At 40.8% G+C, this 143274-nt stretch overlaps 8 protein-coding genes across 12 annotated transcripts in view; 4 read left to right on the top strand and 4 right to left on the bottom strand.

Moving 5' to 3' along the window:
* Positions 1 to 39504: 39504 nt before the first annotated feature.
* On the top strand, positions 39505 to 43507 carry LOC141799531 (uncharacterized). Its single transcript, XM_074681793.1, has 4 exons — positions 39505 to 39730; positions 41584 to 41924; positions 42011 to 42091; positions 42177 to 43507. Exons 2-4 carry the CDS (start codon positions 41609 to 41611, stop codon positions 42455 to 42457), a joined length of 678 nt encoding a protein of 225 aa, XP_074537894.1. The 5' UTR covers positions 39505 to 39730; positions 41584 to 41608; the 3' UTR covers positions 42458 to 43507.
* A 2076-nt stretch (positions 43508 to 45583) lies between these two features.
* On the top strand, positions 45584 to 50846 carry znf740b (zinc finger protein 740b). 3 transcript variants are annotated; one of them, XM_074682401.1, is made up of 7 exons: positions 45596 to 45677; positions 46839 to 46980; positions 47146 to 47385; positions 47919 to 48053; positions 48162 to 48291; positions 48491 to 48609; positions 48749 to 50846. In XM_074682401.1, the coding sequence occupies exons 2-7, from the start codon at positions 46945 to 46947 to the stop codon at positions 48896 to 48898; spliced, it is 810 nt and encodes a 269-aa protein (XP_074538502.1). In that variant the 5' UTR covers positions 45596 to 45677; positions 46839 to 46944; the 3' UTR covers positions 48899 to 50846. The 3 variants fall into 3 exon arrangements, with proteins under 3 accessions (XP_074538504.1, XP_074538502.1, XP_074538505.1); XM_074682403.1 differs by lacking the exon at positions 46839 to 46980 and having other exon boundaries at positions 45584 to 45677; XM_074682404.1 differs by lacking the exons at positions 45596 to 45677; positions 46839 to 46980 and adding an exon at positions 45730 to 45889.
* A 9979-nt stretch (positions 50847 to 60825) lies between these two features.
* On the bottom strand, positions 60826 to 65650 carry copz1 (COPI coat complex subunit zeta 1). Of its 2 annotated transcripts, XM_074681391.1 has the most exons (9): positions 65540 to 65650; positions 65009 to 65077; positions 63649 to 63730; positions 63465 to 63556; positions 62622 to 62677; positions 62446 to 62523; positions 62278 to 62329; positions 62152 to 62190; positions 60827 to 61470 (listed from the first exon to the last, which is right to left on the bottom strand). In XM_074681391.1, exons 1-9 carry the CDS (start codon positions 65555 to 65557, stop codon positions 61423 to 61425), a joined length of 534 nt encoding a protein of 177 aa, XP_074537492.1. In that variant the 5' UTR covers positions 65558 to 65650; the 3' UTR covers positions 60827 to 61422. The 2 variants fall into 2 exon arrangements, with proteins under 2 accessions (XP_074537491.1, XP_074537492.1); XM_074681390.1 differs by lacking the exon at positions 65540 to 65650 and having other exon boundaries at positions 60826 to 61470; positions 65009 to 65101.
* A 4312-nt stretch (positions 65651 to 69962) lies between these two features.
* Positions 69963 to 74019, top strand: nfe2 (nuclear factor, erythroid 2). The gene is made up of 4 exons (XM_074680920.1): positions 69963 to 70073; positions 71670 to 71748; positions 71828 to 71965; positions 72564 to 74019. The coding sequence occupies exons 2-4, from the start codon at positions 71701 to 71703 to the stop codon at positions 73824 to 73826; spliced, it is 1449 nt and encodes a 482-aa protein (XP_074537021.1). The 5' UTR covers positions 69963 to 70073; positions 71670 to 71700; the 3' UTR covers positions 73827 to 74019.
* hnrnpa1b (heterogeneous nuclear ribonucleoprotein A1b) lies at positions 73990 to 77722 on the bottom strand. The gene is made up of 12 exons (XM_074680922.1): positions 77571 to 77722; positions 76928 to 77044; positions 76663 to 76809; positions 76364 to 76574; positions 76183 to 76275; positions 76038 to 76091; positions 75909 to 75962; positions 75695 to 75832; positions 75489 to 75620; positions 75347 to 75407; positions 74187 to 75178; positions 73990 to 74099 (listed from the first exon to the last, which is right to left on the bottom strand). Exons 1-10 carry the CDS (start codon positions 77580 to 77582, stop codon positions 75358 to 75360), a joined length of 1008 nt encoding a protein of 335 aa, XP_074537023.1. The 5' UTR covers positions 77583 to 77722; the 3' UTR covers positions 73990 to 74099; positions 74187 to 75178; positions 75347 to 75357.
* Positions 77723 to 77852: 130 nt separating this feature from the next.
* cbx5 (chromobox homolog 5 (HP1 alpha homolog, Drosophila)) lies at positions 77853 to 82861 on the top strand. Of its 2 annotated transcripts, none has more exons than XM_074680924.1 (5): positions 77853 to 77965; positions 78877 to 79065; positions 79401 to 79626; positions 79959 to 80059; positions 82536 to 82861. In XM_074680924.1, the coding sequence occupies exons 2-5, from the start codon at positions 78935 to 78937 to the stop codon at positions 82675 to 82677; spliced, it is 600 nt and encodes a 199-aa protein (XP_074537025.1). In that variant the 5' UTR covers positions 77853 to 77965; positions 78877 to 78934; the 3' UTR covers positions 82678 to 82861. The 2 variants fall into 2 exon arrangements, with proteins under 2 accessions (XP_074537025.1, XP_074537024.1); XM_074680923.1 differs by lacking the exon at positions 77853 to 77965 and adding an exon at positions 77984 to 78376.
* Positions 82862 to 122294: 39433 nt separating this feature from the next.
* hoxc1a (homeobox C1a) lies at positions 122295 to 127227 on the bottom strand. Its single transcript, XM_074682164.1, has 2 exons — positions 126678 to 127227; positions 122295 to 122698 (listed from the first exon to the last, which is right to left on the bottom strand). The coding sequence occupies exons 1-2, from the start codon at positions 127225 to 127227 to the stop codon at positions 122295 to 122297; spliced, it is 954 nt and encodes a 317-aa protein (XP_074538265.1).
* A 10540-nt stretch (positions 127228 to 137767) lies between these two features.
* hoxc4a (homeobox C4a) overlaps positions 137768 to 143274 on the bottom strand; it is a 12647-nt gene continuing 7140 nt past the window's right edge. The window contains 4 exon segments of the mRNA XM_074680654.1: positions 137768 to 138824; positions 140077 to 140249; positions 140586 to 140646; positions 140649 to 140736. Of these exon segments, the coding sequence (XP_074536755.1) occupies positions 138358 to 138824; positions 140077 to 140249; positions 140586 to 140646; positions 140649 to 140736 (789 nt within the window). The 3' untranslated portion in view covers positions 137768 to 138357.

Below are 143274 nucleotides of genomic sequence, written 5' to 3'. Positions count from 1 at the left end.
TGATTGCTTAGTCCACAATTTGCACAAACCCACACGCAAAGCCAAACAATGAAATTTTAGCAGCTTTAGACCTTCTCTCAATGAACAAAGCATATAACAGTAATAAGCTACCATAGTTACAAGTATGAGTAAACAATTTATTTTCCTGGTTGTTTTAACAGAACTTTGTGTCATTGATCTAAGGAGCCGTTTAAATGACAATGGTTTTAGGATGAAGTTTTGTTGCATTTTGGCCTCTTGTTCACACAGAAACAGCGTTTTAGCCGACCTAAAACAGAAACTTTTTCATAACCAGAAATCTGGGCCTTCAGTAATAAAATCATTAACAGTTTTGTTCAACCAGTTTGTACTTCAGACAAAAGACATCAAGAGTTAAGACAGAAAGCCATTGTAAAATCTTACTGTGGCAATGAAGGTTGATTCAATGTGAAAACCAACACTAAGACAATGTTCTATCTTTACCCACCATCCGTTCTGGTATTTTTTTGCATTCAAACTTCAGTTTCCAAGCCTAATTTTCAAAGCCTCGTCTCGAAGAATGATGAAAATCAAGCAAACCAGAAACTGAGGAAATTAATTAATCCCCCTTGTGTTTATTCTGTAAAAAGAATGTAGCATATTCAAAGAGACACCTGCTTTTTTATCATTTCCCAAGGCACCTTGTGTTTTTACCAAGTTGTGTTTAAATTCATACCTCTGAAACTAAGTCAAAACTTTTCCAATTCAAACAAAGCCTTTAATGTGTTGAGTTCTCATTGTGGCCTTGTATTGCAAAGATTATGATCTTGTATTACATCTGCGCTTGGCTTCAAAGAAATCATCACGCTACTGATTTAAAACTTAACCATTGAGGGGGGGTGTGCCTTTAATGAGATAGGAGAGGAGAGTAGGAAAGGGGGCAGGTAGGAGTAACATGAAGGAAACAGGCCACAGGCTGCACTCCAACCCGGGTCACCTGCTCGAGGGTGAACCTCACGGCACCTGGACTACACTATCTGCTCTCCAGTTCCAAGCTTATAAGCTATGAATGACAATCTAAGCTTATAAATGACATCAATGTAAGGGTATGCGCATGGACTTTAAATAAACACTTTTTATTTGCCCTATCTGAAATAACAAAACCTTGGACGGATGTGTCAGATTTGCTTCCCAAATAAGGAAAAAGCAACTGATCTTGACAATGGTTTGTTGTTTAATTTGTTTCAAGGTGACCAGAAACTCCAGCCAACACAACAGAATGTAAATGCTTCAATAGCAATGGATTTCAATCTTATCTAAATTGCAGAGAATATATTTAAACTATCTGAGGTCCTCTGAAGGTTTCGCTTGACAAAAGGAATCAAGACAGTAATCATACTCTACTGGCGCAGATTATCAGAAAGAAAAGAGGATTTGGATTGACTGATAGATTTGTCTTGTACTCTCACCTGTAAAAGAGCCCATCTTTTATCCCTGAGCCTCAGACTATTCCCCGAGGTGTGGAGGGCGGCAATTGAATTAGCCCCACCCTCTCTGGCCTACAGAGAGTGATATGGGACTGGATTCCATTACACAAACTCTATCTAGCCCAGACTGCGGCCTATCTAAACCTCATATCCCTGACAACGCTCCATACATCAGCCACAGGCTAATACACTCTAATCGGCGAGGGCCTCACCCACATGCAGCACATGACCTGCCTCTCCTTCTCACTCACAATACGAACCATTGGTGTGCCGTTTTAACTGAACTGTGCTGCTATCACTGGTACTTCTCATGCTTTGCACTTGTTGTCGCCCATTTATTCAGTTTGCACACATCTCATCTCAGCTACTTTATTTCACTCAGTTTTTTTGCCCTTTTCTCTTTGTTGCTGCTCCTTTATCAGCCACTTATCATCTCTACTGTTGTTGTGTGCAAAGGTAAATTACAGAAGACAAGTGATTAGTGGATACATTTCTTCAAAAGGGTTGTTTCATCAGCTCTTTGCCATCTATTGTTGTCACGTACAGAATAATCATACAACCTTATAAAAATGAAAGCCCTATTTTTGGTTTCCCATGAGCACTATAACATGCTGCATACCAAAGAGCCTTTAAACCTAATGACTAGACCTGCAACAAATCATAGCAGCATCAAAATGTGCAGTTCAAACACCCGATTCATGTTTCTTCTTCTTCAACTTGATGCACGGATGTTTGGTTTGAAAATATTTGTGAGCAAACACAACTCTCTATTCCAAATAGGCCTGTCACGATAATCAATAAATCGATTAACCGAACGATAAATAAAAATGTCCTCGGTAAGTTTGCCAGCCTCGATAAACTGACACGTGCATGCATGTTTGTTTTCCTCCTCTCTTTCCACCAAAGAGGCTGAATGAGAAAATGGCTCACTACGTCTATCTTTCCTAACATCGGGGTGCAAAGGTTCTATAGTGGAGTGAGCATCTGTCAAAAATGCGATCTTTGGGGTGAAGACGGGGCTGCTCGCGCGGGGAGAGCTGAAGCGAGCGTCCTGAGGGGTAAGGAGGAAACACACTCTAATATGAGTGATGGCACGAAAGATACGGTTCTTAAGCCGCCTGCCACAGTCCCAGTGTGGGAATATTTTGTTTTTTATCAGAATGAACAAAGTGTGAGCTCATGAACACCAACGAGCTGATATGTCGCATTTGTTTGAAAATAGTGGCGACGAAGAAGAAGAAGAAGGAGGTGCAGCGGAGCCTTGTTCTTTGACAATCAGCACTTACTGAGGCTTTTGGTCGGCAAAGTAAATAGAAATAAAAGCGCCAAATGGTGGGCACTCAAAGACAGCTACATTGCCAAAGAAATGCAGCCCTTCAATACGGTTGAAAGCCAGAAATGTTAAAAATGTTTGACAGACAGTACGGATTGACTGGGAAAAAGTACATGTTACAAGCAATTCAGGAACTGTATAAACTCCCTTTTATTTAGGCTATAGTTTTAATTGTTGATGGTTTTTTTGGGAGTTTCGTTGTTTCTTTAGAGACAGGGTCTATGTTTTATTGTTTTTGATTAGTTTTAATTATTTTCATTGAAATGTATTTTTTTCTGAAAGAGAGGCCATTTCATTTTCATTGTAATTTTTTCTCTTTCTTGTTAGTTAAATTTATTATATTTTTTGTTTAATTTATTTTATTTAAAAGATCCTGACCTTTTAATTACAGTTAAATACTCTTAAGAAATTAAAGTTTCTTGCTTTTGATATGGTGTACTCACTTTATTATCCCATTTATCATAATTACATCAGTGAAAAAATGGAAAAAAAATCAAAATAATATTGACAATAATATTGTTTATCGGCAAGAATATTTTGGAAAATTATCATCTAGCAAAATTTGTTATCGTGACAGGCCTAGTTCCAAACCTGTAAAAATCATCAGCAACTTTTTGATACTCTATATTTAATTTTTGAGGAGACTCTGCTTTATGAGAATCATATCAAACCTGCCCCAATTTAGATACTCATTGCTTCCAAAGCCATCAGCATCCCAAGTGATCCTTAATTCTCAGAAACAAGTATTATTTACAAAATAAAAGAAAGAAACAAAAAAATGTAGAGCGTAGCAGCAGTAAGAGACAAAAAAAAACAGTTGTAAATCTGGCAATACCAACTCAATAATGCTGGCTCCAAAGCAATAGCTTCAGTTTGCTCCCTAAGCAATCATAAACTTCTGGTCATTCTGGGCCTAAAGAGTCTGTAAAAGAAGGTCTACTGTGTGTATTTATTTACCTTCAGTCACTTTTTTATATCTGGTGCCAAATCACAACCAAAGACATATGACATTTCAGCACAGGTAGCAGTGTTAAAGGACAACTCAAAACATCAAGCAAGCAGAAATCTGGAGCAGGACCAGAGTCAGTGATGAACAGTAAAACACCAATCTGACAAGAATAGGACAAAAAAATTAAACACAGAAAGATGGAGAAAGAGATTTTTAATAATCTAACAGTTTTTATGTGACACTTCAGTTCCAACGATGTGGCAAAAAACTAGTTTGATGAGTTGCAAGTCACTTAAACCTAGAATCTAATTGGACAAAAAAACCTAAATCACTGTTGTACTAGTAAAGATTTAGAGTCTGTTTTTAAGAGGCACACTGAGGAGAATATTTAAAGTAAAGACTTCCCTTGAGTTCAGCAATGAGCATTTTCTATGCAGGTGTGTAGTAATTTCCAGCACCATTCCTTCTCGTCATGCTGCCAACTACTTTTACATCAGTTGAGCTTCGATAAGGTATTCTGGACAGGCTTCTTTTAACAACTTTTAATCTTTAAATATGATATTTTGTATTTTTTTTCCCTTGTGTGAAACCACTTCTCAGCATAATAAATAAATATCTGTTTGTGTATTCCCACATTTTTTAAATCCCTATGACTCTTTTGGCTTCATTTTTTCCTCTTAATCTCATCCTCCTCCTTTTCTCTTTATAAATAAAAAAAGGAGGGGAGAATTCAAGAGGGAAGGAAAAATGTAGGTCTGTAGTTGTACACTTACTCGCTCCCAATTCTTAAAACATATGTCTCCATCTTTTCTTCGGCTCTTTTCCAACCTTACTGTACATGCCGGGTTTAATCCCCTCAACTCATTCCTCTTCTCTTTCACGGAGAACATCAAAGAGCTGTGTCAGAACCAAAGCACAGCTCAACAATGCAGCGGTTGACCTTGGATTCTCACTAATAACCCAGGAGAAAGAGTAAACAAGAGAGAGAGGAAGACAAGAGTAGAAAAAGAAAGAGAGTAAAAGATAGATAGAGATATTACACGTGAGTGGAAATGTAAGCAGGCCAAAGACAAGAATCTGTAAGGCTAACATTGACTTTTATATAACAATAAAAACTGAATTGACCGATAATCTATCTATCCTTAGTAAAATTAAACTGTGTGTCATTAAGACTGAATAAAAATGTCACTGTCTTATAAAACTAAACGGAGCTGAAAATAAGAGTCAAATCTCATAGTCAAAACAAATCCCTGCAAATAGTTTGAGAGAGGGTTTGGTGAGCTGACGGTGTCTGAGGCGTTCACCTGACACATCAACAGCTCTCTGATGAAAAAGCTGAGCATGCTTGCATCTGAGTTTCATCATTAAAAAGTGAAACACACAACCATAACCAAATTAAGATTCAATCCTACGCAAATGAACTCCAACAGCTTGGACTGTCGGCCCAGTTGAAGCAAGTTTGATTCTTGCTGTAACTTTAAAATCCTGAAACGATTCGAAGCTAAGCACACAGCTTCTTTTTACCACACCTTACAAAGTGAACAAGCTGCACACAAAACAAACACATTTCAAACAAAAGTCCTGAAACACCGTTTGTTCACTGTGGTGAAAAATGAACACATAATGCGGAGAGAGACAAACAACACTGAACAGCAATGAAAGGAAGTTACATTTCGGTGCAACTAGCTTCTTTTCTCAAACCCTAAATTGGCAATTAATTCACTCTTTTCATGGAAGAATTGAAGGTTTACAGAATAATGAGACTGTTTAAGGATGAGCTTTTGCGCAATGGACAAATGTTGTTGGTTGACTTAAAAGAACATAATGCTGCACATTTAGAGATTGAAAAGCTTTCTGTTTCTTTCCTCTGACCAATTAAAAAGAGAATTTAGTGGAATGTCTGAGTTCAAACTTTTAAACCATAAAATTTTAAGCCATGTGTTTGCTTTATGGCTGCAATATTGTCTAACACTGACACAAAGTCAATAAAAAATATATTTAAAAGGATACCAAAACAAGAAATTTAGGGAAAGACAAATGGGAATTGTGAAACATTAAATTAAATGTGAAACAGGTTTGTTCAACACCAAGTTGTTGAGCACATACTAGATTTCACTTTTCAGACTAGTTAGAGCAGAGGTTTTCAAGAGGTGGTCCGCGGTTCACATAGGTACCAGTGGAGGTACTGCAGGGGTTTATGACAATTTTCCATATTTTCAAATAATTATTCCCAAATATTTTAATTTTACTCATGTTATTGTCTTTGAACATACATCAATGGATACACAGAGGCCAAAAATGTTAGTATCCACCTCTAAAGAATACCACAGGCTGAAGGAAGAGCCAGTGAAGATGTGGGTGTGAGAACAACAGTGATGCCAGTTATGATTGGGACACTGGGGGGCTAAAAAACCCAAGCTAGGTGGATGGCTTCAGCAGATACCGGGAACATCATCTGAGATCTCCATCCAGAAGTGCTCACCCTTGGTAAAAGCTAAGATCTTGCACAGAACCCTCAGGCTCTCAGGCCTCTGGTAGAGGACATGTGCTTGATGAAGACATAGGGTGTGTCTCAATGCGTTAACTACGTGCTTCTTCCATCCTATCTCCTCCACGACACCGGAAGTAGTTTCCCAGTCGCCATGAAGACTGAAGACTTGAAGACTGTCCCAAAGCGATAATTGCGCTAAGAGGAGAGAGGAGCGATGATCCAGGAGACACGAGAGCCGGCTTTGCGGAAGACTTTTACACTGACAGACACGCCCCTATATGGGATATCACTCTCTGATTGGACGCTGCAGCGGCTCAGACTTCACATGAAACTTCAAAAACACACAAAGGAGTTTAATGAGAGAAAAGACGAGCTAACAACAGGCAAAGAGGAAACTGATCATAAATCTGGTAATAAAGTGTTCGCTGTGAGTTTAAAGCACAAAACACTGAACACAACCATCATCAAATCAACATAACAGAGGATTAATACAGAAAACTGACTGATAAATAATATCTTCCAGAGACACAATAAGGTGGGTTATATTAATAAGCTTCAGAGTGCACGATTAGATGGTCTCTAGATAAAGGCTAAATAATTCATAAATTATCTCACAATTACGCATTTTACCGGAAAAGTGATCCATGAGCTTCTAAACAGCACACAGAATAAACAGAGAGCAGGTTTTCTTCATGGTAACGTGTGTTTTTACTGATTAAAGAAACAGACAAAGTTCTGTTACTGTTTCTGTTTGATCAGAGTTATTACAGCGCACGTGTGCAGACACACAAACAGCTGTTAGAGCTGACTGACAGATGATCCAGATCCAGAGCTGATGCCGTCATCACTGAAACACGTCGCTTCATGTGACGCTCCGAAGGGGAGGACGTCCAATTGCTCTAAAAACGAATCTCCTCTCTTCATTTCCTCGCGTCTCTCCCATGCATCTCTGGTGGGAGGGACTAAGACGCAAGTGAACGAAGCATGTGGAGGAAGAAAGAATGGAACTTTGGAGCTTTGAGACGCACCCAGAATACCGCCCAGGGTGGGCGAGGGGAAGATTTTTATGAGGGGGTCCCTGCTCTGTCTCCTGACAGACAGTGTACAGTGGAAGCAATTGTGGACATGATGATGAGCCATCCAAGTTTTAGTTAAAAATGCATCAGAAAACTCATGGTCAGAATAAAAATAAAACCAGATCTAGCACCACATCAGTGTGCAGACTTCTTCCTTGTCCTGCTCTCGAGCAGGCTTTGTTTTCCCATCTCCTCCAACACTTCCTTCCTCTATTCCCCTCTCCCAGATGCCAGTGACTCCTCATCAGGGACCACATTAAAACTCAATCAATTACACACAAGCACACACACAGACACACACACACACACATACATACCTCTAGACAACTGTCTCTCTATGTCATCCCTGTGCTTAAATGCCAGCACCCTCTCCCTCTCTGTCTCTCCCTCTCCTTCCATGTCTCGATGTGATCCTGTGGCCTTGCTGGCCCCGGCATTCAATTTAGCTGTCATCCAGATGCATCCCTCTCTCCACACACACACACACACACACACACACACACACACACACACACACACACACACACACACACACAGATGGATTTCCTGTCAGGACAGTTTGAGACCAATCAGACTGTGGTATTGGAGCATGCCCAGATGAGGGCTAAAGGCCATCAAGGGACCCTTGCACAATGAAGTACTCCCTTTAATCCTACACACACACACACACACACACACACACACACACACACACACACACACACACACACACACACACACACACACACACACACACACACACACACACACACACACACACAGAAATATGCATGCCAAAAGTGATGAATTTCACAGAACACATAAAAGCACCCAAACACATGCACAGTCAACTCCAATAAAAGGCCACTTACATTCACCAGCAGTGGTATCAAATTTACATGCACTGAGCACCATGTGTATGTATGAGAAATGCAAACCACTTCACCATTGTTTCTGTGTGTTTGTGTTTGTGTGAGTGTGTGTGTGTGCTAAGTTGGCTTAAGGCGCCATCAGGATGTCACACAATATGGCTAAGCCCTGCTCCCACAGGAACTGAATGGTGTCTACTCAGTTTCCAAGAGCTCAGCAGAGCCAGGCAGAGAGCAGGGAGAGAAGAGGAGGAGGAAGAGGAGACAGAGATGCAGGGAATGACAGGGACCAAAAGTGAGAAAAATAGATAAAGGAAGTTGGACAGACACAAAAAAAGAGGGGGTTATTGATGCAGACAGAGAGAAAGAGTCAGCTGAAACCGAGAACAGTAAAACCAGGTGGAGACATAAAGAGAGGAGGGGTGAGAGGAGAGGCTGTAAAGCAGAAAGTGTTGACACTACAGAGGAAGAGGAGGAGGAGGGAGAAGAGGAAAAGAACAGGCAACACTGCACTGAGTGGAGGAGGATCTCATCCATGAGCAAAAATTCAGCCAAGGTTCCTCCAGCTTTGTCACAGAATGATTCATCTCTCAATATGCTGCCACACAGCGCAGCAGTAAATCAGTTAGAAATCATATTGGGCTTATTACACATGCGATGCAAAAATCACCAGTCTGAATAGCTTTCTATAGCAGGCACATGGTCTGTCTTTTGTATTTTTTATTCAACCCTGGTGTGCAGTTGACATTTTGAAATAATGGTGACGACACACAAAACCGAGCTCCTTCCTTTAGATACTCAACATCCAACTCCAACAGGTACAACTGTTTTAAAGACATCTGTAAATCCAATTGTAATCACAAAACTAAACTAAAAAAAATTAGCTTCCTTTATCGGTTTAATTAAAATATATATATAGAGAGAGATGCTGTTAAAAGTTTTTAATGCACTCCCATGTCCATGATCAAGTCTCTGCAGAGAACATTCAGAGAACGCTGGTTCAAACTTTCAGCACAGATTATTATAAGGAACTCTTATTGATTTATTGAAGATGATTATTTCACTCCTCACAATATTATCATATAAATGAGAACTGTATGCAAAAAAGTGACTATTTCATAACTTAAGATTTCCATTAACATGGGATCACAAACAACCTGATCATCTCTTGGTACAAATTAGGCCTGGGCGATATATCAATTATATTGATTATATCGATTAATTTGAATTTTTCCTTGTGGACGATTTGTAAAATGAAAAATTCGAATTTTTTCTCCACCTTTTATACCGCACCTTTTATACCGCAGCTAGCACTCACTCCGCCTGTATGCAGAGTGATTTAACAGTTCACTAACGAAACAACAGAAACCTAAATGTCATAAAAATGTTCTTGTGCGTCTTTGACAACCCAGCACCTTGACGGACACGTGTTCCTTAAGGTCCGTATCAACAGCCCTAAGAGGTTGATATAAACTAGACCTCTCGTCAGTAAACGTTCAAATCCCTTTCCTCCAATCTTCTGTTTTCTATCGGTCACTTTTCAGGAGTTTGATTAGATCTTTGACTGAAACATTTACAAAGCCGGGACCCTTTTATGTTCACCTGCAGATTATTGATGATGTGATTGATGCGCGTAAAACCTGCTGCTCTTCGAAGTTAATACTCTGATCATTTTGAGATTTAGACTGTAAAGAAATATACATTAGTTTATCTCAGAACATCCTTCCTCTACCGTAGAAAATCCCCTCTTATGGTGATTTGGATGGATCATGATTTGTGAAAGTAGATTGCGGGGAGGGAGACGGGACGACGATGGGCGACAATCTGACGAGCAGAGCAACATAACGAACCAGCATCGAAGTGCGCTCTGTCAAGCAGGGGCGGACCAGACTTTTTAGACTGGGGTGCCCTGACCAGGGCACTGACTTATGCAGGGAGGCATGAATTTTGTGAGCCCACACTTGAATAAATAGTATTTATTTTTACTTATTTGTTTGTATTAAAATTACAGGATAAACAGGCTACAGCTTTAACAAAAATAAAACTAGACGGAAACAAATTGTTTTTTAAATCATTTAAAAGTAGAATATAACTGAATAGTGCTGTAGTGCACTGAAACAGTACAGTACACGCTTTTCCTAGCAGTATTTTTAAATTCAAAATGTATAAAATGGTGCAGATTTTATTTTTTTTTGTGAATGTAAATAAGTTTGCCTCCTTTAAAACTACAAAGTGAAGTTACTGAAACAGAAGAAAAGCTGAAAATTCAATTCCAGGAGTCAAATAGAGGTTACTTTTAAGTTTTTGACAAAATTAAAACAAAACTGGCTTGAAGTTTTCTCTCTCATTTGTACTTATTGTTTTCGTTAAAAGGAAAAAAATCGTCAAAAAATCGTAAATCGAATTTTTTGTGAAAAAATTGGAGATTTAATTTTTAGGCCAGATCGCCCAGCCCTATTACAAATAATCATAAAACACAGGTCTACTTGTGCAAACGATCGACACACTTCAGCTCCACTCCCTCCTCAGTCTGTGACAGGTTCAAGCTGGAGTCTGCAGCTTCTTTAAGAGCTCAAACATATTCTAAAAGCCAGATTTCCATGTTTCTGGACCTGAACGGAAATATTTAATAATATTGTGGCTTCTAATAGTCAAATATCAAAGATGAATTAATCAAGGTATAAGTGAAGGATTTGTAACTCAAATGTGTAAAACTCTGCTGTATTTTGTTTTCAGCCACCACATTTATCAACACCTAACGCCGTTATTGGTCCTGGTACGCACGTTCCATAAATCACAGGTGAATGTTGCTGTAAGCTGATTTTTACACCCAGATCTGCACCAATTCCCACACAAGATTGATACATGAGAGCCAATGTGTTCAGCCCTTCTTCATCCCCTCCATTTCCAAATGACCAAGTTTCAAATGCAGTTTTAACCAGTTGCAGCATTTCAACTGTGTAGTCTACCTGCAACCCTGACACAGTTTTTCCTACCAAAGCCTCTCTGCTCACATCACTTGCCAGCATGAGCTGTCAGTGAAGACATTGTTAATTGAGGTTGCTTGCTGCTATTTACTCGTTTGTGCTGCTTTGTGGTTCGTCAGCTCCAAACACTGTGCATTGGAAAATGGTTCCAGTGATGTAACAGAGAGTAATGAGGCATTTTAACAGCCTACCTGGAAATCATCAGTTGGTTTAGAGCCAGGATAAGAAATGGGTCCTACTTCAGCTACTGTATTTGATACTGAACTACAATAAAGAAAAAAAAAAACACCGCTTTACTGGAGCAGTTCATCAGCCTGGGAAGCATGGAGGCTTGATAGGTGAGGTCCAAACAGATGTGCAGAAGTGAAAGCCAGATTAAAAACTGTTGTGTTAACGAGCTGTTGTGACTTATGAAAGACAGATGTTCATCCATAACAGGTATGCCTTTTTCATTTCTTATAAACATCTGAAAAACAAAACCTCTCTGCCTTGTTTTAACACAGACAGTTGGAGGCAGAAAAAAAAACAGATTGTCATTATCACACATATCCCACAGTTAGTCCCATAAAACAGTTTTCTCACTCAGGTTTCACTCCCACTCAGACGCCAAGAGGAGTTTTGCAGCTTTTTAATGACATTTCTCAACAGCTTAAATGTTACCAAAGGTGATACTAATTAAATTAGAAACATAAAATTTGATTGTTTTTGATTTTGCAATTTTCACTCAGTTTCACTGCTTTCATGTTTCTCTTTTCAAGTCACTCTGATGCCAGTACGGCCCGCCCCGAGTTTTCTCTCATTCCACTTTCAGAATTCTTTTTCCTTTTTTTTTTTTCCTCAAACTGCCTCACACGCCTGTCTCACCTCTCCCCTTTTAAGCTCCGCTGCTCTAATTAAGAGGGCTGTCTAGACGACATTTAGTGTCAAATGAGTCTCCTGTCCTTCTATTTCCATTAGCTCTCAAGTGTTTGTTTCTGAGTTTTAATGATTTTGCTACTGGATGTTTACTTGAATGCAAGTACAAACTCCTCTGTGCTTGCAGTGGTGGTGTAGATTTATATTTGCTTCCATGTGCTCCTTCTTCACTGAATTCAGGCCAGAGGTGCTGATTGCTAGTTGACCGCAGGTCTATTTTAAGGCCCAGATTAATTTGTGGTGATTGATTGTGATAATTAATTTGCAGTAGGTAGATGATTGTGGTAATTAATTTGCTGCAGCTCGATGATTAAGGGTTGCTGGTGTCCCGTTGTGACCAGAACTGTTTGGCCGATTAGCTCCTTCGCTGCCACACTCATTTATTGTTAGTGTACCTCCCCTGTTCAAAGCTGGAGCTGGGGCCTGGACTCACTGAGAGCAGGGTGCAGGATAACTGCAGTTTGATTTGATAGATAACTCTATATCTGTAAATGAGGAACTAAGTATGCATCTCTTATCATTATCTCAACTAATCTCACGAGCGTGCGCGCAATACTTAAAAAGCAGAACCCACCGATGGAAAGAGCACATTGGTGGTGAAATGTGTTTGATCTGTTTTCCATTAGGTCCTCTGTATATCCCCTTTTATTGTTTTATTACAGCTCAGACTATTGGAAATTTGCAGAGCAGGATTGTAGAAATATTGCCATTTCCATCCTTCATTTGCCTGGTATTCCCCACAGTCTGCACAGGATTGGTGAGGTGGAGAGCTACTCCATCCAACCAAATGAGACTCACTGCTCAAATGAGAACGAATGGCTTCCCTAACAGCGACATTATTAAACACACAGCACTGGTGTTTCAAACGCATTAGTGGGACTGATATGAAGTTGTTCGGCTGACTGGCGGAAACAATGAACTCTGGCTAACGTTATTAATCGGAATCATAAATCTATTTCTCATCTGGTCTATCAAATAATGAGGTAGGGGAACCCAAGCAAGGTTTTCCATTAAACCGTGGAATGCCTCACAAAAGCACCGAGGTTCACACAGACACACAGCTCTGAACATATGCTCACAGTCTTTCACACCAAGTACAAAACGACTGAATGAAATGAAAAGCAGAATGGGAAACAGTAAGAGCAGAATAGTTTTTCTGACATCTTTATGTAAAAAAAAAATCATTTATGCACAGTCTAAGATGGACTTGGCTTTTCACATTTCTTTATTCAGGAATGAAACGCAGTTTCAAGCGAAGTAAAATAACAGAAAGCAACTTCTTGGTTTCCATTCAGATGCAGTGTGAAGCAAACCTAAAATAAAGTTATAAAATGTCAGCTGGAATAATAATTTTGATCAGTTTATACTAGAGGTAGACCGATATATCGGCCTGCCGATATATCGGGCCGATATTTGGACATTTGTCTCTATCGGCCATCGGCCGTATTTTCTTTTAAAAAGCCAATTTTTGATCCGTTGTATAAAATGACGCAATTTTTGATCAGGCACAAAAAAGATGAGCACCTCAAACTTGTGGAACCACTTGGATACATTACATACTTTTGTTCAAATTATATTAATAAGTTTAAATTTCTTTTTTGACATTTTAAGAAGAGTGTGAATGTTTACTACTGCTTGTTACATTGTGTGTTTACTCAGACAAAATATTTCATTGTTTTGAAAGCTGAATAAATCTTCAGAGGACTGGACACGACTTGTTGTAATAGATTTCTTTCAGTTGCTTAGAAATTGCTGCGTTTCAGAAAAATGTGATAAATATATATTTATTCAACAATCGGCCTGAATATCAAATTGGAAAAATCGGCTATGTATATCGGCATCGGCTGCCCAAATTTGGAAAGCATCGGCATCGGCATCAGCCCCCAAAAAACCCATATCGGTCGACCTCTAGTTTATACAGGCCCAGAGGAAAGCATCCACAACAAGAAATTCATCAACAACAAAATGACAAAACTTAAAATCAGTTTAACATTTAACAAAGAAAGAATAAATCCACAAGGGTTGACTGCTGCTGGCTTCAGCTTTGTCCTGTATTCTGCCTTATCAGCATTATTCAGTGTTTGCCGACTGCTAAACGAAATTGTAGAATTGTGATTAGTGAATCCTGTTTATGCCCTGTCAACGCTCATCTACCACCTCCAACCTCACCAAGCAGAGCAAATGTCACCTCACTCTTCATTTTACTCCCAGACTCTCAAGTCTGAACATACCACTGCGTAATACCCACTGCGTGTGGGTTAAAATCTGTAATACAATACATCATGCAGTCTGTGGTTGTGATGAAGATAATCACAAACGGTTTGACCCGGGTTTTAGCCTGTTCTCTATCACTCTCTTCCTTGGCTTTCTGCTGCCCTTTTGACCTTTTCCTTTTTCTGTTAGACAGTTTAAGCCTTAGTTTCCACCACTAATACAAAACAAATCCAAAAATACTAATCATCAGACAAAACAGATCTCTCTACTCCTTGCTTAACTTGTCATGGGGACTTCTAGGAGTCGTAAAATGATGTGGTTCAGAGGAGCAGCATTAAGAAATAGCATATTTTGGTGCTGATAACCTCACTTTTAATCATGGATTATGACCAGGCACATAAAAGTGAGATATTTTCAATATCACCTAAAAAGTCCCAACAGGGCCTTAAGTGTATTACATTATGAAGAAAATGCAACTGCATGTGTGTCCTGTTTGTTCTAAGTATTAAAAACTTTTGGCTTAAAAGATTCTTGCCATCTTTTATCTGGATCCAGTTATTGTTAACAGTAAATATGGTCAGATGAGGCACATGTTCCTTTGCGCGTTTAGATACAGAGAATGATTTTATTGCTTTCAGAGAGGAGACACACATTCCAAAAGGAGCAGCTGCAGCTTTAACTTACTCTGCTGAATTTCTTTGGATCTAAACACAAGATTGAAAAACCCTGCCAAATATTTGAGTTGGCAATTTAAAGTTTGAGGCACTCTAAAATGTACTATCATCCATTAAATCCACTCTTATTTTGTGATTTGTTCCTTCCACTGAGTCATTTTGAGGATAATAAGTAATTTCCATGTCTAGAGACGAATACGCAAAGCTGAAACAGCCTGTTTGTCTTTCTGACCAAATGTTGGCACCGTTGGTTTAAAGTCTTGTATGCCATACACACAGAAATCACTGCAAAAAACAGCAGGCACTTTTGAATTATGAACCCTCCTCTTAGAGCTAAAAATGTTTTTGTCCATCCATGTGTTTCCATTACATTTGATTACTTTATAAAGCAAGGAATTCCTGTCTACCTGTAGGTCGACCCAGGGACAACTGTCCAGACGTGCTACGATTCAGAGCAAAGAGCTAGAACACCATGGAGGGAGTAAGCTACAGAGCTTTCATGGTTTGGAGGCATTTCGCTCTCACATGCAGAAATCAAGAAGAAATATGTCAAATGAGACACTGAGTTTGACCAAACAAGCCAAAAATGAAGCCGTTAATGCTGTATCACAGAGACTGGTCTGTCACTCTGTCCCTCATACGAGTCTGACTCTATGACATTTGACATTCATCCAGGAAGTACATTCATCAATCAAGTAAAAACACTTCCCCCCTACAAAAAAACACTGTGATGACAAACTGGTGTACAGATTGTCAACTCTCTCTCCCTCGTCTGTCATTGCATCTCCGCGCCACAATGACTGCAGCTGTTTGTGTGTAACACTGTACGAGTTTGTGCCTGCCTTTCAAATGTGCTAAAGACACAAAAACAGTGACCGCTAACAGTTTCAGGTTTGATAAATCACTGGGAGCACTAGCTGATTGTATTTGTATCTCCCTTTCCAAGACATGATTGGCCAATCTCATGTCTGACAAAACATGAATGAATGAATTCTATAAAAATTCTATCAAACATTTCTCATTTTTCAATCGAGGAAAACTTATTTCGGGATAACTTTATAATTTTATCCCTCAGGCCTACTTGGAAGCAGCCGAGCCTTGTGTCGTTTATTCTTCCCCTGCTTAGCATAGCTTAGCAGTAAGATAACAGTTTCCCGGGAAAACCGTGACGCAGGATTTCCGCAGTAAGTTTTGCCTAAGTAGGTCTGTAGCATTCAACATGTTATATATATCTCAATGTACCAAAAACAACAGCGAAAACTCAGCACTAGCTTTATGCTAACATACATATGAAATTCCATTGATGTGCTAGAGGTTAGCATATATTCATAAAACTTTGGTTTTAAAGCAGAATTTCAACTTTCATTTCAGAAACATGTCACAGTTAGTCAGTGTAAACAATACTGACAACTCCAAATGTCAAAATACTAACAGGGAAATGTTTCCCAGACAGGAAGACAGAAGAAAAGTTACTGCATGGCTCATGGCTGATGTGACAACTACAACTCAAAGCAGACACTTGATGGTACGGTGGCCCTGAGAGCTCACAGCGCTGCAACTTAAGAAAACTCGTGGAAACAGATGAAACTCAAGCAAATTAAGAAGACATCTTCATTAATTTGACAACATGTGTGCAGTATTTATAAAACATGCTGCAAAGACCACAACACATTAGAAAAATGCGCTGCAAATACACCGCAACACAATGGAAGTGTTTCCAGAGCACACTTAAAAGAGTTGCACGTGTCCAGACACACTTGTTGTTGCTGCAGATTTTCAGATAATAATCAGATTGATAAGCGGAATCAGTAAAGGCCTAACTATCAGTTTTTTTAAAGTCCGTCAGAGCGTAAAAAAACATTTGTGAAAAAACTGTGCTAGAGAATTCTGATCCCAATTCCGAGAAAAATAAATCGTAATTCACATTGTAGCCAGCAACGATGAAGTTCCATTCACTTTGGAACCAAAAGGATACCTGTATGAACCGGAGTACACAGAAGAAGAGCTGCTACAGATGGAGACTGAAAGGAATACAGAGGAAACATCCGCGGACACTGGACATCAAGATGCTGAGTGTTACTGCTGCCGCGACTGTTGTTGTTGTTGTTGCTGTTACAGGACACTCCAGAATTCAGAAGAGCAGGGAAATCTGTGTGATGAGTTATACAGACGGCTTGAGAGCCAGCAGTGTCCTCAGACAAATCCTGAAGAGTGTCTGTAACCAAGTTCCACTCGTGACAGCAGTAACACTCAGCATCCGTGGGCATTGAGTCACAGCTCAAACATTTACACCACTGAGTATTTCTGACTCTATGTCCATGGATGTTTCCTCTGTATTCCTTTCAGTCGCTATGTAGCAGCTCCTCTTCTGTGTGCTCCGGTTCATACAGGTATCCTTTTGGTTCCAAAGTGAATGAAACTTCATTGTCCCTGTCATAGTCACTCATTTTGAATTTCCTACACTGCCTCACAATCCTTAAAGTACAAACAAAAGAATTACGATACTTGATCAAACTTACACGAGGCTACAACCGGTGCCCGAAGCATAGCTTGTTTACATTCCCTACAGCTGAAAGGAGGAGGGGGGACGGAGCGCACTAGCGCTGCGCATAAGGATACATGACCAGTTAGTTAGGTCTGGATAAATGTTTATATTTCCGAAGACTTAATGCACTTAAAAAATATCTTATGTAGCGTACTCTTAAACTGTGGTATTACTTTTTAATTTTAGTTCTTGTAGGCAGAGCAAATAGCCTTTGAATTTGGTACCGTCTGTCCCTGTTAGCGCCTATTTCCTCGTTACCATCGATTACAGTCTGTGTCTGTAAGAGAGGAGACAACTTTCTACTGTATCTAATGTCCTTAGTGGTCACATAGAGCTCATACAACCCCACTTAAAAAAAACTGAACTATCCCTTTGAAGTAGTAAAATACATACTTTTTCCCTATATGTTCTTATTAAAACACTAAAAAACAGTTAGTTATTTTAGTTCACACAGTATTCACAGGACAGTTAAACATGTTTTTCTGTTAGGTTTTTAATCTTACAGGGTGCTCCACCGCCAAAGCCGGTATGATATAGCACTTCAAATATAACACCCTTCACCCCCTTTGAGAATTCAGCATATGTCGCCTTAATATTTGCAGCTTTTATGAAGCTCCTCTGCAGAATTATTTTCCCAAAGTTGGGCCTATTAAACTTACTCTGGATTCTGGATTAGCATTTCATTTGAGTGAACTTTATGTGCAAATGCCATTTGCCTTGGTTTCATAGCAGAGGTTTCACTGACTCAAGTGAAAAATGTCAGATTCCCTGAACTTATGTCTGTGAAATACCATCTGTTCTCTGTCTACATGAAAGATTTCAAAATCAATTCAAGGCTGAGTGAAAAAAAAATCAAATTAAAAGACACTGCCCGTGGAGCACACATGCATCGTTTAATGTATTTATGCATCCATACACGCCTGGAATGGCTTGATGAGGCTGTTATGATTAACAGAGGTGAAAATCACCCGTGATCTAACTGGCCTATTTGACTTCCCTAACTCCATCAGCACATACACATATCACATGCAGAGTACTCAGCCCCTGGTGCTTAATGGAGCCCTCATATGGGTTATTGATCGGGTGGACCACAGCTAGATTAATTTATTCTTCCAATCAAGCTTTAATTAATAGCAGGACACTGGTGAGACCCCATTAAAAGTCCTGGTCATTACTCACAGCAGAAGCATAGAGGAAACCAATAATCAAACCACAGCTTATGCTCCCCTGTTCCATATTCAGGGTTTCAGTCTGTTAAACCAAAGACATCAGATTTTTATGTGTGTAACATGAACAAAAAACAAGTGATGTTAGTCTGAGTAGACTTGGAGAAGAAATGAATAAACACGACAGAAATAAATGGCTGGAGTTACAATGAAGCATATGCAAACATGCACAAACTGATGGTAAGCATTTGTGTGTGTGTGTGTGTGTGTGTGTGTGTGTGTGTGTGTGTGTGTGTGTGTGTGTGTAGAGGGGCTGCAGATAGTTGGAGATAACAGACAGCTAAGAGGCCTAAATGTGAAAGCACTGGAACATTTGCCAGACTGCATTCAGCAGACCATAAATCTCTCATGTTGCTGCCCATGGTTGGAATGATTATGCTAAAAGTGGATATTGGACCTCTCCCTGAAGTTAGTGCCATTAGCAGGCAGGAAGTAAATACTTGGACAGAAAGAGAGAGGGAGAGACGGAGAGATGGAGAGAGAAGCTTTCCCTCACTGAGTTGAGACTTTCGTCCTCTGTGTGTGTGTGTGTGGTGTGGAGGAAACAGAGGATGAGAGCAGGGAGAACTTAAACAATTAGCGTCCATAATGAGATCAGGGTTATCAGACGGCTCGCTGGTCACGGATGATGAAAAGAACACTAATTCAGTTTGTCTATTCCTCTGTTCCGCTGGCCCCTCGCTTCTCTGCTGAGAGATGAGGAGCGGGAGAAAGAGGAAGGGTGGGGAAACGTCCAGATTAAGAATAACTCTTATCCGACATGTGCTAAATTATCTCTGCTGTGTAATTACATTGCTTACATCGGTTACAATAACTGCTCACAGAAGAGGGCAGAAGTCATCATAGAAATCGAATTCCTGCCTATCTGCAGCTCTTGGTCACTTCAAAGGCATGTGGCTCTGAAATGCACTCATTATTGTCAGCCTATCACACGCAGATTTATGACGAGAGAAGCCAAAATTATATCAACACAGTTTTCTTGTTTCCTGTTTATTCTCAAGTTCTCCTTCCCGCTATAAATACCTCAAAGTCTGTCCTGGATGCACCCCGGTAGGAGCTAAATGAGTGTAAACAGCCCTGACTGGGCCGGAGACGAATGGATGGTAGCGCTGAGGGAGGGGCCCAGAGATGGATGGAGACACGGACAGAGGAGAAGACGGAGAAAGAGTCTGCCTCATGCTCCTCTCTTTTGAGTTTCTTGTGAAGAATGGCCACAGCCAAGCCTTCCTGTCCACAAAAAGACTACACACATGAATAAACATAGAAAATTTACCAATCAGCAGCTCACGTTCAAACCTACAGACAGCAGACGTCGGGATTATTCGTTGTTGGGTCTCAAATGTAGCGTTTTAAAGCTTTAGACAGGCAGTCGATCAATCCAGTGTATTTCCTTTTTTGTTGAGTTTTGCTGCCACGCCCCAAACACCTAATCCCTTTCTCTTCAATTGAGTCTAATCATTAAGACTGATTAGAAGACATCCCAGTGTGAAAGGACCACAACACAACCCATCTATCACTAATGCACATATGCACACATACATACATGGGTGTGCACACACACACACACACAGGTACGCACAAGCCTTAACACACACACAGGCTTCATCCATCACCCCCTGTGGCTGGTCTATCTGAGGCCTCTGTGATTAGTTGTTCTGCCGGGCTGAATTATGATGTTAATAAGTCACCATTAGTTCTCGTGTCCACACCCACTCCACGTGTGTGAGCGAGAGCATACATCGTCACCACACTCACCCACCTCAATCATTCAGCTTTAGCCTCAGATGTATTCAAAGTGCATTCTGAATAAAATAAAAAGAATTGTGGAATCCATCTCTCTGGACTTCTTAAATTGTTTTTTTTTTTTGCACTTGAAAAATCTAAAGTAAATCAAATTAAACAGATTGTGGCTATCACTACAAAAGTGAAATGGAAGCTACATATCACATCATAAACCTTTATGCTCACAAAATCATTTCTAATATGATTTTGTTTCCACCTAGACTTTCACAAAGGGAGACATTTCCAGTCGTACAAGCAGGAAAAAATGTGATTACTTGAAGATTGACTAACAGTTTTTGTTGTCTTGTAAACTTTTCTTTATTCTCCTTTAGCTACTGCAACATAAAATCATTTTTTTCAGCCCAACCTATCTATATTTATCTCAATATTTACAGTAAGTTTACACATTATAATAACATATTTATTGGATTAGGTACAACAGGAGCCTTAAATAATCTCAGTTTTCCATCACATGGACATAGCATACCACTGTCTGTTCATCTGAAGTCAGCTTGTCCAACTCAGTAGTACAAACAGTATGTCCAACAATTCAACAAATCAAGTGGCTTGCCTCAGAACTACTTATTTCCCATATGGCTTTGACACCAAGAAATTCCAAAAACAGATTTCAGAGTAGATTTTCTGTCAAATATTTTTCAAAAGTGTGTCTGTGGTGTGTGTCACAACTTCTGCAGCTTTCAAGAGACAAACTCAGCAGGTAAAAACAAGCACGTTGGTCCAGCAAAGGAAAGGCACTGAAAAAAAAAAAACACCCAGAAAAGTCTGACTTACTGTTTGAAGTCATGTAGCACTGCTCAGGAAAGTAGCTCATCTCTGCTGCAGCTTCACCTGTGTGATAATGAATTGTTATTTGAGTGAAATCAAAGTGGAAAAAATACAGACTGCAGCAAATTTAAGACTTCCCTACCCTGATGTATGATGCTCACTCTCCCCCTCATACTGTCATTGGTATTCAAACTAGCATGACATAGACGTTTTACGCTAGCTTACTTATCCATGTTGCTAGCAGACTCAAACAGATCAATGTATTTGCAAAGTGAAACAATGTTCTATGTTCTCTTCGTTCTCTTTTGTTAGAACAAAACTTCATATTTCAGGTGAGCTTAAAGAACAATATGTCTTCTGCACCTCTACTGCGGGAGATGGCGCTGAAGAGCTACTCCACTGTATGTTGCCCATAAAATGTAACATAATCTCAAAGTATATTCAAAATAGTTTATTCCTAAACTTGAACTTCTTGGGTCAGTTCCTTTAAAATCATTTTAAGTTTAATTTTTACAGTGTAGTGGAATGATAAAATAATAATCATAGTCTTGTTTTGTATAAATTTAGTTTTTTTCATGACTAACATTGGTTACAACAAGTGACATTTATCAGTTTCACCAACTGACCACATCTTTCACCAAATCTTTTTTTAAAACATTAGTTAAATGTCACAGTAGTTTAAGGGACAAACTTGACGCACTTTATGGTTTCAAGTTAAATGTATGAAACACTGTACCTGACTTTCATTATTTCAAACACATTATTAACAGTGTAGAATATCCCAATATATCACAATATTGTAAAATAATGAAACTCTTGTATCATTACCCAAATATTATGACGCATAAGGCTCTTGCCAATACTCAACCCTATTTCTCAGACCTCTATCTCATCAACATTATGGTTTCCTTAAAAACCTACGGAAGCGTATTGCATTCACTTGAAGAAAAAAAAACATCTCAGGTTTTTCAGAGTAATTTATTTTTCGGTTTGTTTTTTGTGGTAATTAATTTTGTTTTTCTGATTAATATTTTTTATTGGTTTGTTTTTTGTTATTATTATTATGTTGGTTTGTTTTTTGTTATAATTATTTATGTCTTCATAAGTATTTTTTTTTTGTTTTCAGATTATTTTTCCTCCTGTTTTATGGAGTAATTTTTTCCTGAAGTATTGAGCTACTTCGAATCCCGCGAGAACCTCCAACCTGCTGTTTTTCGTGGTAATTTTTTCCACCTGTTTTTGGGAGTATTTTTTTTTCCTGAAGTACCGAGCTACATCAAAATCCCGTGAGAACCTCCAACCTGCAGACGACTCCCGTGGATGTGTGGTGGCTCCTGTGTCCCGCACGGATCAGAGATCCTGTTCGGCACATATATGCCTTATCCTTAACTTTCTACGCTTCCGTAAAAACCTGATTAAATATATTTAAAAAAAATATTCTACCCCCTTGAGGATTATCATACAACTACAAGCAGCTGAAGTTGTATTTTGTCCCTTTTCAAAATGGCTGCCTTCGTGAAATGATCTTCAACAATCATTTTAGAAACAGGTATTATCAGCATTGTAAAACAAATGTATATTTACTTAAATTTTTCAGAAAAAATAAGTTGCCAAACCACCCAATTTATCAAATGCAATACAAAAACATATCATAGCAATAGTTTTTTGTGGCTTTTGTTAAATAGTTAATTAAATATGTCAGTTAAAAAAAAAAAAAAAAAAAGGATTTTCAGGTTATTTGTTATGGGTCAGGCTATACAAGGTAAATAACTCAAATACAAAAAGACATATTGATGATGTCTGTTGTAACACAAACCATGGTCTGTGGGGGAAAGAGATGCCTTGCTGGTGCTTCCCTTTCTTTGATATTTACTGGTTACACCTCAAAGGTTGGGTGTGCGGAAACTTTTATTGCTTGTTAATAAACTTAAATTTAAACTGGGCTCCTTTTCCTTGGCTCGGTACCTGCGGCAGCACACACCAACAGACTCTGACCGTGACTAGAGAAACACATCTTTATCCACTAGCCTGGCAAACACCGCCGCGTTTCAACGTCAGAGAGACTCGAGAGCCGTGCAACTGACTCGACATGTTAGCACGAGCTAATCCGGGGCCATTTGACACGTACCTGCTCAGTAGAAAGCTAACTCCCGTCGCTCTTCGTCCCGTTCTGCTCTCCAAATTCCCGACAGCGAGTAAAAGTCGAGCCAAGTTTCACCCTCGTTTAGGAAAAAAAAAGCTTTATCTGTTCGACGTTTCGTTTCACTTTGGTTACTTTTCTTTCACCGCGCTACGTCCACTTTCCGGCCGCTCAGGATAGCTTCCCCCACGAGCTAATGACACGCAAAGTCACTGACGCACTGGCTCTGACGCTCTGTGATTGGCTGATGTAACCGCGCTTACTATCCGCCTGAAACGTTTCGATACAACCAAAACATCAACACACAGGCTGAGACACATGTATAGATACCCACAATGAGACGATTGTGCAGGATTATCACCATTAAAGTTGACATTTTATTTTTTAGGAAAATCATTCAAGCTCTACCTTTAAAGCTCCCAATGCTCTTATCATTGATCAAGATACCTATAAACTCCCGCTAACTCTTATCTGAATGAACAACCCATACTCTGTAATAATCATTCCAAATCTCAACATTTATTCTTGAAATTAAAAAAAAAAAGAATTTTGTGATTTCTCTTAACAACTCTTTCAGTGCTTTTGTTTGTTGGGGTTGGTTCTTAATCGCGAGTAACCCTTCATCACCTCTGGGATGGGCTTTGATGAATACCTTTACACAGTGTACTCTCCGAATCAATAGTGTGCAAGCCAGACATTGTTCTTGTCAATACTAGCTGTACCTTAACTCGGTCAAAGTCAATATCAGAGAGATATTAAGAAACAGATAGATACCGCCTCATGGGCTGTGAAATATATAGGTATGACCCTGATTTTAGGATTAAATAATTGATCAGGAAGGGTCGATACTGACGTGTATCTGTGCTGTTTGAAAAGCTCCACTTTTGCAGAAAATCTATGTAGCTAAGGGAGAGGATTGATTAGCAAAAAAAATATGAAAGGTTGCTCTGATATCAACTAAATGTTTGTTTGTGACATGGTCAGAATAATGTTATTCCTTGTATTAAATCAATAAACAGTCTTCCAACTGTCCATCCTGTTTGAATTACTTTCTTGGCAGACATAATATTTCACACTGTTTTAAAAAATAATTAGAATTTATAAAAGCAATAAAAAAATAAAATTTTAAAAAAGCTTATCTGTTATGAATTGATTTTGGTGTTTTCTGAGGATTTTATTTGTTAAAATATGATATAAAATAAAATAGAATAAAAGCAGTCCACAGTCTTTTAAATATGTCAGTTGTGTCTTCATTCAGGTCCTCAGAGCAATTTCGGCCATTTTTAAGTTTCAGCTTTGAATAAGGGATACAGGGAAAGTTTGGAGCAGATTGCCTGGATAATAATAGATACAGCTACAGACACCATTGAATTAATTGCAACATATTGCTGTGTAAGAGAAGAATTACATAATCTCTTTTGCTTTCCCATACCCAAGGGTCATTACCTACCAAAACAATGCATGAAAATATTACTGACAATATGTCCTGTTGGTGTTTGAAGGACAGATTTTCCAGGCAGGGTTTTAGAGAGGCATCTGTTCTCGAGCTGCACCATAATGAGTTGCTTATGAAAACTCAAACCTAAAAAAATTGGCTCTCTGTATGTAGCAGCAGACAATGAGCTGTCCACCATCTGGGAGCCATCATAATTCTCCAATACTCGTGCACACTTGCACCGAAATAATCTGAAGAGGTTCTTTAAATACAACATACTGTATGTATGTGAGAGAGGCATGCGTTTTGGACAGATCTACTCTTTTTAGTGCTCATATTTGGCACCAAAAGAAGAAACAGGATTCAGTGTTCCTCTTATCAGGCTGCATGCAACATTAAAATTTTTGCACAATTTTTCTCATCTAACATCCGGCAAGGCTGCTCTTTATATTCTCCCCTCTGGCTGCATGCTTCTTCTCATGAGGGATGTTTCTACTCAGCAGAGCGTGGATATGTTTGAGTTTGAGCAAGGTGTTGAAATTTCAGTAAGCTGGGATCACATTATTATGCTTTGATACAGTCTTGGGAGCTTCTGCTGAAGAAAGTCATGTATGCAAAGATAACGAGCGCACACAAAAACCTGAATATCTCTGTGTGTGGATTGTGAAGCTGCAGTTCCTGTCCTGCACAGACTTGGCCCTGGTTAACATCTGCACTGTATCTTGAGAAAAAGATTGAAAGTACACATACACACAGAGAGTATATGTGTGTGCGGCCCACTCGTCAAGGTTGACCATTTTCCTCTCTTCTGTAACTTTATTAAAGATATATAAAATGGAAGGCCATTAAGGCAAATGCATTCAGCAGCCTTTTATTGAGAGATGCTTTTAGAACAATCTAATTCTTCACAAATAGTATAGCATTCCAGCTCTCCACACATCCACACACACACACACACACGCAGGTGTAGTTTCACATGCACACCCTCACACTTCTCTAATCTTCCCAATATAACTGGCTCTGTGAGCTCTGTGAAGGCTGTAGGAGGAGGAGGAGATGGGTGGCACCTTTCTCCCTCCATGACAAAGCAGCACCTCAAACATGGCCGTCTGTTCAACCTTTGCTGTTATTTGGGAAGACGGAGAAGAGGGAAGAAGGGACCAACAGAGATTGCCAAGGCAGACAGATTTGAACTTAACACTCATATTTTCTTCCTCTCACAGCCTCCATGTTCTCTTCTCCTTGTTGTGCTCCTCTATCCTTCTTCTCCCTGCTTCCTCTCTGTGAGTTATTAAAGATGAGAGGAAGTCATTCTCACCGTGCAGTTATTAGTATTGATCTGAGCGCCGTTCAACAGCCGTTTCCTGCTGCTTTCCTCTGGTTTGCCCTCCCTCCCTTTCTTACTTTATGTCTGCTAATAGCCCCCCCACCCCCTCCTCTCCTGACCCATCCATCTTTAGCTCTCCAGCTGCTCCGCTCTGAAGTTTTTACCATAGCACTTTGTCCTCTGTGTCTGACTGATTTACTGGTTATTGTGGCCTTAATAATGCCACACACAAGCCCACCAGCTGACCACAGAAACTATTAATTCACATTCAAGCTCAGGACGGAGTATTTTATCAACCAATAACAACCACACACACACACACACACAAACACACCCACTTTACTCCTGCTGTTTGCACAGAGCTCACACACGTTTATTATTGAAACGACCACTATTCACTGACCTCTGACTTCCTCACTTGGAGGCGTGTGATACTCCGCCTGGCTTGCTCATAACAATATTTTTTGCAGACGTACACAAAACACAATGACAGTGCATTGACAGAAAAAAAGACAGTACACCGTGTAATTGGCTCCTGATCCATTTAAAGTCACATGTGCACTAATATGTACATTGCAACTCAAATGAAGGTATGCTGGTGCAAAGCTCATGATAAATGTCTCTATTATTAATGTGGCGTTCAAACTCCAGAAATTAAATCACATGTAATATTTACAGTTCACAATCACACATGTTAACACGCACACACAGATTTGGAAAAGATTAACAGCCAGATTAGATAATCATGTTCATCTGCATTTATCGGCTAAGCTCCTCTCTGATGCTGGTAAACAGCTGACACCAGTTTCTTGCTGGTTAACAGTGGAAATGAGTCACTAAATGCTATCAATTTCTATCCTGATTCACCAGTGTTCAATTGATACTCTAACCCTAACCTTTGCTGCAGCTGTAATCCTGCCACCAGTCCAATAGATCGTTAGCTTTAGCACGTTTAGTACTATTGGCATGTCCTTCCTGTGTGACCATGTCTATTAGTCTTGGCTAATGGAGCAGCCGTCTGTAATGAAGACACACTACACGGTACCTGATGGCTCGAGGAGGGGCATAGACAAGGTCAGAAATAAAAACCAAAACACCAGGATGACTAGAAAAAGACAGAGGAGCATCATCAAAAACAGTTTAATAATAACTCAGCTCACAGCCACAGTAGCAAACAAGGCTATTTGTAAAAGAAAATGGGGGAAAAAAGGCTTATTCTGCAGGGAAATCAATTTGCCAGGTATGTTTTTCTACAGTTTTAACTTGGCCTGTCCTCTATTGTGGAGAGGCCGAGGACACACTGAGGGTATCTCCCAGGTTGTGTGCTACTCAGTGACCACAGTTTTGAAAACAACTTATAAATAGAGGCCGGTTTCCGAGGGACAGAAGCAAGGACAGTCATTTCAAAAGAGCTCACCAAAGCAGTCACACAGCTGGCCAGCAGGCAGAGGCTGAGACTGAAATGCACCAAGCAGAAGAAAAACAGAGGAAGAAAAGTAAAAATGTAATTCAACGGCCTTCAAAATCATAATCAAACTTAAGGATGAAGGAACTGTTTGGTTAAAATCAAGATATTTTTTACAAAAGGAAGAATCATGCTTGCAGTCTTGAGCATCCATAAGGTCATCCTTTCTAAGTTGCTGTCTCCTTCATAAAGCAGCATCTCTTCTGGTGAAACTTCAGGTGAATCGTGTAGATGTCGATGGACTTCATCTGACCAGACAGAGAGCTGACAGCTGCAAAAAAAGAACAGTTTAAAGTTTGCCAGCATGGACATGACTGGCTCCCAGAGGTCACTGCAGATTATAAAGCATTTCCCTGGAAAGTGAGAATACTCTCAGCTGATTGAGTTGGAAAAGGAAGAAAGAGAGATAATTGAACTTAATGTGTAGAGTAAGCAAGAAGAGAGCCTTACTGATTGAACTTTTGCTGAGCTTCATTAGTGTGTGCGATAATATAAAATGACCAGGGATTGAAGTGAAATTTAAGTGAGAAGATGAGGGTGCTTGGAAGCTCAAAGTGTCCCACAGTTCTCAGTGCCAATTTCCTCCCTTGACTGTGTTAGAGGTGTTCAGATCCAAACCTTACTTTTTAAAAAATGTGTAAGTTTTACCTCCATACTTACTCAAAGCATCAAAAGTAAAAGTACTGACTCAACAAATAGTTAGCACTTAGGCTCTGTGACTTGAGGATTCTGGTCCTAATTAAGTCAGAAGTCAACTAAAAAAAAAACACTGTCAAGAAAAAAGTCAAAAGATATTTTGAATTAAAATGGTAAAAATAAATGAAAGGAAAGAAGAGGTAATCACAGTGAAACATTTACATAACAATTCATTTCCAGAATTTATTTACTTTGAGAAAACTCTTAGTCTGTGTGTGTGCATATTGCAGTCCTCTGTTCTGTAGTCTCTTTTCTAATTCACAGAAAGCAATACTGTATAATGTACTGGTTCTTTCAGAAGCAGCTTAAGTAAGCTATAGCCCCGTTTCCACCAAGCGGTTCAGTTCAGTTCATCTCGGCACGGCACACATTATGTGGCATTTCCACTGACTTATCCCTGGACAGATCCCCAAATAACTGAGAGGAGCCGTCCCACTTTTTAGGACCCTTTCATATGGGTGCCAGACTAAACCTATCCGCTCTCGGAAAGTGAAACTACACCACTGCAGACCATTGATATGTCAAAAGAAACATCACTTACCGGGCGACGGCTGCTGTGTTTCTCCTGGCGGCAGCAGTGGCTTTGTATCAAACTTTGTATCAAAGAGCTACATGCCAATCACAAAGAGGATGAAATGCTAGATGTTTTCCATCACTGCTCTTTGTTTTACTGCGCTACGTTTTTTTCTTCGTTGGATTTATTAGCGGGATACACTGTGTTGCACTGCTATGGCGTCATGCTGATGCGGCTGAAGTTACATACACACACAAGTACAAAAATGCACTCTGCTCACACAGTCCATCAGTCTGAATCATCTCGTCATCCAGGTTCGTCAGCTTTCTTCAGTAAATGTGAACTGAAGCAAAGAACCAGAAAATTTCTGTTGTAATCTTTTGCAGTGTGATAAAGGAGTAGTTATGTTCTGTGGCAGCTACACTCCAGACTGATGACAAACCTGAATAACAGCCTCTTGTGATCATGGCAGTCTACTAGAGCAAAATGCTGAGTTACATATCTGCCTCTCATTTGTACTTGTTCACTTTTTCTCTCCCTGCCTCTGTCTCGCCCCCTCTCTGTGAACATGAATGATATTCAGTCGCACGTTAATCCGCCCTGGATATTAATTACAGTCTCCATTAGCATTTAATAAATACTTCCCAGGTGGGCTTGCTGCTGAGTGAACTGAGAGCCTTATCAAATATTAGGCCTTTAATTGGCCTTTCACTCCAATGAATGGCTTTTTAATTAGCGTGCAGTTATCATCCCTGCACCGACCACAGGGCCCGGCTGATCAGCACGCGCAGATGTGCCAGTTCTGCTGACTGAGGGCATCTTAATGACCTGAGGTAGGCCACTCGTTGCATAATCCTCCATTCCCTCGGCAAAGGAGGAAACAGTGCAATCTGTGGGTAGCAGGCCACAGCCAGACACTAAGTGATTGTCTGGTTATAGCAACAGGATCTGAGGGACGCAGTTTTCACTGAAGTAATATGTGTGGATGTAGGTGGAGTGAAAAACACAGAGTGGCTTAAGGAGGTCCAGACCAATACATTGAGGTTGTTGTTTTTTTTACATGGACTTTCTGACAATAGAGTAAATATGGTAAGTACATTTTATCAATTATGCAGTTGTTTCATAGCTCATTTATGCAATGTCTGTACAAGTTCTGGGCCATATCTAAGAAAAGAAGAGCCACTTACCTCCCCCATTGAGTGTAAAAAAGGCAACTGACTAACAGAGTAGAACTTAAATGAGGAGGAAATTTTAGAGTTTGGCAACTGTGGCTCAGTGGTACAAAAAAAAGGACAGCAGTTCAATCCCAGGAACCACTGTCTGTGTATCTCATAACTGTCCCTGGTGGCTATGCCATTGGTGTGTGAATAGAATTAGTTGATAATAATGGGCACTTTACATAATTTGTTAGGCAGTTATCAGCGTATAAATGGTGTGCCTTAAAATATGAGGACAGTACAGAAGTGTTAAAAACTGCTGTTCATGAAGTGTCTGCATTTGGCTGCCTGTAGGATGATTTTTTTCAGCCTGGGAAAATAAATAAATAAATGAAATAAAATAAACAGGTGTCTGAATAAATAATTTCTTCATCAGTACACACTGTACAATGAATGATTATTTTGTAATTGAAGTGTTTTTAAGTTAACACGTAAGTTTTGCCCATTGGAGGGCAGACTCTCGAATTGAGGTATGCGAGGGCACTCCAGGGGGTACAAGAGTCAAAAATGTAAATAAAAAAAAACACAACCCAGTAGAATTCCTTTAACACCATTTATTCCATGTATGAACTGTGTATTTTATTACCATTAACACCCCCTCACACACACACACACACACACACAAACAAACACACACACACACACACACACACACACACACACACACACACACACACACACACACACACACACACACACACACACACACAAACAAACACACACACACACACACACACACACACACACACACACACACACACACACACACACACACACACACACACACGCTTAAAACCAAGCATCTCCCTTATACCAGGATAACAACAGAAACAACAGCTTTGTGGTTGAAATGTGGCAGCAATGCTACAGAAAACATAGAGGGACACGTGCTAAAGATGGCAAAACCATTAGTGTTTGGAAAAATGTGCTAAATGAGATTGAGGTCTCCAAGTTGCAACCCACCCAGGGCATTGTGATTTTTCTGCGGGGAGGAATCAGCCAACAGTAGTACCAAGCCAGCACATCTTCAGTAGCTGTTAATAAAAAGTATTTCATAAATCAAATTGTATTTTAATGCTGTTTTACATCTTTTTTTCTTCTTCTTTGCGCTTGTTAGGGAGTACTAGGTGGCAGAACAAAAAAAAGAAAACTATTTACACGGGTACATCTCTGAAAAAAAGTTTGAGAATCACTCAAGGCACATCTCTTTACCTCATTCTGACCAGAACAAAGTCAGTTTGTGTCTGTTTTCGAATATGGTACCTGCCGACAATACCCTTTGTGCCACAGCATCAGAAACAGAAAAGGAATGTCACTGAGACTTTTATACGTATTTTACAGTCCCTGGGTGTGAATGAGTCAAAGTGACTTGTAATGTACCTGCAAAGTAAGCTATAATTGCTCTGATAAGTAAGAGGACAGGCAAGAGCCCTTTATGAACCAGGAGTGGTCAGCAAACTTTGAGTCAAGACTCCTGTGCTAAAGTTTGTGAAATCAGGGCACACCACATTTGTTTCACCCCCATTTTCTGTATCCATGAAATGCTTCCTCATTTATGGATGTTTGCAAGAGTTTCAGATTATCAGCAAAAGAAAATAGAGTTACAGTGTGGTTTAAATGACTTAAATACTTTTAGCCATCCTGGGTAACAGTTGCTAAAAAGCACTCAACTTTGCAGAAACTTTTTTGTTTGCTCAAATTACAGTTATTGAAGAGATGTGTTTGAGGCAATAGAGAATGAAAATCTCAAACGTTTTTATATAAGTACAAGAAATGATGGTACTCTGTCTTTTAACTTCACTCCACCTTGTATTACAAGGCTCACAAGCTTTTTCTTCTTCAGTAAATCAGCAAGGAGACTTGCTCCTGCTCGAGATGTGAATCATCCCATATCCGGGTTTCCACCAGTTGTAACAAACACGTACAGATACTTGTCAGAAAAGAAATACACACACATTCACACAAATAGGGGGAGGAACACAGCAGGGGACGGTGATGGCTGTCACTAACACTTAAAATTGCAAAGACATTAACACCACCTCGAAGCTTTTGAAGCCCTCACCAGCATTTTCGCACACACATATTCTCACCCTTACGTCATTCACTCAGAGTCAACATTCTCCCTGGTCTTTTTATGTTCTTTGATTAGCTATAGCAGGGCTCGCTATTTCTTAGAAATTTTCAGAAACAAACACCCAGAATGAATTTAGCTATTATTTGTTACCTGGTCAGGATCCACTGTTTTCTAGCAGTAATGGGTTCATTGGGGTGTTGAATCTGCAACAGAAATGACTGTCTGTAATGGTTGTAGATGTAGGATGACTTGAAGAACGTTATCATATAAAATCTACATTTTATGAAGGCAAAGAACACGACTGTCTCCTGTACTGACTAGACTTAAAAGGGTCATGTGATTATGCAAAGTGGGGACAGCTGAAGCAAATGCAAGCAAATTGTTTGGAAATGATCCCTTCTGTTATCTTTGTTTTCCTTCATTTTTGCACAATATAATTCTTTAATTCTGACATAAACTCCACAAGTTATTTCAGTTATGCCCTGAAATTTACAATAATAATCTAAGAAAAGAACGTACTTAAAAAGTAAAATAACATTTTTGTCCTTTGTGTTGGACTTAAAAGCATTACCTGAGAAGACAAATTGCAGGTAAGTTCAGCTACAAGTGAGCTAGTAAGTAAGTAAGCCAAAATTTTGATACAACACATGAGAATAAGAAGATGAAATAATGTACAACGCTAGAGTATCTTCTCATATTTCAAATGCTGTTGAGCTTTGAAATAGGGGCACTGGCAGGTGACAGCGCATCTTCAAAATTGGATGAATGTGTGCAAGAGTAATTACAGACAGATCAGTAGCAAATGAGTCTGCACTTTGAGTGCTTCTGCTAACATCTCAGGCTGAAAAAAGACAAGACTCCCTGTTTAATCAGTATTTGTTTTTTCTTTCAGTTTTCTTACTCTGCTCCATGACAATGAACAGATAACCTGCTTTGCATTCTGGGTGTCATGTGACCCTGTGGGACATAAGAATGAATTATAGACTTGGGGATGCTCTTTTGTCACAGTTTTAAAGTATGAAAACAGCTCACCAAGCATTTTATGTGGTTATCAGTCAAGTAGTCCAAGCTCCATTGTTGCATAGGTTGTTAAAAGTAAATGAGAATCAAACTTGTTAGGAAACCTCAGTGGTGACTGGAATGTGTAACCTATAACCTGGTGTCACATGAAAAATGATTATATCAACAGCCCAGTACAAAATATCCCACTGAATGGAGACATTTCACAGTGAAGAGATACTCTGCCCTGTTTTTCCCCCTGTGTGTTAACTGTCTCTGCTCCTGTTATGTTGTTGATTTTCCTGTAAATCCATCAGGACCTCAAAATGCATTAGCAAGTGTTAGATGATGTCCTGTCACTGTCACAGAGGAACAGCAGTCATCTCCTGGATCAATATGTAAGGTGTGATGTCCTTAAAAAAACATTACACCTTCACTGCGGCTCGTACACAGAGGTCATTCAGTTTAGGATAGTCGAGAAAAATCCACACAAAGCCGGCAGAGTGTCGGTCCATTTGGCTGCTGGCTGTCTTTGTAAAGCGAAACCTCTTTTGCCAGGGGGATCTTGTGTCGAGTCAAGTTCAAAGAACAGAGATGTTGTTGGGTTGTGGGAGGGCTGAGCTTAATGGATGAAATTGTACAGAAGGTATGTATAAATGAGGAGCTGAGGAAGGGACAGCATTTACATGATAAGAGCTCCCTCTAGAGGCTGGCCTGTGTTTCAGGAGGGATATGCAGGGCAATTCCCCATCTCCCATTCACATAACCTGGCCTTGATGATGAAGATTTACACAGGAATTTAATTTTTCTCTTAGGTCCAGTGACCTGAGCTGCAGTCTCCTCTTTGGTACACACACCAGAAAAACAGTGTCTTTTTCCCTTTCACTTCAGATTTTCTCCAGCATCTTTCTCACTGTCTTTAAAGCACCTCGAGAACACATCTTCTCTGTCAGTCAGACTCACTGTGTTTTCCATATTCATTAGACTTAAAGGGAAGGAAAATGTCTTTGTGTTTCCCATTCTTCAGCATCCTCTTTTAAGTGCAAGGCACAGCATACACACACACACACACACATAGAAGCACACACACTTGAATTATTTACACTTCTATCAGCCTTAATGGACCCGTCAATTACACTACAGGCTCAGCCTATAAGTCCTCTGCAAACCGTACTCTTCCCATAATGAACAACAGCTTCATACATTATTAACCTGTGAGAATGCATACAACACACCAAATGATAATTGAGGGTCATACTGCTATAATAAAGATACATCAGCATACTATGCATATTTTAAACCTTTTCTTAATGAAAACAGATGACTTTTTCTCAAACTCCGTCTTTTTGTTGTCAATTCAGAGCCTTACCAAAGTTGTGTATATATATATATATATATATATATATATATATATATATATATATATATATATATATATATATATATATATATATATATATATATATATATATATTTGCATGTTTCTTATTCCTCCTTCATAAAAAGACAACAGCAAACTGATTCTTTCCAAAGTCAGTATGTGTCCTCTCATCTATGCACTGCCACCCTGCTTTGCCCCTTGTTTCACTGTCTTCCTGGTGTCATCTTGCAGTTTCACCCTCCCTCTTTCCTGCCCCGCTTTTCCCCTGCTCTCTTCTTCCTCACTTTGGTCTTTCATATATAATGCATGTTAAACAAACAGACATGTCAGAGTCACTCAAATGCATGGCTGTCCCCTCACTGCTGCTTGACCTGCCAGCAGTGAGGGGTTGTGTCTCTGAGGCCCCCTGTGCCCAACCCATGCAGGGCTGAACTAAAGCAAATCCAGACTGTACATTCTTCAGGAAGAAAGTGGATGCTGTGTTTGAACAAGAGTCTGCTTTACAATGTCTTTGGTATGCAAGCACTGGCTGTCTATAAAGATGAACAATGTGTCTCCACCTCTTCCTAGTTAAAAAAAAAAAAAAGTGAATCCAAAAGTGTTGACATTGGTTTTGGAGCCAAGGTCTGTGCAGTAGGTTTTCAGCATCCCATCCCCCTCACTAACCAATCACAGGTTTGAACTAGCAATGAAACAGCAAAGATCAGAGAAACAGCAGAGATACAGAGAACACTGCTACAGCTTTAGAGACTTTTTGGTTCACATTAAGTCATTTTGGAGCAACAAAGCCCTTTAACACCCATGCTACTGTTTAAAGTAATTGTCAAGAGGTGCGGTTGCAATTATCATACGTAATGGATCATACCTCGTGTCTGTCTACTTGTGCTTGTGCATAAAGTGCACACTGAAGCCCACCTCTCTAAAGCATGCCAAGGCAGAGAAGTGAAAAACACGGCACATTTACGGTCACATTGGCCAAACAAACTGGACTTCAGGGTTGAAGCGTGCTCAAGCGCGGTACGGATTGCCAGTGTGACCTGCTCCCTGACTCTGTCTCTTCTTTACTCTGATAGGTCAGTGATAAGGAAGTGAGATTGACTGTACAGGTACGGTGTTGTCTCTGCTGGGCAAAAATGCCTGACACGCCTCCTGCAGCGCCTTGGGTCAGCTGCAGGGTCATCGGCCGGGGACCACGGCTCATTGGAGTTTTGCTCTCTTTAACCCCAGAACACCTGGTGGCGGAGCAGTGGCAGGGATGGCTCCCTACCACCCCCTGCAGCTGACCCATCTCATTGCCTTGACCCCCAGTTCTTATTCCTTCTTCTCAGCCACAGCCAACAGCTTCCTTTCTCAGCTTCCTCAGTAAGGGCCTTGGTTTCCCTTTGGAGCTTGGCTCCAGTTGTTCCCACATCTCGTAGCAGCCTTGTTGTTGATGTACTGACATAGCTACAACAGACTACTTCCACAGGGTAGATGGTAATGGACCAACCTGCCTCTCTGCACTCAACAGCCAGGTCTGCATACTTGGCTACCTTCCGCACATAGGCGGCTTGAATTCCCTCTTCCCAGGGAATGGTGAGCTGTATGAGCATGGCCAACCCTAAAGCAGCAGACCAAAGCACAATGTCTGGCTGTAGTGATGTGGTGGTGATCTCACTGGGGGACTGCAGCTGTTTGCCAATGTCGGCCCTCATGCTCCAGTCCCTTGCCTGTGAAAGGACGCTCCTCATCGGCTGGCACCTCCACTGCCTTCCCCTGGCCTCACAAACCTGACAGGGAGCTGCTCGGCTATTGGCTGGTTGTTGGCCTCTTGTCTGCAGTTCTCCAGGACTTTGGCCAGCTTTGCCAGGACTTGGTCATGCCGCCATCTGTAGCACCCCTGCATCAGTGCAACCTTGCAGCCCGACAGTAAGTGCTGTAGGCTGGCATTGGGTGCACTGCAGAGGGGACAACTCTCCTCCTTGCCAAACCACTGGTGGAGGTTTTTGGGGCATGGCAAGGTGTCATAGGTTGCTCCGAGCAGAAAGCTGAGTCTGGCTTGTGGCATCTTTCACAGGTCGGTCCAGTTGAGGGATCTCCTGATGGTACCTTCCCAAGTGGTTCATCTTCCTTGGCCAGTCCATCTTCTGTCAGACAGTAACATTTATAAGCACAGTGTTCCAGAAGTCAAACTTCTATCACACAGTATTGTGATAGAAGTCAGCTGTTGCTATTTTTTGTTTTTAGCTTTGATTTTAAATACCTGTTATCTTGTCGATCTTTTCCATTAAATCTACAGAGCAATCTAGAGGAGCATTTTTACAGACTCTACTCCTGAAAGAGGAACAAAACAAAGTTCTGAAATCTGGTTTGTTGATTGTGAAGTGGATGATTATTTAAAAGTGATTATCTCTTTTGTCTAATTAACATATCCTATTAAAGAGACGTTAACTATTTGCACGTTTGTGTTTTATGATAAAAATTATGATCATACTTGTGAGTTTTGTGTATGAAGCAATGTTGGATCCAGACGAAATCCATTTTGTCTGTCTGCAAGCAAGAACCATTTCCCCTGTCTGTTACTTTACATGTAAATCTAATTTATATGCAAAGAAATGCAGCAGATGAGCTGCTGCACTTGTTCACACTACCACTGTATACTTGCATAAAGATACACATACTTGCACACTCATCTACAAAATCCCAATTTTCCAGGTGCAGAGGTCTGTAGAATGAAGCCAGAGCCACTCATAAGGAGACTGCATTATTCTCCATCAGCTCTGTGGAGCATCCCAGCTATTATACCATCCTGCACAAGCACGCACGTACAGATGGAGTTTACCACTTGACAGAGAGTGCGATGGGGCCTGAAAGCACAAGAGTATGAGTGGGAACGTGCTCATTCAGCAGCAAAGTAAGTTCATTTTCATATTGAATACAGAATATGCTCCACTTGTGTTGCCGTGATTTAATGCAAAATGACCAAGTGCACATTTCACTGGCACATTATACAGCATTTGGAGTTGAAAGCTTCCAGAGTGTCAACATGTGTATATTCAAGCAGATCAGTAGATCACTGCAGTTTAGCTTTGTGCAAGTCTTCACAATGTAACTCCACAAGATCTACTGAGAGCATAATGCAAATTTATAGCATAATAAAGTCGTTAGGAGTACATAAAGGTGGATGGATTGTGGGTTTTTTCCACTCTCACACCTGGGTGGTAAATAATCAGAATAAATTATGCTCCTCCATACTCTTTCTACCCACTAAAGTCAGAGAAAACTGCATTTGTTCAGACAGCTAGTACACACAGTGACTCAGAGTGTATACTGTGTGTGGATGAAACGGGCTCCAGAGGCTTTTCCTCTCACACAAAGCAAATATCTGTCCAAGAATAAGGTATTGATTTGTCATTTCCCAGAGTGGAGCAAAGTAAACAAGCTAAGCAGACGTGTGACCGCTGCTCCCTGATAATTGTGGCCCAGTAACACACAGAGGTCTGTTCTATGAAATGATACACTGACCTAACATGCACTGTATATCCTTCACCATCTTCGTAGCAATGTATTAGCACACACACAAACACATCAAAACACACTAAAACACACAACACTCATATCTTTTGTCTGGTATTCATGAAGTGAATCTTTTCAGCTCTGAAAAAACAATCAAATATTTATTCCCATGTTTACTGCATTCCACCCCAGCAGTTTGAACATCCCCCTGCGTCAAAATCACAGTTTGAGATTCTTGTTCTAAGGAGGCAGCTTTGGCTGAGCAGCTATTTGATTAACCTTTCAGTGAATTGAATTTATAACAAAAATTACAACAGTGGCTGTTTAAATTCTCATCAAGTAACATGTGATGATTTCAGTAAAACCTAATATATAGATAGATAGATAGATAGATAGATAGATAGATAGATAGATAGATAGATAGATAGATAGATAGATAGATAGATAGATAGATAGATAGATAGATAGATAGATAGATAGATAGATAGATAGATTCTATGTTGACATGATTTTACATTTATAACCATGCTTAACAAATTTATCAGACCACCATGTAATAAAAAATGAGAAAACCATTCAGGATCATGAAGTGCTTTAATTGAAATTCTTTATTTCTCTGTGAGTTTCCTTCACTTCGCTTTTTGAGGGTCTAGAGGGTCTAGAAGATGAGAATTTGAAACTGAATTTTCATTTATACACTCACATTTAAGCCAGCACACTGAAATTCTCTGAGAAGTCAGAAAACATATCAAGAATAACAAACAGCTTCTGAAGCATACACTTCTGTTTGGGAATTATAATAATAGTAGTAAAACTGGCAATAAAACAATAATAATCTGCTTTACCTGTTTTTCTCCTTTATTGTCAAACATTAGTTTTGAATAATCACAGTCAACAACAATAATTATATTTCAGCATAAAATGTATAATTTTGATTAAAGAGACAATACATACTATTATATAATTTATTTTAGTGTAGCATAGTATAAGACAGTATAGTATAGTGCAGTATAAACAAATTGTAACAGTAATATTTTGGCAATCAGCAATTTACTGTTAATCTAGGGCAACTGTGGCAACACCTTACACTATGGTGTTCTAATAAACTTGCAAAACATTTTTTGTTGAAACAAAATAAATAAATACTAACACCTATTCGTTTAAACTGATTTGACATATTACTTTTTTTAATGTATTTTCGACTTTGCACCTTAAACCATTTCAATAATGTCGATGCCTCTGCTGTGCAGCCTTTTGATGTCATCCGTAGTATGACAATTTTTATCCCTCAATTAAAAAAGACCTGATTATTGGTTTCACATGGTGTTATTACGCATGTATTCCAGCACTGATTGCAATGTCGTTGATATCCACCAGATGTCTTCATTTCAGCTCGACCGTGTCAGACTACTGCAGTTAGATCCTCCATCCACTGGGTGGAGACACATACAACCAAATGCTGGTGGGAGCAACCATTCCCTGGCATCGGGCTGCTTTGTACAGTAGACTGAAAACCACAAAGAAGAGGAAGCCGCGCGGGGTAACAGCGATCTGAACTATGTAAACAGATGAAGCGTTTTTCCATTTTTGAGGTTTTTCTTTAGTCCTGTCGGAACAGCCGATGGTGAGAGTCTCGCTGCTAGAGGCGTTTAGTGTGCAATGGTGAGAGTCAAAGTCTCATGCTGACCGACTGCAGATGCTGGAGGCTGAGTGCAGGTAAGAAGCAAGAAACCAAAAAGTCAAAGTAAAGTTCCTGTTCATACTATTGATGTACTACATTATTATTAAGGGATTTAATTGTGACGTTCCTCCTCAATGAGAGATCATCTGTGTTAAGCTATGCAATGTGGTAACCATTGCTTTTTCCAATAAACTGATGTTACTTATCGGACTAAACTTTAAGTTTTGCCATAACTGCAAAACTGAAGCACATACATCCTTTGATGACATAAAAAACACTCTGGGTTTTCTTAATGACCATTTATATGACACCAAAAAAAGAGTTACTTGAAAGTTTTACTATATTTTTTACTATAGGCTATACCAGGGGCGTTTCTTGGGACTGAGAACATTGGGGGCTGAGCCCAGATCCTATAGGGAATTTCAGGGGATCCTACCCGGGACAAATGGTCCATCTCTATGCTTTCTCTAGCCCTGTTGTGTCTTGTCTACAGCCACAGAATGTGTCAAAATTAATTGTATTATACTAATAGTTCAGGATGATGCACGTATAGATAACACAGTAATTTAACCCAAAAATAGTTTTTGGTAAATACTTTGACTGAAGCCCAGTCATATTCCCCCTCATTTAAAAAAAAAGTGTTAGAGGTTGCATGATTTGCGATTTTAGTTTGTTTTGTTTTGTTTTGTTTTGTTTTGTTTTACACACAAGGCCATTAAAAATGTTGAGTGATGATGCCCACAGACTATATCTGGAGCCATATTTCCCCCAAAAAAGCACAACACATGAGTATATTTATTTAAAATTTAAATAAGATTTATTTAAAATTTGTTATACTTACTACAGTAAGTGAATAAGTATACTATAGTATTAAACTTCTCTCACTGTAAAGATAGAACCACAACACTTTTTTTCCTATGTTCCTTATGCCTCAGGGTACCTAAAAGTGTGCTGTATATACTCCCACCTTATTTAGAAAAAAAAATGAAATCAGAAAAATTCAATTTTTGTTTCTCTTTTTTCTAATGAATTACAGCTTTTAAATTTTGTGACACTTCGACATAATTGAGTAACATGAGCCTATAGCCACGGTTGTCCTGAATCAATAGAGGTGCTGCACTTCACTTCACAGAGAAAAATGAAACCACAGTGAGTAAAAATATGACAAGCAAAAAACGCTCAGAAAGCGCTTGGGACTTCAAGAGTTTTATGCAGGCTTCAGCCCCAGCATGTTTTAAATGACCAGTGTGACCGCAACCGCGCCGTGCTTGAGCATGATTCACTTCTCTGCCAAGGCACACTTCAGATAGGTGGGCTTTGGCACAGTTTACTTCATGCACGAGCACAAGCACGCAGACAGTACGTGTGATTCACGACTTATGATCACCCTAAGCGCACCTCTCGACAATCATTTTAAACAAAGCGGGGTGTTAGGGGAATGTGTCAGGCCAAAACAACTTGAAGTCTGAAAGTCCCTAAAAGTTGTAGCAGTGCTCTCTGTGTCTCATTTTGCCGACTCTGATGAGACCACGCGTCATGTAAACAGACGCTTCACGTGGGCGTGTACGCGTCGGCGCTCTCTCTTCAGAACAGGAGAGAGTGCAGGTGGAGGAGACTGACTGAGCCAGTGAATTATCCGGGGCTGAGGAAAAACATCCAGGGCTGAAGCCACGGATGCCCAGGCCAGGCGACGCCTTGGGGCTATACATTTTATTATATTACACATACCATATATCATAATAGCTTATTTCATCCAGAAATAGAAAACCATTACGAAGATGGAGCTTTCTTAAGAGATACAACATGGTTTAAAAGTGAGAATCAGAGACACATTTATTACTAATATTATTTCCTGGCTTTAAACGAATACCTCTTCCTTATCCCTCAGGAGCTGACTTCGGCCACATTCAGTCATGTCTGAGAAGCCAGCAGCAGAAACCCAGCTGCTCAGAAGCCATAAGGCCAAGCTCATAGATATTCTGAGTGGAGATGCCAACTTTGTGCTGCAGCATGCAGACTCGCGCTGTCTGCTGTCTTGTCACGGATACCAGCAGGTGAAAGCCTGTCGTGTTCCCAGTGAGAAGGTGACAGAACTGCTGGACCACATCATTCAGAGAGGACCTGAAGCTGTGCAGGGCCTGCTGGAACTCCTGAAGGAGGAGGCTTTGCAGGAAACCTTCCCAATGCTAAGCTTTTGTAAGGATCTGCATGTAAACTCAGTGTCTGAAGGTAGAAAAGAGTCTGTTTTATATTTTCATTATCTCAGTTTTCTTTAATGAAAGGTAAAATAAAAAGGCTCTTTCTTTGTTTTCAAGGAAAAAAGGAAACACCAAGAAAGAGAAAATCAGTCCCTGATGTAGAGGTGGCTGTTGCGTCCAAACAGATCAATAGATATGGTAGGTTATATGACACTCATAAAATTTTTCTTGAGATTTAATAGACATCTTCACTGACTGGATGTTCATTTGTCTGCTTGCAAAGGCTCTGACTTAGTGACAGAGAAGCAGCTGATGACCTTAGCTCGTACTATTGGCAAATCTTGGAGGGAGATTGGCAGACTCGCGCTGGACATCTCGTCTGTGAAGCTGGAGCAGATTGAAGAGGACCATTCACAGCATGTGGAGCGAGTGTTTGCCATGCTGCGACACTGGCGCACTCGTCAGAGGGAGAAAGCCACTGCTGCTCACCTGCACTCCCTGCTTAGTCAGGATGACTGGGCTCTGCCACCTGAAGACATCGACTTCCTGGTGAAGACTGACTGATACCTTCATATATTTGGAGTTCTTATCCGAACTGATTATTTTTTTATACAAGTTACAGTTCTTTTATACCACACAAAAACATCTCACAAAGCATTTTGTCTTCATGGATTTACCTCGCAGTACCGTTCGGTACTTTTCAGTAATAGGCCTTTTGATAATGAAAAAAATGTAGTCTACTATTTATAACAATATCAATCAGTAATCATGTAACTTGAGTGACAAAGGTTTTAAAGACATTTTTTTACAGACATGTTTTTATCAGTTGTCTGAATATTTGTTCAGAAAAAAAAAACTTTGACTCAACAAAGAAAAAATTTGGAACAAAACATGAATAGCACTGGTTTTCTTTTTATGTATCAATACTAAGATCAACTCAAGAAGGTTGAACTTTCCTCCTTATCAATACAGTTTTTTGGAACAAGACCAACACATTTGGACATATTCACTGTGTGCGAAGGAGATGAAAAGGGAGATTATGGACTTAAAAAATGGGAATTATTAATTTTAATTTATCCATTGATCAACTAAAAATATGTAAAGAGGTGTTTAAAAGATTTCAAGAAAATAATGACTGTTTACTTGAACTTTTCAACAACTGTCTGTGCAGTTGCTTGACCCTTTTATTTGCCTCAAAACCCTAAAGCTCTGAACTGATCATTATTTCTATAAATCCCTGGGTTCAAAAAGCTGATCATATTTAAGTGACAGTATATATGGCTTCCAATTTGCTGTTTTCATTTATAGGAAAGGAGTTTAGGCACTTAAAAAAACATTAAGTTGCATAATCATACAGTGGAAATGTTGTATTAGAGCTAATAAAAAGGCATCAAACTCTTATTTAGCCTCAATAGATTCTGGTCACAGAAATCCAAAATTAAAGTACTCATTCTCTGAGGTGGATCTTCCAAAGGTGCACAGGTGCACCTGCCTCCTCTGGGATCTGACACGTCCATTCTTTATGTATTCATTGATACAATAAAATAACATGACAATACAAAGGAATCTGTCATTACTTGTTAAATGTTGGTAAATAAATATTTTTTCTCATGATGGCACTTGATTTCAAACTGTTTCAGTGTTTTAATGATTTAAGGTTATTAAATGTGTTTGTTGACATATGAGGGCAGTAAATGTGCTTGTGTGATTTAAGGACTTAAATAATTTCAGAGATAGGATATGTTCTCAATGTGCTGAAGTTCAGAATGATTTCTTTTTCAGGAAAAACTTCCTGCTTTAAAAGAAAATCTAACTGAGTAAATATTAAACTTTCTTTCCCACTGGCTCCATAAAAATAAGCAGCAGGTTAACACCATGATCCTGTATGTTATACAAAATGCAACAAATCACCAACTCTTACCCACAAAGTGTGAGCAGATACATCGCTTCACAAATCAAACCATCACTCAAACCACTTTCTAAACCAGCAAGGATTCAATCATCACCATTGATGTCACTCACCCTAAATGAAAGAAGGGAATGTCGAAAAAAAATATGAGCACGTCAAACAGAACAGTTGGTTAGAATAGAATAGAATAGAAAATACTTTATTTATCCCCGAGGGGAAACTCAGGAGTCACAGCAGCATTTCAAAAAACAAAAGTAAGAAAGTGTATAGAGAGTGCAAAAAGGTCCATAAGGAAATGGATGACGACATCCCGTCCACCACTCTCCAGCCCAGTTAGTTAGTGTCCAGTCAAGTGTAACTCTTTTTGCATGAACAGCAGTTGGGTATAATAGGAAATGTGGCATTTGAGCACATGATGAATACATTAAACACTGTCTCCAGTATGACTAGGAATTGATTGTGAGCACGTACTGGCCTACATGTAGAAGAAGGCGCTTGCCTTCATTTCTGTTGTTTTTAGGTGCCCCTCTAATTTATTTCTTGTACCTGTGATCCCCACCTAAATATAATCTAGCTCCATCCCTACTCATTCTGGCATAAAATGTGGGTAATATGTTAGCATGTTTCGTGATTAAACTATGCGTTTGTACAAGTTTATGTATCAAATGTATAATATAAGCAAAAATTACTGGTGTTCTGAAGCATGGCAATGAATAGAATAGAATAGAACTTTGTCATTGTAACAAGTACAGGGAAATTGAAGTCACAGCAGCAATGAAGAAAACAAAAGTAAGAAAGTGTACAGACAGTGCAAAAAGGTCCATAAGAAAATAGATGATGACAGCTTGTCCATCATCCCCCAGTTCAGCCAGCCTCCACCTCCACAGGGTCCGGGACTGAGCCTCCTCAGTCATGCTCCATCTCTGTCTCCTGCAACCCGTCCGCCCACAGCAGGCCATGCTCCCCCAACTTGGCACCGATGTCAGCTCCGTTAGCCATGTCTGTGAATAGCATGATGGTACTCTGCCCTCTGGTATTCCCTCTGTGGCTAGCTCGTCCACCTTATTGGAGATAGACCTTACATTCCCATAATGATGGATGGAAGGACAGGTCCATGTCGCCACTTCTTAGCTCACACCTGAGAACCAGCACGTCGTCCTCACCTCCATCTCCTCACCAAGTGGGAAGACATCAGGCCTTACACCAGTTAGCATTGACATGCTACAGGCTGCAAACAGCTGAGTTCACATGTAAACGATGCAGCCATGGTAACATGTAGGATCTCTAGACAAACACAGGAGAAAAAGTAGTAAAAATATCACTGAAGTCACAAAAAGTTTGGTGTCCATGACCAACAAAGAGCCATACGAAGCGATGATCCTAATTCAAAGACTACAACAAAGAGATGAACAAAAAACAAAGAAGAGAGAGCTGCTATATATATCTATCTATCTATATATATATATATATATATATATATATATATATATATATATATATATATATATATATATATATATATATATATATATATATATATATATATATATTGTTTTATTATATAATGCACTGTTTGCTTTTGATAACTAAAGTGTGGTCACTAAACGCAAAGAAAAACAGTCAGAAAGCCTCAACTCATGTGCTTTGTAAGTACTTGTACAAATCATTTTTCTTCCAAAAATTGCAGTAACTATTCCCTTACAATTATGGCTGCGAGTATGGGTCATTTCACTTCAACCACATGACGAGGCTTCCGACCAATCATCGTGCCCGGTGGTTATCACTTCCGGTGGCGTTTCCTGTCAGTGTTTGTAAACTGAGAAAATTGGAAGTGCGACAAGAAATAATAACCTACAAAACTCTTTAATTTGAAAGGTAAGCATGTGGTTTTTCAGTAGTACTCGCTTGCGACTCCTCCAACGTTTCTTAATCTGCAACACACCTCTTTCTAACCGCCGTAACCGGTGAGGGAGGCGTTATTTCGTGGTCGGCACCGAGTCCTCGCGCCCTGCCTGGCTGTTGTTGTGTTGTCTGGGGCGGGGGGTGGAGGTTAGTCATAGAAGAGTTGTCCTAAACCACAACTACTGGTGAGCTAACGGGTTAGCCCGTCCTGCGGAGATCCTGACCGTAATGCGACTTCGCACGCTCTGCTTTAAAGTAACCCTGACCCTACTGTAAAATAAATTGATAGCGGGCTTTGTTTTAGCTTCGCTACACTTGAATCCGATTTTAAAACGGAGAATAAAACGTTTTATTGATAAACAGTTGACCAATTTACGAACCGTGTCGGATTACATCATATTACAAACGAGGGATCGTGTGTGCTACAGAAAAAATACACGGCCCGTGACCCGTAAAAATTGTTATTGTATCAATTAATTGTATTGTATTGTATTATTATGTGTCCCTTGAATGATAAAAAAAAACAGTATCTTCTTTGAATTTTGTCATTCATACGAGTATGTTAGCTGTCATTGTTTATTTTTATGAGCCCCTTTGAAGTGAATGCTGAAAAAGTTTAATAGCATATAACTTTTATCCTCCACAGATAGCTTATGTCAATATCTTAGTTTTCTGTTACTCACCAAAGCATGACCTGAAGATGCTGGTCTTTATGACAGTTCTCATGTTTACAGTCACTTAAAGCAAAAACAGAGGATGCTTTAGGTTTGTTGTTGTACCTACTGTGAAATTTCTGTACATTTTCATTTAATCCATGACACGTTTCACTTTTGAAAATGAGGGTTATAGCTATTTTTTTTTATTCTTGGGACTGTTTTCATCTGAACATTGGATGACATTATTTGTCTTTACTGTGAACTGTGTTTTTTGTGGACCATGGAAACGCAGCATGTACCAAACCATTGGGGCTTTCTGGCCTGATTAACTGCTCAGACAAAAGCTGGAAACAAATTTCTGGTCATATATCAGGATTTGGTGATTTGTGAAATCCAACGAAACTGGATGTTTTTCCAGCCCCTGATTCCAGCATGTATAAAAAATATTGGCCATGTGTTGTCATACCTCTACTTTCAGGCTTTGGCCCCTGATGATTTGGTTGGGTGCGGTCTATTCTGTTACCCTTCATCCTGAGTGAAGCCCTCACTGTTTCCCCAAACACACACGCACTAAAACCACGGCGATGACAAACCACTCCAACAGGGACCATATGAAATGGGTCAGTGGAAGCCTCATGTTCATCATTAGTTTGTATTCCCAGTCCTGATGCCACACTATTTTCTGGTTGCCCCTGTTTCTCTCTTTCCTATCCCTGGTTCCTTGTCTCTTTGAGGAGTCCTCTGGTCCCTCTCTTTCTGCTCTGACATGTTTTTTGTGTTGTCAGGCTGGGTTGCTGGGCTGCGAGGCAGTGCTTTCCAGCATGGCCCTGATGCAAGCCAACAACATCCCAGGACAGAAGAGAATGATGTCATCGTTGAGTCAAGGGCACAGGGCCAGTCCTGAGAGCCTCCAAACACACTCACAGCACAGCCATAGCCACAACCATCATGGACACCAGGGTCACCATGGACAAGCCCACCACAGCCACCTGGGCCATCCTTCAGCTGGGAGCTGTCCACCCCTGGTAAGACTGAGAAACACAGGTCAGGAGTGGGGGCCCAAAAACATGACGAGCTGTGACTTGATTTTGGATTTGATTTTAAAAATATGCACAGTAGTACTATTTTTTATCTAACTTTTGAAAGAAATTAAATTGATGATTGATAAATTTCCATTAATATACATTGTTATATAGATATTGCCAGGGTGTAGTATTTATTGAAATCTAACTTGGCAAGATAAAATCACAGACCCCTTCAGTCTGCTCACAGCTGAAATAGATTCAGATTCTGACAATTTACTAAACAACTCATTATTAAATTACTCTTGCATTAATATATTTATTTAACACTGAGGAAAAAAATATAAATCTATCAAATTACTGATTGGTTGGTCAGCAAGTGTAAAACATGATAAAACAGATCATTGTTTTCTCCTCATAACAATGAGAAAGTTCACCCTTATTTATACAGTTTGATTTCCAACTAGCAATTTTTAAATGTGTTAAAAGAAATAATAGTTTCCTGATTTTGATCCACCACTCTTCTTCTTCTAAAGCTGATCCGAAAAGACGGGGATTATCACACATCAAGAATGATAGATGAAAAAGACATGCAGGCCAACCAGAATCTGCAACCCAGGAAGAAGCACAAAAAATCTGGCTCATCCAACAAAGTCAAAGAGAAAGAGGAGGTAAGGCCTTCTTCCAGCCAGCTCTTTTACTTTATAGGTAGAACATTTCTAAGAGGATTTCTTGATGTTCACTATGAATTAAACTCATTCTTTTATTGTTGTTAAAAGCATTTAATTCCACCACTGGACATGGATGATGACAGTACCTTAAAGGTTCAGAAGAATTTCATCTGTGACCACTGCTATGGAGCTTTCAGGAGTAGCTATCACCTTAAACGACATATACTGACACATACAGGTGGGCACACTCATCTAATGTCTTCATGTCTGTGTGACTTGTTGCACTCGTGCATAAGCGTAACTCTGCTGCTCAATGTGAGAGGACTTCCCAAAAAAGGGACAAGCATCCTGAAATGGAATTTGTTGCAGCTTTTAAGATTAACTGAGTGAAACATGCAGATGAATGATAAAACATGGTCTCCTGCTAATTTCCACAGGAGAAAAACCTTTTGCCTGTGATGCGTGTGATATGCGGTTTATTCAGCGTTACCATCTTGACAGACACAAAAGGGTGCACAGTGGAGAGAAGCCGTACCAGTGTGACCGCTGCCATCAGGTGAGTTTATTACAGATTAGATTGTAAACTTTACACATACACCACTGCACGTTCTTAAAACCCCGCACCACTGAGAAATCTCCATCAGTCATACTATCTTAAGTTAAGACACAAATCCCTTCTTAAACTCTCTCTCTAGAACTTCTCACGGACAGACAGGCTGCTGAGACACCGGCGGCTGTGTACAGTTGGGATAACTAAAGAGGAGAACCAGTACTCACAGGACGCATCGGCCCATTCAGCCTCCTGGAGCCCCCTACAGCCCTCAAACAACCGTTTGACTGTCTGACCCTCCGCTACACAGGGACCGTACAGACAGGAGCATTGAAACTCCTCCTTGAAAACATCTTAGTGTAAAAACAATTTAGGTTTAATCTTGACAGCTCACTCACCAAGCTTGATGGTGATTTTTGTATTTTTCTACTGTTACATTCATCTGGCTGACACACAGGGAGGACCACTCTGCGATAACAGAAACAGATCTTGGTATCATGGCAATAACTGAGGGAAAACACACACTTCTTCTTCTACCTGGAGGGTTGCTGGCATTTTTGCTGCCAAATGGTTCGACAGAATTTTTGGACTACATTGACTGTCAGTGTTTTGGCAGCACCTCACTGGCACCCTGGTATAGACCTGCTTTTCCTCATGGACAGTAAAGGACGCACACAAACTCATGTTGTCCCATTTCCTGCTGAGTTTCTTCTCTATGCTGCCAGCCGTGCCAGCCACTCCTTGTGAGCTAAAATCTCAGTAGAGGTATTAGAGGAAGTAACTGGAAACCTATACAATATTGTAGGTGTTATGAGAGTTAGAGAACATCTCATAAACTTAATGTGTTATAGAAAAAAAAGATCTTAAACTGGGCTCAAAACTGAGTAAAATGCGAACTTCTTTTTTTCATGTACAAAATTGCCTCTTTTTGAGTACACTAGTCTTAAATGTACAGGAATGATAAACAGGCTTCCTTTTAGAAAAAGGACACTAAAGGCTCAAGGAGACCAGATTGTTTGAACTGACTATGGCCAATGGCTTGCTCACTCATTGGCTGTTCTTGCTTGTTTTAAAGGTTTTAGTTTGACACTGTCAAAACAGCTGAAGGATGACCAGTTTGATTGCAGGAGTTCAGATTTTTTGATGGTTTTTGAACAAGTTAGCTCACTCTTTTATCGCATTACCTTCATTTAGAAACAGTCTGATCATAAATGAGCGTGTTAACTGTCTATCTCTTATAAGAAACCTGTTAGTCTTGTTTTTCTGGCCTACTGTTCACAAGTCCTTCAGACTTAGATTGACTTCCGTCCTTACACGTTAATCTGGAATCTGGGGTTTTTCCTGAAAGATTCCTGAGACTATTTCAGCTGAGTGCAGTCAAAGTCATTTGGCTGTTCGCACCCATTTCAATCAGACCTTGGACTGCTCTTAATTTCCATTTGACTACTGTGGGAATATTTCTTATGCCAACTCGTTAAACCAAGTGCTCATGCTAATATAACACAAAAAAGATGGCTTGTCTTTAAGTTTCCATGTCTCACTTCTGTCTTGACCTGAGTGAATGTTATCAAATACAGTGCCATGTCACTTGGACATCTTCAGTGAAGTTGTCTTTCCTGTACACAGTGGACAGTGGACTACATCAGGTCCAGATTATGTTTGTTATGATGAAAGCCTTCATTTGCCTAATGCTCCTCTTAATCAGGCTCTGAACTCTGGACTGGAGATGTCAGCTTAATAATGGGGTTGTATTGTAGACTGGTACTTCTAATGCTCTCACAGGTTTAAGAGTGAATAACAGGGGTTTGGGGCCCATCACTGACTTGTCTGCTTTTTATGAAGTTAATATATATTTAAATTGTATTAAGGGTAGAAAAAAGTATGTAAAGGACCTACACTCCAACAAAAAATCAAAGTATTTACAAAGCTATTATCCTTAGTCTGATTTCTTTTCACCTGTTTTAAGACAATTTCCCATTAGAAGGAAAGTGAAAGGGGCTACTTATGCCCTTTTAGAGTAGTAGCCATGATTATTCTGCATTTAAATGTTTTTGTTTTGCATGTTTTTGGTAAACATCTTGTTTTGGTACTGAGCATTTTTTTTTACTTTTGAAGCGTAAGCCCCAACATTTTTCATTTGTCATTTCAAGGATAAGGTGAAATCAATTTCCAGTCGGTCAATCAGTCTGTAACATGGAGCTTGTAATGGCAGTTCAGAGCCCCAAGTCTCAATAAAACTGTTACACTTTTTAAATAAATGTCTGTGGTTTATATTTTCTGCAACATTAGTTCTAAAGAGATTTTTTAACGATCCAGATTTCCCGTCCTTTCATTTGTTTCCAAAACCCCAAGGAATTTGCAACAGGGTCCAATTATTTATTTTGATCTATGAAAGAGGTCTACCTCTAAGCCTCATTCAGCTTAAAAGAGGTTTAATTACTTGAGTTCAAATGGAGCATTACTTTTAACTCTTCCAGACTACAAAGGCACATTTTAGAAACTTGTAATACACCACTTGTGTCAGCAGATGGCATCCATGCTTAAACGAGCAACCAAGTTTGCTCTGTTATGAGAATAAAGATGCAAAAAAGAAAAGAAAAAAACGTATAAATGTTCCCCCCTGGACTGGTAGTTGGTATTGGTTTTGGATTGTCACTGAATACTCAGACAAAAGCAGATAGTCCTCACCTGCTATGTTGAATTATAATCTGTTGTTGATCCTATTAAAACAAAAAGTTCTCCAAGCTTCTGACTAAATACCAGAGATTGACCAATATGTTTTTTTCAGAGCCAATACTGACACCAATTATTGGTCTTGTAGGAGGCCAATAACCAATAATTAGGACCGATATTCATTTGCACTAAAAGTGAAAATGTTGGTGTCAAAATTTTGAATGATACAAACTCTGACACTTAACTTTGTTTAAATGCCTTTAAGCGTATGTTTATTGAATAGCCCCCAGGCTCTTCAGAGTATCTTAAAGAGAGACTTAAAAAAACAAATGGCTCCCTAAAGTTTTCCAAAGTAACTAAAGTTTTCCAGATAAATGGCTCTGTGTGTCATTAACCAGATGGCACTGTTAGTGGCACAATTTTAGAGACAGAGTAGTGACTGCAGACGGAGAGACGCAGCTAAATCAGAGCCAAAACATAACAGTTTTACATTAATGTCTTGTTGGCTGGAGAGTAAAAACAGGCAGGTGACGAAATGCCAGAAAATGCTAAATATCCTGGCTGATAATTGGTCTAATCCTACTAAATACTCTGCATCTTCAGAGGAACTGATTTCAAGAAATCCTACTTTTAAATCAGAAGCTCTGTTTTCTGGTGAATCTGTACTTAAGCAAATCTACTCCAATTTCAAAGTCACTAAACAAAATAAACCAGGCAAGTCCTTGTATTAAAGCGAGAGCTATGAATTCTGTCTAAGGAGCTATGATTTCTAACCTTTTTTAATTGCAGACAAAATGTGAGAAGAGAATAAGAAATATGTTGATACTCAAAGTATTGTCCCAATCAATCAGTGAACAAAAAAGTGAAACACAGTTTATTCTCTAGCTTATATTGGTACAAAGCCTTCTCTTCACCACAAGAGGGAGGTCTATCCCAACCAACCCTCTATGTATAAACTCTCTCGAGAAAGCAAGAACCAGATGGTTTGTGTGCTTGCAGAGCCAGCTACTCAGTAGTATTCTGCGGCTGCTTCCATGAACCAATCACTGATGTCAGCCTGAAGTTGGATGGAAATATATGACCCAGTTTTGCTTTTGCATTCCACTGCTTGAAACTTGAGAGGGAGAGTAAAAATTTCCAGTGAGGGTTCGTCAAACAAGCATATATCCTGAGACAGTGGATCCAGTTTTTTAAAGAGAGACTTAGGCCCCTGTGAGGTATGTGATTTGTTTTAAAGGAAGCTGTTAACAGGTTTTATTGTTAATCCGTGCAATCAAACAGGCATTAGAGCCTGAGTGGAAATAGCTAAAACTATATTCCTCAGTGTGGAGGAAAGACTTTCTTCAAGTACTTGGCCCTGCCATACCACCTGCATAAGCGTCAGTCATAGGTTAGGAAGTGCAGATCGTACCCTTTAGCACCTTCCTCTTTGCTATTGACCAGTTCCTTAATTAAAGCATTAGGAATAGGCTGGATGAGATCAGCCTGGAGGCTGCTGGGAGTGTGCACGCTCCCCCATGGGAGACATACCCTCCCTCTGCAGTCTGATTTACAGCACCCACAGGCCCCTGACACTTAACAATGGACCTCCTTAAGTGAGGTGGATGGGGAGGAGACCAGAGAGGGGGATTACACTCCATCTTCATACTCAAAGTGCTGAAATCATCTCAGTTTGAAATAGTCTCTGCGAGGAAGACTAAAGTCCTTAAGGTAACGTGTAGGAGTGCTGCTTGTGCTGTCTGGCTCAGTCTTTTAGGGAGGAGAGGGATCACCAACTCTCTGCATGCTCACCTCTCCTGTCAGAGGGAGACAAAATAGGTCTTCCACACAAAAATCTCCAAAACAAGCTGTAAATCTATTGCAATTGTGCACACAGTGGCTGTGCAAACATCTGGGTGATTCAGAGGTTTCACAAAAACAAGCAGTGGCAGCAGAAACGCTCTCTCCTACAAATGTTTGGATGCCCCTTGATCAAATATATCACAGGCTTACTGAGAATGATTGAAACCCTCCCAACAATAGCACCTGCTATCTCCCTCTCCCCGAGGTGTGGGAGAGCCTTTTCATCTCAGGCTTTGATTAATAAAGGAATCTCTGGTCGGTTGAAGGCAGCGATCTGCCCCCCCGAGCATCCATCATGCCTGTGACAGCCCACCTCTCTGTGTTAATTAGCGGTGATATTTAAGCTGTCTAAGGTGCGCCTTGGCAGTCAGTGTGGTGGTGGTGCTGCTGCTCATCATTAAAAATTCAATTCCACCATCCAGGTTACTCCCATTTTCATGGACAGCTCAGCGAACACGTCCTCAAACAGTCACACAGGGGGCACAGAGTGAGAGCCACTGCGTGTGGAAAACAAGAAATGATAAACGGCTGTTTTTCTCTGAGTGGCAACCAGAAAACGAGGAAACCAGCAGAGAGGAAATCTGAATGAACTGTGCTCTCACTGCCTTTTGTGTAGCATTTTCTGTTAGTCCAACTCTTCTAGCACGAGTGTTAAACATTAATTTAATTTACTGCACTTGCACAATAATTTTTTGATATTAAATGAAAGAATTTTGCAGTAAATCTAAAGTTCTCATCAAACAATGAGCATTAAAGGTGTGAATGCATTACTTATTAATGATTACCAAATATTGTAATATTCTCAAACACTGGGGGCTATGATTCAGATATTAAAAATGTATGCAGCTGAATCCCAGACTACTTCATATCCAAAAGGCATCCTGCGCCAGTGTGGGAACTTAAGAGATACTGAAGCAAAGAAGGGGAAAAAGAAGATACTGGGGTTAAGTAGAGGGTCTTAAGAATGGAAGTCATTTACAGAAATGGGTTAAAATGTCCTCCATGGTGTACTGGAAGAGTGTGTCTGTGTGTTTATTGTGCCCACAGGGTGTTAAAGTCTCATAGTAACCAAAATCATATGAAGGTAAAGTAGAGGTGAAGAAGTTGCCTATGGGATGTCTCACCAAACAGCCCTGATGGGGAATGATCTGACACATCATGTTTCAAACTCTCCTACTTTCACACGTCTGTCACTACTTCTCTCATTAGTGTAACTCAACAAGATTAATTAGAGTCTGTGTTTCAGTCCCAGTTCACAAAATGTAACGAAGGAAGGCAAAAGAAACCAACTGTGTAGCTGGTAACAAGGGAGAAGTCAAGTTTGGCCTACTTGTGCATATTTTTACACATCAAATCATGAATATTCATGCCCCAAAATTAATCTCCTGTCAAGTTTAAAGTGATAACTACACTTTTTAAAACTACGATTTTTTTCCTTAAGCGTTTCCATCGATGAAAAACACAGGAAGGCCTCAATAAGACAAACTGGTTAAGGAGAATGTTCAAGCAGCAGAAGTGGTCTGAAAGATCAAAGAGTGAATGGTGTCATTTTTAGGGATTTTATTTTGTCGAGTAAGAGGTCAGGTGTGAGTAATGGCTGAGTTCCATTTCATTATTATGTCACAGTGTTGAGACTGTTTAAGACAATATAACAGACACTCATCTCTTTAAACTAAAAGAATAGAAATAGTTCTGTGCATCAAGTTAGTCATACATGGCACAAAGAGATGGAGTACGAGGGCTCGATGCTCTATTATGTGCACTCTGCTGAGGCTCTTTCATATCCAAACACATTCACAAAGATCAAGTTCAGTTGTGTAGGACCTTGTTTGTGTGATTTATTTGGTCACACTCACTATCCCACAATCTCCTTGATAGGATGGACACCCAGATGCCCTGCTGACTCTGTAAAAATCGCTTCCCAGCCTAGGTGCGTTTAGCCTCGACACATACATTAACATGCCTTGGCCTTACACCACCCTATTAATCTGCTGCTTGTTGGGACACGTTGCCTCTGCAGGGAACAACCACGCAGCCTTACAAGAGTTCATATTTGGCTTGTAGAGGTGCTGACAGTACTGAGGCGAGACATATTTATCTGGGAAGCCATGGCCTTTATGTGCTGTAGACCAGAAACATGATTAACAAGTAGGGGATCTTTTACATGAGTTCAACAGAGTTAACAACGGCTGATTAATTTGGCAGTTTGTAATAATCGACATCCCCTGATGCCTGTGCTCATGAGATTAGAAAACAACGAGTAATGTCTGAAGATACTGCAGGTAGCCTGTTCAGCTTCCTCTTATGTTCATTTCATCATACACTGAGCTCTACTTGCTGCACTAAGACTACCATGCATACTTGATTGTAATGTTCATGGAAAACATAATTGCCATTATCAAAGTGTTTTTATCAAATACAAAACAATTAAAAAAACAAACTACACCAAGAGGATATCAGTGTTATACATCATCCACCTCCTGATGTGCTATCTACAGCTTCAGCTGGTAGACCACTGATGCTAGGGATGTTTTACCCCAGCTGTTGATATAACTTTCTGGTTTAAAGGAGTTAAGTATAGAAGATAAAGTTATCGTGCAAACAGCTCATAAGTAAAGTATGATACAAAGGAAGACCTTATTGAAAAGGTTAAATGTATATTTGTGTGAAACTCCTCCAACACGCCGCCGAACCATCCATCATCCCCCAGAGTTCAAAGGGATCATGTCGCTTCAAGATGTAAAACCTGTTTTCTTTCTCTTTCATGGCACACTGTCAGAGGGCATGCTAGTAACCCCGAGTTATCAAGTTCATGAGAAGGTCTCTTAGGAAATTATGCAATCCCCCTTGACAAGACAAGTCCAGGGCTTTCCTCTGCCTCTGTACATTCTGACAATTTTCCACTTGAGCAGACAACCTCAGGTGTGAAGTGAAAGAGTAAAGAGAGGGATTTGATATCCAAAGGGAAACGGTGCATGAATTGACTCGAGGTTGATAGACAGGGCAGAGTTTTTACCCTTAGTTAATATCCATGGGTCAAGGCTGCTACAGGGCCGCATTCCACTCTTCTTGATCTTGTCAAGATCGTCTGTTAGGCTGATGTAGAGATAGGCTGCAGATAGATGATGGCGTTGCACGAACACTGCAGCATACGGTGGATGTGAACGTGACTTAGAGAGTTTGCTGCTGTAGATCAGCCATGGGGTTCATGAAGACAGCCCTTCTCATGTAAAACCTTTTGTCTGCAAAGTCAAGCAAAAATGTGAAAATCATGGCAATAGGGGACAGGACAAAAGTGCATTCCTGAGCAGAGAAGAGCCTTTAATTGAAGGTAGGATGCTTAAGTTTTTGGATGCATTCAAATGTGCACTCCCTCTTTTTGCATCATTCTTAGGTTTGTCTCTCTGGCATTAACAGAATATTTTATTAACTATTCAGAGCAAATTCAGATAGAGTCCCTGCATTTATTTCTGTCACACAAGTCTGTTTTTCCTCTGTGCTCACAAGAAGGTCTCTTTTCCTTTCATGACGTCAGGACTATTATACTCCAGCGCCACCCCCCTTCAGGGATAAGATTTTACGATTGCAACCTGACACCGTTTCTGTGTCCTATAAGCGACAGAGCTGTAACTCACTTCAAAGGCAGGAGGCATCAAATCACAGTGCACCCATAAATTAACCTGCCAAGTTTTGGCCAATGAGGAGGCAGCATTAAATCTCGGCTGTCACGCTGGCGGCCAATGGAAAGACGATGGCTGTAAATCTGTCAGGGCGCGTCTGTTAACGGTGTTGTGGTGTGGTTGGGGAATCCATGGGGAGGGAGGGGAGAAAGTGAGAAAGAGTGGATGACAGAGGGGAGAGGGGAAAAACAGAGGGTTCAGAGCTATGCAGCTGAAAATGCTTTTCTTTACAATCTTTAGCCCTGACACAAAAAAACATACACACAAAGCTTTGTCGAACAGCTGAAGGCATGCACAGGAATGTTTGTGGGCAAAACAAGACTAAACAAGGGCAGCAGAAAGGGGGAAACTATATTTTCCCCTGATGGATGCAGTTGGGGGGGTTGAATAACACCAGCAGAAACACTCATAAAGCTTTACGGCCAGCATGGCTTCCTCTGATGTTGACTGTCTACAGTGAAAATGAATGATGGCCCTTCTTTAGTGCTCTTGTGCATCATTGTGAGACCAAAACTTAGTGTTGACTGTTTGATAACAGCAGTAACCCAGTAACCTCTGACTGCCATAACACAGCCTCATCAGTAGCAGCGACAGGCGCCTGGCTGAAGGGAACCCTCTGGATTACAAAGTCCAAACCAGTCCATCCAGCTACCAGATGTGCCCCAGTTGTGCAGCTTTAGCAGATGATGGAGTTGCCCCCACGGTGCAGCAAACATGACCAACTACACCTGATTTTGCGTTGACCACGTAGAAACACAATGTGGTTCTGCTTTGTTTAACCTGAACCGGCTTTAACCAGAAAGTACGATCACATCCAGAGTGCTTCCACTACCACTCTGCTAAAGCATGCTTTCACTGAAGAGTAATGCACTGCACTGGCACAAGAGAACTGCACACAAACAGCAGAGGGAAAACACATCAGGTGGAATATTTCCCCGATTAACAATGCCCTTGGTGGTGCACTTTCATTATCCTATCAAAGTTGAACATTTTCATGTAATAAATCTTAAAGGCGTCGTAAAATAGGCAGCCCTGCAAAGGCAACGCTATTCCAACCCCAAAGAAAAAGCTTTCTCTCAACAAAGCCCACATTTTTTTTTGCCAACCTGTAACGACAACCAATAAAGCAGCCACATTTGTGGTGACATTTTTATCTTACATCAACAAAAAAAATTAAACATTAGCATCAGAATTTACAGTCATCTTATGTCATTACTATGAATTCTCTTTTTTTTTCTGCAGAAACATAAACAGCTAGTTGAGTTATTGCAAAGGCAGGCAGGGGTGTGATGGTGGAGGTGTTGTTTTTGGCTGGCTTTTCCTGGAGTGGCCATGATTCTCTATTCTATGGGAATCCATAAACAGACCCAGAGAGGGCAACTGGGGCCATAAACCACGTCAGGCTGCTGAGATGCTGCTGAGGCGAACAGAGCAGACCTGGGCCTATACGTTCTCCTCTGTGTGCACACACTGAGAAGCCTGTAATGACCTCAATCCAAAATGCTACAATAATTCTAACATTATGATTCTAAAGTAGTTATTTTTCTAATCTTAGTTAATGCACACTGACAATAAACAACAAAAGAGCAGCACTGTGTTTGAATTAGGTTGTTATTTTCAAGCGTAATGTTAATATCATTAGGTTAAGTCTTGGCATTATGTGAAAGCAGTGGAGGTAAATAGTCTTGTTAATTTTAATACACTGGGTCATTAAACATCATGTGGGTCTTGGCCTTTGTCCTGCCCTGACAATATAACGGCACTTTCTTTAATGTGTTTACTGTATTGGGTCCAACATGCTGTCATTGTTTTCCTCAGCGTTGTTTCTCTTTAGCAGGGCAAGCCATTGGATGGGTGCTCAGGCCCATTGACTATGACATAAAGACTCTATAAGCTTACAGATGATGATAATTTATTGACTCTAATTCACACAGTCCACAGACATACACACACACACACAACAGAGAGAGTGCGGCTCTTTCACTGTAAGCATCGATCAATTACAAAGCTCTACCCCACACGTCTCTGACAATTTTACTGCATGTTATGTACAGCATGTCGAGCCATGGTGTTTCAAACTGTTATACCCATGCCTGTATAATTAATATGAATTACCTCGCTGGTTTTTTATGATGGTGCAACTGTAATTAGTGGATAAAAGCAAGTCACTAAGCCTCCAATAGTGCTTTAGGGCTATCTGAATGAACAGTGCAGGTCTGGACAAGCACCTTGGTTAGAATCTGTTTTAACCCTCTCTCTTCCCCACCGTGCCCTTGTTGGGATCTCATCTAATCACATTTACAGCTGTCTACTTCTGCTAACCATGTCCTCTTTAACCTTCACGTTGAGCCCCCCTCCTCCTTCACAGAAACCACACACTGAGACAGAAGCTGTCCTCATTATGCCAGCAAACTGGTGCGATAACAGTAAACTGGTGCAATAATGGAGTCCATTTATAATGATTACCTTTTGCTTTCTTGGTGCTCTTTCTCCAGTAAAACACGTTACAAGTAGCATCAGTCCATTCATGCTATCGCTGCAGCCATAAACAGCCACAGACTCAGGAGCTGAATGGAACTGGAGCAAAGCCAAGAAAAAAGGTCCACAGGTCGGAGGCAATAACAGTTTCACTACACTCCTCTCTGTAACGAGAAAATAATAATACAGACATGCAAAACAGATCGCTCCTTTGTTTATTTTTGGGCTATTTTCAACCTTAATTCAAGCTGAGTTAAAGTTAGGAATCAAGGCATAGTTAATTTTCTTACATCATCCGTGCAAAAAGTAGTCACAAAGCACCTCATCATGTTCATCCTCTCAAATTTTTCTGTTTAAGATGACGTCAGTTTGTTTTACCTGCTGTTTATCTTTAAATGACATTAGCAGCTTCCATGAGGATATATAATTTGACTGAGATTGAAATAACAAGAGTTAAGGCGTTATTTAACAGTTCGAACAACAGGAAAGCCCTCATCAGGCAAATAAATAGTGAAACCCTTATTTAACTTGTTATCTGACGTTATCACTTGTGTGTGATCTCTTACACAGTCTGCTCCAGGCCACAGACAACTCCACATCTAAAGCATTCAGTTCTCTCTCTTCACTTTGATGTCTCAGCCAAATGGGCTTCATTGACATAAATAAGAAACAAAAACTGATACAGCTGTCAAACTAGTTATTTCTGCCAATTTGTGGACAGGCTACAAATAGTAGCTTAATTACTTTGAGTCAGACCAACAGGCGCGCTGCAGCATGCCAGGTGCAATACAAGGAGGTGTTTCAAATGTGAGGGTAAGGTGGAGACGTGATCTGTAACATCTGAGACCTGGTTCCCAATGTGGCTCAGATTAGGCATGGTTGGATCTGTTTGCAGCATATCCAACACAAATCTCTTCCAGTATAAAAATACCTTCAGATGATCAGCATGAGATCATGTGGGGATACTTGAGAGGAGCAGATCAGATCATTTCTTCTCTTGTAATACACACCTAGTACCAAAATGATCGAGTGCCTATTCTCACAACCATTCCCCCTCTGGAGTGTACACTTCATTTGCACTAAAACGAGTAAGGTTAGGGTGTTCCGGTGGGGGGGTGCACGCAATTTATGCATCACACTGTGGCTCTCTACGGCGCAGAAATGAATCAAGAATGACTCCATAAAACTTATCTGCATGTCACAGAAACACAGAACAATGTAAGCCCCTGATCATAGCCGCATGAGTGAGTCTCCGCCCCTCTATTCTCTCTTGCTTTGCATGCTTGTACCTCAGCCCCGCACTGTGTTGAGCACACCAGGAGATGGAGCCCTTGCTCTAGTGTTTCTGGCTTTTCCTAAGGCTTTGATCAACAAAGAGCTTACGGCATTGCAGCTCTGAAACACAGAGAGACAAGTTTTTAAATTGTAGAAATAAAATGTATGGAAAATATTTTAACACTTTGTAAAGTTGAGTTCACAGACATAGCAACATCTTTTAAAATAACGTAGAATACAGAATTTTGACAGACTGCAAGAACAATTTATTAAGAGATATCACCACTTTTCACATGCCAGTGTCAACAAACCTTTATTAAAAGTATCAGATGATAGAAGACCCAATGACACACTATATCTCTGTCATCAGGGACTTGAATACAGTACAAGTTGTACACTTTTTTGATCATAATATCTGTGTTAAATGATTGATAAGGACAGTGGCTCAATACTTTGTACAGTAATCTGTAGGAAAGGTAGGGTGGATTAAATTTTTTGGAAACATGGAATGTTGCCACAGGCTAAAATGAGGTTAATCTTTATGTTTTGGACAAACACGCTGGTTTTACTAACTCCGTGTTCAGGTCTGAGACTAAACAGGCTAAGCAAGCCCTGGTAATGGAATGTACAGCAAATCTTATTCTCATGTTGATTATGTCACATCCTGCAAGCCTGTGCAAAAAATAAAAGAAAACATGACAATGAAAAAATGTCAAGTAATAGTAGTTCTGGGAGTGTGACTGGATCACCCAGTGGAACTCCTCACAGCTCTGATTGAAGGAGTAGAAACAAGAGGAAAAAGAGGATGTGGATCAGTGCCATGAAGACTGTCTGAGCAGTAGCTCACTGGTAGACTGATGTATAGGCAACTCTATCGTAGAAGGGACCATTTGATCTGTTCTTTGGCCGACTGAAGAACCTGGAATGAAAAAAAAAAGTTTGACCAAACAGATCACCCTAAAAGCAATCATGAACTGTTCCAGCCATTAAAATAATGGACACAGTGCTGGACAACCCTAAAGGACAGAACTCCCACATACAAAATATGGAAAAAAGTGGTAACTCTTTCTGCTTGAAGAGAAAATAGTTAAAAAAAAAAAAAACCTGCATGCAATGATCAAAAGCATGACAAAGATGCGTGGATAGGTAGTGTAAAGGAAGAGAAATATGCAAGATCGATTAATCATCTTAATTCATTGACTGAAAGCTGAATCATAACCACAAAGTATGGGGATTGTGGGCAGCCATTAATCTCAGCCAGAAGAGGGATGGCGTTAGCAAGTCTCAGGACTCTTAAATGATAACATTAATCAAGAGGAGCTAACACACACAGGCAGACTCATGTCGGAGCCAAAATACAGGAACCACCGTTGGCTACCTACCACCATACTCCTGAATAATTAGTTATTACGTACAGTATCAAAGAAAAAGAAGCAGACTGACAAAATAGAAGCTCTGACAAAATGAGGCCAGAGGCGAAAGATGCTCATGAAATGTCCTTGTATACACAAATTATAAAGTAGTGAGTTTGAACAAGGAATGAAGAGCTGAATCTTCAGAACCTTATGGCAGGGGAAAGAGCAAGGAAGGCTTTACTCACCTGTGTGACTGTCTGCTCCGTCAAAGGCACATCATCACCCTGCAGAAACAATGAGGTTGTATTTCATCACATACCACAAACAAACAATATGTTGAATATTTCTGACAAGAAAAAAAAGGTGCTTACTCTAAGAGCCACACGGTGCACTACTTGTTGTGGGTCACTCTCCAGGATCACCCTGCAGGGGACAGCAGAGAGTCAGATCAACATTTGTTACAAAGTAAACATGCTGCTTACCCCACAGTTATTAAAAGATGAGGTGTTAGAGGGTCAAAAGCTACAAAAACTACTTACCCTCCATCTACAATCTCATCCACAGCCAGAAAAAGACCCTCCATGTTCTCCAGCAAAGCCCTCCTTTCAACATTTTTTCTAAAGTGTCACAACAAAAACATGTCAAACTTTTTGGACACCAGATTAAAAAGTTTTATGGAAGTTCTGTGGAATGAATAACAGATGCAATAACGTACCTCAACATCTGACTGAGTGAATCAAACAGGCAATTTAGAACAGCCATGAGCATAAGCTGTTGAAAATGACAGAATGTATCAGAATCTGTTCATGTTTAATGAGCCTGCATTGTTTATTATCATCTGGAAAAATGACAGTCAAGAAGTAACATGTGTGTTATTGCTTTCATGGTGGGGTTTTTTTTCATCAGTACGGCACAAAATTTGTCTGAATTCTAATTTGCCGAAGAGCATCCTACAGCCCTTATCTTTCAGTGATGAGGTTTCTTTAATTGGGAAATTGGAATAAAAGTGAAGTAGAATATAAAACCTGGATATAGACAGATGGTTTACACTGACAGAAAAAATACTTAACTTTTCATAGCAACTTGCTCTTCATGCTACAATACTAATATATCAGGTAATTCCTACAATTTCCAAGCACACAAACACTTAACATAACACTACAGAATATCGATCATTTCAAGAGGAGAAAATTTAGTTGTTGAGAATTTTCTGGGAAAATTTACATCTGCTTTATTGTTCCTTTATTTATCTTTGAGATTTATTTACTATTTCTGTGTCTAATATAAATGTCATCTTAAGTAGTTAAAATCAAATTAGTCCAAACTACACAACCACTAGTTACATGGGGCAATAACATTTGAAGGTGTTTATGTTACTATAAGCAGGTCACAATGCAAATCAGTTCTAAGAAGTCTCTCTGGTGTCATCAGGATTTTTAAATTTTGATCTCGTTAGTCAAGCAATTAGTGCAGATTACAAAAAACACAAATGACAACCCTTGTGTGGGATTAAACTCTGTGACTTCTGATCGCATCACAATACTTGAATTAGGCTTACCTCATTTTCATGAGAACTTCCAATCACGTAAAAGAAGAGGTCTATATTGCTCTTGTAGACAACAGTGAGGCCTTCCAGTAATGCTATCTCACCTAAAGCACAAAACAATTCATTCAGATTGTTAGACATGCATTAAACAGGTAAAGAAGCTTTGAATGTACCAGTGATTGTGCACATATCTTACTGTCTGTTCTGTGTGTTTTGTTAAAGATGTTCTTCTCGAATGCCTTCTGCTCCTTCACTGTTGGGTATGTATCATCGTAATACTATGGACAAATCAAAGTAAACACATTAGAATGTGTCAGCTTCTCAAAACCCCACTTACAGTAAGGTTGAAGTACCACCTACTTTTTAATAAATCCAGTAAAGAAAAAATTGCATCAGTCAATCATGTTCACCAGTAGAGCCCGACCGATTAATCGGTTGGGCCCGATTAATCGGTTGGGCCCGATTAATCGGTTGGAGCCGATTATGCCTGTCACTGATTAATCAACATCGGCCAATATGTAGCCAATCATCAAAAATTTGGCTCCTCGGAGATTCTGTCACTCCTGTTCCTGTGTGTCTGTGTGTTGGGCTGTACACTGCCTCAGTGCCCGCCTCCTCCGTCCACCATTATGTAATGCAAGACTATAGAACGGCGTTTTAATGTCGTGTTAGTTGTTTTTTTTGAGAGATAAACAGAGATAAATGGTACTGTTATTTCACGCGTCCACCATTTTCTAATGTAAGACTATAATACGGCGTTTTAACGTTGTTTAAATTGCTCATTGTGTGTTTACAGTTTGACTTTATTTTCTACTTACTGTGTTTAAAGTTTGACTTCTTTATTTATTGTCGTGTTTACAGCTTGTTTTTATTTATCATTTGTTAACACTACAGTTCTTAAGGTGAAAGTTTTATAATTAAAGTTCCTTGTTTTAATTTAATAGTGTTCTGTCTCTGTCTTGAATCATATGGGTATTATAATGATTTGTTTTCACGTACAGCATATATCCTGTGTATATCAATGAATTTATTATATATATATCAGCCGATATATTGGATATCGGCTTTTATTGCCCCCAGTATTGGTATCTGCATCAGCCCCAAAAATTCCACATCGGTCGGGCTCTATACTACAGCTTATCTTTTATTAATTAATGCCAATCTCTTAATGGCAGAACACAAAAAAATCCTTTTACAAGTGAATCCTGCATTAACTGGGATAATTTTGTAAGTACATTTGACTGTACAATTCCAAATGGTAAAAAGTAAGCAAAAAGCCTTACATGTGAGTATGTGGAATCCCCATGACAATGTGAGTCATATGTGTAGTATATGTTTAAATGGTTTTCAGAACAAACAAACAATACAAGGTATTTACTGCAGCATATACAGAAGATAATGGAGTTAAATCCAAGTTAGTTTCACTTTTTATGAGCATGGTTTAAATGTCACCAGGCTCACCTAAATTAAGGAAACAGTTGGAATAAAATGTATTATATAGGACAAATTCTGATCAACTGGTAGAACGAAATTCTGTACATCTGACTGGACTGTACCTTAGCGTAGAGTCTGTCTCCATCGTTGTCCAGAATCAGTACTGCTTTAACAGTGTACAGGGATGGTTCCTGAAGAAGTGGAAAAATACACATTTAACCATTCAACGTATAAACCAAATGAATGATGTTTACCTTTTAATTAAAAGTAACATATGTCTGACAGTGTGTCGTATCGTTACAAACTCTAAAACGGAGGCCAGGAAGTAAATAGTGGATGAATGAAACTAACACACATCCGATGCATTCACTAATGCGAACCTTTTTATAACTATCATTTTAACGACGGAGTCGGCAGGAAGACATGACACTTCCACATCATCAACAAACACATACACCTTCTAACTACTTCTGTGCTAGCTGGTTAGCAACTTCAGCTAACTCGTCAACGCTAGCTCTATGTCAAGTCGAATCGACAGTTAGAGTATGAAATCCTAAAACGTATTCGGAAACAATTTCCACTTGAGGATCATGATGATTTCATTTCTAAATGAAACGCAGATTTTATTCATTAAATTAATGCTCTAGCGTTACCAGTATGGGAGAATCCATCTTCTTGCTTGTTAGCACACCAGCTAGTGGGCTATCAGTAGGCTACGTCATACGCATAGTGAATGAGGCCCTTTACCATTGGCTGACGCAGTGCTTACGTTATACGTACAGAGCAAAGGGCAGTTCAAAGCAGGGCACAAAGCCAGGGAGGAAATTGAGATAAATTTACCAATTAAACATGTAAGTGACATGGTTGATTATTAAACACACGCAGACATCAGTAGAAAAAGTGCCCGTTAGCAGGGATGGTGGAACCTTTATAATGTTTCTCAGGTTAATTAAACACTGTATGTTGTCAAAAACCCTTTTAATGTGGGATTTTACTCTTTGAGATTTTATCCTTTTGCCAACAGTGTTTTTCATGAACAAGTCAAACTGATCAGTTCTGTAATTAACAGATGTTACATCTAAAATTTGACCCTTTCATCGATTTTTTGTTTTAAAAACAAATCCAGTCATTGAGGATCATCATAATTCACATGCCATTGCCTTCTGTATAAAAATAAGATCAGCAGGATAGAGCATTGAGTATTCTGTGATACTGGCTGTTGTTGTTCTTCTTTGGTTAGTTGCTGTGGGGGGTATTTTTTAAGCCTGCATATGTACAAGTAAAATCTCTCATGTAAAAGCCATTTTTGTACTCATCAACATCTTTTTTCAGGATCCTCCTACATTAAACCAAGCCCAATTATCTTAGTTCCCACTTCTGGGAAGCACTTGGAAACACAGGCTGATGGGGATTTCCCTATCTAACTCCATCTTACTCCATAAATGACCTCACTGTTTAGCCTTACTGTAAAATGTTTTTGGGCGTGAGTTTCAAATAATACTGGAATATGAACAGTTTTGACAGAGAATGGTGTACAGCCAAGCTATGCATCAACTTTTCATATGGCACAAGACTAAGACTATTTTAACATGAATTTATAACAGTACTGCAGATGGCCGTGAAATGTTGCAATGCAACACTATGTTTACACAATTCTACCACTAAGATTTCAAAATTACCCAGACCAGAGGAAACAGTATACTCTCTTGAACTGGCTCATACGTAAAGGTCAAAGATTTTCAGATTCCATTGTAATGCTGTCTAATTTTAGATGTCAGTACGTTCACATTACTTTGCATATAGCCAAAAGCATCAGTCATGATGATGTTGACTGGTAGTTGTAATGATCAATTAAGGTCAAATGTTATATTGATATAGAAGATAAATTAGCAGCCAATGGTTTGAAATATTTTTACATTAATTAGTAGACCTGACCTGATCTTAATTATTTCTGTTAAAGTTGAGCACAACTACATATTTTAAGCCTTTTGGATCAGGTTTCTCACAAAGTCTCAGAAGTAAAAATTCATGTCATTGTCATAGAAAAAGAGAAAAAGGTAATGTGGTGAAGTGGTCTGCTCCCCTCCTCTTGGTATACACCAGCAGCCACAGCAGTTAGCAGTTCCCTTCCGAAGAACCAAGTGTTTCTTTTATCAGCATTAAGCAGAGCTTCCGCAAACCAACATCCTCCTTTCCTTACCTTCCCTCTCTGCCTCTGTGGTACCAACCAGCCTCACGCTCATTCTAAACACATTTACGTGTGTACACAATACATATGCACACTAACACATACATAGCCCATTAAAGACATCCTTTGGCTTTTTTTATCCAAAACAATTCTGTACTTAAAGATAAGTTATGCATTACATATGAATGAACTTCTAAAGGAGGACATATACAATCTAAAAGTGATAAAAGAGTTGGATATTGTTGCAAAACATCTTAATCTAATAATCTAGAGATAGGCGCAGACCTTATTGACACATTCGGAAGAATGATGCTGCATGTTGAGGTTCCTCATTCACTCTTTTTCAGGTAGTGATAACATGAGACCATCATGACATACGTTTTTTAAGAGCATTCGCTTAAAAGTTGGTTTCAAAGTAATTTTCTGTCATTAGTTTCATAGAGGAAGACTAAATTTAATGAAGAAAACTTCATATTCCTAAAAACTTAGGAAGATTAGAAATGCCCAGGTTTTATAGTTCTTAAGTTTCATACTCACACAAGAGAAAGAAGCAACGCTTTATTTCCTCAATCTTAGATCAAGATTTAAAAAATAGAAAGTAGATAAATGTGAGAAAAAAATAATTCTCCAATTCACACTCTATTTTTTTCCTTTCCCAGAAGCTGACTCCAGGAATATTCCCCTTTTTTTACCACAACCCGCCCATTTTGTTTAGTAGTGAGGTGGTTTTTCCACTCATGTCTGATACAGCCTTTGAGATGTTAAAGCAGAACCAAAGATGCCGTATTCCTCTTTTTTACTAAATAAAAGAAATGCCATGGCAACAACAGGACTCATAAAGGGGTTGAGGATAAAAAACAAAAAGACAAAATGTTTTACCATGTCATCCACATTAGTCTTAACACACCGTAACAAACAGTAGAGAAGTCATTAAGAGAATTTCAGCTGTAGTGAGTCACTGTGGGCCGTCCCCAGCCAACATGTCCTCTCTATTTTTGAGATATAGTTTGTAGCACTGAAGTATACAATGAGAAATAGCTGACGGACCTCAGAGGTTCAGGGAAGCAGGAAAGCAGAGATGTCAAAGACTAATTGAAGCAAACAAACACAAACAGGGAACGTGGGCGTTGACCTGGGAACTGTGTCCAGATTCAAAACCACTGTGGTCGCCGTAATAACAGGGTGCTCTTTGGCACGCTGTGGCAGTGGTTGAGTCAGGGGCTGGGTGCTAGGAACTCTGGGTTGGGAAGTCCCTTCTTTGATTCCGGGTAGACATTCACCTTTCTTGACTCTGTCAGCCACCTACTTTTTCCATCTTAGAACAATGACAGAGAAAACATTGAGATTTATGTCTCAGTGGGATGTGATACAGTAATGGACCAGACAAGCCCTTCCATGTTCTCATGGTCTTATGAATATACAGTGCCTCACTGAAAGCCCATTGTTGCTCATTACCAGCCTTAAAATGTTAATCGATTTCTCAAGACAAAAGCAAAACATAGGTCATAAATCAAAACAGATGTTTACAGTACATCCACCACTGTTACAGATATATTCTAAAATTAAAAGTCTATCAGATCAACTCCCTGATGCGTGTATGCAAGCGCCCACCAACCTTGATAAGCTTATTCTTTTTTTCTCATGTGCACAGTTTAACTCAAATATAGGAGGAAGGTGAAAACATTAAACTACTTTAGGTTGAATTGAATGAGCATTGTCTGTACAGTGTCTGTTAACAAAAATACTTGCTGTCATTTGAGTTTAAAAGCGTGAAGATTGAGTTATTGAGACTCTTGATTATTTTATTTGCCAATCCAATCTGCATATCAAAAAAGATGTTGCAGTGAACAAAATTACGACTTGTGTTGAAGATAAAAGCTTGATAGGTTTTTGGTCTGTGAGCAAATGCTGTATTAATTCTAATGTGTGTAGTTCTGAAGAATGTATACAGTACCATCCAATCAGTAACTGTGATGCAGATAGGCATCATCGCTGACACACTGTCATGCTTTTCCATCATAGCACATATATATAGACCATGTATGTCCCTATTGAACTATAAATAAGCCTCATATCTGCAATCAGTAATTATAAACTTTTGCACCATCGGGCAGCTCTATATAACACAAAGTCTTTGTGAGTGTGCTCCCTGACATGCTTCAGATTGGTGCAATGAGGGGATTTTTTGCAAGGGATTTTAATGGTCACTTGCTATGTAAGACACGCTCCCCTCTATTCTACCCCGGCTCCTCTCTCTCCCTTGGCGGTTGCTCTGCCAGATAGAGGAACAATGTAGTCTTTCTTACCTGTCGGAGGGTGTACATTCCATTTCTACTAAACTAAGTCTCAATCCTGCCTCCTACCCACCCCTGCTTAAGCAAGGCCCTCACTGCAATGCCGGCTCTGACTCCAGGTGCTCCACATCACACTCCTCATATCTTTGGTTTGGGACTATATAGGGAACAAAGACACTACCATCTGATTACTCGTACTCAGTCTGAGTTGTTTAGAGTGTTCGCTTTATGGGCATTGTCATTTCCAAACTGGAATCAAAATTGCTTACAGGGATTTTTTTTTTCTCCAAATCTTTCAAAACATTTTACCTTCTTCAGCGAGGACTTACAGAATGGTTCTCTGCCAGACTGTTGGTTTGTGGTTTGTCGTGTGGGCAAAAGGGAAATTCGGAGGTTGAGGTGCAAGTGTGCTATTAAGGATACAGTGAGTGCAAAAATTTGTGGTGTGGGTGCTTTACAGGAAGATTGCGTTTGTCTGTACTGAGCCATCCCATTTATGCCGGTGGCTGTAAGTGAGGCTGAACACAGAGAGAGACAGACAGTTGAATGAGAGATAGAGCAACAGGCCTTGTGTGTTTAACCTCTTGTGATCTGCTTAACACATGTTTTACTAAATTTTTCATCTTCTGACCTCCAAGATTGTGCTCGTAGTCCAAAGTGATTTTTCCGGACTCATCATCTGTGGAAGTGGAGAATGTTGCACAGGTACGTCCATTCAGATCTTACCTAATTTTGTTGCAGATCGATGTAGAAAATGTGCAGTCCTTAAACTATGAGTGCTGTGGATTTAATACTGCAGATGATCTCTAATTGTCCTGTCACACTCAAAGTATTTTAGTTACAATGTTGGTGTAACTTCCCTCAACTAGATATCAACAGTATACTGGTTTAATTAATAAAAATAATAAAAAAAAGATACTGGTCAGAACTAAATTAACACAACTTAGACAGTTACATGACCTCATGGAGTAAATTGTGTTTTTTTATTTTACTGACTGGAAAAGCTGGTTTATTGGCTGATTTATTATTTCATATTGAATTTTGATTTCCTGAATTAACAACTTGAGCAGAACGAATGACGAAAAGCAGAAACACTGAAATATTAATTGAAAATATCTTAATGCACCCTTTATTCTAATTCTTTTTTACATTTGGGGGATCATTAAGAAAAAGTCAAAGCATGAGAAACATTTCCCCCTTTTTAACTAGTATTTAGAAATTAAAAAGAGAAACACATTTGTTTAGCAGTTCTGCTTAATTCTATTACAATCACTTAAAAAAAAACAAAAAACACAGTTTGAGATTCATAATGGTCATGGCTTTAATTTACCAGATTTTGCATTAATGTTCAAATCTAGAATTTTAATTAATGTAGGCCACTGTTCTAAATTGAAAGCATTACGCACTGAATAAAGCCAATGACCAGCTCAGAGTGTCACAGCCTGCTGTTTGATGCGCTGCTGCAGCTGAGTTGGCAAAAAAAAATTTTGATTTGATTTTCACACTAAAGATATCAATACCTGCTCCTCAGGGTGAATGAAACCTCCAAGCAGTTTCCATATAACTATCACCTGAGTGGTAATACTCTGCACCTGAAAGACATAACATTCTGTGTTTATAGGTGAAAATATCTGCCTCTGTAAATGGATTAAGAGATTTGCACAGGCATTAGTAATATTTGTCCACACCTTAAAAAGAGAGAATTTGATCATGTCTTTTTATTGAAATTAAAAATAAAAAAAGCTTTATTTTTCTCCCAAGGCACAACAGAATGCACGTAAAGCAACAAAGTAACAGTGTAAATACTTAAGGAATTGAAGGCACGAGATTCCGGTCCGGTTGAATAAACACAACATCACAACATAAAATTGATTGTATTTTACCTTTACTTGTGCTTTGTAGTGCATTTCTACTGCACACCACAGTGCTAGTTATCTAAAATGCATGTACCTGGTGTAGAGTAGTATATTTAACATTTAAGACTACTCAAAGTTTTCCAGAGTGGCCCTCAGCCTCCAGTCTGTCTTGCTGCTGCAGCTTGCTGTTTCCCTGCAGATTGTCTTATCAGGGGTCGGCATAGCTGCAGCCTGGGACTTCTGATGGGAGGAGTCAACGCAACTAAACTGAATCCCTCATGTGCTCCATAACACCCAGTTACTTCTCTAACACTAAATTTTCTCTTGATGTAACATGTGGTGCGGGCATGGAATAAATAATCTTTGTGTAAATTATTTCTAAATTTCTGTATTTGGTGTTGAGTGGAGAGATAGGTGATAACAGGCTGCTCTGTGTCCTCACCAGGTTGGTCTTTAGTGTAGAAAGTCTGTCCTGAATGTGCTCAACTGCCAACTATGTTCTCCCGCTGAGGAGAACCTTTGAGGTGAGTCTCAGATCACGCAACACTTCACCATATGATATGCTGATTAACTGTTGTTTTACAGTATCATATTCTCTTCCAGGGATTAGCAACTCCAGGCAGGCTGTGTGGAGGAGTGTCCATGTCAACTAATTTACCCGGACCCAGGTCTCATGGAGCTCCTCAGGACACTGAGATGGATGTAGCTTGGCAGGAGCTAATGGCCATAACAGAGCTACAGGTAATGACTGAGCTCAGACATTTACCGTTTTTATTAGTTTTTTTCTTGAATGTAATCCAAAAGTATGTTGTGTTTCCCTTTTGAGCACCACAATTTGTTCATACTGTAACATTTTTGAGCTCTTTTGGAGCTCTCTTTTTCAGTTTCACTTAGCTAATATTGATGAGTGATAGATTTATGAAACTGTATTTTGTTAATAAAAAAAGGAAGACACAAATTTGCTGAATGATTGTAATGAAAACTTCCTTAACATGTCACATTTCACATATCAATATTTCTACAATGATGAAAAGTTAATACACACTCAGCCGATAAAATGGCAGCAATGACCTGTTTAAATGATGGCAGGTTGAAAAGATTGTGAGAGGGAGCAAGTCCTGTATGTTACTGGCGGCCCCCTGCACTGCACAATGGCCATCTGTTTCAAGTGAAACTTGATCGAATCTATGAGAGCTCTTCATAGGGTATGGGTGGCATGCTGAAGTGGAGGCAAACTGTGTACTATTCTGAGCGGGCTGCAACCAGAAGACACTTGTGACTTCAATCTTGTCTGAATTGCCAGTTAATCACATCTATTTCTTTTGTTTTGTGACTGTAGTTTGATGTTCCTGGTGAAACCTCCTATGAATCAACACAGTATCAAAGCATGGAGCCCATGGTCCCTATGGGAGGGTATGGGATGACACAGCCTCCACCTGCTTCTTGTGAGCTCAGCGCTGCCAACACATATGATGGATGTTTCTCTCAAGAGGTGTCCGTCTCCCACCATCAGTTAGGCAGCAACGCAGAGACGATCTACGCCAACTCTGAACCTCAGCTCAATCAGCGCATCCCCTCCATTCCTTCACATACACAACCGTCAATGACAGCACCGAGAGAACACCTGAACATGTCAGGAGACAGCCAGGGGCACAGGAGGTCAAACGTGTGTCTCTCTCAGGGCCGGCACATGCTGTGGACAGCACACGGTCAGAGTTCCCACACTCGCTCAGCTGATGATCTTGAATCAGACTCAGGTCTTTCATTGGGTTCCAGCCCACCCCTAGCCTCCCCAGATAACCCTGTTAGTGCACCAGGATACCAGAGTGTAGACATCAACATGACATATAGTGATGGTGAACCTGACAGCATGATTGAGCACACCAGAGGACTTCACATGCATTACTCCATGAACTACCCAAACCAGCCTCACTCTTATTTACACTCAGGTGCTCATGCCTATTTTCCTAATCAAACCACCTACTCTCAAGTACAGTCCAGTGCTCTGAGCCCTTGGTCGATGAAGCAGCAGGGTCAAAGCACGGCTCTGGGAGACCTGTACACTGACTGTGGAGTCACCAGCAGAGGGAGCTCACAACATATGTACAACAAACAACCCGGAAGCAGCTCAGCTCCTGCACCGCTGAGCAGAGATGAGAGGCGTGCTATGGCCTTGAAAATCCCGTTCCCCATGGATAAGATAATAAATCTCCCTGTGGATGACTTCAATGAGCTCCTGACACAGTACACTTTAACAGATTCTCAACTTGCACTGGTCAGGGACATCAGACGGAGAGGGAAGAACAAAGTGGCAGCTCAGAACTGCAGAAAAAGGAAGCTTGAGAGTATAATTCACCTTGAGAGGGAACTGAATCAGCTGCAAGCTCAGAGAGAGCAACTGGCACAAGAGAGGCTGGAGTTCAAGCGCAGCATGGCTTTTATCAAGTGTCGCCTGACAGACCTCTACTCTGAGGTCTTTTCTCATTTAAGAGATGAAGATGGTCAACCTTACTCAGTGGATGACTACTCCTTGCAACAGACACCTGATGGGAAAATTTACCTGGTACCCCACACATCAATGCACAAAAGAGAACAATGTTGATTTTAACATTAGCTTATTTAAGTAATTCACAGGAAGCACAGGGCTGAACTGTGCCAACTGAGTGTATGTTCATGTGCTGTTGACATGTTTTAATGTAAAACTTGAACTGCATGTATTGACACTTATGTTTGTAAGTAACTGAGACCACACCCAAGATTTATAAAAAAAAATACTTTATTAAAAAAAGTAAAAATGACACTGCACAGCAGTCTTATGTTAAAAAAATAAAAAGAGGTAAAAACTCTTCAGCACCCTCATGATTGTTTGGCAAACCTGTGAAGGACAAAAAAAAAAGTTCAAGAATAGCCAAAAACCAAAGCGCAAAATCAAATGAGACAAGAAGGCTTAGCTGCATTGTACCTGATTTAGCCATTTCATTAAAATGAAGTCAGGGAGCCTTGAACTTTTGCAGTTACCTAGAAAAAAGAAAAACAAGATAAGCAAAATACATATGATAGTAGCTGCTTTCAGTTCTCAGCATGCAGTAGGTCAGGCCACTAAAAAACATATCAAGAGGCCAATTTTACTAGTCATCTTTGTTGCAAGTCATAATCAAACTTGATTGCTCAAGATTATGTCATTACTCAGCTATAGACTTGCTACCAGCTACATGACAAATATAGCAAAACATACTATCAGTAGTGGAGAAGTCTGGTCTTACCTATACAGCATATTAGCCTTTTGGTAGCTGCTGCCTGCTAGTCTCAGGCTTCTGTTCTCACTCTCCCCTGCTTCAATGATCCTGGCGATGGTTTTGCTACTTCTCTCCCTCAGCTGGCTTCCATGGCTAGCCTCAAAGACTGCATGTAAGCTAGCATCCTCCAGGTGATCTTTGCAGAACTCAGGGTAGAGTGTACAAAGTGACGAGCTCTTTATGATGGATGTAGTTGTACGTCTTGTTTCTTTTTTTGGTTACTGATTTAGTTCTTGTCACCAGTCACCTAAGACATTGGCTTGACCAACCTCCTCACTTCGTCAAATGTTGCTTCTGTCCCATGTGTACATCTGGCAATGAACCCTCCCTTTCCCAAACCACCAAAGAGGCTAACAAAGACTTAAAAAAACTGAAGATGTTTATTTCAGCTTGAATGGTTGCAATTACAAATAAAAACCAGACTCAAAGAAAAAAATCTACATAAAACCTCATTGGAATGCTTTCTTCCCGGTAACACAATGATGAAAAAACACAAAACGTTTAAATGAAGACCCTCCATGATTTAGCTATTGTACATCTCTTCATGCAGCAGCAGTAACCTGCCACAACTGTTTGGCTGAGCAGATTTAGGAGGGAAACCTGCAGCTGCCCTGTCTTTCGCTTGCTCTCCTCGCTCTCCTCTCCTAAGTACATAGTCCTGTTGAACAATATGGAACAACATTGTTAACTGTGCACTGACTTTGTATGACCTGACATCCAGAGTGATTTGCTTTTAAAATTTATCTACACTTAACATGTCCCTGCAGCAACAAACTCTGGTTTTATGATACAAAGGCAATTGTTCTGGCATGCCTATGGTACTCACCACTTCACATTTTAAAAACGACGGCCATATCCACCATTGTTTGAGCCACTCCCATAGCCACCTTAACAAGAGCAAAACATGTCAGGTTCAGGAAGCAACTAATAAAACTTCAAAGTCTTTTTCTTTCATATCTTAAACTCACCTCCAAAGTTCCTGCCGCCGCCACCTCCTCCGCCACCAAAGTTCTTCATTGGGCCAAAGTTTGAGGCCTGAGGGTCGTAGTGGCCCATGTTGTAGTTCCCTCCACCACCGTTACCACCCCCAGAGCAGTTTCCTGTGAAAATCAAATGTTAGTCAGAACATATGGTCTCAAAACTCTTGTCAATTAAGGGAGGTCAGGGTGCTCACCGTAGCCATTGCTGTCATAACCATTTCCTCCATAGCCACCGCCGCCACCTCCACCACCCTGGTTGTAGCCTTGGTTATATCCTCTGTTTCCTCCATTATTGTATCCACCAGGACCTCCAGGTCCACCTCCGCCATAACCTAAAGCAAACACTCTGTCAGTCAAAATTCATTTGATAAAAATGGTAATACAATATTAAATATGAATCCTACTCACCACCATCACCGCCGTTGCAGTTGTAGGGACCATCTCCATATCGCCCTCTGCCACCTGAAAAGATCAAGATGAGTACGGTGCAACTACAGGCAACATGGTTTTCTTTGTACATAATCAAAGTGCCCTTACCTTGGTTAAATCCCCTATCGTAGTCATAGGGTCTTCCTCCTCCACTGTTGCGTCCTAAAAAAGATAAATGAAAAAAACATTAGCTTTGCAGAACGAAATACTGTAAGATTTTGAGCGTGTTATGATTTTGTTTTGTCTCACTAACCTCTGTCACCCATTCCTGAAGTCTGCATTTCTTGCCTTGTAAGGGCCTTCCTCACTTCACAATTGTGGGAGTTGATTGTGTGATATTTCTGGACTGTAGGAATGATAGCACATTAGATTTAAAGAGATGAAGAAAAAGAGGGACCAACACATCTTTGTAGTGCATAAGAGCCTCTACTTACTGACAATCCTGTCCACTGAGTCGTGGTCATCAAAGGTCACAAAGGCAAAGCCTCTCTTCTTGCCAGTGGTGCGATCAGTCATGATGTCAATCACCTCAATTTTGCCAAACTGTGTAAAGTAGTCTCTCAGGTGGGACTCCTCTGTATCTTCCTTAATGCCACCAACAAAGATCTTTTTTGTGGTCACATGGGCACCTGGCCTGTTTGAGTCCTATTAAAAACAAAAGCATTTTCTGGTCAGACTGGCTACTTCTCTTTGTAGACTCGAGGCTTACTCTTGAGTTTTGCACTGAACATACCTCTCTGGAAACTGCTCGTTTAGGCTCAACAACTCGGCCATCAACTTTGTGAGGGCGGGCAGACATGGCAGCATCAACCTCCTGAACTGATGAGTATGTAACGAAGCCAAAACCCCTGGACCTCTTAGTGTTTGGGTCCCTCATGACCTGCAAGAATAGTCCTCCTTTAGCATAAACGCTGGACACAAGCCCAAAAATAGAGCAAACTAAATAAAATATTTCACAACAATAAAAGGACTGCAGCTTAAACACTTCACCCACTCACCACACAGTCTGTCAGGCTACCCCATTGCTCGAAATGGGCCCGCAGGCTTTCGTCTGTGGTCTCGAAGCTCAGACCTCCGATGAACAGCTTGCGAAGCTGCTCGGGCTCGCGTGGGACCTACACAATGAACAAAGCAAATATTTAGAGTTCGACACATTCACTTATCGTTAATAGTTTTGTTTTTGTATCCACGTCCACAACGATGAAGGGCATAATTGTTCAATTTCTGAATTCTGCGTCACTCTTTATACTCAGGGAAGACGGAAAGGAGGCATCGCCGCCATTAACGTTAGCTGATTGATAGCGTAATTCTGTATTAATAACTGTGCCAGTTGAGCTGCTGTGCCAGTTACGAAGATTCAACAGTTATGGTTGCATTTGCATGTGCTCGAATGAGACACAATAAACAAATTCGAGTTGATCACGAATAAATAGTCGAACATTTTGGATTGATTGCCGCATGAACAAAAGGCCATGAGGCCCAGCTGCCATAAAATGGCGGCTGCACAATACTTGATGGCTACTGCTGAAGCGACAAAAAACGAGCAAGCCTTTTAAGTTCTTCGCGGCTTGAAGAACTAGGCGATGTTTTAGCATTACTGTAGAAGCATCAAAGACACATAAAAATTTAAAATTTACTCACGTCTTTAGACATATTGTTGCGAAATCCTTGAAGACTCCTTGTGATCTGACCTGAGAGGCGCTGTCTGCGTCAGACGAACACGGACCGGCACTCAATTGTAGAATAAATAGCAAAGAATACACCTCTGTCACACAGCCATTGGTCAGGACTTCCCGCCGGATAATGACGCCAACAACCAAATATGTTCTTATTGGTTTGAATCCTATCAATCAAAAATATCATCCAATGAGCTTACAATATGCATACATTAAAATCACGGCGAAGCAGGGTTGTAATATATGTTATAAATGTGGCGCAACATTTGGCACAGTTCAACGTTTCACTGTCGGGTCAGTTAACAAGAAATCGATATATGAGGTGTTCTTACATAAATGCACTAAAAAAGAAATATAAAGGTACGTTTTGATTTTAAACGGACAAATAAGGTTACACAATGGTAATTATATGTGGGGGTGGAGCAGTGCCTTCCCCTTAACAGCATCTTGTGGCAGCATTAAATATTTTCCGTAAATATTTTGTATAATCGAAGATAACGGGGGGTGTCAAATTTTGCAGGAATCTTTTTTCTTGCATTGTAGACATTCTCTCTTAAAATGTGGGTCATCAGCTAAGCGAGGGGCGGGTACTTTCATTGTGCGCTCCAAACCCGCGCTTTTTACGTACAGTCAAGCGCACAGCACCTTTTTTGTGATCCAGGCTACATGCTAAAGTAGCCTCAGCGTTGGTCTCACTCGCTGTAGTTCCATAGAGAGACGTGCTAATTCTCCGGCTTCATTTTCAAAACCGGCGGTCACCACTTCCAAAAGGTAGGGAACATTTGTCCCGTCAAAATGCACAGTGTGCTGCACGTATGGCTAATAAAGTCTCTGTATTGGTGTCAAAGATGAAAACTGCTAGCTCAATGAGCGTTAGCTTGTGTGCTAGTTGCATTAGCAGTCTTGCCTTTAATGACCAGTCTTTAGCATTGCACGTTAGCTTAGCAAACACAGTATCGGTATCATCGATGCATTGTGAGTCTTTTAAGTTTTCGGTGTCTTATTTTCGGGTAACATTAATTACCGTATGTGGGTCGTTAACTAAGAGATTTCAGCCGTTCAGCTCATATGGTAGTTTACGCCACACTTGGTGTTGCAGATCCGAGCAACGACGACAATGTGATGTGGTTAGTTCAAAACACTGACTTTGGAGTTTAGTGATGTTTGTCGCCCCATTGCAGGTGCCTCTGTTGTGTTTGACAAAGCTAGTCAACATTTTGTTACGAAAACTGTGTTAATATATTTTAATTATTTGGATTTTTCTTTACTAGGATCTGCAATCGGCCTGCAGCTGCATACTGTTGATACTGTTGAGCAAGGAACTTTACTATGGGCAAGAAGTCTCGCGACGAGGAATCCTCATCTTCTGATGAAGAGGAATATGTTGTGGAGAAGGTGTTGGACAGAAGAGTGGTGAAAGGCAGGGTTGAGTTTTTCCTGAAATGGAAAGGATACTCAGAGTAAGTCTTATTCTCAGTTTTCGCTGCTTCATGTGCAAACATCACCATACAAGATCCCATTATCACTTGCACCTCTAGAAGTGCTGCTGGGTTACTCTTCCTGAACACAAATTTTCTGTGAATCTGATCAACAGAGCTGAAAATGGTTCTCACATATACTTTCAAGGAGTCATGTTTGCTGTAATATCTTTGAATTTTTTTTTTAAATCATTGCATTGAACATTAGGCCTGTTCTGATACCAATATTTACATTTTGAATGACTTATGTATTTGATGGTGTTAATTCAAGAGATGGTTTCACTGATGCTGTCTTGCTGCATTAATGTCTTTTCCAGAAAGCACAACACTTGGGAGCCAGAGAAGAATCTTGACTGCCCCGAGCTTATTTCAGAGTTCATGAAGACCTACAAGAAAAGTCCAGGTGGAGGCTCCACACCTAGCAGTGGGGGCAGCAAATCAAGCACAGGCTCCTCAGGACGCTCCAAAGAATCCAGTACCTCAAAAAAGAGAAGCTCTGACGATGATGAGGAAGGTGGAAGCAAGCCCAAGAAGAAGAAGGAGGTACTTAGTCATATTGTGATACAGTAGTGTAGTAATATTTAGGACCTCAAATATTTTTAGAAGCCAAAGTGTGAAAAGAATGCCACTTGTTGGGTACTAAGCAGCTGACTTCTGTACTTGAAGTACGGTACAGCACTTGATTAGAAGTTTCCAGAAATAAGATACTCTATGTTGCACTGTGAACAAGACAGAAGTTTTTATTTTTTATATATATATTCTAGCACATAGTTCATGCGAAGGTCTGAGTTTTCAATAATTTGCCAGCACTGTTGAAATAAACCCCCAGTATTTTCTGTGGTCAAAAGATGTTTTTCCTTTTTTCTTTTGTTCAGGATGAGATTTTAGTTGCTCGCGGCTTTGAAAGAGGACTTGAGCCAGAGAAGATCATCGGGGCAACTGACTCCTGTGGTGACCTAATGTTCCTCATGAAATGGTACGATTTTGTAATTTGCCTTTCACAAACCATTTTTTCTCCTCAAGTTGTTTCCCCGTTTTTTATTTCAAATACAATATGCCTTTATCCTTTTCGACTGATGCAAAAATTAAATCAAGGGCTTCTAACTAAAAGATTGTAAATACAGTTGAAGTTTTTTTTTTTACACATTTCCTTTTTAATTTACTGAAAAAGTAAACTCAAGGTTAGTTTGAAATTCAAACTTATAACCATAGTACGTATGTGATATTATTAAAAGCAAGACAAAAAAAGATGAAGATGAATGTTTTGACAACGAAGATTTTCTCATGATGAATAAGGTATCATCTTAACTAGGTAAGTTATGAGTAATTACAGTTAAACATAAAGTAATAACTGCAATGTCAGTGTCTTGGACAATAAGTCACAAATCTGTTCAAAGGTAGAATCCATCACTGGTTGAACCACTCACTTAGAACAGGGTGTCCCCGGGGTCTTAAAAAGTATTAGAAGTTGATAAATCAATTTTGGGAAAATTAAGGGCCTTAAAAAGTATTAAAAAGTCTTAATTGTGGTTTTATGAGGTATTAAGTTTCATAGGTATTCAAGCTTTGACCCAAAAAATATCCATGAATATTTATTTTCCTCCTTGCAACTGTCCCCTGACTGGGATGTCAGACATTCAGCTGAGTTACTTTATTGATCCCAAACTGGAAAATTGTTGTGCTAACAGCAGAAATCGATGGAGTCAGTAGAAAATACAAAAATAAAAAAGAATAGAATAAAAAAAATACATAAAGACTCTAGTTACAATAAAATACAACAATAAGGATTGTGAGCGGTATAAACACCAGCTATAAATTAATGTCATTTCTAGTTTCATAAAGAGAAATTAAATACAACATTAAAGCAAATCACACAATCTCCAGCACATGTCCTAGATTTTAAAAATGATTAAATAATTTCTCATTTCTTCAGCAAGTTGGCCTTGAATAACTGCTGTTTCTTGTTGTGGGAGTGTTGATAAACCCGCCTTTAGTTTCATTTGTTCTTTCAAGCTTTATTCCTCCTTAGCTTACATCATTTCTGTAAAAATGTAAACTACAACTGTTGAAAAGTAGATGCCAACAACAACTGGAAGTTGCGATAAAGAATTAAAACTTTTTTTAAAGGTTTTTGAAAAGGTCTTAAAAAGGTATTGAAATCAACCTCAGGATTTTAGCATATACCCTGTAGAAGACACCTAAACTTTTGGGATATGGCAAAGTCTGTTTAGTCATTGGATGTAGTCTCTGTGAAGTCACTCATCTGTGTCTAAATATGAGTCTTGAAGGGAATCGTCAGCAGGGGCCATACTGAAAGTGGGCAGGTTTTCTCCGTTGTAATAGCTTTTGAGCACCTGAATGTCAATCAGCTGAGCTGTGCCTCTGATTGGGTGAACATGGGTTCTTAATATTTTCTGAACTACTGAGTTAATAGATGAATGTGTTGAACTCCACTGTTCTTTTTTGTGGCTTGGTGTGTATCTAGTTTCTGGTACATCCAGGGCCAGCATCAAACAGACACTCAGCAGACTGCAGAGTTTAGTACTTCAGCTTTGCCTCCTATATTTAGACCAAAGGTGTATCTACTCCTTGGTATATAGATACAAATTAGCATTGTTTCTTTATTAGCACAAACTGCATATGCATGGTTCCCTTTGCTTGTACCACTATAGTGGTAAAAGAAACAAGCATGAGGGGCTATGTATGTCTGCCTGATTTCTTGGAAAAATCAGGGACAGAAGAGATCAATAGTAGGCTTTCTACAGAAGTCACTTCTAAGCCAGAATTAAATTTCTCATAAATTAAAGGTAATATTGCTTGCTTTCAAGTTTGTAAGCTCTTCTGTTCTGCAACAGATGCTGTCTGCATCACTGCTGCTTGTAACTTATAATGAATTGATTCTTGAAATGGCGCTAAATATGCCAGACGGCTACTGACAAATTACCCATTAGCTGAACTAGTAGCCTTGCTGTCCGTTCAAATACAAACAGTAAGTGACTCCATAAAATTTTATGTCATCACACATTAGGGAGAAGGATAAATGCGTGGTGCCTCGTCACTCATGGCCGGCCATGCTTCACTCCACAGTGTTTGCTTGTGCAACAAAACAAGAGTTGAACTGTCGTTTTTGACCTGTTTTTCTTCTTTTTTTCATAAATGTATCCTTGAAGAAGCTGTGAAGATTAGTTAGTGCTTTTCTGTAAAGAAGACTCCATTTCCCATGAGCACTAGCACCCACCCAACGTTTAGATAACTTTTTTGGTATATACAGTATTAACCGTTTAAAATGTCAAATAAACAAGAGTACTAGATTAAACACAAATGCCTGTGTTATAAATGTAAAACAGTCAAAGTTAGATTGAAATAAAAATAAACAAAGCTCTCCATTATTCTAAAAGTTTGTCCATTTCTAATGAAGCTTTGAGATTAACTTTTCCCTTCTGGTATTGCAGGAAAGACTCAGAGGAGGCAGATCTTGTGCTTGCCAAGGAGGCTAATCATAGGTGCCCACAGATTGTTATCGCTTTCTATGAGGAACGTCTCACCTGGCACGAAGACAGTGACAAGAAGGAGAAAGACGCTGTCAGCGCGTGAGAGCATCACGCTGGGAGGAGTCAAACTCCTCCTCTGCAGGGACAACCTTGAGTCGGACATTTTTCACGCCCCAACCTCCCATCCTTCTTTTTTTATCCATGTCCAATAACGACACAGTGGGCACAGTCCTGTTTTCTTCATCTGTAACCCACTGGAGCATGGGGGCCCAGGCTGCTGACAAGGAACCACCAAACAGGGAGAGATGCTGTAGCGGACATGGGTGATATGCTACTGGGGATGGGTTCTGCTGTTTCAGTCTTTGTATTCTTTACCCTCTTTTATAATGTCTTAACACATGTTTTAGTGCTCACAGGATTGAAAATATTACAGTAAGGTATTTTCCAGCAATGGCCAAGGTTTTAAACTTAAAAGCCAGAGATTTGTTGAGCTATGTTAATTATGAGCTTGTTCCACTAAGGTGCAAACCCTATCCTAAGGTCTTTAAGCGGTGCACCTCCTTGCTTTAAGAACCCACTAACACCACTGAGGACAAGCATAGTATCAATATTCAGGAAGCAACCATCATGGCTCGTTCTTGATTGCATAATCAGTTCCTTTTAATTAAAAATAAAACAACAAAAAAATTTCTATCTCTTGTAGATTTTTTTTTAGTTTACCTGTGTAAAAGGAGAAAACTACCCAGCTTAAATTTGCAAATGATGCCAGCCAATTCTGTATTTTTAACAAAGTGATATCTACATTTTTTTTTTGTTTGGTTGTTTTTATCTCTTCTTTTCCATATTTTAATGTGAACTTTGTGATGTTTTTTAAAAGTCCTTCATGCTATCACCAGTTCAAGTAAAAGACAATAAAACAAAATGTACTCTATTTGGTATCTTTTTTTTCTCCCCTCCTTGTTAACTGCAGTGTTACATTTGGACCAGTCTCATGTTATTATGGTAGACAATCTTGTATACGAACCAGCATTTGTAGACAGTCATGTGGGTCTGCCATCTTCTGGCTCAAAGATGAATAACTTTGGAGCGTATGACCAAGCTCATAAAGGACAACCCTGCAGCTTTGTTTTGGTGTTATAAGTTAGTGATTCTTTGATATATTTTTTTACAGTGTGCAGTAGACTTGGCTTGGTTTTTTTTATTGTAGTGTTAATATGAAACATTAAACCAGTTTTAAATCATTTATGCACACCTTGGCCTTGGCTTTTTTGCTTTGAGTAATTTGATTTTTCATATAACTATGACAAATTTTCTTAGAACTCCTAGGACCAAATATTAGCATTGTCAGTCTGAGATCTCTAATTTAAAACTTTAATTGGCAAAGTGAAAGATAAATGTGACCTCCCCTTTCTCAATCACCAGCCATTTTCCTGTAAATCACCAAGATCATGTTTTCCTTGTCCTTTCTCATCATTTTTTTCTATACATTGATTTTTTTTTTTCACGTTTTCTTTGTGCAGATTTTTTGAAAGTAGACTATTTCTTGTGTATACTAAATGTTACAAATATGTGTACAGTAGCACTCTTTAATAAACATTTTCAATGTTATAAGTCAGATCAGTTGGTTTTTATTCCAGCAGATGAATGGAGTTTCAGCAACCCACAATAGAGGATGTTGCTGAGAGTATATAAATGAAAATATGTCACTGGAGCGGTAATAATTTTTGAATGAATAAAAAAATAGCCTGAGTCCCTCTCAATGATAACATCTCAGATACATTACTACTAGGCTTCTTTTCAATGTTTGCTTTTCTCAAAAAAGAAGGGCCCCATTTTCGTGCTAAAATAATCTGCTTTCACCCAGCAGATGGTGCTGCTGTTCAACACAGGCGTCAGAGTATTAACTGCAACAGTCACTTACAGTTCAAACTATAACACCTCCCTCCCCACCAACCAAAACAAGTATTATCCTCTGTCTCTATTAGCACTAAAAGTGATATTTTGAAAGACAAATTATTGTCTGTTTTCTGTCTGTAGGATGTCTACTGGCTCCTGAGAAACTCGTGGTAATAACATCTGCCCAACACACCTGGAGGTCGACAAACTTCGGATGTGCAGGTATGTAAGGTTCAAATCGACACAGATTTATTTTGAATTCTACTGGGAGTCTTTAAAGACACCAGATACAGTTTACCCAGCTGAAGTGGGTGTTGAATAAATTACATGGGTAATACTGCAAATAAAAAAACACCTAGATTTGACATTTTATGCCTGAGTTGAACTGATTCTTGCATCCATAAAATTGGCAGGAGAGAGAATAAGAGATGGGAAATTACATGCGTTAAAGGTCCCTGGCTGGATGCATACCCACGACATTATGTCCATGCATGGTTGGCACCTTAAAGCCTTGGGCTACCGTGCTTCCATTATGTATAATGATGCAGCCATAAAAAAGAAATCTGCTGCTGTAAAGACCACATAACTTGAATAACACGCTAAATGCTAATATTTCAAAATGCTTCATTATATGGAAAGGTTTTTGTCTTTATTTGAAAAAATAGGGAACGAAGTCAGCAAAATGAACAATATCTACTTAAAGTACACCTTAATACGTGAATGTCTGGGTGTTGAGAGTTGGTTATTTCTTAAAACAACCGGATGTGATGTGTCCTCTGTGTTACAAGACCCCTTTGATATCAGCAATAAACTGCAGTAAAGGTTGCGCCTAATCCGTGCTCTCAAACCATCCTCTTTTTCTTTCTTGCTGCCTTTTGTAGTGACTCCTCTCTGGCACACACACACACACACACACACACACACACACACACACACACACACAAAGTGCTGCTCAGCTACGTCCAAAGTGATGGAATTTTCCTAGCAAAAAGGCTTTTACACTCCAAATGGAATGCAAAGGTCACTAGTAAATTTCCAGCCCCTGGGACCATTAAGCTGGGCAAAGGGAGCGAGCAGCAGGCTGTTTTATGGAGCCTGGAGCTGTCTGCTGACAAACCCAAGCCAGGAGATTTGGTTGGGAAAGCCACAGTGGCACTCAAGGGAGCTCTGCCTGTGATGTGTGGGCAAATACAGATGTGGAAGCAGTTTGTGCCATGCAGAGCAAAGCTTTATTTAAGTCAAAAATCTGTACTAGGATCATTATTTCAGCCTCATATAGGAAATAAGTGCTTGCTCTATGTGTGGTGGTTTTCAGCATGTATTCCTAGGTTTTTTTTTTACATTTCAGTGAAATATAATTTGATATTCTGAATGTAAAAATGGTTGTTTATTTAACACCCGTTTAGTATATCTGCATTTCAGAGAGAAACCATAACCGTGCTTTTTGCGTGACTTGCTAGGCATCCTGTGCTTCAGTAATATTCTCACAGTTTAGGTGTAAATCTATTTATTCATTCTCGGCAGCCTGCCTGCACTTCAAACACAGTCCCTTCTGTACCAGTTGACTTCTAGTGCAAATGAGTTCCACAGGGTAAAGCCCACGGCAGAGGTGGGTCGTCTTGCAGCACATTACACCAAATGAGTGTCGGGGGAGCTGTGGCAGGCAAGGCGACTGCTGCAGTGGGCCTCATCAGTGTTACACAGCTTGTTCAAGGATACCACTAAACCAGCAAACAAATAAACATGCACTCGTATAGATAACACCAACAGATGCTGCAATGCTCCAGTAACTTGTTTTTGAATGTAAAAAAGACTTGTGGTCTTTAATTGGTGTCTCGGAGAAACTGGGAAAAAAAAAAGTGTTGGAGGTATCACAGAGGCCAATGTAATTTGATGTGGCCTTACTCACTCTGTGGTCATGTAGGCACAGCTGCCCAACAGCTGTGTCTCCATTTCCTCGCTACAACCAGATGAAAAGGTCTGCAGTGACGACTGGTGCATCATCCCTCGGCCCAGAGCACTGATCTGTGTGAAGGTGATTGCAATGCGATGCCCTAATTTGGGTGGCTATCACACTTAATGTGCAGTAAAGCACCACAGACAAAGCTTCTTGGTTCTAAATTCCCCCTCCACTGCACCACGGCTCTCCCCGCCAACCCTCTGCTGGCTGTGTTTCCCCTTCACTCACCCCCCTCCACACTCCTCCCTTCATCTCCTCTCCCCACCAGAGGAAAGAGTTATAGCTGCCATAAAAGGCAGGTAATGCATTGTTAACTAATTCTGTCTGCTCAGAGCTGATATATCCTCCGCTCTAAATCTCAGTGCTTCCAATAAAATGCAAATGCTAATGCTTGCCCTCCATGAGCTGATATCATTTTTAACAGGCCAGAGGTAAATGCTGGAAAAGGGTGGGGTGGGCCAGAGGTAGTCTGAGCCTTCACGGTGTGTTCTGTCGGTGAAGAGACCTCCAGACCTCTTCCACACGCTGCTGGAAAACGGGTACACACGTGTTCACATACGGCTGCAGGCTAGCACATCAGACTGAAGCAGCACATTTCAGATCGCTCAGGAGGTGTTCGGCAGTGTTAAAGCTGTGGTAGTCTAAAGCTAGTATGGTATCTTTATTATTACTTTCAACCAGTATTACTCACTCACCATCAAATAACAGAAAACAATTTGCCTGCGGATGTAATGCATCATATTTTCATGTTAATAGTATTGTCATACTTTGTGTAACCTTGGGCTTCTAAATATTGATCCACTTCTAGATTTTCAATTATCCTGTGCCGTTTTTCTGCCATCTGGTAAGGACCAGTGATTTGTGTTCCTTCATATCTGGAGGCTTGTCCTGTAATTAGACCATAAATTAATTTGCAGAAAGGAGAGAGGCAGAGAGAAGCAGAGACTAACGGCATTAAGTAAGTCTTTTGGTGGCTGGAGACAGAAAATCATAAGAAACCACAGCAGTGTTTTATTCACTAGAGTATGATAACTAGATTATAAATTCCAACACTATAACTTTTCTGTTCTTGCATGTGTCACTTGTTTGGCTTTCAAATATTTAAAACCATGCTGTTGCTAATGATTGTAAGTCAGTTTTTCAATAAACGGCAAGAAATCACCCACTGACATAATTAAACCTAATTACTTGCAGTGCAGCAGCAAAATGATTAGGAAAAATGGGGCATATTAGTGTCAAAATGTACGTTAAACTTTGCAGTGCAATGTGCTGTGAATCCATCAGTGGGTTTAAAATGACCCCCCACACAGGCAGGCAACCATTGTGTGCTTTGAACCGGGCTCTTATTTACAGCACGACTCAAGTGGAGGTCTTAAAAACCAAATGCATCTTGATTGATTTTAAATTGGGAGTATATGCTCTCCTGCAAGATTAGCTCATTGTCCCCCTGCTGCTAAATTACACACAGTGATTGGGGCTGTCGCTGCACAATGTCTGAGCACTTCAGCTGCAGCTCACTTTGCCATGTGGAAATTCACATTAGACAAGCACAAGTTACTCCGTCAAAGCTATTAGGAGGAAAAACCTGGAACTGAATGGGCTTTTCTAGTGGGGCAAAATGAAATATCAGCAGGGTGTGAGTTTGAAACACTGCAAATATACTACAGGCTGTTTTAAAGTGACAGTGGGACAACCCTGGCGTAGTGTGTAAGTGGAAAATTGTGTACCTGCTCTATGTGATACTTTAGGTGTTATTTAGGCAAGGCCACAGCTGCCCTTATACTCTGATAATATCTGGTTGGGCTTGTGAGGCAAGGTCAGCCAGCACAGAGCCCACCTGCTCCCCTATTCTCCATCACACAGTCCCCTGCCTACCCAACAGCCAGGAAACACGCCTGATTGCGGTGCTGCTACAGACAGCATGTGTCCCTGAATTTATGATGGCGACTTATTGGCGGCCTTTCACGTTAAAAGTCATCTTGAGTTTCCCAGTCTGGCTGTATGTGTGGCGAGCGTTAATCCATTAACATTCAGGGCAGACACGTACAGAGGCTGGCTTTCTGCCCTGACAGTCTTTGACCCACCGCTGACCACCACATTCTCCTGCCTCTGCTCCCAGCTATAGCCAGCTTCCACATAATGCAGTGCCATAAACTATCTAATGTTACACTGTGTATGAATGTGAAGCATTATACGCTTGGGGTCCAATATGCAGGGCTTATACGCCAGTGAGAGGAGTCCAGCTGCAACTGCCTCACTTTGGCAGAACTGGGAGGAAATCACATCTGTCCGTCGAACTCCACACGTCTTATGTTTTAATCACAGTGAGTCAAATGTATGTTAAGTTTCAGTCCTGTCCATTACCATCTAGGATTAGAGTTCAGAGAGGCCATGAAATCCCTGATATTTTCTGTGCTGGTTTTATTTCAGCAGGAGAAGTTGGGGTTCATTTTAACAGATCCACGAGGAATACTTCTGGCTGGATTTAAAAAGCTGCAAGGCCTCAGAATCAGAGCTCTCAACAGCATGAGCAGGTCTGCTGCTGGAGGTGGCTCCTGGACTGATTATAATTTTAGTGGCTTATAAAGCCCTGATAAATACTTTATAAAGCCTTGTTGCATAACAAATCTAACACATAAAAGAAGGCATAGATGTTACTCCCCAACAGATAAAGGCGCTCTTGACAGGTTCTTGAATGGGTTTTATAACTCAATATTACAACCACCATCCTTGTAAGGGCCCTGTCATCTCCCCAGGCTCACAGGATATATATATGTTAAACACACATTGAAGTGCTCACAGTCTAGTCCATTACACTGATTAGCAGTAAACACATTTGTAATAAAACTTAGTGAAATAGAGGAGGATGGCCTGTGTGCTGATTCATGGTGGGATCTCTGTGAAATATTCTGTGTCCTGGTGTCGTACTTCTGAGAGTGCAGGAGTGATGCAGGGCTTTACTTACAAGATCTGTAACACATACGAGGCGATTTATCCAAACAGCTCGTGTCTAAACACTGAGTCCTTCATCTCAGCTGTGGGCCAGGAATAAACTGAGACACAGCGGTGAGGCAGGGGCCCAGAGAACGTGAGAGAATCTGGGAAGCAAAGCAGACCAAACAGATGTCTTACCACAACACAGACACCTCCTCCTTCCATCCGTTCTGCTCTCTGCCGACGATGTATCCCCTGCTTTACCTGACTGTCCTTTTTGACCTCCCCAAATGCAGCTGCACTTGTGGTGCCTGGTTTGTCATCTGTTTATACATAAGCAGACTGCACTTTAAATTAGTATTTCTCTAAGGAGGGATTTAAATTTATTAGGCTATCACAGGAAGACGGGTAAAAGTTAGAAGACAAAAAAAAGAGGGTGGATCATGTGTTTCCACTTTTGACCTCTCCACTGTGGCATGTACACACCTGGTTCAGTTTAGAATGCTGTTTCTGTGGAATAGCTGACGGCAAACCGACGGGTGGGTTTTTTCATCTGCGGAGAGAAGGTTCAAGTGTTTACACCGTTTATTCTCTCTGAAAAGGTTAGCATGTGTGTTCTCATCTTTGCTGTCAATTCAAAGTGAAGTGCACAAGAGATTCAGGCACAAAATCAAAGACTCAGACATGCTAAGCAGCGAGTGAGTAACCAAGTTGAAACCTGAAATAAATGGTTTCGCCTTCAGGCAACATCAATAACCTGAGGAGCAACTTTAACATGGCTGTTAACAGCCTCAGAGAAGTGACCTTTGATAATTTTTGTTAGCAAATCTGCATTACTTCAAAATGACATCTTTAGAGGCACATTTTAGCCTCAACTATGTGAAAATGTATGTCAGATGTGTTGCCTTGATGATGGGAAGGGCACAGCTCAGCCACCTCAGACTTGGAGCAACTCATCTGTTTCCTATTGGAGGAAGTGATTCTGGCAGGAAGGCCAGGGCAGTAGATGAAGGCGGGCTGCGATAAAAAGATGGTTAAAAAAAGTGGGAGCGAGAGAGAGACCAAAAGGCTAGAGAAACAGGAAATGACAGTGTGACCCACTGGGCCCACTTACTACCTTTCCAGAATCTCCTGGCCACAGCCAACCTACTGAGCCAGTAGTTTCCATCACCTGCTGCTTCTGGTTCCCCTACATAAATCCAGGTGCTCCTGAATAAAGCACTCTTTCTCCAGGAGCCACGGGGTGCTGGAGGGGAGGGTACACACCAAAGAGGCTTTGCACATGCAACAGCACAGCTCTGCCTCCTTGTGAGATCATGTCATGGAAATACTGCTCCAAATAAGGCTAAGGTAAAAGAGAGCTGGGGATTCCCATCACCCCCCTGCCAGTTCAAAGCTCCATTTTTTCGTTTTATTAATTCTCTCTTCTAATTAAAAGAAGCTGGACCGTTCAATATAAAGTTGCTCCATCTTTTTATTATTGTTTCCTCCATGCCTGATATTAATACAATCCTTGTCCATTGGGAGATAGTCTTAGCCCTCCCCAGCTCCTCACTGCCCCCTGGCACAATGAATTGGCGCTGCAGCCTGAGCTGATAAACCATAGAAATCATTCCAGACTGCAGCCAGAGCTCTTTACAGTACCTTCAGCGCTCCCTGGTGATGGATTAATGCACTGTTGTTGTCATTTTATTGCCATTTTATTGCCCTGGTGCAATTTACCAGGCTTTATGTGCCTTCTCTGTCCGGCGGAGCAGCGCGCAAGCGCATGAGACCAGCCATCCCTAGACAAAGGCCCCCGCTCATCCGATCACTGGGCCTGCGCACCACTATGCACAGAGCGCAGTCACACAATCTAAATCAAAAACACGATTCATCCTAACACGAATGGGGTACTATAGAAGCCGGCAGATGAAAGCATCAGCAGTGAATCTTTCATCCAGCTGATGGACTCCACTCTCGGTCACTGCCGCTGTCGTTCCCCGCTTTGACCACCCGAGGGCGACATCACTCAGCTGGCCTGCAGCGGCTCAGACTATAGTAGACATCAAGTAATATCAGTAATATACCGTCATTTTAACAGTAATCTGCCATCAACATAACAATTTTAATGTTATTTTGCAGATAAAAGTCCGTTAAGGTTTCTTTTCTTCCCCTGTTTTTTCCCCTGTCATTTCTGTCATTATTCATTACAGATGCGTTGGATTCTGCTTTGTTTCTTTGAATACTCACTTAAAAAAGCATTTCTGTTATCAAGCAATTCTTGTATGCTTCGAAAAAAATAATAATTAAAAACTTATCAAAGATAGCAATAAAAGAAATTTCCGTATCGCCGCCATAGTCTTGTAAACACACGCATCCTCTTACAGTCAGGCAGACCACACAGCTGCTGATCCGCGGCCGTTGTTGTAACATGTGGAGAATTTCTGTAACATTCTTGCCAAACTTTTGATTTTCATGCTGCAGGAAAAAAAAAAGACTCACTCATAGAGCCAAATGGTTTGGTTGGGAAATGATTCCTGAAGGGTGCGGTGTTTACCTGTCTTTAAGGCCCTAAGATAGTTTATTTCAGCAATAGACTGTAATTGTATCCCTGTTTATTTCCAACATATAGTCGACAAATTGTATCTCATAAAGCATCTCTGTGCTCTTTGTTGTCTCTGCAATATTGCATGTACAGCTGTCACAGAAAGTAGTTAAATAAAATAAATGTACACAGACCAAATGAATACTAGTTCACTTTTCAGTGTAATCACAGGAGGTGGCCACCAGAGGGAGCACAAACGCTGTTCTATCCAATTTAGAGCCATAAAGTCAAAGTAAATCAAAGACGCATCAACCTTTCTAATTAAATTGCAACTAACATTAAAAAGATGCACAGTTTCTTATCAATTTTAAAAAGGGAGTACCATGACAGATGAATATTAGCTGATGATACATTATGAAATTATTTTAACATCAATATATTTCTCCTTTGGTCCTCCCTGCTTCGAAATTTATTCCCCGCCTTACATTGCCTGTTTAGTGTAGGCGTGAATGAGGAAATACGCCTGTGTGTATATTTCTTGAACCTTTTCTGCAAAGCATAGTTTTTGCTTGGACCTGTAACCACAGTCTCTTTCGCCCTGAGAGCCGCTGATCCATCACTCTTAATGGAAGAGGATAAGTTTCAGCCAGTGAAAGAGAGAACAGACAAAGGCAGGACGATTTATGGTGGACAGAGAAGTGGAACTTCTGGCAGTGGGCCTTGATCTGAGCTGGGCTGTGGCTAGGCTAGTCTAGGCTACGCCCCGGGCCAGGGTCATTCGCATGCATGCTATTTCACACACACAAGACACACACATCATTCCAGGCCCAGATAGCTTTAATCCTCACACCACGTCCCACCAAAATCCAGACCTTTTCTCTTAAGCTTTTGAAGTTCCCCTTCCCCCTACTTAAGGGCTAACTTTTGCTCATCCATCTTTTTTTGCGAGTATTGAGCTCCAGGAAGTGAAATATGGAGTGGAGACCAGTTACATGTTGGCTTAGGAGATAGCCAAGGTGTAAATTATGTGGGAGACGCTGGTCAGCCTTATTTATGAGAGGCCTGTCAGGTGTTTAGGTGTTGGAGTGAGATGTGCGGCTTAAATCGTTTACTTTGCTGTAAATCAGATCTTACAGGCCACGTCCGTTTGGCGCTGTGTGTTTACTGGTGTGCCTGTATTTGGGGCCTTGTTTTTGTGAGGCCTGGTTGTGATAATGTCAAGGCATAGGTGTTAATGCTTTGTTATGAAGATGAGGGTTGTGCGTGGATCTGGGTTTGTCTGGAGGCTAACATGGCTCATACAGACAGGTTGAAACATTAGCTTATGGTTATGGTTATGGTGTGCTCAGACGAACAAAAACACTCTTTATAAATCCCCTCAATACCTACATCTGCTTTCACTGTACTGCTCTATGAGCTAACACGAAACCCACTCAGGATTTTTCCTTTTCAGGACATGTTCCTTTTGTCCCTGTCTGTCTTTATCTCAGACATATCATGTAGAGGTGGTTACCTGTGAATGAAGCCCATCTGAGGACATCAGGTATCACTCAGCAGGTAGTTAAACCTGTCATCAGATGATGGATTCTGGCTCTCTAACAGAAGAAGAGCAGCAAACAAGTTGCATAGACCCTATATTTGTTACCAGCACCCCCCCTCCACACAAGGTGCCACATATAGCGTGAGCTTTAGGCTATCGCTACCTTGTGCTTGCCCTATTGTGCATCAGCTAGCTATTCTCGTCTCGGCACGACAATGACATGAGACTGCTGGAGCGTTTTTGTTCCCCCCAAAGTGGGAGAGCGCAAGTCCTTAAAGTAAGACCAAAGGGAAAAGGGAGTGGAGAGTGCAGGAGAGATGAGCCGAGTTAAGGTTGAAAGGGGTTAAGAACATGAGACAGAGAGCTATGAGAGAGATGGAGGGGATAAAATGAAGGGGAGGAAAATGAGAGGGAAAGAAAAAGAGACAGAGGATGATGTGCTGGAGGCAGGTACATCTGCATTCTCTCCAAACACAGCATAGGCCTGTCTTAGGTGTCTCTATCCCAGCAGCACTCACTGGCAGATTTATGGCCTCTCTTTGTGTCCATACATGTGTGTCTGTGAGGAAGCAGTGGGGATGAATTGAGAGCCAAAGACACAGGGTACAAGAGAAAGAGTGTATGTGAGCTGAGATGAGGCGAAGGCCAGTGAGCGAATAGCGGCCATGTTGCATTCCATCGATATCACAGCTCCCCCCCCAATCTCAACCATATTTCATCCTTCCTCGCTCCCTTTATCCTTCCCTTCTTTCCTCTCCTCCTCCTCCTCCTCCTCTGCCTCTCTGTCTCATCACTGTGCTCTTCACTTGGCACTCTTGGCCCTTCCTTTGCTCTGTTGGGTCCCAGGCTGTAAAGCCCTCTCAGGGGGAAGGGTGTAAATCTGTCTCCCCGTCTCAGGAGATTTCCTGGAGCTCAGCAGACTCAACAAAGCCTGGCCGGTGTGGAGGACCAAATGTCTCTCACACATACACACACACACACAATCAGAGGGAGAGGGAGAGAAATGGAAAGACGGAGAGAGAATCTTGCACACACTTTTAAAATGCCGAAAAGCGAGCATGATAGATAAATTGACTCCTGCACCCCCGGCTTTGTTGTGAAGCTCCTGTGAAAACAAACAGGTAGGCCTCTTCCATGTCTAGCCAAACGCCTGGGAAACTACTGTTTGTGTTTGTGTGTGTGTGTGTCCACAGCAGACCCTACCCCCAAACCTTTTGTCCAGAGGGGGCTGTCCAGACGAGCTTGTTGTCCCTCTTTATTTTCTCTCTTCCCCCGCTCCTTTTTCTCCACTTCCCTCTCTGCTTTATTGCACTTGATTCTAAGCGCATCCATTCCTGAGATGGCTCAGATAGCAGCTGAAGTTAAATTGCCCGTCATAAAGCATCTGCAATAGCAATGGAGCTCTCAGGGTGGGACTGCTGCAAGGGGGCGCACAAAGCGGTTAGAGCTCGCTATGAAAATACAAGGTCCCCTTTTTAATCCTTAAATACGGAATATGAACTCTCTTTGTACAGCCACAAATCACAAGGCCCTTCCTTAAACATTAAACGATTCTGTTGCATGATCGATTTCCTGAGTGCCTCCTAAATCAGTTTTATGCATATAATTTTCAGGAACATTTGGCTATTTGAGCGTGTGGGTTTTGGAGAAAAGTGACTGAAAATCAAAAGTAAAATGATCTAATGGTATTTCGGGACGCCGAAATGCTTCTGCATGATACTACTAATTACTCACTCAAGACAGGCTAGTTAGAGTGAGATGCTGTGATTTATGGGGGAGCCATATATTTGACTGTGCTATGTTCCTGTCAAACGGTTGACGGATAGATGACTGCTGGGCTGTAATTGGCCTTCCTGTTTGTATCTTTTCTCATGTAACAACAAAAGCACTTCCCAGGTTTGACTCTAGAGGGTGCACATGTGAAAGTGCAGTCCCAGTTGTTACCAGAATGACAACAGCAGACCCGTAACAGGAAGAAGAAACAAAGGATAAAGGAAGGATGAGGAAGTAGGTGGGAAAGACACCAGAAAGGTTATTAGAGTGTAAGGCGGTTAAGGCAAATTTGCAAGGAGAGGGTGTGAGAGAAAGCCGGTCAGATCAGTTCTGTTCCCTGCAGGGCTCTGCACTGACTCATCCTTTAAACAGAGCATCTGTGTGCGGCATCTTGCTGCAAGAAATACCTCATTATCTCGCCAAAATAATACCCCAAGCTGCCAAATTAATCTCAGCATAGATTCTCTGCAGTCAACACAGAGCTGTAGCCAAAAGATGGAGCGATAAAGACGCAGAGCTGTAATGTGTTCAAGTGGGAAAATCCCTCCCTGCTTCAGTTTGCTTGTATCTTCGCCTGTGATATTATTCCCATGGATCAGGCTGTGAAGGAGAAGAATTCCAAAGGACCACAGGAGCAAGACAGGGCCAGCAGCCTGCTTGGCAGGAGCCCTGGTGTGATCATCATCTATGGAAGAAGTGACGCCCCTCGCTCCTGCCTCCTTCTGCCTCCCAGCTAGCCTTGCCCTGTGACAGATGAGCCCAATGACAGCAGGACGCAACAACCTGCAATTGAACATTCCCCTGCGATCTGTCAATGTCCGTGGCAGTGTTTCACTGTCAGGAAAACACACAGGGACACACGTAGCTTCACACACGCCCTCACATTAAGTCATTCCCCAAGTATTGGAAGAATCACGGCCTGAAACACCTCCTCATACTTGTGAAATGCCTCGGATACCTGTTGCAGGTGTTCAGTTGTTGGGGTAGCGTGCGTGCCTCGCTCTTGCTCAGCATGGAGCTGGTTCTCTCATTTAGAAAATGGCTGTTAATAATTGCAGGTTAGTTGGACAGGGTTGCTTTTTCCAGACTGTCAGCTGGTCCTTCCTCTGTGCTTGCTCCTTCAGCTCCTCTGGTAGTTCTCTACTTGGCCACAAGGTGTCACCTTGCTCAAAAAAGAGAATCATGGCTCCAAGCATGATAGGGACTTTATTTTCCGCTTTGGTGGCAGTGCTGTGGTGTAGCACGGCAAAATGAAATAGGAAAAATCAAAATAGGACATAAATGTGTTTGCCGCATACAGGGCTTAATGAAGTCAGCCTTGCCAGTACATTAGGAACAAAGGCAGCAGAGAGAAAGGCACTGAAGGACAACTCACAAACAGTTCCAAAATAAAAAGGGAGATAAAGTATGAATGGTGAGTCTCCTCAATGAAAAGCAGTTCACTGGTTGTCAAAGTGGAGATTTATTCTCCAAGCAACTGGCTTTTTATGGTCAAGCTCCTCCACACTGGCGAACAGCAGTGTGTTGTAATATGGCATGTAAAGAATGGGATTCAATAGAAGCAGTCGTCCATTTGTCATATTTAAGGGGATAGAATAATGACCATTGGCTGCCTCATGCTTGAATCGCTCAAGCTGGCTTATTTTTGTGTGCAAACTGGAGGATGAAGACAAATGGTCTTCATACATGACTTTGCACAGTCTGGGCTATCATATCATGTCATATAAGTTAAACCAATAGCTGGTCGCTTATCATTATCCTAAGCCTGGAGCAGCCGCTGGTCCCTTGCTATGTTTCAGTGGAAATTATAAAACAATCCAGCTGTCCTCACTTGGTTGTTGCAAACTGATGATTGCTTGGCTTCTCAGCCATAAAAGCTGGGTGCAAAATTAATTGTTTCAATCAATCAATTGGTCAATCTCAGAGCCATCAAGCTTTGCCTAAGATCATGTGCATTCTCTTCCTCTCCTCCTTCAGGATGGGCCTGAAGAATGGCACATGATTTATGGCCTTCTGTGTGTGCTGCATACATATACAAATACTATACACACATGCTGACAGGCAGACACACTGAAGCGACAAGCGCATACACTCAACACACATACAAATGCATGTATCTGCAGAGATTCTGAGGAGATGACACCCAGCAGGGGGTGGATCACGTGAAGCAGCAGGACGGGCTCAGAGGGAACTCTTCAATGCAGGCTATGCTAAGCATGCCAGCCAAACATAGCTCATGATGCACAACCTGCAGTGATAGACTCACACTCTGTAACGTGTGCAATTTATTTCTGACTGGTTGATAGGACGCAACAAAGGAATTACTCTATTAATAATGGGTAACCCTTGCTCTCAAAGTGGACATCTACATATGTGCATTAATATGCAAAAACTACAAACATACTTGTCTGTTTACAAACACATCATCATGCAAACAAACACATACATGCTGCATACGGCATATACTGTATACTGTATACAACATGCACTGAGAGCCAAGTGCAGAGCCTTGTTGTTAGCGTGTTGTTCCTGTGCTGTGGCTTGTGGGCCTGTCTGCAGGGCTGATCGATGATCTTTTACTGCTTCCCCAGGATTATCGGTCGAGTTCACCGGGAGGGGAAGGTAATTCATCAGAGCACAGCAGAGAGAGAGAGAGGAGAGGAGAGGAGAGGAGAGGGGACAGAGAGGGAGGAGAGGAGGCATGGAGGAAGAGAGAAGCGTTAGGGGAGTCAGTATGAGAATGGAAGGGGAGACAGGCAGGTGGGAGGAAAAACCGGGGAGACAGGACAGAGAGGGAGATTGAGAGAACAAGGAGAGCAAGATGGAGACGGAGGGGAGAAGGAGGAGATGTACAGATGTGCTGGTGATAACGTATCACCTGGAAATGTACGGAAAAGATCGAGGCGTAGACAGAGATGAATATCTCAGGATTAAACGATGGAGTGTTAGGGCAACCTCAGACTGAACCCTCTCTGATACTGTATATGCAACATCAAACAAATCTATGACAGTCCACTGTCTGCAGCGATGAGAAGCAAGGTAGAAAAGTAGGGAGTGGAGCTGTTTTTATTGCACCCGGATGTTGTGTTTTGCATGTATTTATTTGACAGTTTAAAAAAATGTTGTCATTTGAAACCACTCTTAAAAACACGCCGCAGCTCCTCCTGAATCACCATCACGATTGTTTCTATCAAGTGTGAAATCCATCGACAATCATATCACATAAAAAAATATCACACCTTGAATTTAATTAAATTTAATCAATTTATCACACATCAAAATTAATCCCATTGAGCAGGCGTCCCACAGTTCAGTTTATAATCCAGCCCTGGATCTGACCTTGCTAATGAAAGCATGATCTGAAACCAGGGATTATTATTATGCCAGACTGGAACACCTGCAGGTAAAAGGTGCATTGAGCCCAGCGTTAGCTCAGCTCCCAGAGGTCTGCAGTCTGTGTGCTCACGTTGTAGCACATTTAACAGGGGCCATAACACACGTTTTCCAGCTCATTCAGCTCGCAGAATGATGGAGGGAAAAAATATGGAGGTGATTCAGCATCAGGAGCTGCACCTTCGGCTTGAGACGTATGATGAGGGAATGAGAGACGTGTGAAGGCTGGAGCTTTTCTTGTTTGTTTTTTAAGAAGAGGATGGAAGCAAAAAAGTGTTAGTGTCTTGCCCAGAGATGTTCACGTTCACTAGGACGGGCTAAAAGCAGGTGTGAGGTGAGGTGAGGATCCAGGGATAACTGTTGATGCAGAAAAACTGTTCATTCCTACATTAACCTTATAATGAGCCTTAGATGTTGCTGAAATCTTAAATTTTTGTGTAATAAAGAAAAAAGTCTTAGAATATTTTTCTAACAATGCCTGACTTAAATGCGTCCTCTTTTGTTGTCTCTTTCTGTAAATCACCCTCATCCGGGTTTTCTCCTCGTCCTCACATCACTTTTTCACTTTTCAAAGACAGGATACCGTCTCTGTCTTTCCCTTTCTCTCCTCTCCCTTTCCCTCTCCTTCTCTCCACGCTGTATTGATGGATGGATAGATCATGTATATCCAATCTAGCAGTGCTCCTGATGCGGTTAGGGCCCGTGACAAGTCTCCGAGTGGGGTGGGGAGACCGAGCGGAGCAGAGCACAGCGCAGGAACGGGGTGACGAAGAGGACACGACATCTGGAGAACACGCAGAAAAAAAACACACATCAAGAATGCAGCAGAGAGAGTGAGAATGAGAGAAAGGGAGACTACGTGAAGTGTCTGCATAGCATCCTGAGCATGTGTGTGTAGAGATGCGTGTGTGTGTGTGGAAAGCAATATATGATACACAAACATACACCCTCTGCTCTGCCCTCTCAGCTACTGTGTGGGTGCCTGGATGACGGTCCTAACTGACTGGCCCCATGTTCTCTCCACACCAGCCAATCACGATGACAAAAAGAGGAGTAAAATTACATGCTTTCACCCGATAGCGCTGACATATTGTGTGTTTCAGATGAAACAGGCAAAATGTTCGAGTCTCTCTTCAACAGCTTACTGTATGGACCACAGAGTGTTGCAGATGGAGATAGATTGTAAGTGTGGCTGTTGACATTCACTCATACTCGTGAGCTTCAGCATGCAGTTGCAAACATTAGCCACCAGGGGATACTGTTATCCTCACAGTGTTTAAAAGAGGTTCAGTGCAATTCAGTAGAGCTGTAGTGCTTTTTCGGGCAGTAGGGGCTGATTTGCTGGTTCATATTGGCAGCAGGGTTGATGATAATGTGTTATCACAGGTTGTAACATCGCTGACGGAGATGGTGAGTGTCTGTGGGGGTTGATGTGGAGCGGAGGTCTTACCTCTACACCTCTTCTCTGCTAAAAATTCTCAATTGATTTCTTTTCTTGATTTTTGTTTGATACTTCTCTGAGGCATTTTTCAGCCTGTGTGTGCTGGAATGGACTTAAATATGAAGATGTTTATGTCATGTTCGCATCCTGGTAAAAACATTGAAATTGAAGCCACATTTCATCTTGGAGTGGAAGAAAAAAGTAGTATGTCAGATCTTTGCTTTGGTAAATTGAGTCTGACAAACGCTGATGAACAACTGCATACTTTTGAAGGCCTCTAGGTATGAAAGCACACAAATCTTCAAGGTGAGGAAGTTGTGTTCTGAGCTAACTGAAGACCGTCTGACCCCGCAGAGGCAGGGAGGCAGAGGGGTCAGGGGTCAACTCACTTGACCCCCCCTCCCTCTTTAGACCATATCAACCTCTTTGACTACACAGTAAACACAGATAACTCCTTTTACACATACCTTTACTCTCTACACACTTTCTCTTCTGGCTTTGTCACACACAGACACTCAGATGAATGAACTCAAACCACTGGTCTCCTGCTTCTCCCCTCTTAAAACACTGAGTTAAATCACACACACATACACACATACACAAGCGAAAAAAAGACAGTCATTTGCAGAAAACACATTTTTGCTCAAAAACTGATCGAAACACTGTCCATCCCTCCATTTTAAAAGATGTCTGACAAAAAAAAAGCAGCCATTTTCTACAATGCATTGCAGCAACCCGCACCCCCACTTGATAGTAATCAAATTTGGTCTCATCTTTTCATTTTCTCATCTCTCCTCCCCATCTGTGTGGTGTAACTCCTCTCTTTCTCATTCTCTCCCTCATCATCCCTCACTGTCACTCGGCAGCTCTGAGCCATTGACCTCCGACCCCCAGGCAGGTTCACCAGCGGGTCAGGAGCCTGGCGGAGGAGGGGGGGTGTAGGGAGAAAAGGGGGGTGGAAGGTCTGTTATTGGGGGATGCCAGCTTCCTCCTTTGGCCATGGATACAGCCTTCACTGCTGCTGCCATAGCAACTGGACGAGACGGCAGAGAGAGCAGACTGCAGAGAGAGCTGCTGGGATGGAGCTCTCTCTTCTGTGATCTGGCTGTAACCTCCACGGGCACACACACACATACACACACACACTCACACACACACACAGGCAGTCACACTCACATGCACACATAATGACAAACTGGCACACGCGCAGTCCCATACGTGCTCACAAAATCTAATCAAATTTCTTATTTGGACTGCCAGGCTGTGCTGGAAAAGACTTTTTCAAGTTACAAGATTGATGGGCATTCCATGTTGGCTGCAATTAATTGCTGCATAATTAGACTTACAAGTTATTTATTGAAGCAATTTGGAGAATACAAGAGCCTGGGGATATATAAAAACCATTTGATCACGAGCCGCATAAACTTTAAAGATGTCCTCTTACAAGCATTATTTGGACAGAAATTAGCAATACAATCTCCCCCCAAAATGTTTCCCATGCTAATAAAATGATGAATGATAATAAATCTGCACTAAAGTGAGTGATGTGCTGAAAGCCCGGCGAGGTCAGATAAAGGTGAGCGGGAGCAACGCGGATAATAAAAAATAATACGATGGAGGGAGAGATAGTGTTTTGTGCACATTTTTTGGTGCATGCAGGTGTGTGAAGCTCTGAAGCAGCACGCTAAGCTTGGTTAGCCTCAGGGGTTACAGGGCTCAGTCCAGGTGGTGTCCCACTACACACTGTTTGGTTTTAGGAGATCTGTTACTGCTTGCTATTAATTTCTCTTGTTTGGCACAAGTACATTTATTTTAATCACACCCTTTTGTCATTTCTTTTTTATTGCTTTTGTTCCAGAGTTGATGTCTTGTTTTTGTCTTTTTTTAATTTCTTCCACACACTAGATAAAAATCTCTGATTTTCATTCTTGACTCAAAAACTTCTTTTTAGTTTCCTCCCTTGACTCTCAGACCTTTTTTTGCCCCTTTCCTCTCTTCCTCCTCTTGCTCCATGTCTCTCACTCTGTGTCTCATTGCTCAAACAAATATGATGAATGAGGCTATTGGTGTCTTAAGAATGAGCTGTGATCGGAGAGCCTTTGATGTTTGACAGCTTTAATGATGTATCTTGATGAATTGATGTACAGTAATTTTCACTTCATGTGACACACTGTTTTGCAATTGAGCACATTCTTTTTTGGCTCCATGAACGGCACCACGATTGAAGTGTCTATATAGGTGTGTGTGTGTGTGTGTGTGTGTGTGTGTGTGTGTGTGTGTGTGTGTGTGTGTGTGTGTGTGTGTGTGTGTGTGTGTGTGTGTGTGTGTGTGTGTGTGTGTGTGTTTCCCCCATTTTTCTCAACTTTCATTTCTACTACGCCTTGCATGTTTGATGACAACGTCCGTGCACTCAAGGCAGTGAGCTTATCTCAAGTGTTTTTCAAGTGGCTCTTATCAGTTCCCTTTGAAACGAGGGGATAAACAACTGTTGGTGGCACAAGAACGCTGACGGTGGCTGTTAACACACACATGCATTCGCAAACCTACACAACCTAATATGCATGTGAAAAAAAATCAATCTATTATTTTTTTAAATACTTTATAAATCTCTGTAAAAGTCACATAAAACTCACAACAAATAGTTCTGGACAACAGTTTTAGTAATGTTAGATTCATAGAATTTAATGTTCATTGCTCCTAAGCAACACATTGTATACACAAGCACAAACCAATATTCACATACACAGAACTGCAGCTAACAGAAAAAAATATCAAGGCCAAAAAGCTACCACAAGTGAAATACTTCAGAAAATAAAGTAAGTTTATTGTTGTCTTTGCTCTTGCAGAGCTGATTTTGCACTGTTGCATGTTTGGTGTGTTAGGTGTGTGGTTCAGCATGGGCCTGGCTTAACAGGTTTTCTAGGATTCGTCTCTCTTTGGATTCTGCTCCTTCTGCTGTTCCTAACTTTCCCAATAGGTGGAGCTATGTACATGAAACAGACAATGAGACTGCTATGGTCAGATGCCCTCAAGCTGCAGGAAGAGCTAATCAAATTGCCAGTGTGTCTGTGTCAATTACAGGAGGTCAACTTCATAAGAGGAATAGGCCCAAATCATATTTGCACCTGTATTCTCCTAGCAGTTCCTGAACCAGACACAAAGTAGGGATGTGGAGGCTGGAGAGAAGCTTCTTAGTATGGTAGTCAGATACTCAGGCTGATAATGATATGGAAATGATGGTTTTCATAAGCACACATTCTTATGAGATATTAGCCCTTCTTTAAATTCTGTAGATAAAGGCTGAGTGCGGCTGCCTTGAGGGATGAGCTTTGCTATTTGTAGATCTTGGTGAGATGAATAGCAGAGAGAGGCTGATACTCTTACAGTGCCGGGCTGCTATCTTATCACTTCCTTTTATCGGACTGATAAAGTAAATGACTTTGCTATAGGTGTGCAGCTCTTCAAATTCATTATGAGCCTGCTCAGCCTGGTGACTATCGACATGGCTGCGAGTGTGTGATGAATGCACGGCTGTCCTGCTGGGGTGTGTGTGCAGTCCATGCCTGTGACACACTCCAGTGGGAGACAGAGACGAGATGAAGATGTTTTTTTGCACTGGGAAAAGGAACTGGTGGTTGTGGATCCTTTGAGCCAGCAGAATGAAAATGCAAATTTTAAAGGCTTGTTTGGGTTACTCTACTGCTCAGGGAAGCTGGGATTTTAAACCAGTCATTTACATGTTTTTAATCAGGAAACTTGGAGGAAAACGTGCATAAATGAGCAACAGGGCTTATTTGTTCGGCATCCCTTGAGGGTGAGCATCACTTGCAGTTAAAAGTTGGAGATTGTTTGTGTGCTCTCTAATTCTCCACAGATTCTTTGCAGTCTTCATAAAGGTGTTTTACCAGTGCCGAGGGAGTGGGAACTGTGGTCACTGTTTGCACAAAAAGGCACGCACAAAAGATTGTTTTGAGTGCATTAAGTGCACACACACTAACCTCAGTGTTGTGTTCAAAGGTAGTTAGATCAGCAAAACAAATGAGTCAATGAAAGAGGTTTGTCCCAGGAGAAGCATCCATCTTCGTGTTGAGTGGCAGCTCTGTCAATGAGCGCCAGGGCAAGTAATGCACTGGTATTTGGAGGGCAGACTGTGTGTGTAAGCGTGAGTGTGTGTTTGCCTCGTCCAGCATCCAGACACTTGGCTCTCCAACCTGAAGGAGTGTCTCATGAACGATGCTGTTAAGTGTAGCTGAATGGGACTGTGTTGCACACTGAGCAGAGCTCTGTCTCCTGTAAAAACATTACGTGGAGCCTGGTCGCATTCCTCTTTCCTGCCCCTTCACTTTGCCTGCTCTGCATCTGCCAGAGAAGGTATCTCTGTCTCTGTCTCCACTCTCCTCATAATGGTCCATAATCCCCACCGAGCCGACCTGGCGGTATTGCAGAATTTACAGTAATAATGAGGACTAATAGAGGCAATATCCATCCATTTGACCACTAAATCAGAAATGTTGCTGAAGTAAGTGATAAATGTAGACTTTCCCCAATTTTCAGAATCATAAATGATGGAATAAGTCTCTTAGATCCAGATTAAGCTTCAAAATTCATCTCCATGTGGAATCTCTTTTGAATTACAGACCAGTCATTCAGTTTGCCTCACAGTTTTGGTATTTTGCTGATGCTGTTAAGTATAAAACCAAGTGTTAAGAATCAACTACAGCATTATCCTGATATCTATAAGGTAGTTCACAACAAGGACTACAAAAACACAACACTTTTAAAGTCATTGCTCGAGTCTATTTTCTAAACCTCACTGTGGATCCCAAGGATTCGGCGCCTTGCCTCGAAACATTTTGGAGCAGCTTGAGCCACAAACTCTACTGTGCGCTGCAGTGGGGAAATATATTTACTTAAATGCTATTCCCAAGGGCTGTTACTAATGATTATTTTCATTATTGATTTGCCTCCTCATTATTTTCCCAATTTGTCAGCCAATTGTTTATAAACTGTCATGTAAAAGTGAAAATGTCCTACACAGCAACATAAATTTGCATGTAAGGTTTAAAATACAATGAAGTTTAAAAATGGGGCAGATTGAACTTAAAAATGCTTCATATTAGTTGTTTGTCTTTCTTAAATCAACCAGTCATCCTTTCAAATTCACTGTCTTTTTCAACTCTGAAAACTTTGTAGACAAACCCTTTTATGCAGCTCCAGCATTACATTGCCCATTATTTTATGATGGCTTTATTTGCATTTCCTAGTTTACAGACAGAACATGAATCCCTTTGATTTGTGAACTATTTTAAAACAGCAATAAATAAAGACTGGGTATGATATAACACTAAAAACAGCTCTACATCAAGCTGGAAAACCTATTGACACTTGTGCCTTTTGACCCTTAAATAGGATAGTTAATGCAGTTAGGGTAAGGAAAAGTCAGCTAAAAAATAATTCTGGGTATTCCCATTGATGAGTTTCTCAATTTCAATTGTCATATTGAAGATCTTACTTAAATCATTATCACATTATGTTGCTTTGTTTTTTGTTTTTTTAAGGTTAGACAATTTCTTCCACTCTCCGCTATTCTCACCCTGTACAAAACTTTATGTGAGCCTCATCTACATTACTGCAATATCATATCACCATCATCTTAAACCCTTTTTTTATTCTCGAAAGGACATTGAGGTTTCCCTCATTTCCAATGCAGTTGAGATTACTGACACATTCAAACCACAGCACAGTTAAACAAGTACAGAATACACACTGTGAACAACAATCTCATCAGTGACAAGGTAGATAAATATAATCAGGTAAAACAGTTGCAATGTGAAACACAATGGTTAGAAATCAAAGTACAGAACTCTGAAAGAGAAGGAAGAACATGAATTTTCAGAGAGTGTTGGAGGATGTTCCATGAGGTTGGAGCATCAAAAAGAAAAAGCTGTTTTACCAAGTTACCAAGTTCAGTATATGGTGTAACAAATTTCCAAATCACCCAAAAAATCTTGAGATTCTCCGAAAGAGGATCATATGTGCCAATTTATGGCCTGAGTTCAACTCTCTCACCATAATACTTTTCAAATATTACAATCCCCTGTGGTTAACTGAGCTCATTTATCTTCATAAAGCCTGTAGACTGTGTACAAAATTAACCACAAACTGTGTGAGTTCATTCCTATGTACCAACCTATGCACAGCCATGCCACCAGGAACAAAAACCTAATCACCAGGAAAAACGAAAGCTGAAGTGTACCAGCTTTAGCATCGTGTGCAGAGAGACGCAGTCATGGAATAAACTTGTTGAAAATGTCACAATCCATTTCTGTCTCCAAGAAAAAAATAAAATCCCAACTTCTGACAATGTAAGAACAATTTACCAATCATACCATCGCTTTTGCCAAGCCGATGTAACCACTATTCCAGGTTTGTCTGCGATGTGTTTGTTATATCCGCCTGTGTGTTGTTGTTGTTGTATCTTGTTTTGCTACCACCTCATTTGTGGGAAACTAGGCCCCCTGATAAAAGCTTTAGACGCGTTCCTTGGTGTCACCCTTTCCATGCATCCAATCCCCGAGAAGTATTGTACATATGTACATGTATGTACATGTGCATGTATGATATACTGTACATGCACTTGTGATGGTGTGTGTGAATTATCTAAACCTACTATAGATGTACTTTTGACGTATAGCACTACACTTTAGGTCAATTACCAAATATTGGTAATTAAATTACATTCACATGTAAAACATCTGTATAGCTACACCATGAAAGTGCTCATGCTACCTCCGTTACGTCAACATGTTGTGTTTCAGGTGCTTTGAGAACTACTTCATTACTAATGTGAGACTTTTGTCAAACTCTGCAGGAAAGTCTCTCTTGCTGATTATGGTCTTGGCGAGCACTCAGACAGCAGAAGCCGCCTCATGCCTGCAGCAAAATGTGCCCTGCAGAGTGGAAGTCCCAGCCAGCATCGTGCATTAGTGATGCCCCCCCTTGCCCTGCAGCTCCACTCAGCGAGAAAGGGACGGAGACATTTAAAGCCATGACTTCTGCCCGGCTGTCTGCAGGCCGCAGCCACATGGTCGCACTGTAGACGCCAATGCTTCCCAATGAGTGAGCAAAGAGGAGACATTAGTGTACAGGCAGACACATAAACGGCACCCAGATGAGATCAATTAGACTAAGAGGAAGGTTGTTAGGCCCCTGTATGGCCAGTGGTCAGAGTGTGATGCTTGTGTGCTGTTTGGTGTCAGTTGTCAGCATGAGGGACTGTCTCTGAGTCTTCGTGTCCAGTAGGGGCACATCTCAGGTATAGAAAAGCAGCATTTGCAAAGGTGAGAGCGAGCTCGGTTGGGTCAAACTTGCAACGATACCTTGTCGTGTTTGAGTCCCCGGGGCTGCGATGTAGGGTGGTGAGTAATCGTGCTGTCTGTGCATGCGTTGCCATTGATTTTGTCTCGGCTCCTAGCTCCCCCAATTACCTCCTACTCCAGGCTGCCAGTCCCTTTGCTGTCAGGGGGGAGGCTGGAGACTGGGGCCTCAGCGAGCTGTTTGTTTACACTGCTAATTGCTCCTGTTGTTTCCTTTCATTAGCCCAGGCTGAGCTATTGGGCTGCCTCACACAACTAAGTGCTCTTAGCCTTCTGGTCCCCTAGCCTACAGTAAATATTGGCGATGTATACAGCGCCTTGTAACATATGGTTGCAGAGTGGAAATGATAGGCTCTGCTGGTGCAGTAGAGTTTTATACAGAGCCCCATGGAGCTGTGCTGCTACAACTGTGTCTGAGTTACAGTGTGGTCTAACTCGAGTTGCCTTCATTGATATAAAGAGAGTGGGGAAATCCTGCTCTGCTGCACTCTGGCTGACCCTTCTCACAAAGTCTACTGAAGCCGTACTGCAGTAAATGATGTTAAATTTACATTTGTGTTTGTGTGTGTGTGTTCTTCTATACCCAGGCTGTGCGTGTGTTTGCATATGTGAATGTATGGCTGTATAGTGGCATGCCTTCATGTTTGCTTGGCCTCCGTGAATTATGAGCCGGTGAGGTTGCATGCAGGAATGAGTCCCTGTGTCTGCAGTGTCCCCTCCCTACACCCGCCCGCCCTTCCATACGCCCCCGACACGCACACACTCGTGCAAACTCCCATGCAGAAGCCCACAGCATCTTAACACACACAGCCGGGGCTCCTTAATGACTGCCATCCCTCTCTGTGCCACGTTATTAATTAGCTCAATGATCCTTGCCGATGGGACCTGCACCAAGGATTAGAGCCCTCAGCACCCACACCCCTGGCTTTTGCTGCTGCATGGCCAGGTTGGGTGAAGCAGGGAGGTGGTGGGGGGTTAGTGGAGGTGTGTGCAGAAGTGTGTGTGCTTGAAGGTGGGTGAAGCAAAATGCCATTGCTTTTATCTGCATGTGCACATCCTCAAGGGCCTCTTGTTTGTCCCCCTGTAATGTTGCTTTTCTATAGGTGTCAGCAGAAGAGGTCAGGAAAGGTACTATGGATTACAAGCCGCCCCCTGGATAAATCATGTGACCCTGGTGGGGGTAGAAGGGTGGTGCCACCTGGTTGAACACAGTGTGCAGCATGTTTAGCTCCCCAGTGCAACACAACTCCCAGCGTCTCCACACTCAGCAGCATCGCAAGATTCATGAAGCAGCGCAGGTTCCCCATGCAACTGATTCCAGTTACGTTATGAGTTAACTCACACCATCTAATCTATCTAAAAACAGTAGACTCCATCAAACTCCTCAGTCTTCTTGCCATGCTTAATTACCGAGGTGTTTTTCCTCTGTGTGTTCCCCAAAATCCAACTGTTCATCAAGGGCTTCGTCAGTGTGGCATGCAAATCTACATTAATATTTTTTGTCAGGAGAGAAAAAAAGGAAAGAGGTGAGGGAGGAGGAGAAAAAAGGGGGAAACAGCCTCTCCAGATGCCTCACAATTGCACAGAGCAAATGAACATAAATGTCACTGTCAAGCTTAAATGAAGAAAAAATGTGGCACGGCAGCAAACTGTGCTGGAGTTGGAGGACAGCAGGACATGTTTTGCATATGAAGAGGTGAATGCCCAAGAAGAGGGAGAAGCTGCACCTGTAACAAATGACTATAGCCCCCCCTTCCCAAAAAAAACCCAAAACGTCACCTTCAAAACACAAGTGTGAGAGCAAAGTGCAAAGGGAATACTGTTATAGTCTATCTTTGACATTGCAGCTCTGGAATAGTCCAACTTTAATGCACCAAAGTCCATGTTCACATATTTTGATCCCCAGTGGAGCAACATCAACACTCCCTCTGCTCTGCATGTCTCCTGTGGTGCTGCTCTAACTCTGCCCGTAGCTTCTGAGAGCGTAACAAATGTGCTCGGTGCTGGGTACTAAGCAGTAAAGCCAATGAGAAGCTCGGGCATCCGTGAGGATAGATATGCAGGGCATGCAGTCGCTCCAAGGTGACAGTGAGGTGTGTTGTGATTATTGACTGTGTGACCTCGCGCTGACCCCGGCTGTGAGCGAGTAAAGGGCAGGGAGTTAGTGTGTGCCGCACCGCCTGTCATGCCCGTCAATACCCTGATGAATGGAGCTGGCGGTTATTAAAGCAGAATTAGAGCGGGGAGGGGGGGAGAGCAGGGATAAATGATGGCGCAAATGGTTGTGCAGTGGAGACTGTGGAGCCGGATGGCACAGCATCACTGTCATCAGTCTTTATTACCCTCCAGGGAACAGAGGGGGAGAGACAGGGAGCGGTCAGCGCCACGCACCCCCTCCACCCTCAGCCTCCACCAACACCTAGGTTGCAATTCCACATCCCTCTACTGGCCAGGCATCCAACTAATCCTGACACATTATAACAGGATACATACCTGCATGTCGACTCGGGGCATGCACAGACTGTAGTTTATCTTCATTCCTAGCGATGGGAACACATTCTACATAAGCACACTCCATACCAATAGATGGAGACACATACATGTGTGCAGACACGTACATACACAAATACTGCCTCTATTTCATTTTAACCATCATTCTCCCCCTGTATCTCTCCCTCTTTTCAGGCTTCTCTGCTTTGCCCATTCCCCTCGCTCCTGTTTTCCCTCCTCCATTTTCTCTCTCACCGAGGGAGTGGAGGACCCCCACCACAATCAATCATGGTGGAGGCACAGAGCACAGCGGCACACTCAGGGCATCGTGCAGATAAGCTGGTTAGAAGAGAAGAGAAGAGAAGAGAAGAGAAGAGAAGAGAAGAGAAGAGAAGAGAAGAGAAGTGAAGAGAAGAGAAGAGAAGAGAAGAGAAGAGAAGAGAAGAGAAGAGAAGAGAAGAGAAGAGAAGAGAAGAGAAGAGAAGAGAAGAAATTGGGGGCTGCACTTGGAGGGAGGAATTAAAAGGAGGGTGTGTTGGGTTCACTGCACAGTCAAAGAGTGGGTATGCTCTCAACCGGGGCAGCTCGGGAATGGATGGGTGAGCCAATGCCATTGGTGAAGCCCCCGTGAGGCCCTACCCCTCAGCATAAAGCGGTGCCTGCATACAGATGTGAGCATGCCATTGATATTCTCTACATGCGCTGCTCCTGCTCTGCTTCTTTTTTCCTAATTAGAGGTTTATTTATTGATACCCCAGTTAATGTCTCTCCTAATTTTGCAATAGTTCTGTCTCCATTACCCTGGAGATTCATTTGCTGCAGTGTTTGGAGCAGTTCTTTCATTAGTTTGTGGGCACCTCGTAGCTCACCTTCATCCTAAACCTGGCCTCTGCCCCTCGCCCTTTTACACACTTTGCTTTTCTTCGTATTTTCTTCACTCAATACCAACAAGTGTTACATCAGTGACCTGGGATAATGAGAAAATCAAAGGTGCAAGATGCTTTGGAAGGAAAATGTTTTCAGTATACTTAAACCAAAAAGTGTAAAATAATTATACAAATTTCTGAATCCTGCTCTGCTCCAGCATCTGAAATGCTTCTTGGTTTCAGTCTGAGTCTGGTTACAAAAATCATAGATCTCATCCTTATAACGCAGAAAACAGCTACTCCTATTTGTTATTGAATCCATGAACATGAGTGATGTTACGAAGGCTTTACTGAGTCTTGAAATGTAGCCCAAACATAACAAATGTTTAAAAAAATCTTCCTGAGCCCTACACTGAGGCAAATATTGATAAATGATGTCCGGTAGGACTTGTAGATGACAGTGATCTTTTTACAGACACGCAGGGTGTAATGCATTTAAGTACTCCAATAATTTATCAAATAAGTTATTGTATTACTTACCCAGAGTCAGACAAACTCATCTGTAATAATCACATCGCTTTGCATTCTCTTGAAAAATAGCTGTTGCACTGCTGCTAACTCCCTAGCATATTAATACGCCAAGAGTAACTACTATCTCTATGTGAGGAAATAGTCCTTCCAGAAACTTCAAGGTTGGCTGGTCAGTCATTAATTTTTATTACAGGGTCTTACATGTCATGCATTAGTTATGATTTGATTATTCTTTCATGGAGAGTAATTCTTAGAGTGTATGAAAGAGCTGTTGACATTTTTGTTTCTGTTATTTTATGCTTGATTATAACATCTAGGAAGCCCTATTGTTTATGTTTGCCCATTTAACACAGAGTTTGCCTATCTGCTTTGTGAAGTTGATCACAGGATGATTTTTGTACTGACAGAGCTTTAACAGATACCCCACACACTGGAAGAAACATTTGTGGAAAACGTGTGATGAAGACAAATGAAGAAATCAGTCCGGCTTACAGTGACATTTTCATATATTATTCTAATAAGGGACGTAATGACACTCCAGTAAAGTGATTGAAGATGACCTTTGACCTTTCTTGTTTGCTGTGCGATTTAAGTGGTTGGCTTAAAATGTACCAGTGGAACATTAACATTGATCACACAAGCAGTTTGTTATTTGACAGAAAGATCACCAACCTATCACAACACTGAGAAACATAACAATTTAATGCACTGATGTTCATATCAGCTGATTATGGACCACTTGACTATTCTTAACAAAGGGATGTGAGGAAAGTGGATATTGTTTGCGGAGACATCCAAAAACACCTTGTCTAAGCAATGTATATGCAAAGTGCTAACAAAGTAGAGACGTTGTGTTGTCCCATATGGAGGATAACGAGTAAGACGAGGTGTACAGTAAAGAATATGACTGTCTGCAGCATTCTGATGTGAACAGCATGCATCCATCTTCTCCCATCTTCACCATCTGAGGCCACTAATACCACCCTGATAGGTGTTAGCCTGTTTTGATGGTGAGGCAAGAAATGGACACAGTTTAACTAAATTTAACTCCATGACTACTAATCGACTATCACTGATGTTACTTTCAGCAAAAGTTAACTGGTTAAATCTGTTCAGAATGACTGAATCTTAACATTAATGTTAACACTTAAGCCCTTTGAAACTTCAAATATTGGAACTGTCCTCATGGGGGGGTCTAAAGATTTGGTTTCATGCTGGCATGCTGAATGAGCCTCATAAGTGTCATGAGCTAAATGTCAGCTACTTCTGCAATGTGCTCTGTATCATATACTAATGAAAGCTACATGCAGCAGACAGCCAGCTTCTGCCTGGCAGAAGTTGTTGTATAGCTGTTTTTTTTTATATAACAGAGATAGAAAAAAAGCAGCGTAACATGAACACTTTCAATGAACTGACTCATTTTTGGTCTGTAGTAAACTATTTGTCGTTATGCAACTCATGAAGTGGAATGTGACAGTTGTTTACTCCGGAGGCCACAAACGACCTCTCACTTTCGCTGAGGGTCAGAGAGGGATCAAAAGTTTCTGACTTAGCAAGCACTGTGTGTCATGGCAGACAAAAGAAGGATTTGGCATCCAACAGGCATTTAGCATGGCTTACACTGCCAGCAGTTCAGGTGTCGTTAGCCATGCTTGGTGCTGATGAAGTCAGCTCTTGAATATATTTGAAAGAGTCTTATGAATGAATCAGGACAAATTCCACTGGGCTAAAAATCTGAATAGTTTTAGAGAGTTGTTACATCTTGAGAATGAAGAGAGATTCAACCTTTGTTTAAAAGTTAAATCACGAGCTGTGGATGTAAAATAGTTCATTTTAGTCTGTGTGAACTAACGTTTATCATTAGCATCTATCTCAGCAAAAATTGTATTACATTTTTTTTTGCGTTTCTGTGATCTTATTTATTTACTTATTTATTTGTTGTACACTCTAAAATGTTATTCAATGTATTAGTTGTCACATCAAAAATCAATTACTACCAGCCCCTTCATTTCTGCACTCCCTAGAAATGCTAATGGCTTGATTTTATCCTTGTAGTTCAACCCCCAGAAATTTCTCTTCCATCAGCTGCAACACTCTTATTCAAAACCATCCAATGACTATAAACACAGAGATTTTATTCAAACTTATTAAGCTTTGGGCAACACAGAGATGTACAGCAAAACTGTGTAGACCTGCACCATCTGCTAGTTCTTTGATGCACAATGAAAGTACTCCTTTCTGACTCATCTTTTCTGGTTTTGGGATTTGATCCCAGAAAAATAAAACCCCACATGCCTTCACTGAGGTATTGTTGGAGAAATAGTTTGTTACTATCATTTAGTACATTAATGAACCTAAGAACAATGTCTTGGTGTAATAAAATGTTTTATTTATTCCATGACATAATGGTTTCCAGGTCCTTATAAAGAGGCCCAACATCATAGTTGAACTGGGATGAATCAATAGAGTTGGCATCTTTAAAACATAGACATGATAAATGGAGAACACTCTTAGTACCTATATCACATGTAGAAGGGGATAACGAAGCCTCGAGTCAAACAGAAAAATAATTTCCCCAATGACCTCAAAACAAATTCAAAACAAATGAACTCCCTCTTCTTCATGACTTTACCACACATTTTGGAATTTGTGCATTACAAAGCAGGAATTTATCCCTGATTTTGGTTAATTACCAGAACCTGAACTTATAAATTGCATGTAAGAGTAATTTAACCCCTTGATGCCTGTTTTTGCAAATTTGCGACATACCCTGTCAGGTCTTGATGCAGCTGAAATGACCTTGGTATCTCATTATTATCTATTGATTCATATTCTACTCATACCAAAGATCATATCAGATCCACTATGTCACAATATATTGGTCAGGGGATGAACTTCTCATGTCTATATATATAACTTAGTTATAACTGTTATACTGTGTACTACACTCAAACCAAACAATCTCCACTTAATTTAACATCTGTAAGAATGCAAAAACATATAAAAACAATCTATTTTTATGGTTGTTAATTATTTCAGGCAGTAAGGGGCTAACAATCAACAACCAAATGCATCCCACTGTGTATGTCAATACAACCTGATTGGATCATCCTTCTCGTTTTGAACCCACTTTCTGTATTACTCATCTCTGCCAGCTGCTGCTCCAAGCCCAGGTGCCGCTGCTCTGTCTAACTCATGGATCACAATCAACCCTTTCAGTTCAACCAGGCAACATCCCTGTCAGTCTCTGCCGTCTCCCCAGGGCTCAGTCTGATCCCATTCCAGCCATCGCACGGTCTGCAGCTGCCCTTGGCTCTGCACTGGAATTGGATGGTCTGATGACTGGTGTGGATGGTCGATAGCTGTCCCTGCACTGTGCACCAAGACATGAGTCCCCAGGTATCATTCTGTGGTGGTAGCAGCAGGATGACGTTGTTTTTGTTAAGTGTCAACAGATTAAGAAAAGATACTAACAAGATATAAAAAACAGTTCATTTAGGAGTCTCTTTATCATAATGCTCTCATGCCCTTCAAATAGGGAGGATGAGCTTTTGTGCACCAGGCATCGACACCAATGGGTTAACTAATGATGGCATTAGTGTGTGTGGGGGTGTGTGAATGAGTGTGCCTCCCTGTTCATGTGCATTGGTGTCTGTGTGCTATCATTTGTGTGGATATGCGTGTATGTGCCTTTCACAGGTGATCAGTCAAGGCTATCCACTCAGCCCTCTTCTTGCAGCCCCCTCATTACAGCCCACTATCTCCTCTAAACACCTGCAGCCCCACAGCCCACCTTCAGCTCCTGGGCCCACATGCTGCCTCTTTTTGTCCCAGTGCAGAGAGAGCCTGCCCATCACATCAATCTACTGCACTGTTTATATTTATGTACAGGAGAGAGGCTAAAAAAGGCCCCTCTTACTGTGGGCTTTATTGACTAAGCATTAAGCGGACATTATCAGGCGATAGCCTAGTTATTTATGAGGCGGTGATAAAGGCTGCAGGACTGAGTTATGTGAGAACCAGGAGCAGGATGAAAGCTGCTCATACAGCAGAGCTGATACCCCACGCTTGCCTCTCTCTGTCCGGGTAGAGAGGCTCGGCAAATGCGCCAAACTGAGCTGAAACGCTCAAGGATTTATGGGCAGTAAATTTATGCTCTCCATAGGTCAAACAAGGGGCTGTTTATCTGGGTTTCATTGTCACTGTCTTCGTGGCATGCGCCGCAGGTACTGAAATTTTCATATTTGCTTTAGGCATGCAGCCAAGGAGGGAGGGGGGATTTCTTGGTGTGGTCTGTCATTGACCTTCTGAACTTAGTTTTGAATTTTCAGGGCAACACTGTACTTGTGTTTGAGATGCTGACATAAATTATGTATGATACACACCCCTCTTTAACTGTGCGAGTTGAATACATGTGGATTCTAGAGGTTTGCACTAACCTTGTGCATGAGGTCTGTGGCTGTCTCTGACCTGAATTTATGTCTCCTAGTTTCCTCACTTTTGTTGGCAGCATACCATAACAACATACTGTACAATGTGATTTCATTAGTCGTGGGTTATTGGTTCAGAGCCTTGAGCACTTTTCTGTCACTCATATCCCTGTTATCTGCACACACATGGACCTCAAAAACACACATTTCACTACATTTTGAACATGTACACGTCTTTCCTTCTGCATGGTGTACCCAGCTCCATCTTACCCAGCCAAAGCCATCTTTCTCTTCAATAAACCAGGTCAACAAACAAAAAGCAATTATGTTGGGCAGCTGCCGCCTGGGAGTGGGTAATTACAGTGCGGTGTGGACAGCTTCATTCTAAACAGGTACTAAAAGCATCATTAATCATCCTCCCTCTGACGCCTCGCCCTGGTCATGTGACACAGGCTGCTGATGTGCCAGGGAGGGGGATCTGCCTTGGGGAGGGAAGGAGCAAGGTCTGATTGGCTCCTTCCAGAAGTCCTTCTAGAGGTCAGCCAGTCAGCAAAGATGACCTGCCAATGACCTTGTATCACTTGACCCCTGAGGGCCTGAGGGTTACTCTCTCATATCAGTTGGAGAGCAGGCAGCCAAGGCAGGGAAGACGGATGACACGTAGAGAGGAGAGAAGAATGGCACACGAGCGGAGAGGGAAGAAACACAGAAGGTTTTTGTAAGAAGAGGCAGGGAGGGGTGACGGTGAGGAATAAAAACAGTGTGGAGCAAACCTAGGTATGAGGTTTGATCGAGCTCTTTGGCTTCCATTTTTGCATGAAATCATTGAACAATATATATTTTTTGCGAGCAGCAAAACCAGACATGATGGCTGCCTTGCCTCCACTGCCCCTCCCCTTTCCTCACTCTCTATTTTTTCTATCGTCAAGTGTCAAGCTTTCTTCAGGTTGTCTGAGGGGTTAATTACGTCGTGTGAATCGTGATATCAACAAAAAAAACATGTCATTGTTTGGGTTTCTAATATTGATTAATCATCTGCTGCTATTACAGCTCAAAATGACCAAGTGTGACTTTTGAATTAATTTAATATTATACAACACTGTTGGATCATTTGCATCCCCGCACAAACAGCATTTTTTGTAATTATTATTTTGGGCTGTGCACCCAACACAAGAATTAATCCTCTCCCTTATGAAACAGAGCCAAGATGGCGGCTGACAGAGACTTGAAAAGTTCATGAACTGTTCCCTCACCGAGCGCAGACTGACACGGATGGCTGATTGACAGATGAAACACAAAGAGACATCTGAAAGACAGAGCGCCAACGTCCTCCAACCGGTACCCATCCCCTGCTCCTCTGTCTCTCCTCCACCTCACCCCTGCAGCCCCGCCCCTTTCCCCCTCTCTCCTCCATATGTCTATGAATCTGTCTCTATGGCAACCTCACCCCAGGGGCGGGTGAAGGAGGGGAATGCCTTCCTTCAGACAAATAAGTATTGTAGGGCTCATTAATGGGGGTTTGTTTAGGGATTATAATACGCTGATTGGAGGTCAAAATGTCTGTACTTGATGTCATGTTTGGACACAAGTGTGTGTGTGTGTGTGTGTGTGTGTGTGTGTGTGTGTGTGTATGTGTGTGTGTGTGTGTGTGTGTGTGTGTGTGTGTGTGTGTGTGTGTGTGTGTGTGTGTGTGTGTGTGTAAGGCTTGAGCCTTTTCAAAATAAGAGTGTGCAGCATATGTGTTAAAGCTGTGCTGTAAACATAATAAACTGAAAACAAATATTTATTTAGAATTTTTTTCTGTCACACACTTTTGTTTTAAGGTATAACCAGGGAATGAAATCCTTTCAGCCTGCAGAGAATGTTTTTTAAAAGTGATGTAGTGAATTTCTTGAGGGCACAAATATGCAGCATGCCGTCACAGAACAAGCGCCATTAAATCAGTGGATTATATCAATGGCATCATTAGCATAGTTGCTCTTAGGTTATGCATCTCATGTGCAGTATCAGCAAACTCCATAAAGGCTCAGTCCTGTATTTTGCCTTTTCACTTTATGCTTGTCTGCAACTTTTCAAAGGGCAATCCAAACTAGTGAGACGACAGAGCTGCTTGGAGAGGTCACTCATACTGCACACAATCAGATACAAAGCAGGGCCACCTTCTTGATTCATACTGATACAACATAATGCAATAAAGTGATTCAACATGGACTGTGCACGGTGAAACTCCAGCACGTGAGTAGGAAACAGGTAATTTTCCTATGCAACAGACATGCAACCTTGACACACTTTCACCTCTGTGTGCACCCATTCTCACCCTTTTCCCCCTCCTCTCTCACCCCCCTGATACCTTACATTGACTCAAACTCCCCCTACCTCACCCCTCCCATGCTTTCAAGAGCAAATTTCCCTTTGCAGCCAGAAGTGCTGAGTGCGCCTGTTTGCTTTGTACACAGAAATTCGCTGAGGCTGTAAGCTGTCCCCAAACATCTGCTCCCTGGAGTGGAGCAGGAGAGGAGAGGCAAGGACTGAGATTGGTGTGCATGTTGTTGTCAGAATGTGTTATGTATGGATTTGTATTTGTATGTGTGTGTGTGCGTGTGTGTGTGTTTGTGCATGGGTGTGTGAGTGTACAATTATTCAAATAGGTGCTTTGTATCTTTTTGAGTGCTTTATTAGTAGCACCTAGGAAACAAAACACATATTTGTGTAATCGTATACACAGGGCATCCAAATATGCATAGGCACACACATTGGCAAGAAGAAAAAAAACAGGTGCACGTCATTTCAACTTTCTTGATGTACAAATTGTTTGGTAGTCAAATACATGAACTAGCCCGGTGAAAGTGACTAATAGTGCATGAATGTCTGTGCAAATAAAGAAAAACAGTAAAATCAGATGAGCAGAAAGCTAAAATGGAACATTCAAATGAAGTGCAATTACAACAACAACTTGGCCATTTATATGTGCTTCACATTGTGTCATAAAGGGCCTAACTTGATCAACTGATTTCATTCTCCTGAGCATAGTGAGGACATTACATGCATTTTATGCATTAAGTTAATTTGAGGTCAAATAGGCATTAATTACAATGAGCTCAGAGGGAAGCTGCTAATATGTTTTCACTTAAAACACAATGTAAGTTACTGTGTAAGGCGCATATGTTCTGTCATTGCTTGTGCCACACGGCGCTCCTCGGGAACAGCTGCCCACATCAGCGAACATCCCAATACGAGACAATACAGAGAAAAACAGAGGCTGTCAATACAATCATTCATCATGAACTAATACATCAGTGGTTTTAGTTTGACATCTCAATTCCGGGGCCTTACTGAAGAAAAAATGAAGCAGGTAATTTCACTTTTACAAATTATCTTTGAGCTTTTCTACTTTGTCATAAATTTTTTTATTATTGATTGAAATAAAGGAGCTGAAGCAGGGTTTAGAATACATTTCCTTATGAGGAATTATTGCTGTAAAGAAAAAGAAACATAGGGCTGAGGAAAACTTTGTGAGATGAGTTGTTTTTGGATTCATTTCCTTTTCATTCACCTTATGTGTACAGGCAGAGCACAGCTGTCAGTCTTGTGAGCAAACCGTACATCTTCAGGAAGAAATTACAGAAGAGCACAAATTCATCAGAGTGGAGTCACACTCAAACGCTTTGAAACTAAATGTCAGGTCTGAACAAACAATGCGGTTTCGCCTTCCATCAATTGAGAGGCAAATGCTGAAGCTGCCACGGGACGAAATTAAAGTGATAGTTCACCCAATATAAATCAACTTTTCTTTCACCTTCACCCCATTCCAATAATTCACATGAAGCTCCTTTTCTATCCCCCCACACATTTTCCTACTATCTCGAATCTGTGCATATTCATAAATGACTGTGTTATACACTCTAAACCTGCTAGTAGTAAGACAGTGATTTTTTGTTTTGTTTTGTGTATTTGTTTTTTGTTGTTTTGTTTTGTAATTTAAAAAAAGAACACTCCTGCTACTCGATCCAACACTACAACCTGTAACATGGAGCCCTGTAACAGGGGAGCAAATTTGCAAAATATGATAAAAGAGTTTGTAATAAGGCCAAGCTCACACACACTCCTCAGGAGGAATGGTGGACAAGGGAGACCACGTTTAGACTCCCAGGCTTGTCATCACTTTTCATCATCATTGTCCTCATCATCATCATCGTCGTAACCTTCACAAATGCTCTTATTTGCATTAAAAAGAAGGACACATTTGATGGTTTTGTTAAACATTCCACTTTGTACTATTTTGTTTAGAGAGAGTCGGCCTTAATGGGATGTCATTTGTTTAAATGCAAATTTAAAATAAATTGGGCTCAACACAGTTTTTAGTCTGGCTCACATGTAAAGTCATTTGTATCATTTCCTAAAAAAACTTGTTTTCATAGTCTGAAACTCTGCAGACCTGCAAGTTTTGAACTTTATTCTCCAAAGCTTTGGTTAATATTAATGAAGAAGAATAACTTAAAATATATTGTTTGGAAAGGATTGATGTTTTAATAAAGAATAATTATTATTCAAACAGATATGTATGAAATTTATAAGCAACGTGTATGTAATGGATAGTTGCTCTAAATTTTGTTTTTGCTGGCTCTGACGTGGAATCACATTAACTGTTAAGTATGCACCAGTAGCTTTAATTTTTCAACTTTGCTATTAAAAATAGGTCTGCAGTTTATTTTCCAAAAAACCCATTGTGTGAAAAGACTCTTTCATCCAGTTTATAAAGTGAGCCAGTAGCATTTTTTAGGCTTATTAAAATAAGAGATAGGGCAAAAATTAGGTTAGCTTGAGGAAAAAAAATGCATTATGCAGGTCTGGTATGGAATTACAATATGAACAATTATCATATGGCCTGGTCGCTCCTCTATTCAGCTCCATGAAATATTGTGTGGACAGAGAGAGCCAGCAGAACAAAAGCATCCCCAGTTTTTGGTGAAAGAGAAAACCGGAGAAAGAAATAAAGGAAAGAAAAAGCTCAGATTTGGAGGTCACACATATTAATGGTGCATCTTTCTCCTTATGAGCTGCTGACCGGGTCATCGCAGTCCTGAGGCAAGACAAAGGTCAAGAGGTGAGGGGTGAACTCTGGTGTAAGTGCATATATTAGCTTTGCCCTGCAGCCTGCATGTCCAGAGGTGCAATTGTTTAATTATCATTTCATTAAAAGTGTTTTATGAACGAGGACAACTGGAAACGATTTAAAAGGGACCTAATTAATTCATTTTGTTTGCACCTCTTTATTTTTTTAGATTACAGCTCCTTCATGGTAAACCCTTTGTTGTCATTAATACCCCTTAGGAAATAGTATAACTTTCATATCAGTGCAAACACACGCTAATTGAAAGCTAAACAACAATATTCCCCTACATAGAATTAACGAGTCTGACGGATCATGGCCAGATATTAGAACAGACATCAGCACGACAGAGACTCTCTGGCATACGGGGAACAAAACAGTGTTTAAGGGCCGGGTTTACAATCATTTACTTTATATGAGCTGAGATTTGAATCTGCAGCACGAGCTGCTGGGGCCACGCGCGCAATTTATTGGTTGATGTGAAAAACAGCACAGACAGCGTTTTATTGTCTGCCCTCCCGCATGAGTGTTCAGACTAAATGATCATTTTCTGATGCATGTATCGTGGTAATAAAAGACGCAACAGCTCCCAATCGTGACGTTTCTACATTCCATTAACATGCAGTTACACATGCATGCAAACGCTCCCAGTTTTGTGCCTTAAATAGATGGATCACCGCGGATCAATACATCTAATACGAGCCGTCGATAAATCTATCAGTCAATTATGGCATTTTGATGTTTTCGGGGCTCAGGACAAGGAAACAAAGTAAGGCTACAAAATAAAAGCACTTCGAAAACGTTGGTATGTTAACGCCAGAAGATTTTCTATCAACTAGTAAATATCAAATTTGAGACTATGCACGTGTTTTGTGTTGTGTTGTGTTTTGTTTTCATAGCGTTTGAGCTGTTCTTTGAGGGCAAATGAGAAATTAGATGGATTTTAAAAATTGATTTCATAATTTACGAATTGATTGAAGAACTTCTGAAATAATCATAAAATTACACATTTATGGTCCTTTCTTTATCTCAAAATAAATGTGATCAAATGTATTCTTCAGCCCAAATAAAAACAAGGGGATTTCTGTCATTTTAACCAAAACCAGGACGCACGTGCGCTGCAGAGTAAATATATTCAAGTAAAGCCACTTCCCGAGACAAAATTATACACGATAAATAAATAGTCCACCTTCGTCTCTACGGTGAATTAATATCATTTTGTTTCTTCGTTTATATTGTGTAGATATGGCGCGCGACGGAATGACTTGATTTTAATATTCAAATCAGAGCGCCAGTCTGCAGCCGGGCACGATGACAAATTGTTTTGACCCGTTCTTGCATGAAGAAACTTGCCATGGCGCCTCTCGCGATAAGCATCCATCCATCGTGTTAAGCAAATAAAGGTGAAGCCTGATTGAAACCGATGCAAAGGGGAATCAAAACATCTGCAGGCTCAGGAGTTCAGGGCCAGGTGTTTGGGAGAAAAGGTCGGTCCGGGATAGGTGCAGGTGTCCGCAGTGTCCACGTGAGAGTGCGCTGCAGCCGCGGCCCCCGGCTCCGAGATCAGCCCGTCTCTCTGTAATTTCTTCTGCTTCATGCGTCTGTTCTGAAACCAAACTTTCACCTGCGTCTCGCTCAGCTGCAGGGCGCCGGCCACTTCCACGCGCCTGGCCCGCGTCAGGTACTTGTTGAAGTGGAACTCCTTTTCCAGCTCGGTCAGCTGCCTGGTGCTGAAGCTGGTCCTCGGGGTCCCGTTCGCCGATGGATGGACATCTGAGCCGAGGCTGCAGTTTATAGCCTCCACAGCACCGAGGCCTGAGCCGACGACACGGAGCCCACAGGTCATGTGCATCCTGGCTGAGCGGACATGAGAGGACAAGAAAACAGGAATCAGAAAGAGACGTTACAGTAACACCTGAAGAAGCACAAACCAGTCTGATAACCATTTTTAAACAAGTAGAATAATAAATAGATGTTTAACACTAGATATACTTTACCTTTTTTCTGTTTTTATACAATATGAAAAAAATATTTATTTAATAACTTTTGCATAACTTCAGAAATTGAGGACCTTCACCATTAATCTGTTGGGGGCACACTCAGCTTAACAAATTTGTATCTTTTTTATTCAACAGCAGAGAAAAATAGAGAAGCAATAACTCAAAAATGCAATAAAATCATTTCCAAGAAAATGACATGCTGTATTTGGCCTTGGAGCACTTTGATTTAAGGTCTTCACCTGTGAGCCATTTTTCTGTCTGAATATCAAAGATCTGTTTCGCCACTGTATCAACTTTTGCCATAGTCCACAGGGACTTGGTAAAATCTTTTGTTGGTGTGAAAACAGGTGCAAGGAGAACAGAATAAAATCTATTGGGGTGGACACTATCCCTGAAACACCTGTGCTGTATAACGCAATCTCATGCAACACGACCACAGCGTGCAGCATGAGGAAATAATGCAGATCAGAACTGACATTGTATGACCTTAAAGATTAAAAGTTTACATTTTAGTCTAGAGGTGTTGAATTCAAACTGTCAAACTGTATTATGACCAACTTCAGTAAAGAGCAGCTAGGTTAAAAAAAAAAAGTAAAGAGAGAAATGTTTGGTGATGCAGCAAAACTTTGCAGCATTTACAGTCCATTAACTGTATCAGAGTCATTAATAATTTGCCTTTAGGCCTCTCTGTGTCAATGACAGTGTTACAGTTTACAAATCCTTTTTAACTCTGCATTAATGACAAATGTATCCATTGTTTTTCCTTTGAGGTTTCGGGGCCACACATTAAAGCATCATCTGTGTTGCTTATGTGCAGTGAATGACAGAAACGGCAGCTAGATCCTGATTTTTCACAGCTGACATTGTGGCTAAGTCGTCAGTGAGTGTTTGCCTCTGAGTAAATGTGCTTCTGCCACATAATGGAGTCAGTGTGCCAGGTGTAGTGCGATCTCTCACACCACAATTCACGGGGAGGAAGGTTAACAGGCCTCTAGCCACTTGGAAAAGCATAGCAGATGGAAAGGTCACTTATAGGATAAATGTCGACATCTGTGTTTTAAGGAAATGAATGTCAAGGTGGGCGAGCGGGAGAATTAGAGGGCAGCGGAGAGGAGGAACCAATACAGAGGAGCTGTACATAATTATGAAGTTCAGCTTTCTGGAGTGCAAATCACATGCACATTCTGATAAATGGCTGCAAAGATAATAGCATTGATGCCAGCCAGAAGGCATAAAAGAATCAAACTAAATATTTGAGGAATGACTTGCACGCTTAAAAAAAGCCAGCCAGCAAAGGGAATGGAAGGGGCCTCCCAAGCCAAGGAGAGGAGAAGAAGAAAAGGGATAGATCGATACACATTGCCTCAGTCATCTGGGCATCCAGCCCACAGTAATTCAGGTGCTGTCAAAGCATAATTGAAGAATGACGCACTGGGAGTATATACACTGAGCCAGGAGATCAGGTTACTGCAGGTCTGTGGAGGCCTTTCAACCAGGAAGAATACGCCAGACTTTGTTCTGTGCCAAAACCAATAGAAGCTCCAGAGGAAAGCATACTTTCACTAATGACTCTTTTACAAGTTACACAGTAGAGCTAATGAGTTACTCCTACAGATGATCCCCTTCAGAGAGATGCAGAAAGAGGTTACAGAGATGCTAGCAGATCTGCAAAGAGATGTCAGTGTGTGTGTGGGGGTGGCTGTCAGCAAATGACTTTCTCAAGTGTACAGATTTGGATCAGATGAGAGGCTAATGTGTTTTATGAATAAAATCACTTTGAGATCAGTCAAAGGTGTTTTTGTCACCTTTTCCTCCCTCAGAGTGGCATCAACAGAGAAATTTTCACCTGCTAATTTAAATTCTGTAGGAGGTGCAGGAGGGAATGCAGGGCTAGACATTGTACTTCTGTATTTGTGCAATATTTATGACAAATTAAAGACGTTACAGTCTCTGATAGCTTCTCTTACTGCTGCAGCTTCAGGTGTGTGATTATTAATAATTAAGACTTTGTGATTGTGTTTTTGCCACTGTGACCGACATCATGTAACATTTATATAGCCCAAAGGAAACTTGTAGATTGGTGTTTGTTGGCTCATTTCTATATTTTCATGAGGAATGAAAATATTCATGACCCTTGCAACATCTATATGATGGCTTTTATCAAAGTGCTTGCGTGCATACGACTACCTGCTCATCAGATTTTATAAGTGCTGGATCAGTCTTTAGTTCTGTGTCATATTGTTTTTAAAAATTCCTATGGTTTTGCAATCAAATGCATAAACTTTCTCATATGGGTTTTTTTTTTTTTTTTTTTTTTTTTGCAACTTTTGAATTACTCCATTTGCATCCCACAATGCAGCATCACGTGAGTGTAAGTGACAAGAGTCATCCCTACCTGTAAATTAGATTTTTTTTGTAAGTTTCAGTTTGTGTTTGGCATTGAAATATTCAAAAATCTGTAGTTTTGTCTTTATATGCTTCCATGTGTTTTATGTTTCATGTGTCTCACTTTTTTTTATTGTGTATCATCATTGGAAATATTTTTATCAAAGCATATGATCATTCATCACCACTCCCTTTAATTTGATCATTTTGAGTTTTTTTTGTCAACTCATTTTTTCAGCCCCAAAACACATAAAAGTATTCCAAATAAATCAGACGTGTTGATGAAAAAAGTGGGAATTTTAGTTCTTTTGCAAGTCTTTTGCAGCATTAAGTGAACAATAACAACATGCTAATGTACATTTTGTGGCAGGTCTTCGTTGCACTGCTTGCAGAGGAACTCGGGCCTTCTTTTTACCACAAACACTGTGTGGTCAACCTGCATCTCTCCTCAGTGAATATTTGGGTCAGCAGCTTGCTCACAGTAGACACAGACTATGTGTGGAGAAAAAAAAGACTGGACCACCACTGTAGTAAATCTTCATCCATGTAAAATTTATGAAACCCAACTCAAGTACAGTGGCCAGTCAGTCAACTGACACTATTGATCAAATTGAAGGATCCATATAGGATACTATAACTCACATCAAATTGGGGATTGATAGACGTTTTGTACATTTGGAGGCTATCTGTATTTTTCTATATTTAAAGCCTGGGATATGTATTTTTCTTTGGGCTCTGTGCCCAGGACTCATTACTCAGGGAAATGATGATCTGTGACAGCAATTATGTTAAAAAGGTGGACACATGTAAAGGTGCTGCAAACTGAAATCAATACACAAGGGCTTTCATTACAAACAGACAACTAATCAATACTCAGGGAGCACTCCAGCTTACAGGAGTAAGTTTTACTCAACTTCCTGTGAGGCTCGACAGGCACTGCTCTGATGCATTATTCAAAGGCTACTGGTTAGGAAGGGCAGGGGTAAATAATTGATCATTTTCTGGGTTTGAATATACACTGTGGCTGAGCAGGCCTGTACTGTACGTTTCACTCTATGTGTGCGTGTGTACGTGCTGTCTAAAGCCTGCTTGTGACAGTGGGTGGAGCAAACATGTTAAACAGGCATTGTCATGAAACCGTTAAGAAAATCATAACCGAGTCCTCGCGAATATTCAAATCAAGCCTCTAGTGTACAGCTAGAGTTTTATTTCAAGAGATTTGATCTGATTTTAAAGTGATTTTCCTTTTTTTTAGTTTGATAGTGACGGAGGAGATGTACGTCGACAAAACGTCAGCACTTTTTCAGCTTTCGATCAAACTTTCCAAACTGTGGAGGAAAGTTTCCCAAAGTTTAAGACTTGACACAACGCATTTTTTCTTGATTATAAATATAAATGGATGTAAAGTTTACTTCTTCTTCCTCTCGTGTTCTGTCTCTATTGTGACTCACCCGCCCGGTGCTGACTCCTCTTCACTCTCATCCACTCAAAAGTTTTTCTGTTTACATCCACAGCAGCTACGTTGCAGTCCAAAGTTGCAGAACTCCCCACGTCAACCTGAATCTCGGGGCAGTTGTTGAAGCATATTTGAGTCTGCTCAGTGGGTGACCCAAACCCGCTTTGTCCCGTTTCGTCGCAGTTTGACGCACAGTATCCGCGTCCTGGAGAGCCCTCCACCCTGCACCGCCAGGGCACACGGGACGAGTGGGGGCAGGCCGGCGCCGAGAAACCATCGAGAGTCCCAAGAGGAGGAAGAGGAGGAGGAGGGCTGTGCAAAGAGGAGCACAGAGTCAAATTGTTGGAAAGAGTTAAGTAACGGTGCTGCTGAGAGTTAAATCCTGAGGCTACTTCCCCCTCCAGTCTCCCCTCCTCGTCACGGCTGCAGAGTTCAGGATGAGTCCTGTAGTCCGGGTCCAGGTTTATGACCTCTTTGGCTCGGCAGCAGCCCGTGAACAGAGGGCTACTCTCCCCTTCGGCCGTTAACTCTTGATAGGAAGTCATTATCACCTCTCCCCTCCTGCATAATCATTGGATGGGCTCTCCCTTCATGCCCGGCCTCTCGTGCATCCAGTAACGCGTGGTCAGGCGGCTGCAGGAGCGTGGGGACATTCCTCAGAGGAGAACCAGCAGTCCCTGATTGATGGAGATGACGTGCCCTCCTGGTCTCGGCCAATAGCTGGACATCTCTGTCATCAGAGAGGACAAACACTGAGAAAAATCCTCTTCAGGTCAAAATCTCAATAGTCGCTTAGAAAATGCCAAGGTCCTGTAGAGCAGTCTGAAAGTCCATCAGCAGTCACTGAGGGCCTCTATGTGCCGCTCACCTATGCAGACAGGTAGGCTGTGACATCACATATGTTTGGATCATACACTTTTTATTGTTGCCCTTTCTGAGAAATGTGTTTTGGGTCAAACTCTGCTATTTTGACTATTTTTCACGCCAACAATGCAAACTTCTGTTCCCAAAGAGTAAATTAGCATAATATAGAGCTACATTGATGCAGCTAATGGATTATGCAAATCTGCCCTAGCTCCTCGAAGAATCCCGAGGCCCTCTTTAGTAAAGGGCTTAGGTCATGTGAAAGGCACACTTAATGGGTTCAGAGGTCGTGACAGCTGGTATTTAGAAGTTCAGTTGCAGCAGATTTGTAATTAGCCTCGAACAAATACTGAAAAAGATGGCTGCGAGCAGAGTTGAGGAAGTTTTAACCGACAGAAGGGCAAAGTAAAACTCCTGGTTCCTCTAAAAACTACAGCGTGATATTTTAGGCTTGATTAAGAGAGACAAAAAAAGAGGAAGAAATAGAAATAAGGAAAAAAAAAATTTGTAGACTTGATTTCTTTAACAAGTCTTTAGGGTTAGGATTATGGTCATATACAAACTTGAAGCTTTCTGCGATCAAAATCCGGGTATCATAGAAATAGATTGATAAGAACGTGCATTTGTGCCACAGTGTACTCATGAACTTAGCAACAACTTGGAGCTAGCACCTTGGGTACAGGGGTGAAAATGTTAAGAAGCTCTACACTGCAGCACGTGTTTATTTTCCTCGTCTGGTGACCTACTTTTAAAAACACATCACATGTGTATCTGTGTGTTGCTCACTCGCATACACCTGCAAAATAACACGCATAAAGCCAATGAAATTCTCAATTTGACCAAAGGTCCCCAGGGTTATAGTCAAATATCCACAATGTTTAATTATTTTATATCAGTGTAAAATGAATGTGTTTAGAAATGGAGTTTGATGTTATTTTCCTACATTGTATGATTGATTATTTAGAATTAATTTGAATGATGAATTTTCATGTGCCTGCTTGCTAAAATCAATCAAAGGAAATATAATAATTAATACATTTAATATGTTGATTGAAAGCTATAACATGCATAAAATTATTTCATATTATTAGCCTATTATGATTATGTTATCGATGTTTCATTTGCTCATGCACCAAACCCCACCGACCGTTGAAAAAACCAAACTCTGTCTTACTGCTCTTATCGTTTTATTCCAGCGATTCTTCCTATGTCTTTTAAGTCTGCAGTAATTACAAAATAATTCAGCGTAATGAACAACTTCTAACTGCATTCTTACAACACAGAAATATGGTCCCAGCTGTGGGAGTTAATGGGATTCTACAGGCAGCGATGTGCTGAATGACTGAGTGCAATATATCCCCTCTCTTCATGCATTTGCAGCGCGCGCTGATCCATCTTCATGTCAGCTCGGAGGTTACTCAGGGTTCACGCGCTCGCTTGTTTCTCTCCTCCACACTCAATAAATAAATCTCTGCAGCTTTCTGTTTACCGCCTGAATATAAATTTGTTTGCAGTCGATCGAAGACCTGTGCGGAGGTATTAGAAATTGTATTTCTGTAATGGCTTTCAGCAGAGGGAGGAAGGGGAGGGAGGGGAGGGGGGCTAGGGGTTGCAGAGAGGGGAAAAGACGAGAAAAAAACAGGTGTGAGCAATCTCTGCTTTTTTCCCCTATGCAAACGGATTTTTCAAAACATGCAGCAGCTCCCTCAGTCAACAGCCTTCAGACAAATTACGTTTAAAACCAAGTAACCTTTTTGTCTTATAGGACAGCAACAGCAATCAGTGTTTGTTCCTGGAAGGGCCATATGTCTGATTAGCATTTTTGAAGAGCTGTTCCACATCACTGACCAGCACTTTTATGCAACAGAAGTTATATTATCACATAAAACAAAACAATACACAAGTGATCTTCAGCTAGGGACAGATTGCTTCCCCCTAAACCACAAATTTTGCAAGAGATGGCTGCAGAAGAGGATGATCCTACAATGGAGGTGAAACAGAAAATTTGATATCCCTCTAACCAAAATCTGCATTCCAGCTACAAAAACAACTGAAATGGTTCACTTTATCACTCCAAAAAAAACTCCTCTCAAAACCGGGTGCAGGCATTTTCTGTCTCTGTTGTTGTGACTGGAGGTGAGATAAACATGGCAGCTCTTGTGTGGCTCTGTCAGTAGGCAGGAGAGACAATATTGACTGATGCTAATTTGTTTTGCGTCCATGCTCTGATGTGTGTCAATAGGCAGTCGAGGTCTTGAGATCAGCACCGTCCGTGCTCAGATTACCTCAGTGGTTTTGAATCGAACCCTCATCCATGCTACCTCTGCTGACATCAGACCCCCTTGTGGCCCTCCAACACTGTCAGGTCTCATTATGTGTCGGCTCTTGACCCTCATAAGACTGGGAATTAAGCTGTGCTGACAAACAAGTGTCACCAACAAGCCCGAGAGGTCAGAGCTGTTAATGTAGTTCCTGGACGAGGAAAATGACAGCAATCTATGCCATGTTTATGGAGCTCGTGCCCATCAATGAGGCATCATGATAGAGCTGTAATGTGGCCGAGGGACAAAGAAAGACAGAGAGAAGAGGTCAGAGCAAACATTCAAGTATGGCACCCAGAGCAGCTGAAAGACGGCTATCTCTGTGATTGATAGGGCATGTCTGTGTTTTTCAAGTATTGACATTTTTGAAAAATAGTGATGTCAGGGGTAAGGTTTAGCCCACACACAATCCAGAGAATACAACCTGAAAACACAAAAACCCACTTGAAAGGCTCAACCTATTCTCTGAAATTAAGGATTGATTTATAAATTGAAAGATGCAACAGTAAGCTATTTATTTGTGTGTCTATAAGAACCATGGCTGTTTGACTTTTTATACCAAACACTCTTTCAACACGACATACAGTATATTTACTTACAATCTATAAAAACCTGTACAATGGCTGAAACGCAAAACCTCCCATCTGCAAAATTTTCTGATTTGGTGATTTCACTTTGAAAGATGAGAAGAAGGAATGCTGCTCACATTCAGTCTGCAGTTAATATCATAACATAGTCTAAAATAGGTGTGTCATGCATTGAGTATCCTTAACAAATAGCATTCTGCAAGAAAACAGCATTTTTTTTCGGTTTTCTCAAAAAAGTGAATTTGCAGATAGGAGGTTTTGCATTTTAGCCATCGTAGTATTTACTTACAGAAAACTATGGAGACCATGGTCTAATATTCTTTAAATGTAATGGGGACAGTGAAAAATAATGTGTGGTATCAAAAATGTACTTTAAACATTTGGATGTTTTAATGTGCATTTTGCATTTTTGTTGGTGTTATAGTGTTGTACATGCCATTTCTACCAGTTTTACCAATTAAAAAATCAGTCCCATCAAATTGTTGAATGGTGTAATCACCAAAAGCATGACAAGTGTTAAATCATTCAAAATAATAATTCCAAAAAGTTATTTCAATGAACTGATGAAATAAGCCACTTGTTATGAATACCATCTCAAAGCTAATTTAAAATATTTAATGTCTAAATATGATAACATGTTTTTGGTTTACTGAGCAAGCCAGTATGTCATAGATATCAGTGTTTTCTCTCTATTTTTGGGTCAGTTGCTTTCAAATCATTTGAATTTCATTTTTACAGTGCAGTACGCTGTTAAAATCATATTCATCGTAACTTTTTGTGCAATATCAGCTTTTTAGAAATATTGGTTACCCCTACTGACCACATCTTTCACCCTATGACATCTGGACACTGTGGATATCAAGATGTCTGGCAACTTTATTGTTGTTTTGTTCCTGGTGTTTGGACCAAAAAAAAAGGCCTCATAAATTTAAATGTAAAAAATCCATCCCCTCACAAAACAAATCTGAATAATTGTCCTTCCTTTGTGGTTGAAGGCTATGAGATCTGTCACAGCACATGAACTCTAATCACAAATCCAATGCCACTACTGTGCAAATGGCCAGGGAAATTACAGCTGAGTGCATTCAGCACAGGCTCAACAGTGTGACAATGAAGCAATACCTTGCTAATACCAGGACTTTTCAACAATAGCCTGTAGTATGTATCTGCTGCGCCTCACAGCTTCACTGAGCCAAGAGGCTCCGAGTAGGCACAATCCCAAACATCATGACAACAAGCCATCAGTCATCTTCCCCCCGAGCTGCTGCGCACACTTGTGTGTTTCCGGAGTTCTTACTGTGGGAAATGAGCAGGGTTAAACATGAAACAGGAGGAAATGTTCATCACTGCAGCACACTTGCTAATATTCTCCCTCGTAAAGCATTGTGCTCTCTGCAGGGAGAGAGGAGGAGTGGTTTTAACTTCTTTTTTTTTTGCTTAAACATCCCCTGCTTGTTCACAGAGCAGATCAGCAGTCTACTGTGCATGCTAATCATGCTCAGTAGCAAAGCACTGATAGAAAAATGACAGTTAATGCAGCACTAATCCTCTGCATAGGATCAGGAAGGAGCATTCATGACAGAAAAACAATGAGGCTTTGCAAGTCTTTGAGGAATTCACATAAGGCGTTGGCGACGTTGGAGTACTAACATCATTGTTAATTTTCTTACATTTTGAAATAATAATCTAACAGTGATCTGACATCTGCCTGTATTCCTGTGTTAGTATACTCCAGCCCTCTACCAATGCTGTGCAATACCCTCACTTTTATTAGTCAGAGTTACACCAATGTTATGGAGGTAGAGTTTATCAGTTAGACACAACCATGATTCCTTGCGCATCATTTCATACCATTCTCCCTCAAATCTGGGCTGACATATTCTGCAACTTTTGAAACTTTGTTTCCTACAGTAGATTTTGGAATAGAGTCATCAGGTCCAGAACAACACCTGGCTGCAAAGCAGGAGCCATCGCTGCCTCAGAAATGTCATTTTCTTATTATTATCATTTCTATTGAGCACTCAACAAAGGTCAGTCATGTAGTCAATTAATAAAAAAATATTCCATGCAAAATATCCTATTATTTACTTTGGATTAACATTTTGGTTTTGATCCAACAGGGCCACCTACTGTATTCATTAAAACAATTACAATTTTAAAAAAAATGCTAACCATGGTTTTAGGACTTTTCTCTGGAAAGTGGATGGAGCAGGAAACAGGGTGAGAGTGAGGCAGGAGAGGTGCTGCAGGTTGGATTTAAACCCAGACTGTCCACTCAAGGACTTCAACCTAGACCACTAGACTATACTGGGGCCCTGGAACATAAATTTGAAGGTGACCATGAGACACCGGCTCAACGTGAAGAAAACTGACACTTAATGTGTCATTGCATTAGTGAGATGATTAAATTATATACGTATGTGCAAAATTATGTCTCTGGTTTGTCAAAAAAGTGATTAGCAGTCAGAAATGTTTTATTATCCAACATTGATCTAGATTATTTCTGGCTTCTGATGGTCAAAATGTCTTACAAATTAGTTATGCAGTATATGAAATATTAATTAAATATAGATGGTGTAATGCCAAAAACATGGCATCAACATTGAGGAATATACAGACAGTTCTATATTTCACACAAAGCCAGCTTTACAGATTTGAACAAGACTAGTTTCTGAAACATGCCACCAGAAAATGTCATCACATGTTTGATCATTCAGCGTATAGCTCAACATTTAATACGTTTTCAGAGTGTTGAAAGAAGAATTTACAAAAATCATTAGACATTTACAGCATTCAATCATGAGCAGTTTGATAAACCTCCAAAACATTTTCATGCTGCAGATGTTATAACATTATGTCTTCTGGAAGACTTTTCACACAGCTTTTGGGCGAAAACAACCCAAAGAAAGTGAGCATTGATTGGACCCAGTGTGATAAAGCCATTGGCTGTTAAATACTTCTTGAGTGCTCAATAATGGTCAACATGTGACATTTAGCAGGGTGACTGTTGTGATTACAAGTTCATTCATTTAACCGGAGCAGCTCTCCTGCAGGTGACTCTCTTACCGCGCACAGCGGAGAGACACTTTCATCACCAACTTACCTTTTTATTGTCACCGATCATCCTTAACTGGGAAGCATTTAAAATGTCATTGATCTTGATAATGCCGGGCCGTAATATGACAGTAACAGTTGTATGAGATTCAGGAAGTCAAATTTCAGAGATTGATGAGTCGTAGCAGTTGAGTTATAATCCATCTACCTGACTAATGCTCGGGCTCTGTTCCACACCGCGGAGCAGACAAATAAATAAAAGCCATAAAGGTGACACAGGAAATTGATACTTAACAATCATCTTGAGCAACAAGCACCTGGAGAGACTGGTGGGCAGCACTTACTGCCATGCAGGGAGACGCGGAGAAGGTTAATAGGTCATAAAGAGAACAAAAGCTCCTAAAGGCCACACTATAAGTTCAGGGTTTTGCTCAACAATAGACCCAAGTAATGCATCTGACAGTCACACTGCAGGAAGGTTTCACTTCTCATCAGTTGTAAAACACAACAGCTTACAGCTACAGTGACGAGTTTTATTTAAGGAGAAGACCAAAATTCATACTGACATACTGTATATAAAGAAAGCAAAAGACTTCATGAACAAGACAACTTTTGAATAGCTTCAAAGGCTGCTGTGGGCTAAGTATCAGAAAAAGAAATTTATTTTCTGCCTTTTATTCATAGGGCAAAAACTATTAGAGAGTGTCGTACTTGAAAGTCAAAGGTTTTTCTTCAGAAACCATCACATGTGCAAGTGCAGGACAAGATCTGATAAGAGATTTTTTTTTAAAAGTGCCACTTCCACCAAAAGGGGCACCAAAATGGAAACACACAAAGTTCCCAGATCTTTAAAAAGGATACAGTTCAAACATTAATGTAATAAATGACAATGTGTTTGGTCATGTCTTATGTCAGAGCAGATGATAAAGACAAGCCCACACTAAAAAATGAGGGATATATTGGAGGAATTTATTTTATCTAGTGTAGCAGATCAGTCTGACAGAACACATGCAGAACAGCCTCTGTTGTTGTCACCATGAATTTCAGCAGATTACTGTGAGTTATGGCAAAACGCAGAGTTTATATACAACAGTTTGCCTTGTTTTATTTTTCTTTCAATAAATTAACTTTAATCCAAGCTGATCCCTGGAAACAGGATGTTCTGTATTTTTCTGGTTCCACTGTGAATACAGTCCATTGATCACACTTAACTATATGTGTGATTAGCTGTGGCTGAAGCTGCTGCAGGGTCTTGGTTTTGGAAACCTGAGGGTTGATGGCTGAAGTCCCAGTAGGGACCAAAGTATGGGATTGCACAATGTTAATATTTGAATTAGCAGAAGGTTAATCAGTCCATTGAGCAACAAAGACCAAATTACCAAATTAGGCTGTTTGTTGGAGAGGTTAACTTCCCAGGCAGTGCCAAAGTGAGATTGCTCTTTTGTGTTTGAGGCATAACCATAGCCTTCAAAAAATTTAAGGCTAGCATGAAATGTGTCATTAAAAAGTAAATGAATGTGGCATTTTGACATGAAATATTTTTATTTTTGTGTTGCTTTTTTTTTTTCCAATGAAGGTGCTCGATGCAGCAATACCCAGTCAGATATGTCTTAATTGCCTGTTCACCCTCAAATAACTCCTGCCTTCACTGTTTTATAATCTCCAAAATGTACACATAAAATCAGAATTTTCAAGTGTCTAAGGTTGTGGAAAGGCAGTAAATGCATGCGCTTTGATTTCTAATTTACTTTGTAAAAATCCTCTTAATGTTTTATAAGTTACTGTGCGTTTATTTAACTTGTTCCATAAGGTGTTTTTTTTATAGGTGTAATGTCAGATATGTTCTTCACAAAGTAGTTTACTGAAAGCTAGCTGCTCCTGTACACACCTGGGGATGTTTCCTTAATCACTGTCTAATGAGGAGGATCTCACTCTTCTAAAGCTCTAATGATGGTTATTTTCCACATTTATCTCATTTTATACAATGCTGTTACCTGATTTTTTCATTATTATTTCAGTGTAAATAGGTCCATGTATAGATTTTAGTGTAAGATGAAACAAAAACACCTGCACAAGAGCAAAACACATCAGACCATAAAGGGGTTTTCAGTTGGGTTTAGGAGCCAGTGATTCAGCCCATAAACCAAGCATTATGTAAACAAATCTTTAAAAGCAGAGGCTGCGGCATAAGCACTTGTAATTATTGAAATCATTGTTCTGGTCACAAAATAAGACTCCACCTGACAGCAGCAGCTCACAGTGTTGGTGAATGATGAGCTCAAGGCCCGGGGTTTGTTGAATCCAGGCACAAAGTTTGAGAAGTTGGTAGTTAAATACGAGGCGGTTTTGTTTTCACGGCAGCTTATGAAAAGTCCTGATGCAAAGAGCATTTTTCAAATCTAACCCTCAGAAATCAGTTGAGCAACAGCTGCAGACAGGACAGTGGTACATCAGTCACTGTAAAGAACAAAAACACACAAAAAATGAAGAAATTAATGATGGACCGTAACCAAAGCTGGTTTCATGGCAGCACTGCTGGCTTCATTTATCACGACAAAGATCCACTTAATGCTGCTCTCCAGTCTGATCAAAGCCTAGAATAGAAAAAAAATAACATGTACGGATTTTTGGCTTTGCAGATTCCCCCCACCCCCACCTGAAATAACAGATGTCATCATCTTTGGGGGGGTCAAGTGAGTGAAAAGGAAATAATGAATTTAGTTGCTGACTAGAAGCAACCACAGGGTGAGAACAAGCAGCTAACTTAATGTTGTAGTGTCCCTCCTTGCAGAGGGGCCCTCAGGGGGGTGCTTTCTTCGACCTTTGGGGATCCCCCTTGACCCCATCCTCAGAATTACTGCACTCTAATGTGTGTATCTGTGTGTGTGTGTCCCTCTGGCTTTTAGTGTGTGCAGTAACCAGAGGTAAAGGTTCTATTGAGCCTAGCTCCATTAACGCCATAAATCACCCAGTGTATGCAAGAATCTCAGGAATCCAACACTGTCTGCGTGTTCTCCCTCCTCCTCTGCTCTTTCAGCCATCTATATTTGAAGGGGAAGACTTTTTCCTGCCTCTCCTTCTTGCTGTTATTACTTTTCTCTTAAATTACCAAGCTGTCATCACCTTTTTGATGCAGATGTAGTTGTAGACATAATTTTATGTTATTCGGATTTTCCACAGGGTTATAGCTGCTGCACAGCTCCCCTGACTCCAACTGAGACCTGCTGAAAATGGTGTCAAATATTTACCAAATGACAGCTGATCCACAGACTGATGGGACAATAAATTAGGGGCGAGAAAGTCACTCAATCTAGGACCACTAGGGGATCAGCTTCCTTGTTAGCTGCTCCATTTCAGGGCTGTCAGTATTCCTCAGTGACAGCTCATTTACAGTAAGGACACTGATATAAAGCTGTCAGCATGTTCAAGAAATGTGTGCAGCTTTGTTTGCAGTATTGATACCACTGGGCTCATATTATCAGGTGTAAGAGGAGGTTTACTCCTCCATCATGAGAGTTGCTGCCTGTCTTTGACGTAGAATTCTGCTGAGACCCAGGAGAAACTGTCTGTGACCCACTTCTGTCAAATAAACGCACAGAGCCCCCGTGTGTCTAATTTAGCTCAGCAAGAGTTGAAATTTTGAAATTTTTGCCATAAAGCTGCCTTGACGTTGTTTACATTTGAGAACGCACAGGTCACAGAGGCACAGTCTCTTTATCGTACTTCACAACAACCTGCGGTCATCAGTGATTTTACCTCATCGGTCTGTTGTGGCGTGGAGGGGCTTCTACACTAACATGGCTAACATGCCCCCTGAAAAGGAGGCCAGCCCTGACTTGCAGCTCTACAATTTGGCCATTGAAATGATGAGGGTTTTGGAAGGAGGAGGCTGAAGATCTTGTCATGGTGCCCAGTGGGTTTGGAGCTTGTGGTACGAGTGTTGGAAAGACCGCCTTGTCTCTGTGATTAATGGCGGAGAACTCAGAGGCAGAAGCCGGGGAGAGGTTTGTTTGGCAGGGTTGTGCAACCTGAATACACAATTCTGGGGAGTTTTCAATGGATCTGAGGCATGCTTTAATTTGATTACAGAATCCCTCTCGTTTTTCCATTTGGGATCTAATTTAGGAATCTTTGATAATGAAATATCACTGAGAAAAATGTCATTTTAATCAGCCGTGAATTATGTAAACAGCGCACAAGAGCTGCAGATTTCCCAAATGCATTTATTAAGCATGTACAGCATGTGACATCTCAGTTAATCAAGAAACAGTATCAAAGACTTCCCCTATCTTTAAATAGCTTTAACAAAAATAAAACATCATTCAATGAGATTTTTTTTCTTTCAGTTTTTTTTGTTTCTTATTGTACACAAAGGTCAGCTCTTTAAAGTGTAAGAAGAGAAGCCAAACAACTGTTACAGCCACTTGGCTGCTCTCTGATGACAAGATAATGTTAAAAATCTCACTCACAGTATTATTCCCACATGCTTTGAAGATGCAGTGACATTGTTGTTACCAGCCACTAAAACACATTAAAAAAACATGTAGCTAAAAAAATGCTTCAACAACTTGTTCATGCAGTTAGAGTTCAGTATTTACATCAAGTCCAAAGACCTGCAGTCTCCAGTTTCTGTTCCTGGAAAACACAAATGAGTTCACTGCAGCCCTCCTTTAATTAAGATACATTCACATAGTTTAATTAAAATCTTTCATGAATGGTGAGCGGGTGTGATGGGGGGTTTCTAGCCCAGGGAGGCTAATCAGACGTCCTCCGGTCTTTTATAAGTAAGTGAAAGTGGATGCATTGTTGAGATTTTGATGAGCACAGGAGGGGCGGCTATTATGTGGCTCTAGGGCCAGTTTGAAATGCCGGCATGGTGATGACTATCTCCACCCGTGCAGGAGGGCAGTAGACTAACAGATGGAGGTATGCAGCTCTGATGGGTCAGCTCTGCAGGTAGAAAACACTGACCACTACTGCAGGAGACAGCAGCATAATCCATGTAGTGAAACTCTGCTGAGGGAGACGTTCTTTCAGCACAAGAGTCCGGGAACCTTAATAGGTCTGGACATGAGCCTGGAGAGGGGTCAAAGGAAGACAACTTTCCATACTTGTTCTCCCTCTTGTACCTCATCCTGCGGTTCTGAAACCAGATCTTAACTTGACGATCTGTGAGCTGCAGCCCAGCAGCCATCTCCATCCTGCGAGGGCGACACAGGTAAGGGCTGAAGTAGAACTCCTTCTCCAGCTCCAGAAGCTGGCTGTTGGTGAACGCTGTCCTCTCCCTCCTGGCACTCCTTCTTACTGATAGAGCTGCTGCAAGAGAGAAGCACACAAGGAAAGGAGAATGTTAAAATCAGAGTGGCACATCTCTGACAGGTCTATCCTGAAAGGTAAACCCTCTGCAGAAAGCCTTTCGATGCTAATCCTCCACCAATCAGCCCGGGATAAAGCAGGGCCCTCAGCTCTTCCTGTGTATTCACTCATGCTTGAGACGCTCTAAAAGACTGGCTGTCTACTGTGTCGTGTGTTCAGGGAAAGTTACCTCCTGAAGAAACAGTCTGGGGGAAACATCTTACGCCACTACTGCAAGCCTGACAGGCCACATTAATCACAGCTCCACGCGGAAGCAGACCTGTCAAATCCCCATCTCAGTCACTTAAAAGGTACCTTGGGAGCAGCACTGAAAATAACCACCATTAGAGGTTCCATTTGACATGTATATGAGCGATACCGGGGCCCTGTTGATAACAACATGACATGAAGGGGTTAATGGGCACTTAATAAGGCCTAAGAGAGGAAACTGCTTTACAACACTCAGCCAGATGGGAGCTCTCTGGTTATGGGCTAGCTTGTCTGTAGAGCTTGTCTACTTCTCTTGAAAAAACAACAAACTATTTTTATTTTCCTTTCAATGCTGCACAAAATTGTTTACGGTGGCTATCTGTGCTCACTGTAATCCTTCTGTGAAATCTATTAGACACTGGATTAAAAAATTACACACAACAAACATACATTCTGACATAAAAAAAGGCTGGTATGTAGTGTGTTTGATGATTGGGTTATGCATATAAAATCAATTATATCATCTACTTGTTTACATTTTGTTGAGTAACAAAAGGATCCAGGAAGAAGTTCAGGAGGTTTGTGTGTGGCCCCTTCAGCACCACCTTTGTTTGCCTTCAGACCAGACGAACAAGAAACGTGAGAGTGAGAGTAAGTGAGAGGCATTTGTGTGTTTTTGACTGTGCTGCAACATCAACACTGAATCGCATACAAACCTAACCAACCTTACAGTGGAGAGAGCTCTCACATCTGGCCAACCTGCCTTAATGCACAGTAAATGATGCAGGTGACACGTTTTATAACTAAAGTGAGACTTTAGCTTGCTATAAATAGTAATCATGTATAAATGACTGGGACGAAATGGTGCTGCTTTGATGCAAAAACAGTCGACTTAAAAGGTCAGATTTGGATTCACCCCATCAGAGCACCTAATAAACAACGTGTTGCCATTTTGTCCCATTAGTTACAGCTGCAAAAAATCCATAAACAAAGCAGGAGTTACCAGATTGTTGAGAGTCAGCAGTCCGTGGATTCATCCAGGGGAAAACGACTCCTGAGTGACAGATGGTGAGCACACCACAGCTTCTGCTCTTGATGTCCAGCTTGTCCTTGGCGTGGCAGTGACCCACAAGCTCAGGTGGATTCTGAAACTGTTCACCTGGGTTCAACCTGGAACTGACAGGAGCAGAAGAGGTCATGTTTTGCTGATTAAGTTCTGCTTCTTGGCCTCCTCCTCCTCCTCCTCCTCCTTCATTGTATCCAGGGCTCAGTTCTGGCACTTGTCCAGAGCTCATAGCCAAACTGTTGCCATGCAGCTGCAGTGGGAGGGCAGACAGTTGGGGGTCCATGAACTCATCAAACTGACTCAAATAAAACCAGGAATCCCTCAACAGCACTAAAGCCCAAGACTTCGGGTCTGTCTAATATCCTATCACAATTAACCTACAAGTAAAAAGGCATGCAGAGAAGAGCACTTGGAGTAACCATGTGGAGCATTTGAATAATATTTACCAGAAGGGTGCCGTGGTCACGTGGGTCCCTCCTCCAATGGCAGAGCCCTGGAGTTGGGAAGTAATCTGCCGGCAACTTGGGACGCCCGAAGAAGCTTCTGCGATATTTCTTCAGCCAACATTTCTCTGAGCTGCAGCCTGCGAGTCTTTACCTAGGGATAAAAAAAAAACACATATAGCGGACTATGAAAAGACGTCAACACGCGTGTAGTGAGGAGAAGAGAAACTGTGAGATGTGTAAAAGGGAGAGGGAGAAAAATGGAGGAATTCAGGGAGACAGTCAAAGAGTTGCTCTGTGAGAAACGTAAGATTCGATTCTAAAAACCTGAGTTTGTTTACTATCGGAAATCTCCTGACAGGACGCGTGTATGTACGGAGCTGCACACCTTGAGCTTTTGGTGGTAGGTTTTATTTTTCTCGGATGCAACGCGAGGAGCCCCCTGCTACAGGAGGGCTGCGTCTATGATCTGGAAAATAACGGGTTATTGACCAAATCTCATTATCATTCCGGAGGTTTCTTACATGTGAAAATATCTAAAAATAAGGCGCACCGGCAAATTTTCCAAATTAAATTATGATTAAAAAAATCAAGGCAAAAATCATTAACCGGTTATGTTTTCATGTTAAGCTATCTGCTCTATCCACCTTGTGCATCAGGGCTGTTTTTCCCCTAAAAAAAAAAACAAATAATTCCGATCCGTGTTAGTTAGTTTGCAACTACTTTAACTGCCCTTTAAAAAAAAAAAAGGCGGGCCTTTTTTTAAAAGCATATGCTTTAACTGTCGTAGTGGAAGTGTAGCTTTGCCTTAATAGGATTCACTGGGAGTGGTCAAACAAAGGCTTGACAGTCATTGCCACACAAAGACAAAGGAGGCAACCATGAGTGTTTTTTTTTCTATAGGAGGATACAACGTATTTGCATTAATCAGGCATCACTGAAGTACAGTATCAAGTGTCTCTGCCTGTCAATGAACCGTTTGGTGGTAAACATCCTGCTTGCTGCACAAAGAAGAAGAGATGTTAAGTATAGCCTCTGTGCGCCAGTTTGCACACACACTGAGGAGCACACAAGTCAACCAAGCAACTCTGAAATACAGCCATAAAGGTGCAAACTATTTAAATAAGATATGAATTTTACAACTTCATTTAAAAACAACAGAATAAATATTCCTTGGGTAATTGTTTTGCATTAAAGCTACAAAAGTATGCCCTAACTGAGTTACTCTTTGGAACAAAAAAGAAAGAAAGAAAAAAAAAACTCATAAAGCATGATTGCTTAATTTCAACAAAGGACAAAGTGGGCAGATAATAGAATAATGAAGCACTTGCAAAATTTTAAATAGTGCTCTGTAAATGAGAGGGTTCTGCAGGCTGCAATATTAGCATATAGCTATAACCTGTGGTAGTATCAATCTTGTAGTAAAAGCAGGCTTTAGATAGAAGTTGCTTCTGGTGTTTCAGTACAACAAAGCTGTCGAGAAGACCCTCTTTAGATGTCTCTGCGGTGATGGATTATGCACTCAGGCTGAAGAAGAGGAGCCTTCCCCCTTTTGCGTTTCACCCCTGCTGCCACTATTACCGAAGCTTCACCTGAACCTCCACACAGGAGACACGTCCTTCGTATTTTATTTATTCATTTATTTTTTTCTAAATGAATAAAATGTTAAAATGTACATTCAGTACAACTGCTGTTTCCCTGTGGACTTGGTCTGAATTTCTTTTAAGGCTTTCAAAACTAAAATACAATTTCATCTTTTACTGTTTTTGGTATACTAATATTTAAATTATTATTATTATTATTATTATTATTATTATTATTATTATTATTATTATTATTATTATTATTAATATTATTATTATTATTATTATTATTATTATTATTATTATTATTATTATTATTATTATTAAGGGGTGAACTGGGAAGCATGCATCAGGCCTGACTGAAATGAGGGCCGTAATTAAATTGCTTTTGTTTTCCTTGCCTCACACCCTTGAACACACTCTCTGAATGTGAGATAGAATCTATGATATACTAGCTCAGCAAGCCCATAATTTAGCTCCTCCGCGCCTCCACCACAATTCTCCGTGAACTCTGTTTGAACCGCCTCAGTGGCAATAAATCATTTTTCTCTCTCACACAAAAGCGCGCCGGTCGCTCTGGGTGTCAACCCTTTTACAATTCCTCCTTACCTTCTGCGCTCTCTCGCCTGCTGACACAAACAAGCGAGGAAACCGTCGATAAACTTTTATTTTTACACCAATAACGTGCAGGGGGAAAGGGGGGATATCTGCGGCATGCAGGGGGAGGATCTGCAACATGCAACACAGTTCTTAGATTTTTGTTTTGTCTTCACAAAATATAAATGTTCCCTAATCTTACAAATAAACATAATTGGTTTTCAGAGCTGAATGCACGGATCAGTGGATGTATTTGCAGGGGACAGAGCGGTGCAGATAAGAGCAGACTGAGAGAGAGAGCTGAGAGAAGACGTTAATGGGCAGAGGATGCTGTCGGTTAAAACGGTGCATACAAATGGCGCTGTCTCCGCAGAGCACGCGGAAGATTTATGGGTCCACTGCCCTATATTGCTGTAAACAATGCAGAGTGAAATGAAAGGACCAGAGTTTGCACACTGTACTTCATAAGTGAAGGAAAGACACACACTGTCAATTTACCAAACAAGTCCTGA

Source organism: Halichoeres trimaculatus, unplaced genomic scaffold (assembly GCF_033239565.1).
Source record: "Halichoeres trimaculatus isolate MK-OKI-2021-1 unplaced genomic scaffold, fHalTri1.1 fHalTri1_scaffold_11, whole genome shotgun sequence".
Classification (NCBI taxonomy): Eukaryota; Metazoa; Chordata; class Actinopteri; order Labriformes; family Labridae; genus Halichoeres; species Halichoeres trimaculatus.
This window is presented reverse-complemented; position numbering and strand designations above follow the sequence as displayed.

What these genes read in the sequence shown, in the direction of transcription:
- hoxc1a (XM_074682164.1), bottom strand. Translation starts at nt 127,227, where the DNA reads ATGACTTCCTATCAAGAGTTAACGGCCGAAGGGGAGAGTAGCCCTCTG. An exon ending in GAGGAGTCAGCACCGGGCGG is followed by an intron (nt 122,699 to 126,677) that starts GTGAGTCACAAT and finishes ATGTCCGCTCAG; the next exon opens with CCAGGATGCACATGACCTGT.
- LOC141799531 (XM_074681793.1), top strand. Translation starts at nt 41,609, where the DNA reads ATGTCTGAGAAGCCAGCAGCAGAAACCCAGCTGCTCAGAAGCCATAAG. An exon ending in TGTAAACTCAGTGTCTGAAG is followed by an intron (nt 41,925 to 42,010) that starts GTAGAAAAGAGT and finishes TTTGTTTTCAAG; the next exon opens with GAAAAAAGGAAACACCAAGA. An exon ending in CAAACAGATCAATAGATATG is followed by an intron (nt 42,092 to 42,176) that starts GTAGGTTATATG and finishes CTGCTTGCAAAG; the next exon opens with GCTCTGACTTAGTGACAGAG.
- hnrnpa1b (XM_074680922.1), bottom strand. An exon ending in TTCAGGAATGGGTGACAGAG is followed by an intron (nt 76,092 to 76,182) that starts GTTAGTGAGACA and finishes TATCTTTTTTAG; the next exon opens with GACGCAACAGTGGAGGAGGA. An exon ending in CTGCAACGGCGGTGATGGTG is followed by an intron (nt 75,833 to 75,908) that starts GTGAGTAGGATT and finishes TGTTTGCTTTAG; the next exon opens with GTTATGGCGGAGGTGGACCT.
- nfe2 (XM_074680920.1), top strand. Translation starts at nt 71,701, where the DNA reads ATGTGCTCAACTGCCAACTATGTTCTCCCGCTGAGGAGAACCTTTGAG. An exon ending in CGCTGAGGAGAACCTTTGAG is followed by an intron (nt 71,749 to 71,827) that starts GTGAGTCTCAGA and finishes ATTCTCTTCCAG; the next exon opens with GGATTAGCAACTCCAGGCAG. An exon ending in TGGCCATAACAGAGCTACAG is followed by an intron (nt 71,966 to 72,563) that starts GTAATGACTGAG and finishes TTGTGACTGTAG; the next exon opens with TTTGATGTTCCTGGTGAAAC.
- copz1 (XM_074681390.1), bottom strand. Translation starts at nt 65,101, where the DNA reads ATGTGTATTTTTCCACTTCTTCAGGAACCATCCCTGTACACTGTTAAA. An exon ending in TCACTCAGTCAGATGTTGAG is followed by an intron (nt 62,524 to 62,621) that starts GTACGTTATTGC and finishes GTGACACTTTAG; the next exon opens with AAAAAATGTTGAAAGGAGGG. An exon ending in CGGAGCAGACAGTCACACAG is followed by an intron (nt 61,471 to 62,151) that starts GTGAGTAAAGCC and finishes TTTTCATTCCAG; the next exon opens with GTTCTTCAGTCGGCCAAAGA.
- cbx5 (XM_074680924.1), top strand. Translation starts at nt 78,935, where the DNA reads ATGGGCAAGAAGTCTCGCGACGAGGAATCCTCATCTTCTGATGAAGAG. An exon ending in AAATGGAAAGGATACTCAGA is followed by an intron (nt 79,066 to 79,400) that starts GTAAGTCTTATT and finishes TGTCTTTTCCAG; the next exon opens with AAAGCACAACACTTGGGAGC. An exon ending in AGCCCAAGAAGAAGAAGGAG is followed by an intron (nt 79,627 to 79,958) that starts GTACTTAGTCAT and finishes TCTTTTGTTCAG; the next exon opens with GATGAGATTTTAGTTGCTCG.
- znf740b (XM_074682401.1), top strand. Translation starts at nt 46,945, where the DNA reads ATGACAAACCACTCCAACAGGGACCATATGAAATGG. An exon ending in ACAGGGACCATATGAAATGG is followed by an intron (nt 46,981 to 47,145) that starts GTCAGTGGAAGC and finishes TTGTGTTGTCAG; the next exon opens with GCTGGGTTGCTGGGCTGCGA. An exon ending in AAGTCAAAGAGAAAGAGGAG is followed by an intron (nt 48,054 to 48,161) that starts GTAAGGCCTTCT and finishes TGTTGTTAAAAG; the next exon opens with CATTTAATTCCACCACTGGA.